Below are 144,179 nucleotides of genomic sequence, written 5' to 3' on the forward strand. Positions count from 1 at the left end.
ACAATGTGGAAAACAAACACTCTCTAGATTAGAATATAAAAAGGTTTGTGTTTGCTAGGCAACACTGGGCACGTGGATAGACGGTCACTGAACATAATTACAGGCAATATCTGTTTCAGTTTGAAGTTATTAAATAAATGATTAATTATCAACCTGAAGTCTATTATGAGAGGCCAAAGCATTGCCCATTAAAATACTCAACACACAGTGTCAAAGCACAATGTATCATACTTAATTTGCATAGTGTCTGACCCTGCAATGGGATTTGAGGATTGCCATTGTGCCATTCTTCAAAATGTAAATTTGCAGTTTTTGCCACAAATGTATGCAGAGAGATTTGAATTTCACAAACAGATGTATTGAAGAAGAGAGATAAAATGCTATATTATTGCATGTTGTCTTCAGCATCATTCTCTGCTTACCCATATGGCTACCAATTACAAAGCAACATTTGAGTACCACATAAATAGTTCCACAACCCTGACTTATGATACTTTAGTTGACTGTGATTTCATACTTTTAAATGTTAAAAATACTACAATACATCAAAATTTAATTGTCAACAGGTGAAGATACTGGAAGTTAAGAACAGAGTTTTTCTTGGTCATTTATTCCAAACGGATTTCATAAAATCGTTCATAAAAGAGTACTAAACCAGCTCCGAGGTGAATCACAACATTACAAACTTTGATTTGAAGCAAAAAAGTATTTAACAATCGCACAAAAACACGAAGGTACAAGACCGTGTACCTAATGTCTTTAATGAGGGAATGAACTACAATCCCATGAAGCATTGCGGGTGATGTAATTTAAATAACAACGATGGAAAAATATAGAACTATTGATTTAAAGTTGTTAATTATAAGTATAGAAACAATATATTTCAAGCCCATCACAAAAACAAATGAAATATTTATAAAGATGCAATAGTTTGAGAGCATAGGGAGAACGACTTGATTGCTGCAGAGCTCTTTTGGCGCACTTTGTTTGCTGCAAATCTCTAATTGGTGTATCGTTTTCCTTCAGGATCATGGGTAGTGTAGTTCTTTAAAAGTAATTCTGATATTCAACATTGAAATAACGTGGACTGACGGCTCTATATGCCGTAAAGATCAATCATAATCACGTACAATAAATTGGCTTTCAATACTGATGTCAAGATTAACACAGTCTAACGATTGGGGCAAACTCTGTCATGTGACACTACATTTTTGCCTTAATGCCAATTTTATCGACAAAAGTGTTTCCAAACCATTTTCCACGGCATTTGATATATCGACATAGAGTTTATGCGCTTGAGTTAAACGGAAAAATATTATGTCGACATTTGTGACATTTTAGCGATAATGTGCGTTTCCATCAGCTTTATTTTGATGCGCAAAAAATCCTTGGATGGAAACGTAGTTATTGTGTCATCCCAGGAGAAAGCAAGGAACTACCATGTGAACAATCTAAAACCATGAACAGACCATCGAGTTGGATAAAACAACGCAATGGTTTTCGCAATCAGTTGACCTACTATGAATACTTGAGATTTAAATGTTCCTACTCTCTCTGATCTTGTTAGGGTTTCCTCTGCTCTGCTTGAATAAATATGAGGACTAATTGTCTTCTGTAATTCTGCAGTTTGAGCAGCTGCCTGTGGAGGCTGGTTGCTGCATTTCTGGCTCTCATTGCATTACCACCGCTCACAATGGGATCTCCCAAGGTTGCTAAGCAACTGTGCTTTTCCATATAAGGGTTATTTGGGATCATTGAAAGGAGAGGTGTGCAACAGTCCAGAGGAAGACCATTTGATTCCAAATAAAATGTGCCAGGGGCTTTCTAAAGGTGTGATAAGGGACAGACAAATTGAAATAATAAAATACAAAGCAATGATGTGTAATTGGTTTGATGATAAAATACTTAATGCACAAAGCCAACTATAATTAAGACATTTCACAAAAAGTGTAAACACTGTGACACATTCAAAACTTTGTGCTGAGCAGCCCGACACAGCAAAAGTAGCTTAATCAATGGCATAGGTTTAGGATGGAACTGCATGTTTGTTCGTCCAGTGGAAGATGGGGGAAGTGTTCGGGAAAACCTGTTTGAAAACAATCAACATTCTTGTAATTCTGTTAAGTGACACTACTGTCACAAAAATGATACATTTCACCTTACGGAAAGCTGAACACACATTTTAAAACACTCCAAAGTATCATTCACAAGTATGAATCCTTGCAATTATCAGCTTTTATTAAAAATAACTATCCAGTGTAAAATGTCAACAAATGGATATAAAGCAATCTTAGATTTAAATGTGGATGAAATGAGGATTCGGTTTTGAAGCGTCAAGCGCCCCCTGCAGGAATAAAACTTGCATGACAGTCAGTGGCTGACAATGCTGAATTTCGGTCTGTAGGTCTGTAACCCACACAAAACTTTCATATGAATATAGAAAACATGAAATATATCACATGAGTCATGTGTGGAGTCAGTGAAGATGTTAAAGGTTTTAAAGGGAAAACTGGGTACTGGAGCTGTTGCTATGGTTACGGACGGTGGCTGTGTGCTGCTTTAATGGCCAGGTGTCACGAACTGAACGTAAACTTTCAATTCATGTGAATATGAAGCTTAAACACACAAATTCCAAAATATAACAGATTCATATCCTTGGGACAGGATGCTCCACTAATCAGCCAACAACAAACTAGTAAGTTTAATATTTTTAGCTGTGGTGATTTCAAAGTAATGAATTAAAGATGCCACTTTGTGCAATGTTTAAGCGTGCTGACAACGTGTTATTTAAAGCATTGCTTTTATACAAATTCACCACATTCAACAATAAATGTCCATTTTAGTCATGATCAGACTTTAAATTGCCTGCTGAGAGTAATGTTCCCATTATTATTCATAGTCCACAGGATTATTTGTAAGGTGTTGTGGACAGTATTTATAATCTGTTGCTGATTCTTTATGTTGGGGTGTCTGACAGACAATGGGTTGCTTTAGTAAACTGATGCAGAACAAAAAACTGTTGAATGCCGTGAACTATACAGTATGTTACGCACCCACAATAATCTTACAAGTACACTTTTGAAGCACTCTGGTTGCATTAGTACATCACTGAGCTCTGGATGCGCATAAGCGGTGTTGTGCTCAAGACATCCCTAGTTTCAAAGTAGTTTGAGAGTGTAGGGAGACCGACTCGATTGCTGCAAAGCTCTTTTGGCGCACTTTGTTTGCTGCAAATCTCTGATTGATGGATCTTTTTCCTTCAGCATCATGGGTAGTGTAAATGTTTTAATTTTTAAACTTTTTAAAATAAAATGAAGGACTCCTTTGTTTTGCGAAGGCTAATTTCATAATATTTTACGTTTCCTAATTACACACAAATAAATACAATTTTGAGACTTTTGCATAAATTGGCAAAATACAGCTTGATTGGAAATGACACATAATAAAAATATTCTGCTAAAATTTTTTCTTTGTTTTCTTCAAACATCTCTTGTCTCATATTTTATGCTCTTTCACTGACACTTGACTGAAACAAGTGTTTTTTTTATGGAAACAAAGCATGCACATTTTTTTACTACTCCCTGAATTCATTAAATAAGTGTCCTGAGATATCTCACCGGTCTCTCTGACAGCTCTAGACTCTGTAAACAGCAAACAAAAAAAGTGTCTGCGGGCCGAAGACAATGACGCCTCCTGTCTGTCAATCATTTTGTGCGTTCTCATAGTATTGAAGTTGCAATTAAATATTGGGGCATAATGCAATTTTTTATGCCATGTTGTCCATTACAGTTGTCAGTTGAGGGCGCTTTGAGTGGCATAACGTTTGTACCAAGGCTGGATCAGTATGGCAGCTTTTATAGCTAAATATATAAAAAACACATAAAGAATGCAAGTGTCTACTTTAAACAGTATCCTCCAGCCATAGTTGTGTAATAACAGTTTTGAGACGAAGACTTGGAATTGGGAAGCATTTTAAAGAGATCATGCTCTATAGTAAAAATGTTTAATGTCATAAGATAGCATTGTGTGAGGAACAGAACGAAAAGTGTTTATGAACTGATAATCTGCTGCTTTACTCGTGATTTGTGTGAAAGTGAATAAAAGTAATTGTTGTTGTAGCGCCTCTAGCGTTCATCTAACCAGGAAACTGCTGCCATACGTACAACGAGCTACGTAATAATAATTTTGCAAGAATGAAGGTATAGTAACCTGATTCTGTGAGACTACTTGGTTGTTCATACTTGAATGCACATATGACACTAAAATCTTCCAAAACACTTACAGTAAGTGCAAAGACTGCTAAATATAACCCTTGTTTCAGGGGGTCCATATCATGGGTGATAATTGAAGTACAAAAAAAGCAGCTTCGCTGGAGAGTACACACACACACACACACACACACACACACACACACACACACACACAAACTGGCTGGCGGTTCACTTACAGATCCCAGAGTTCAAATTAATAAATACAATTTTGGCCCATTTTGCTCTAAGTCCTCGTGGCGGCGCAGTGACTCACGTGGCGGAGGATGTATCTCAGCTGCCTCCGCGTCTGAGACCGTCAACCTGCGCATCTTATCACGTAGCTCTTTGAGCACGTTACCGCGAGAGACATAGCACGCATGGAGGCCCACGGTATTCACCGTGGCATCTATGCACAACTCACCACGCGCAACACCGAGAACAAACCACAGTTACCACGAGGAGGTTACCCCATGTGACTCTACTCTCCCTAGCAACTGGGCCAATTTGGTTGCTTAGCAGACCTGGCTGGAGTCACTCAGCACGCCCTGGGATTCGAACTAGCGAACTCCAGGTGTGGTAGCCAGAGTCTTTACCATTGAGCTACAAGTTGCAAATCAAGTTGAATTGTGTAATCTTTAAAAATATATAAATCAATAAAACTTAAAATATTAAGTTTTTCCTTTTTCAATTTAATTTTATGAAAATTATTACAACGAGATGTATTTTGTTAATATATATATATATATATATATATATATATATATGAGAGAGAGAGAGAGAGAGAGAGAGAGAGAGAGAGAGAGAGAGAGAGATTTTTTTTTTTTTAAAGCATGAAATCAACATTTTGTGGATTTTAGTCCATGTGTTTTAGCTTTGAATTCATAATACACATTTAAAATGTACAGTTTTTCTCTTTCAGGAAAACAGAACAAAAATATTGATGACTCATCTTGCACTACAAAGATCAAATGTTCTCTGCAATGAGAATATCCCTCCCCCTACTATCACACGCAACTGACCACCAAGTGTCAAATCATAATACATGACTTTGACATCACTAATGCCTTTTTAAACAAAGGAATGACCCCTTATATAATGTCCAGCCTTTCTGTTTCAATGGGAAATATTTCAATACAGAAAAGACAAATGTGCTTATCCAGCAATAGCATGGGGAAACCATCTACTTTATCAGGCACATACATAATTGTAGGCCTACATTCTTCAAAACATCAACACACTTGCATTCGAAGAATTATACTATTGCTACTTTCTCCTTAATTGTGCTTCAGTACTTCACTACACAAAAGGGACACAGACAGTGATAACAGATGCTGAAGAAAGAGCCTTACTCAGAGCCGGGCTGATGGGCTGCTTGATGAAGCCATCTGTGTGAGAGGTGATTAAATTAAATTGAATTATTTGAGTAAAACCTTTGGGGGCAGAGAAAAGAACTGGGGCTAAATGAAGACGTTTGATCAGAGAGCAAAGAGACAACATTTCCTCATCGAAAGCTTCATGCAGCACTGATATAATTTTCAATAAATAAATAGTGCAAAGCTGTGGAGATAAAGAATGGAGATAAAGAATCAATATTTACCCTTCTCTGAGGGCCATGTTTGGTTCTCAACGGCAATGGATTTGTTTCAGTTCATGAATCCATGAATTGATTATGATTCTCTTCTTCATTTAATATCCACAAAACCTGTGCAAACAGTTTAAACTTCATCGATACCCATAGCTATTTGTAGCTATATTGTTATTAATCAAATGGACCTCAAAAGGAATTCCAACTGAAAAGGTGCCATTATTCCTGTTTTATTGTATTTATTTATTTGTATCCCCTTTTCTCCCAATTTGGAATGCCCAATTCCCACTACTTAGTAGGTCCTCATGGTGACTCGTTGTGCATGACACCACGGAGACTCACAGCATGTGGAGGCTCATGCTACTCTCCGCGATCCAAGCACATTTTACCACGTGACTCTACCCTCCGTAGCAACCGGGCCAATTTGGTTGCTTAGGAGACCTGACTGGAGTCACTCAGCACACCCTGGGTTCGAACTCGAACACGACTCCAGCGGTGGTAGTCAGCGTATTTACTCGCTAAGCTTTTCAAGCCCCCTGTTATTCCTGTTTTGATATAATGAAGTGAAATGGCATTACAAAAAAAGCAATATCACAATCTTGTATCCCTGTTGTATAAAAAAGCAACAAAAGATACTACTGCAGATCAACATGGACTTTAATCTGTGTGGTTTAACAGTGATCATGAGAGAGGTGTAAACAAATTGTTGTCTACACAAATTAATGTCATCATTATTAGTATAATATTAGTATACTTTTAGAGCATTTATTTATGGTTAGTTAATTTATATAAATGGGCTACAGTTGTTCATCGTTAATACAAGTTCACACTCTCTCTTACAAAACTCTTTTATTTTTTTAAATGTGTATGTTGAAATTGGCATTAACAAGATTAATAAGGGCTGTAACAGTATTGTTCATTGTTATTTCACGTTAATGTAGTTTTATAATGTTAATGAACACAACATTATTGTAAAGTGTTAGCAGTAAAATAATAGCATTAAAAAATTGGCGCATTTTTTGAACAGATTGGCGGAACACTATTAAAAATATTTGTGCCTATTTTTTGGATTTACGCATATAAAATTAATAACACAATTCCATCAAATTGAATTGAGTAATCTTTAACTAAATATAAAACAAAATATTTTAATTTTAATGTAAAAACTACACCGATAAATTTAACGCAATTATGAATTTTAAATGTATAAATAATATTTTTTTAAAAATGGCTAAAATATTGTTAATTTCATGTACATTACGAATGCTGTGGCGTGTGAAACTCTGAGACACACCAGATTAAAAACAAAAATGAAAAGCACAAAACTGTGTTTAATATTTAGCAACAGAAATTAAATAAAAACACGAGACAAACTTATGACGAATGCGTTACCTTTCCGTTGTCCACTTTAAATATTGATGACTCGTTCCAACAGGTTGGACGCAAAGAGATGAAGTCACAACAAACGCGACCATAATCAAAGCAAGGCAAGTTCACAGTTTCTGTTTTAGCTTGTGCTGCTATTTAGACTTCTTTGTAATTGGATAAAATTTGTATCTTGAGTTTTGTTTGGTATTTTGTATGTTTCTTTAAGCAATAAAAAAAAAAAAAAGTTTCTGTTTTAGCGAACTTTTTTTATTTTTTATTAAAATTTTTTTATTATTATAGTTCAAGAACACTTACAACAAAATATACATACAGAGGATCACAATGTACCCACTGTTACAATCATAGTAGCATCGAAAAGTATAAACAGAAAGAGAGAATAATAATAATAAACCAAATAAATCCAGGGGATAACATAAAAATGGATTAACAAGAGAAAAGTTCACAAGTAGCCTATTCTATACATTCGTTTTGCCTTTTTATTTCTTGCATCTTTTAGAGTCTCAATATAATGCATCAGTTCAGTTTTAAACGGTATATGGTAGGTTTATTGTTTGCCCATGTGTATATGGTATTTTCCATGCATAATTAACAGATTAATCACCAAATTTTATTCTAATTGAGCGATCAGTTCAGTGACTATCCGGCATCGCAGACTACGTCGTTGTCTATGAGGGGCGTTGCGTTGATGCAGCGTAGACAATGGCGTCAGAAACAGCTAGGAAGAGGGGGGACTCATTCTGGGATTTCAGTGGTGTTTAATAATGCCAGGCTACTAAGAAAGCCATTTTTAAAGCGATTAATAATAGGGGAGCTGAGGTGTAACACAATGTGCACAGACTGGACGCGTCAAAGCAAACGTTCTAAGGTCATGCAAGAACTGTCCATGCGAAGGCATCATTAATTATATTAATGGGAGCAGTTTGCTTTCGACGCAATGCCCGGGTCCAGTGTACACGGTGACGACTCACCACTGACACAAAAGCTTTTATTTTAATATAGTTTTGCACAATCCGTTAAAAACGGTAATAACATGAACTAAAAACTAATTCAAGCGCCATCCGGTGTCTCGGCTGATCCCAGGCCTCCTGAACCTCCCATCGTGAAACGCCTCGGTGGCTGCTGAAATGGGAGAGACGTATCTGCTGACGCCCCTGGACTCATGAATGCGCCCCATCTCCATCTGGCTGCTCTGTACTGTACAAGACAAAGCAATCCATTTTCATACATTTCAATGACTTTTCCTAAACATTAATAGTCTTTTAAAACACACACCTGTTGTCGGACCGTGCGCATGAACGCATTATGGCCTCTAGGTCTTTATATCGTGCTTCTTGATGTCGTGCACCACTTGGTTTGACGTCCAGGAGCTTTCACGGTGATCAGAGGAGTGCATAAACAATGCTGACAAAGCGAAATCCCATTTTTAATGCAAATGCAATAAATGGCCTAATGATTAACAAACAGGTGCACACCTGGTCAGGGTGACTAATTGCACATTCGCAGTCGCTTAATCAAGCAGCCTTGCGATCTAAAAGATGATGTGTCATTTATTTTAAATGTTAAAATACTTTCTCTTGCACCAGCTTAATATGCAACAACAACTACAAGTAATCAATTCATAGATTGATTTCTCGACTATGCCATGTTTGTTTGAGAAGACTTGGACCAACCAGATATAAACACTGGCTCAACCAATGGTGTGAGTTTGGGGCGGGACTAATAGTTTGTCATCAAATGGAAGATGGGGGGAGTTTTCGGGATAAAACATTAATTATTTAGTGAGGGACCCTGAGTAAAAATCCCATTTTCTTTTTTTTTTTAAACAGATCTACCGTGAGGTTTGAGGTTGTTAATCGATTATACATGCTTCTGTTGATTCCATCAGTCCACGTTATTTCAACTTTTTTCAATAAACGCTCCAATCAGAGAATTGAGGCTAATAAAGTGCGCAAAAAGATCTCAGTAGCGACCATAATGGAAAAAATACATATGGAACCAAGACAGCTGAAAAAGTGGGCGGGCACTGTTTCGCTCTATTCCATTTGGTACCAAAATGAAGGGTGTAGGGCAAAAAAGTATCGCTAATTTGGAACGCACATCAACGTCATCTATCAAAGCCAAAGGTGCGGCTGCGGTCGCACAAGGCTGACTCTAATGAACATCAGATGTACCTAATCAGAAATATATACTATTTTTATATAAATAAAGTCCTCGAAATGCACGTTGCGAGAACTGTGCCTCTGGTTGTTCCTTGCAGGGTACACTGTCTTAAAGCATGCTTAGCATGCTATAACCGTTACACAATTTTTTATTTTACACTCGATTCTTTCTAATGACCTCTCAGACTGTGTATCCATGATAATACTGTCAGTAAACTTGTCCAGTAGGTGAACTGAAATAGTTTGTGAATTGTCTCGAATGTTTTCTTGTTGTGCAAATCGACAACATACTCTTCGTCGCTGCTTCATCTGGTAGAGAGAGACGCTTTTGATTTCTTCGATCTGCTCTCTAGTGAATCTTTGCCTTTCTTGTTTGTTTTGCAAACTTTACAAGGGGTTATTTCTTCTCATCCGGGGATGGCCGGAGGGCAGACCAGCTCTAAAGTGCGTTGAGACACCTGTCGTACTGGGGTAAAATTGCTTGTTTCATTAGCAGCATCTATTGTAAAGGGGTGAACAGCAAACATTCGCTTCGCTTTCTGTGGGAAAGGGCCATTCGCCGGCGATTTGCCTCTCATAATTGCTTTGCGTTTGGTGTGAAAAGGCCTTTATAGTCTCTATATGGTTAGGTTTTTGGTGGGGGTGGGGTTAGGGCATCTGCTGCCTCCCAGGAACAAACTCTAGAACTCTTTTATGAAAGATTTTATGATAAGTCTACAGAAAAATATTAATGGGAAAAATACTGTTGAAAACGTGGGCTGGCACTGTTGCGATCAATTTCACACTTTATCTTTAACTGTGTTAGTTGTGCAGTATCATAAGTGTGTTTTTTCATCATAAAAATGTTTATTTATCTATGTAATAACCAAATTAACTTGTTAGCAGTTTTGATAAAGGAACTGGATTTGGATCCAATGGTAAATAAATGATAACATACACAAGATAAATAGTAACTTCCTTTATTCAAGGGCATTTCTTGAGTGAGCTACAAACACAAGTTAAAGTTAATACAAAAAGGACACTCCACGTCATTCTTACAAACCACATGAGAAAACACAACACGACACAACATTTAACACTTCCACGAGATCTCCCATTTCTCCTCAGATCTGTAAGCTACTTTTGCATCTCGAGAGTGGCCACTTTTGGCCTTGCAATGGACGCCCCCCTTCTACATATGATTTGTCAAAGCAGAAAACTTTAATATTTTTCGTTCTTAAACTGAATACAAAAAGACGCAAAAACATGTCTTTATATTTACAGAAAAGGAAAGCAACTCAAACACATAATGAATGTAACTCATAAACACATGAAATTAATATCATTTCTTGGACAAATATCAGATACTTCATGATAATAATAAAAAGTTATTTTTAATTAGAGTGTGTGCAGTGATTGGGCATTGATGTTCACTCTGGCATGTTGTGGGACAAGAAAGGGGTGGTACAGGATATAGTCAGGTGGCGTGCACCAGATCAAGTGCATTTATTCATGCAAAGTAGCAGCTCCATGCGGATGGCTATGCGGGTGTGCCAGCCCAACGGGATGATACGGATGTAACGTGCTATTATAGGTGGGCGCAGGAGGTTCTGGACTGTGGACGAGCGGTCAGAGTTTCCGTAGAAGACCTAGGAAAAAAAGCAGCGTGCCTTAACTATAGAAAACAAATGAAACCAAGAACAAAACTTCACTGCCAATGACTTTGACAGGACTTAATATGTCCTCTCACTTTCAACTGCTTTTATTTTAAGCAAACTAAACATGTGTCAATATTTGTATGAACATAAAAAGATTCAACAACTAAGACATAAACTGAAGCAGTTTCACAGACATGTGACTAACAGAAATGGAATAATGTGTCCCTGAACAAAAGGGGGGGTCAAAATTAACAGTCAGTATCTGGTGTGGCCACCAGCTGCATTAAGTACTGGAGTGCATCTCATCCTCATGGACTGCACCAGATTTGCCAGTTCTTGCTGTGAGATGTTACGCCACCCTTCCACCAAGGCACTTGCAAGTTCCCGGACATTTCTGGGGGGAATGGCCCTGGCCCTGGCCCTCACCCTCCGTTCCAACAGGTCCCAGATGTGCTCAATGGGATTGAGATATGGGCTCTTCGCTGACTATGGCAGAACACTGACATTCCTGTCTTGCAGGAAAGCATGCATAGAACGAGCATTATGGCTGGTGGCATTGTCATACTGGAGGGTGATGTCCGGATGAGCCTGCAGGAAGGGTACCACATGAGGGATGAGGATGTCTTCCCTGTAATGCACAGCATTGAGGTTGCCTGCAATGACAACAAGTTCAGTCTGATGATGCTGTGACACACTGCTCCAGACCATGACGGACCCTCCACCTCCAAATTGATCCTGTTCCAGAGTACAGTGTAAAGCTCATTCCTTTGACGATAAACGCTAGTCCGATCATCACCCCTGGTGAGACAAAACCATGACTCGTCAGTGAAGAGCACTTTTTGCGAGTTCTGTCTAGTTCAGCGACGGTGGGTTTGTGCCAATAGGCGACATTGTTGCCGGTGATGTCTGGTAAGGACCTGCCTTACAACACGCCCACAAGCGCTCAGTCCAGCCTCTCTCAGCCTATTGCGGACAGTCTGAGCACTGCGCAGGGATTGTGCGTTCCTGGTGTAACTCGGGCAGTTGTTGTTGCCATCCTGTACCTGTCCCGTAGGTGTGATATTCAGATGAACCAATCCTGTGCAGGTGTTGTTACACATGGTCTGCAACTTCAAGGATGATCAGCTGTCCTTCTTGTCTTCCTGTAGCGCTGTCTTAGGAGTCTTCTCTCTAAGTCGTCCTCAGACGAGCCTTCCATCGTTGCCTCCAGGCATCCCGATTCTCCATGCATCTGGCCAGTTCGTTGGTGCTCTGGGCACCTGTATCCCTCTTGAGCATGTCCACGTATGTTAGCGTGGGACGTCCTCTTGACCGATGGCCATGTGTTGGTTCCCATAGCCCCACAGTACGGACATTGCAATTTATTGCCCTGGACACATCTGCAGTCCTCATGCCTCCATACAGCATGCTTAAGGCATGTTCACGCAGATGAGCAGGCACCCTGGGCATCTTTGTTTTTGGTATTTTTCAGAGTCAGTAGAAAGGTCTCTTTATTGTCCTAAGTTTTTATAACTGTGACCTTAATTGCCAACTGTCTGTAAGCTGTTAGTGTCTTAACGACCGTTCCACAGGCACATGTGCATGAATGTTTTATGGTTCATTGAACAAGCATGGAAAACATTGTTTAAACCCTTTAAATAAAGATCTGTAAAGTTATTTGGAGTTTTACAAAATGTTTGCATCATCAGTGCCACATCTGACTTCACTACTGGTTGAACTATTTTAATTTGAGGAATTATTGAAGTGAAAATGTTTGTCCTGATTTGTTTCTGCATTATATCATCCAGGATATTTCGGACTATCTGTTTGTCTTACCCTGTTGTTTCCAGTCTGGTCCTTGTAGTAGATCCAACTGAGATTCTCATTGGTGCGGTACTGCACACTGTACTTTGTAATCCACTCATCAGAGTCACAACGGCCCTGAATCAGGATACCAGAAACCACTTTGACTTCCTTAAGGTCAATTTGAAGCCACTGGTTGGTGTCCTGGAACTTAGACAGCCAAGCACACCTGGGACAGGAGAGAGATGATATAAGGGCCCTTTAAAAAAAAATCTCCACTAAAAATGGCAGATTTAAACCAAACAAAATTCCCTTTAATGCAAGTCAAGACCGTTCAGTCTTAGTAACCCCCAAGAAGCTTTTTTTCTAGTGATACAAGTAAAGCACCTATCAAAGAAATATTGAAATCTCCAAAACTGTTAGTAAAGATTACATATGTCAAATCAGTAATAAAATCGGACAACTTTTTAAATCAAGGCAGGGCTTAAACTGCCTTCAAGGTCACCTGGGAAGCTCCTATGTCCGAGATGGGTGTATGTTATTATGACATGTCACACCATTCAAGCCGGAAACAAAATAAGGAAGAAGCCGCACTACAATGAACATTGGCAAAAGCTCTTTTTTCTGTTATACCAGTGGATAGACAAGGGATAGTTAACCCAGAAATGAAAATTATCTCATAATTTACTTACCCTCATGCCATCCCAGATGTATATGACTTCCTATCTTCAACAGATAACATTTGAAGAAAAATATCTCAGCTGAGTAGTTCCTTAAAATGGATGTGGAAGGTAACACGATATGTGATGCTCCAAAAAGGACAGACAATCAGCATTAACGTCATCCATGCGACTTCAGTGGTTAAATGAATGTCTTATAAGGCGATACGATTGATTTTGGTGCGAAAAAGATCAATATTTCAGTACTTTTTAACTATACATAATTGCTTCCTTTAAGCGTATGCACGTTCAGGAGAGGGCTGAGATCATGCTGTCTCTCTTGTGACGTATTGGCGTTGACATGCTCATGCGAGAAGTGACGCATGCATGATACACCTGGAAAAGCAGCGCTGTTTACAAGTGAGTAGGAGGACGCAGTACAGACCGAACAGCGAAAACAAACTGAAGCTAATTTTAACACAGATGTCAGAATATTTTGTTTTGAGAGGAGAAAAGGAGATACAAGTTTTTGCACAGCCATATTTATTTGAACCAGAGTACTCTGATCAGGAGCACAGGGAGATGGAGGAGGCTGGACCAACAAGCTTCAGAGAGACAGAGAGATCACGAGACGAGTTGGTGCCACTGATATAAAAAGGTTAGTTTTAGATGAGCAAGTTCTGCACACGACCGATCACCGATGATCAGCGGCAGTTGCATGCCAGTTAGAAATCATTTTAAAGCAACAGAATGTAACTATCAGCAACAGCGCATGGACGTGATATCTGCCTTTGATCTCGAAGGTGTCTTAACCACTACGAGAAGTGAAAATTGTCCGACTTGACAGATCTTATTTCACTCCTCCCTTGACTGCAGCCGTCTACTCTCGTCTACTTTTAAGGCGAGGCGTAACTGGAGAGCTGATGATGTCGAAACAGTGAAGCCACTACGCCGCCATATTGCTATGCCCAAATATTCCAGTGTACCTTTTCACTAAATAAAAATAATCTCATTTCACTGACTAAAGATAGGATATTTAAACACAAACTTTTATTTCTAAAATCTGCCTGTACATCCCTACAATGCAAACATCCTACACATGTAATCATTTATTTATTTAACGCCGGGAATTGTTTCTTGAAAGCCAGAGAGAGTTATGTACACTGGCAGCCAAAAGTTTGGAATAATGTATAGATTTTGCTGTTTCGGAAGGAAATTGGTACTTTAATTCATCAAAGTGGCATTTGGCTGAACATAATGTATAGTCAGGACATTGCTGATGTAATAAACAGCACCATCACTATTAAAAAAAAAAACAAAGTCATTTTTGATCAAATCTAGACATTCCCCATTTCCAGCAGCATCACTCCAAAACCTTATCCTTGAGTAATCATGCTAAATTGATCATTTGGTACTAGAAAATCACTTGCCAATATATCAAACACAGTTGAAAGCTATTTGGTTCATTAAATGAAGCTTAACATTGTCTTTGTGTTTGTATTTGAGTTGCCACAGTATGTAATAGACCAGCATGTCTTAAGGTCAATATTAGGTAAAAAATGTCAACAAAAGAGTCAATCATTGGTTTGAGGAATGAAGGCTATACAATGCTTGAAATTGCCAAAAAACTGAAGATTTCATACAAAGATGTAATACACTATAAGATTACACTACAGTCTTCAAAGCAATGTACAACTGGCTCTAACAAGGACAGAAAGAGATGTGGAATGTGCAACTAAACAAGAGGATGAGTACATCAGAGTCTCTAGTTTGAGAAATAGCCGCCTCACATGTCCTCCGCTGACAGCTTCATTGAATTCTACCCGCTCAACACCAGTTGAGTAGGTAGAATTAAACAGTAAAGAGAAGATTCAGGGGTGCAGGACTTATGGGACGAATTGCAAAGAAAGACACTTTTGAACAGAAAAGCAAGGCAAAGAAACAGACATTGGACAACAGATAATTGGAAAAGAGTGTTACGGATCTTAACCCCATTGAGCTTTTGTGGGATCAGCTAGACTGTAAGGTGTGTGAGAAGTGCCCGACAAGACAGTCACATCTATGGCAAGTGCTACAGGAAGTGTGGGGTGAAAGGTCACCTGAGGATCTGGACAAACTGACAGCAAGAATAACAAGGATCTGCAAAGCTGTCATTGCTGCACATGGATGATTTTTTGATGAAAACTCTTTGAAGAAGTTTAAGTTGTTCTGAACATTAATAGTCATTTTTCACGTTATTAATGTCCTGACTATACATTGTGATCAGTTGAATGCCATTTTGGTGAATAAAAATACCAATTTCTTTCTATAAGAGCAAAATTTGTACATTATTCCAAACTTTTGGCCACCAGTGTTTATCTATATTATCAAACGTATACTGTACCTCTAACAAACTTTATTGGCGAAACACTTATTAGCTGCTTTTCTTAATTATTTGGGCCAAGTCATCCATTTCCAAAAAATAATTTTTTATATAAAATTGTAGTTTTTTAATGAAATAAATGAATATGTTGTTACAATTATATTTTTGCCTACAAAACAAATTTCAAACATTTAAGCATATGCCTTCAGATATTTTTAAGATCATGACAAACTTTTCAGTCAAGTGACCCCAAACTTCTGAATGGCAGTGTATATATATATATATATATATATATATATATATACAGTGGGTGGTGCACATGTAGGCAATGCCAGGCAATGCCAACAGAGGTATAGAGCATCTGCTACAATTAATGGAACGTTGCCATGTCATCGCTGGAAAGACATCGTGACCTCAGCCCACTGCTGCTTACTGGACACGATGGTTTATAGTTAAAAAGTACTTAAATATTGTTCTTTTTCGCAAACAAATGTGATCGTACAGCTTTATAAGACATTAATTTAACCACTGTAGTCGTATGGATGACCTTTATGCTGATTGTCTGTGCTGTTTGGAGCATCAAAAATCGTATTATTATCATCCACATCCATTATAAGGACCTACTGAGCAGAGATATTTTTCTTCAAATGTGTTCTGCAGAAGAAAAGAAGTCATATACATCTGGGATAGCATGAGGGTGAGTAAATGATGAGAGAATTTAGATTTTTGGGTGAACTGTCCCTTTAATGGTTTGTTAACACATGGTGTCTGGAAATTATTAATTAAAATATAACCCAGATTGATCAGTCATATGTTGACTACAAGCTCTGTCAATCGAAACAAGCACTGAAATTTTTATATTTTTCAGCAAAATCATTGAATTCCATGAACTTTTAAGTGGATCATAATTGTCTCTGTTAGCACCTGCTGGTAGATACTGGAATAACACCATGTAATGGCAAAAAGCACGTTTCTCAATTGAAAAGTTGCCATTTAAATATGTGGAGTTGTGGTGGCATAGTGGGCTAAAGCAAATAACTGTTAATCAGAAGGTTGCTGGTTCTATCCCCACAGCCACCACCATTGTGTCCTTGAGCAAGACACTTAACTCCAGGTTGCTCCGGGGGATTGTCCCTGTAATAAGTGCACTGTAAGTCGCTTTGGATAAAAGCATCTGCCAAATGCATAAATGTAAATACATAAATACAAAAATACTAAATACATTAGTTTCCAAGAAAGATTTTAATCTCAATTATTTAATTGCATTATAGTACACATTCAAGTGACAGATTGTTTTATAGGGCTCTTAAAAGCATGAAATGCACTATTATTTTTCCCTATCTGTTGCCATTGACTCTTGTTGGTCACTTGACACCTGATACCGGAACTTGAGAACCCATGAACAACAAAGGCCGACTCCAGAGCACGTACTTCCGGGGTACCCTGCGCTAGCTCAGCAGATGCCATTAAAATGAACACGAATGCTAACATAAAGCTCTTTCCAGGTATTTTAGAGCTCCTTGATCTCGGGTATCATCTAGAGTTCTGAGTTTCTCACTTTGCTCGGTCCTACGATGTGCTTGTAATTACAATATTTATGACTCCGCTTGAAGAGCGCATTCGATTCCTACAGATGCCATATTGAATGATATCATTTCTTTTCCATTCATTTTTCTAAGTGGTGCTCTTCTCACTGTCACAGTCCAATTAGAATGGTTATCTGCTTATGAAGCAATACAGTTTACAAGCAAATTAAATATGCTTAAGAAAGATTCACTCAAAACACCTTGTGAAAGACCAATATTCCTGAGAAAATCTAATCAATTTACCCGAATCCTTGGCTGTTGAGCCTCGCCTTGTTTGCAGTCCACGAGGAGAACCAGCCTGTGTACTGGTCTTCATTAGAGCAGCTGATCTGATCTTCAGTCACAGATCCAGCCTCGAACCCCAGAGGTTTATGGTAAGGGCACTCTGAACAGAAAATCGAGAGTAGATAGATATGGTTAATATCTGTGATTATAAAACAGTTAGTTCTGGTCCTCTAATATGATTGGATGTGAAGCATTCCAAAACTGCTGCAAATTTTTATGATGGCCAAAACTGCACAAGTTGAGCCTGAACTCACTGTTCTCCATTGGGATCGCTCATTTCGCCATGGAGTCTGGAACCAGACCACAGTCTGGTGGCAATCAGAATCATCATGTTCAGTGGTTGGTAGAGGCATAAAGGCAGTTCTGAATGATAAAAATCTATTGACGGGCCCATTCAACAAAAGCCTGGAGTCTGACATGTTTGATACAGGGGCTTAATGAAACATTATTCACATGGTCAAAGAGATTTCTCTGGCCCGGCTATGTTACAGAGAAATGGACAAGGGTTAAGCTGGCGGATCTGTAATTCCTATGCATGCACTGTTCTGCTCGTGACTGTACAATCCCAAAAGCTGTGCTTTAGTTCCCCATAGAGAAAGATCAACATCCAATAAGACGCTAGGTTGACAGATGGTCACGTTCCACACTTAATCTCTAGTCCCACATCCTTTTTTTCCCTTCTAGGATTTGAACAGCATTTGATAAATAACACATAAATCCCATGTTGCATAAAATCCCTTTGGGCATGCACTGACGTTTAAAAAACATTCTCCTTTTCATGCTAATAAAATGAAGTGTACAATGCAGCAAATGGGTTTGAGGAGAGTTGTGATTCAGAAATGATCCGTGGAAATTCATGGAAGCCACGTGACAGTGTTGACCTTTAAAAAAAATATTATTCCGTGGTTCATTACACGTACGAGATTTGAATTGTTTTCATTGACATGCAACTCTATTTTATAATATCTATTCTGGTCTTGGTAATCTCAACATCACGGTTCTCTCCTACTGGGACTAATGGGATTATGATCCTGCACTCCATCCATTTCGGTGATTCCTACTCTCACCCCTCTCTCTTTCTTTTGTCTTTCTTTTTCTCCCTTTCATTTGATTCAAACACACTGGTCCCGTCAGACTCTGGACACGAGCGGTTGTGTGTAAATGGAGCATGTCTGCCCTGTGGTGCAGTGCCAATGGGACGCAGTGATGGCACACATGGCCCAGGTGAAGCTGCGACCAAGTGATTAATGACTTTCTGCTGTGCTGCAGGCGAGGGGTTGTCCGGGCGCCAGCTCATTCGCACATGCCCTGCCTTCTGTTTCCAAAGGGCAACAACTAGTGCTAACTAATCCATCTGTCTCAATTCTCAAAGAGTCAGTGTTGGAGCAAAGTTTTATTAGGAAGTTCTCCTGATAAAAAAGGGCAGGAAGGATTGCAGTGGTATCTGATTCATAATACCTATTAATATCATGACTCTTAGCAGGTAAAAACTGTAAAACTATTAAAAAAACAAGATTCTCTCCTGAACTTGATTGATTACATACATTGTCAGACACATTTTGAGCCAAAATGGTACAACATGGAAAAGGAAGATTTTAGAGTGTGATTCATCCAAACTAGGGAGTCGATAGACAAACACAGCAAGGCAATTCATGTTTCAGTCACTTGTCATTCTTACCTGGAATGCAGTCCGTCTCCTGTGCCCAGTTTGATCGGAAACCTTTGGAAGGCAGCTTGCTCGACAGATCATCACATTCACACTTGCAGGTTTTCCCAGCCCATGTGTCATTGTCCTCACCGTCCTGAGCACAGATGTGAACACGGTCAGTATTTGTTAACCTTACTGAAATGGATTGCCTTGTAATTGTCACTAATAACAATATCTAATGTGTTCATTTACCTCTTGAGCTTTCAGCCCAACAAAACCTAGACAAAACACAGAGAATGAAGAGTGACAATTGCTAATATTTCATTAAACTAAGCGTAAAAATGAAACGTCAATCATATTTAGCTACAAACACCTTCATTCACAATCATTTTGCCTTTATGGTTAGGAACATATTTTTTCATTTCTAAAGTTTTTAATCTTTAAAAAAAAAAAAAATGCATTGTCAATGTTTCAGTGCATTAGTTCTGCAAATGTAAGTAAAATATTGGAACATAATAGCACATACCTTGAGTCACCAGCAGGATGGCCAACAGTAGCATGTGCTGCAGTCTGTACTCCATGATAGCTTATTTTTCAAATGGTGGACAGCACTGATATTAAAAGGGTCTGGATTACTGTAATCCACAGAGCACTAATGGCCTTATCTAATGCCCTTTACCTCAAAGCTCCTCCCTTTACTGCTGAAAGCTAGTTTGACATCGTCCACATCCCAGTCCAACCCGGAATTGTCCCAGACTATAAAGCCGGGTGGTCACCTTCTGTGACCCAGTTAATGGTTCAATGGATGCAATTAACTCAATTCAACTTCTCCAGTAATCTCATGATGCATTTCATTACACGCAGTATGTCAAAAAACAGAGAGACAAGAGGAAGGTTGGTCTCAATAGTCAATAATTAGATTAGTCTGTTTCTCTTCTTATAAGAGTCTCAGTTTTTTCAAGCCTGATCTCATGAAAATGATGTGACTGTCGCGACAGTTTCGAGGTGAAATGTCGACTGTGTGGTGATAAATGTGAGTTAAATGTTCTCCCAAACAGATACAATTTTTAAGGTTAATGATCTATTGAGATTTCAATCAACAAAATGATTGCGAGGGAACGTAAAACGTATTGCAAGGGAACAAAATTGATTGCAAGGGAACATAAAACGTATTGCAAGGGAACAAAAATTATTGCAAGGGAACGTAAAACTTATTGCGAGGGAACAAAATTGATTGCGAGGGAACATAAAACTTATTGCGAGGGAACAAAAATGATTGCGAGGGAACGTAAAACGTATTGCAAGGGAACAAAAATTGATTGCGAGGGAACGTAAAACGTATTGCAAGGGAACAAAATTGATTGCGAGGGAAAGTAAAACTATTGCGAAGGAACGAAAAATTATTGCGAGCGAACATAAAACTTATTGCGAGGGAACAAAAATGATTGCAAGGGAACAAAAATGATTACGAGGGAACGTAAAACTATTGCGAGGGAACAAAAATGATTGCAAGGGAACACAAAACTTATTAGGAGGGAGTGCAAAACTATCGTGAGGGAACTCAAAAATGTATTGTGAGAGAATGCAAACTATTAACGCAAACATTATTGTGAGGTTACACAAACTATGGTGGCGAAATGCCAAACTTTATTGCAAGGGAACCCAAAACCTATTGCGAGGAAACGCAAAACTTTATTTGGGAGAACAAAGTGTTTTTGTGAGGGAACACAAAACTATTGTGAGGGAACGTAAAACTCCTTGCGAGCGATTGTCAACCGTATTACAAGGGAGTGCAAAAATAATTGAGAAGGAACGCAAACTACTGTGGTAGTTTAACTCGAGGTTACAGTGAAACTTACAATGGAAGTGAATGGGGCCAATTTTTGGAGGGTTTAAAGGCAGAAATTTGAAGCTTATTTTATAAAAGCTCTTACATTAATTCTTCTGATAAAACGTGTGTATTATTTGAGCTGTAAAGTTGTTTAAATTGTTGTTTTTACAGTCGTTTGACAAAAAGTTGTCATGATAACGAAGTTGTAAAATTGGATATAACTTTACACAGAAAGGGTAAGTAAACAATTTGATCACACTAAAATCATGTTAACACATATTGTTTTGTCTTGTGGCTATACTTTTGAAACTTGAGTATTTTAATGTTTACGGATTGGCCCCATTGACTTCCATTGTAAGTGCCCCACTGTAACATCGATTTTTGCTTTTTATAAAGAACAGGAGGGATGAGTCATTATGCCAACATGCTGTCGATTAAGCTTAACTTGCATTGAAGCCAGAATTTTCCTTTCAGCCAAATATTCTCATACAGACATGAACATTTGTCCGATAGTAAACTGAAAAGGGAGTTTAAAAGATTACTTTCTACAAGGAGACAGCTTCTAGTCATTGCTTAAACTGTTGCAATAGATGTTCAAGTTATACAAGCCAGTGAAACGTATAACATAGAAAGCAATAACCAAACATAAGAGTTTTGCAGTTATTGAAGAGGTCTGATATATTTCTTCTACTGTATTCTGCGCACTACAGTACACTGGAACCTGAATATTGCAATATTCCTGATTTCATAACCTCAGTCACTGAAGGAAATATAAGTGACACTCTCTGTGGATGACAGATGCTACAAGCCAATATAAAACGCTTGTTTTGTCTGAGACTACATGAGTTAGTGTCTCAGGCAGGTATTTTTGAAAATGGCAGTGAAGCAAGAAACCACCTTCACAATATCCTTCTATATGTGTTTCACGGCAAATAAAACCCTGCTCATTCAGTCCAAAATAAAATACTATTTCACATAACTATCTGGCTTCATTAAGTTGTTTGCATAAGCAGCCCTTGATTGTTTTCCGTATACTTTGGGGAAACAATTGACGGATTTTCAACCGAAAACGTATAAATGTGTTTGTGGCCTAATACATTTTGTACGCATTGATTTTGCATCGGTTATGCCTCTCATCAACACTAAAGCTGCATTTTTCTCCTTTGAAAACAAAGACTTTTGAAAACGCTCTCTAGTTCCACATACTTTGGAAAGCGATGTCGTTTGGAAATTGATTTTTCAACCCGAAGACGTATAAGTGTGGACATGCCCTAATCAATTAATTAGAAAATGCATTGATTTTGCAACTTTTACATCTCCACACTACAACTGAATTTTCCTCAACAGAAAACAGAGCATATCGAAAATGTTCTCCATTACTGCATACTTTGGAAAATGAAGACATTAGGAAACTGAAAGTGGATTATTTTGGATGTGGCCTTAATGCGGTTGTTTAAGTTACTACATTTACACCTCTCATCAACACTAGGACTGTTTTCCTCCACTAAAAACTAAAACTTTGGAAAACGCTCTCTAGTTCTGCATACTTTAAAAAACTATGACATTAAGAAATGGAAAACGAGTTTTCAATCGAAAATGTATAAGTGTAGTTGTGGAGTAACACGTTTTGGTTTAAAAACGCATTGATTGAAAACGTGAAAACTGCGATGGACTGGCGACCTGTCCAGGGTGTCCCCCGCCTTTCGCCCAATGTTAGCTGGGATAGGCTCCAGCCCCCCGCGACCCTGTACACAGGATAAGCGGTTGACGATGGATGGATGGATGGATGATTGAAAACGAAGACTTCCGAAAACGCTCTCTAGTTCCACATAATTTGGAAACGACGGCATTAGGAAATTGGCTTTTCAACCAAAAACGTATAAGTGTGGACCTGTCCTAATATGAATACTTTGGAAAATTATGACGGTAGGAAACTGAAAGTGGATTATTTTGGATGTGGCCTTAATGCAGGTGTGTAAGTTACTACATTTACACCTCTCATCCACACTGGAACAGCCTTTTCCTCCATTGAAAACAAAGACTTTCGAAAACTCTCTCCAGTTCAGTATAGTTTGGGAAACAATGATGTTAAGAAAATGGAAAACGAGTTTTCAACCAAAAACTTTAAAATTAGCATTTGTGACATGCTAGATTCGAAAAACATGAATTGCATTCTTTTGCTTAAAACCAACAAGGTGATAACTCATTTAAGGCAATCACATTCTCATATTCGGGAAGGGTGAAATACTCTGAATAGGCAAATTGGCAGACTGCATTGCTCAGGAAGAAATGTTTTATGTCACTAATAATAACCTGAAAGAATTCAACAAGAACAGAAGTGATTGACTTTCAAAGCAGTTTGATTTTTAGACTTTTGAAAGAGCATTTAGGTGAAACTAAGACCTCTTTCTTACAAAAATCAATACAGTTTGTTATAATCATGAAAGAAAACAGAATAATTGAATGGAAAATTAAGAGTCCAAACCAAAATACTGAAACTGATTGCCGTGGTGCAAGATGTTGTTGCAAAATATCTTTCTTATTCCACACTGAAGAAGAGCTGTGACAGAAATCAACACAGGTAAAAACAGGTTCTTTTGTGATGTAACTGTTGAAATGGTTAAAAATAGATGCTATAGACTGTATTTCAATGATTGTGTCTTAGAACATAAAATGTGCCATAAATGGGATCCAAATCAAATCATGTGTTTAAAAGTTTAGATAGATACAAAGTTTCTTTTTTAATCAAACACCATATCAACACAAACAGCTGTGAGAAATGTCTGTTTAAAGTGCACTGTTTATAAACAATCAAACAAAAACATATTAAATGATACATTTTAATAGATATTTATTCAAATGAAAACTCTCTGTCACTCTCTTTGGCGGCTCTTGTAAAAAAAAAAAAAAACTGTTGTTTCAATCAGTGTAAATAAATGTAAATAAATCATATTTTAAAGCTAAAGTGTCTAATTTGTTTCAAAGTTAAAATAGTTTCTTCTAGGTGGATTTCCCTGAAAGTGTAAACACGGACACTTACAAAACACTGAGCATGTTTACATGCACGTTATCGGGGAAGGTCATAGATTGTAAAAATAATAATAATCATAATAATAAAGATAGATTTTTGTGCATTACCCTGATTTCACGTTGCGTGTAAACATATCGGTTTTACAGGATTAATCGTGATTATAGTCGATTTTTGGGACTATCGGTTATCGGCAAAAAAATCTATGCCGATAGTTGCTGATATTTCTTTTTAACCACATCTTGTGAAATATGTATATGCAAAAACCTTCAGCGGCTGAATTCATAGGCTATAAAACACTTAATTTAGTAAATACTTAAATATAGAGAATTATAATGAAACCAGATCGCCCTCATTTCAAAATAAGAGTCCCTGGTGTGTTTTGGGCTTGTTGATAGTTCAAATTCCCACATTATAATCGTATTATTTTTCTGGTTATTATTGGGCTTTTGGTTGAAAAATAAACAGCACCTGGGATTTGACTTATTTTGAACTCTTGTAGCCTCTAAGTCAGTAGCCGTCATAGGAAGGAAAGACTACGATAAAAAATACAAATAAAATAAAATATCTTCCAAATAATCATTATCGGCCTTTCCCACCACTTTAGTTATCGGTTTCGCAGAATCCACAATTGGTCGACCTCTAATGAAAACATGTTGTGGTGGAGTGGTCTAAACCACATAACTGGTAAACTGATAATCAGAAGGTTGCTGGTTCTATCCCCACAGCCACCACCATTGTGTCCTTGAGCAAGGCACTTAACTCCAGGTTTCTCGGGGATTGTCCCTGTTATAAGTGCACTGTAAGTCACTTTGGATAAAAGCGTCTGCCTAATGCATAAATGTAAATGTTTACTGAGGTTCTTTCCAGTGTTATGCTGAAATCTGACTCCCGGCAAGGTTCTTGATCCCGCAACCTGATTGGTCCTTTTCCCTAAAGGCCACCCCTAAACATAAGGATACTAGGGAGTGAATAATCTGCACAACACCGTTTTATCTTATAGGCGTATACCTGTTTACGTTTGACGTCTAAGGCAGAGAATAACCCTATGATTTCAAATCTAACGTAAACGACTTTTTCTTGCTTTGTCTGATTTTTTTTTTAATAAGCAGATTTTTGTAGTCATCAATGTATTTGTGTGCACGTAAACACTGTCAGTGCTCTGGCATGTGTTTGGGGAGGGACTGCTTGTCAGTATGGGAGAACTGTTCAGGGGAAACCTTTTTAAAACAATCATTAAGCTATTTTTTGCAGAATTTACACACTTCCACTTTCAATTTTAGAAGCAAGATAGGAAATTGACTATCTGAGGGATGATAAAGTCCTGTTATATTGCTGTGTTTGCATTGGTCAAATGCACGGTTAAGCTCAGTCGACAGTATTTGTGGCATAATGTTGTTTACAACAAAAAAATAAATTTGACTCATCCCTCCTTTTCTTTAAAAAAAAAAGCACAAATTGAGGTTACAGTGAGACACTTACAATGGTAGTCAATGGAGCCAATCCGAAAACTTTAAAATACTCAAGTTTCAAAAGTATAGCCACAATACAAAACAATATACTGTATGTGTGAACATGATTTTAGAGTGATCAAATTGTTTACTAACATTTCTGTGGAAAGTTATAGACAATTTTACAACTCGTTGCCATGGTGACGTAATGTTGTAAACCCTGTAATCCTGTTTACTGATGATTTAAACAACTTAATAATATAATAATACACAAGTTTTAATGTAATTATAAACTGCATATTTCTGCCTTTAAACCCTCCAAAAATGTGCCCCATTGACTTCCATTGTAAGTGTCTCACTGGAACCTCGATTTTTGCTTTTTTTAAAGAAAAGGAGGGACGAGCCGAAACAATCTTTTGTGGAAAATCAACATTACGCCACAAATGCTGTCGATTGAGCTTAACTTGTATTGAACCCGGAATATTCCTTTAATACAGTTATTTTGCATATTTTCTCTATTTGATATTAATCTGTCCTCGTAGAATATAATTTAAAGAAATGTACAGTGAAGTAAAGTCAAAGTAAACACTAATCTGAAACATGGTTCTGAATGAAAATAAGCCGAGTTTTAGGGCTCAATTTGAAAAACTGCATCTCACACCCGCCACCCCCACGAACAGATCAATAAACACATTACTTGTTTAAAACCCTTTTACGAGATCTCGAGGAAACGCTTTTATCTTTTTCAAAAACATGCCATTAAACTGACTCATATTAAATCTCCAGTTGTTCACTTCGTTAAAGGAATGATGCACACATGCAATCGAGCCCTCAAAGGGAGTGGGGTACAGACTTGGCTTTCTAAACCCAACCACGAGACCCCTGGTCACCCACTATCCAGCCAGTCTGCAATCCATTATTCACAGGAAGTCCAGCTCTATGCATTCACTACAACCAATTTGTTGTTAAAGAAACAGTTCACCCAAAATAAAATTATCATTTTGTCATTATTTACGCTTTTGTCATAAAAGTGGTGTGCACATTATTCCACATGTTCTGAAGCCATACAATAGCTTTGTGGGAGAAAAGTCGATATTCCTTGAAATCTTGACATTCTCCAGAGTTCATGAGAGAAGTAGCGATGTCTGATTCGTGGCGAGATCTTTTCAATAAACCGGTTGATCCAGTTCACAAAACTGGTTTGGGCAGCGTTTCCCAAAAGCATCGTGGAGATCATTGGCGCCAATGGTTTCTACGATCTACTTAGGCTTACGATGCTTTTGGGAAATGCTGCCCTGAATAGGTTCGTCATTTGACTGATCTGTTTCTTGACTTGCTGCTTTGTTTCATGTTTTGGAGCTTGATAGTCCCAGTCCTCATTCACTGTCATTATATGAAAAAGAGTGGCCGAATGTTCTTTGAAAATCAACCTTTTGTGTTCCACAACAACATGAGGGTAAATAATGACCAGGGCTGGACTGGTAATCTGGCAAACCGTGCATTTTCCCGGTTGGCCGACGCACTTTGGGGCTGATCAGGGGCGGAACGGCCATCGGGAGAACCGAGCGGGCCGGTGGGTCGGCCACAAAATGGGCCGAATTGGTCGCGATAAGCTAAAATGAGCCACGGTGTTATGCAAAACGGACCACAAAACGGTGCCGCGATATACAGAAAAGGACAGCGAACACCCCCTCACCCCCCGCTCAACTTTTGGGCCAGTTGCTATGTAAAATCCCGGGCCGATTTCTCTTCCCAGTCCAGCCCTGATCATGACAATGCTTTCTGGGTGAACTGTCTGTTTAAAGGAAAGTTCCAGGTTAAGATCAATTGACAGCATTTATGACATAACTAACCACAAAAAGTAATTTTCCCTTGTTTATTAAAAAATAATAAAATAAAATAATCAAGGTTACGGTGAGGGACTTATAATGGAGGTGAATGGGGCCAATTTTTGGAGGGTTTAAAGGCAGAAATGTGAAACTTATAATTTTATAAAAGCGCACATTCATCTGTTAAAACTCATTATTTGAGCAGTAAACTTGTTTAAATCATCTTTTTTGGGTGGTTTTAGGACTTTAGGGTTTACGGTGTCACGTCGTCAAGGCACAAAGTTGTAAAATTGGCGATCACTTTAAACAGAAATGGTCAGTAAACTGTTTTATCACATTAAAATCACGTTTAACATGCATATTGTTTACGTCTTGCGGCTACACCTTTAAAACAGTGAGTATTTGAACTTCTACAGATTGGCCCCCATTGACTTCCATTGTAAGTACCTCACTGTAACCCAGAGGGACGGATCCAAATCAACCTTTGTGGTAATCAACATTATGCTGTCGACTGACCTTGACTTGCCTTGAACCTGGAACATTCCTTTAGAATGAGCAGACACACAGTAAGACACCAGCTAAGGGTAAAGTGAGACAAATAGTCATGATGGGACTTTGATTTAATGATCTCGCATGAAAAGTAACATTGAACCTGGTTAGGAAGCATCAGTAACGGCTGATATGCTGTCGTGACTTTAAAAAGGGAAAAACTCCAAAAACAAAACCTTGAGAGAACAACTGATTCGTTCACCTGCAGTATGAGAGAGTGTAATATCGATCTGCACTGAGAATTCATATCAGAAAACAAAGTTCAATAAAGAGAGGAAAATATTTCAAATAATAAGTACTTTTGTTACAACCATAAAATGCACTCTGTACATTGCAACTGTTAACACACCGATAATTCATTGAATAATCTCCATGAAATATAGAATTATTACATGTTAAATATTTATACATTCTCTTGTGCATAAACTAAAGCTCTTACAATTCCACAGATTTCCCCCCCCGTCTTTAAATATCCATATACAAATACATCATTTCATATCATCATTGTCATTAAGATATTCAACAGAAAAACTGAATCCAGATGTAATGAACGATAGTACAAATTCTATCAAATGTGGATGTTTTTAAAAAACAAATCTGAGACATAACTATTGCCACCTTCTGGCCAGAAGTGGCATTGCGTACCACTGTCTGAACAATGTTGTTTAGCATTCCATAGGTAGCCAGGAAGGAAAGGAGAGGCCGAGTACCAAGTTAGACACTAGGGGATCCCTCTAAAGAGCTGTTTCTTTCAGATCGTTGAGGTTCGGCATTCTCGTGCGGGCGGCTCTGTTAAAGCCGATACCGTTCTGCCCACCTTTGTTAGCCATTTGGTCAGGGTACGGTGCCCCCTCGGCTCGATTCAGAGCAGAGACGTGCCAGCTGGACTCAATCTGCGCAGGCAGAGGGTAGTTGTGGGGTTTGCGGCTCTTGGTATTGGGCGTGACGCTGCCTGCCGGGTGCCCTCTGACCTCATTCAGGTTCCCTTTTGAGGGGGGGTTAGGTAGGGGCTGGAAGCGCAGTTCTGCGGAACGATCGGGGGGTGGGGGCGGATTGGACGAAGCAGGCGAGGAGAGGTGTAGGAGCTTGCGCAGGGACTTCAGGGGCTGGTTCTGAAATAAAAACCAAGACAGATGAAAAATAAACAGCCATCTTTGTGCTTGTTTGTTGGTTTTAGAGGGGTTTTATGGCACATGTAAACTGGTCAGACCAGGAGACCAGCTAGACCATCTTAAACTAGCTAAGACCAGCAAACCATCTCAGGCTGTTTTTTTTTTCCCAGTAGGAAAACAACCATCAGCAAGGGAAATAACTGGTTTGCTGGTTTTAGAGAGATCTGGGGCACTAGACAGGCTGGGAGACCAGTTAGGCTAGCTTAAGCCAGCTAAGACCAGAAAACATGTTCAAGCTGGTTAAAGGTGTTTTTAGCAGGAAAACAACATATGCCTCAACTAGTTTGATAGTTTTAGGTGCTCTGGTTTTCTGGTTTTAGAGGGATTTTGGGTACTTATTGGCTGGTCAGTCTGGAAAACCAGCTAAATCTTCTTAAACCAGTTTAGACATGCAAACAAGCTCAGGCTGGTTTAAGCTTGTTTTTTCCACCAGGGAAACAAACATAGCCTAAGCTGGTCTTAGTTGGTCTTCCATCCTGAACAGATTGGTCTAGTTTGTTGGTTTTAAAGTTTTGAGTAAGCACTTGTCAGCTAGTCAGGCCAACTAGACCATCTTAAAACAGCTAAGACATGCAAACCATCTTAGGCTGGTTTATGAAGTTTTTAAGCAGGGAAACAACCTAAGCATAAACTAATCTGCTGGTCTCAGCTGGTCTGGTTTGCTGGTTTTCAAGGAATTTGGCACTTATCAGCTGGTCAGACTAAAAGACCAACTAGACCAGCTAAGACCAGCAAACCAATTTAGGCTGGCTTAAGATGTTTGGGGCACTTATCAGCTGGGAAGGCAGTTTGGCCAGGCTGAGAGACAAGTTAAACCTTCTTGAACCTGATAAGACCAGCAACCCTGCTTAAAAAAAAGCTTAGGCTGTTTTTTATTTCAGCAGGGAAACAACACCCAAAAAAACCCTTGCTGTTTTCTCTTACCTGAGGCTGCACGTCTGCCTGCTTTTCAGGCGGCCAAGTGTTGTCCCTGTCTCGATCGCGATGCCTTTCACGGTTTCGATCCCGGTCACGTTCCCTGTCCCTTTCCAAGTCGTGTTCCCGATCGCGCTCCCGGTTGCGGTGGTGACTGCTGTGATGAGAGGAGGATTTCACTGGTCTCTGTATCACGAGCTGGTCCTGTTGGCTCTCAACAGGAACCTGCCACAAAGATCAAACCACAAAACCAGTGAAATCCCCCGAATGGTGGGACTGATTTACAATGTCAAGAGTGCACCCAAAATCACGTGCATCGTGCCAGATGACTGGAAACGTGCCAGAATACTGCCCTTTAAACCAGCTTTCAGCATCCATCTGTTGACCACGGATAAAAATTAAGAATTAGAAAGGATTTTCCTTAAATAACCAGCATTTTCAAAAGCTTTCGGAAGAGACAGATTATTGAAGATAGATAAAGCGGCTAGTATTTTGGGACGTGCCAGTTTCTGACCCTTTGTAACCTAATGTGCAAGTGTTTTCAAGTGTGTTTCTAAGACCATCTTGACCACTTCTTCTGCTCCGTCCTGGTTTTTGGAGCATGTGAAAGCGTGCATCCTGTCTGAGCAGGCTCTACTACAGACGGTCATGCATCTCACAGTTAACATGCTGATGATGCTAGCAGTAACCTAAGAAATGATGCTTGGTGTGTAAAACACATAGAACCAGATCCATTAAATGTAACATCTAAAAATACAACTTTTGATATTATGAGTTTGTCTATGCTTCCATCTATTAAGACCATAAATGTGAGTGCTATTGGCAGGTGTGGTATTTATTATGCTTGAAGACCAGTTTTTAGTCTTCAGACAGACGTCTTCAATTTACATGTACCTTAGTGGTTCCCAAATGGTTTTGCTTCAGGACCCAGAATTTACTTTGGACATCAAGTGGCAATTTGGTTCCCAGAAATGTAAGCGTAGCGTAGTTCTAGCAGGAAGACTAATAGCTGTACATCATCGCACCATTAGCTAGGTAACTCCTAGCCAATCACATGTAAGCCATTGCTTTATAAGTCTGCTCACAATCTATCACATTGCTGTTTCAGTGTGCTAACATGGCAACCTCTACCACCCCAGCACCACCTGTCGAGTCCCGTCCTGCACAGGGGTAGGCCCCTAGCCCCTGCCTCCTATCTCCGGCAGGATTTGATTGTTCCGTGTACTACTTTTTCGGACCGCCAAACAGGGCTTATGCCGAAGAGAGACATTACATTTCTGTTTTAATCAAAACATTTCTTCTTAAATTTCACTAAAGTCTACAAGTCTTCCTTTTTTTTTTTTTTTATGGAAATAGAAAATTTGTTTTAGGTTGTACATGATGGTTCCCCTAACCTCTTGTTGACATGATTCCATCACGCAATTTCTGCAGATTTGTCAGCTGCACATTCATGCTGCGAATCTCCCATTTTTCCACATCCCAAAGGTTGGATTCAGATCCAGTGACTGGGAAGGCCACTGAAGAACAGTGAACTCATTGTCATGTGAGAACAATTTTGCTGTGTGACATGGTGCATTATCATGCTGGAAGTTGCCATTAGAAGATGGGTCAATTGTGGCCATGAAGGGATGCACATGATCAGCAACAATACTCAAATATGCTATGGCATTCAAGCAATGATTGTTTGGTATTAACAGGCCTCAATTTCACCAAGAAAACATTCCCCACATCATTACACCACCACCACTAGCATGGACTGTTGACACAAGGCAGGCTTGGTCCATGGATTCATGTTGTTGGCACCAAATTCTGACCCTACCATCTGTGTGCCTCAGCAGAAATCGAGATTCATCAGACCAGGCTACCTTTTCCCAGTCTTCAACTGTCCAGTTTTGGTGAGCCTGTTCCCACTGGAGCTCAGCTTTCTGTTCTTGACCGACATGATCTTCTGCTGTTGTAGCCCATCTGCCTCAAGGTTTGACATGTTGTGCATTCTGAGATGATATTCTTCTCAACACAATTGTACAGAGAGGATATCTGAGTTACAGTAGACTTTCTGTCAGCTCGAATCAGTCTGGCCATTCTCTCATCAACAAGACATTTCCATCCACAGAACGGCCGCTCACTGGATGTTTTTTGTTTTTGGCACCATTTTGAGTAAATTCTAGAGACTGCTGTGCGTAAAAAGATCAGCAGTTACACAAATACTCAAACCAGCACGTCTGGCACCAACAATCATGCCACGGTCCAAATCACTTAATCACATTTTTCCCCATTCTGATGGTTGATGTGAACCTTAACTGAAGCTCCTGACCCGTATCTGCATGATTTTATGCATTGCACTGCTGCCGCACGATTGACTGACTGGCTGTGTTAAGTGAGTACTGTAAAAGTACATTTCTCAGTTGTTTCCAAGTCACTGAATTATTGTTAGATATGATGCATTAATCCAGATTTGATGCTGCTGGGTTTTGACTGAGATGCAGAACTGTATTAAAAATTATATTTGAATTAACAGTATGCTTGTTATGATTTCCATGCTGATAAATTCACCACACCAGAAACATTTAATGGCTTTGTGGCAGGGCGGAGGGCGGGGCCGGGTCGTGATCCTAGGCACCCGGTCCCGTATTAGGCTAATTATGCCTCCGTGAGGATTAAAGGCTGACTGCAGGGGTTCGTGCCGTAGAGAGAGATCGTTTACGGACATCTCCGTCATGTGTGTGTTTGTGTCTTCTTTTAAGTTTACTATTAAACCATTATTTATATTATCAAGCCGGTTCTCGCTGCCTCCTTTCCATTGATCCCTTTACAGGCTTATTTTCACTTATTTTGGGCTAGTTTTTCCAGACCACATTGCTCATTTCTCTTGCTAGATCTGGCAATCCCGCAACTGGTATTTCACCCTCCATTAACCCAGAGTACTGTCATTTTTGGTTTGTACTAATTTGGAAACCATTTGGAAAGGAGGCTGCGGATCTTCTGAACCGGAATGAAAAAAGACGTTTCATTTTTAGTCTCTGGTTCCAAGAACCTAAAGAGAACGTTCCCTGAACGTTAGGATTTCGTTCCCAAAAACAACCAAACGTGAACCACACGCTAACACTAGGGGTACATTCTGCGTATGCTGGGTAACATGGCATAGGGCTGAATAGGAAAACTGACAATTTTCTGAATGCATGAACAACAGCAGAATGTATTTTCTCCTTTTTAAAAGTTGATAAGCCTCTGTATTTTGCTCTACTCTTAAATATGCACACTTATATAATGTATATGGTCAAATTGTATTACTGAGAACAGACAACAAACACATTTGTGGGTCACAACCAGTTGAGAACCACTACTCTTGTAGTACATTGACAGTATTGTTCTACAATCATATCACAAGTTAACACGGATCTGGGCCTAGTGTTGTTTTGTTTTTTTAAATGTATGTTTTTTGCACAGTAACCAGTCATTAAAGATGTATACATTTAAAATCACATGCAATGTTGATTGTGTTTGTTTTGTAGAGTGGCACGGTTTAAAGCGAGCAATACCATAGGCTGCGGGACAACAGGGAGCACTTTGACAGAAGAGTTATGCTTTAAGCTATTCTTTGTGTTAAAGAGGGGGAAAAGGCTTTTCTTGATGCTGGGGTTCCTTCCCTCGTTGCCGTCCGTCTGCAATATAAGACGCACAAAACCCCAGTGGCTCATTCTATATACACCAAACATCTTTTGTTGTTGAAAACAGCAGATGAACATATGGTCCTCTGGTTCAATATTTGTGAACACAGCACATGCTGCTCGGGTCTGTACTGCTCTCCATATGGCTATAGTGGGCAAACTGTACTCTCAGGGGCCGAATTCACTAGACAGTTGCGCCCAACTTAATATGTAACCTGGGGGTTGATTTCACCCAAACGTGTAACACTCAGCAGATATAGAGCGCAACAGTTTGGTTCCGTAAGTAAAAATCCCATTTATTTTCTCCTTAGACAAATACTGTAGATTTTTAACGATAACGATAATAAACCATTAAAGGCAGACCTACTGTGAGCTTAGAAGTTGTTAATCAGTCAGCATTATTTCAACGTTATTTTTACAAAATCATGTTTAATAGCGGAATTCCTAGTGAAGAACTACACTACCCATGATCCTGCAGAGAAAGATCCACCAATCAGAGAATTGCAGCAAAGCGCGCCAAAACAGCTCTGCAGCGATCACCCATGATGCACTGTGAATGATGCAAATATAGAGATGCACTGAAATGAGCATTTTTGACCAATACCGATACACTTAAATGCTTAAAACAAATTATAAAGAGGTACAAAAGATTTTATAAAGTTCTAACAATAGATAATTTCCAGTATGCCTAATTTCCAATATGTGCCTATAGGTAAGTGTCAAGTCTGTTTATGCCATAAGAAAATGTTCTTACATGTTCTTAGGAGTGCCAACCCTTCTAGATATTGTAGCTATTATTATTTCTGAATTGTGCATTTGAATTTACAGAGTTTTCACAAAGTGTATTACTAGTTAATTATAAATAAACCATTGTTTTTTCATATCTGCGTTTTCATACTAGTAACCGATAAGCTGATGGTTTTAATTTGGTCAATAATCGGCTGATAAATATTGGCAGCCGATACATTGGTGCATACCTACTTATATTTGCAAATATATGAATGTTTTGCAATTAAATTCAAATATATTGTTTTAAAACTTATAATCAACTCAAAATGCATGTAATGTTAGTAGAATTCCAAACATTCTTAAAGAGGGGGCGTGTTCACATTCATTCACAATTATCATAATCCACGCTCATGAAAACACTATATAAGGAAGACACCAGACTCGCTTGTAAATGCTGATAACATCTATGCAGAACTCGTTCAAACAAATCATTTTTATGAATGAAGCTCATTGATATCGAACAATTTTTATGTAGTGTAAATCGATGTTTTTGCTGTCATCGGAGGCTCTTTTGTGAATCAAACAGTTCAAGAAGTCAATAAAAAGTGTTTGACATGAGTGTAAAAATTGTTCAGTTCATGCCGAATGAGGACGTCCACCACCATTAACCTTCTGTGGTTCAGTTGAGTCGCATCGTCATTTGTGAAACTTCACGGGTAATTCAAGATGGTAACAGTGATATATCTTCAGATAAATGAATAGAATGCCTGAAGAAGATCTTTGACCAAAACACTGTAAGATATTACAGATTTGCAAGCTATACAACAATGTGTGGGCTTTTTATATTTTTACCCCCATTGTTTTGTGTTCGCACATGCCCGCGATATGTTTTTTTATGGGTTTAACAGCATTAGCATTGACTATACGTTACCAGCTGAATGCGATTTACCGATACCTATACTAAATTATGAAACTTAAATTATTGAGCTCATATCGTATAAAAAAAACTGTCCAACCAGTCACGTTAAAGGGCATTCATTTCTTCGAGAAAAATCAAGCACTTCTGCTCGTGTTTCATGAATGAGGCCCATAAACTTTAAATCAATATTTTTATATTTTTCTAACTTTTTTCATTTGATTACATAATTTGCAATGCGTCATGGGATTGTAGTTATTTCGCGCATTATAAGATGTTAAAGGATTAGTTCACCCAAAAATTATCTCATGATTGACTCACCTTTAAGCCATCCCAGATGTGTATCTCTTTCCTTCTTCAGAAGAACTGAAATAAGAATTCAGCTCTGTTTGTCCGTACAATGAAAGTGAATGGGTGCCATCAGGCTGCTGGCTGTTTGATGTTCCAAAAGGCATATTTAGGCAACATAAAAGTAATCCACATGACACCAGTTGATCAAAGAATGTCATCTGAAGCAAATCGATAATTAAACTTTTTTTAAATTTAAATTGTTGCTTCCGCCCACCGCTGTATTGCTGTTTGAAACGCCATCATGCTTATGTCATGTGACAGCTCAGTGATGGGTCGACCGGTAGCATGAAGCATTTTTTTAAAGGTTAATAAAGTTTTAATTATCGATTTATTTTTCACACAAGCCTATTGATTTGTTTCAGAAGACATTCACTGATCGACTGGAGTGGTGTGGATTACTTTTATGCTGTCTAACAATGCCTTTTGGACTGTCAAACATCCAGCCGTCTGATGGCACCCATTCGCTTCCATTGTATGGACAAACAGCTGAAATGTGCTTCATTTCGGTTCTGCTTAAGAAGGAAAGTCATACACATCTGGGATTATTTTGGGGTGTACTATTCCTTTAAGCACACAGTCTTGTATCTTTGTCTTTTTGCCTGATTTTCTACTTTTTCCTTCAAATCAAAGTTTGTAATGTTGTGATTCCCCTCAGAGCTGTTTGGTTTGGATCAAAGCTTACAACTCTTTTAACGAAATCTCTATGGAAAAAAATTAACAACTGAAAAAGCGGGCAGGCACTGTTGTGTGCATTTAAAGAAAGTAATTGTTTATGTTTTCAGTGCAATCACGCCTCCTTTCTATGTTTTAATATAGATTGCACTTTATTCGCAAAAGTATGCGCTATTTGTCCGAAGCAATTCAAATTGCGCTAGTATTAATATCGGATGATAAACGGAATGTTAATAAAATATATGTTTGTTTACATTTTCAATCGATCATGGAAAATAATCATCAAATGATAAAGAGGAGTTCTATATATGTATATATATCGTCCATATATTAAGACATGCTGTACCAGTCACGCTCATTTTGCGAGTGTGCCAGAACTAGCACCATTTTTTGGAGTGTGTTTGTTGCCGTAACCTGATTTGCATAATTCTTTAGTGAATCGGGTGCTAAAACAACGCAGACAGTGCATGCAAATACATTACACTATCAGTGGGCGCAATTCATTCTTGGTGAATTCACCCCCAAGAGTCACTGCCACATTCTGTTGGACATAAACTGGACAAAGGAGCTGAAAACATCAGGATTCGCTAAAGTAGATGGCCTCCTTTTGGGATGACACGCCCATATCTCCTTCCTTTTCAGACTCTCTGAAGCCACTTACCTGCCTGAATACTTCAGAGGGGAAACTCTCTTGTCAATGCTAGTGAGAGATACAGTATTCTTCTATACTAGACTATCACCTCATGTACACAATACATAGACAAACTTACAAAAACACACAAACACTGCAGCTATACAACACGTATACATACACATGAAACGCACACAGTCTCTTGGCTACAGCATTACTGTCTGATTACCGCAGCTGAAATCTATTCTCCAGTTGTAAGACATTTTGTGAATGATAGTTACCGGCTGTGACTTCTTCTTTTTCTTCTTTATGGCCCTGAAGAAACCCTGTTTTTCTTTCGGTTTCGGGACCTCTGATGCGTTCATGACCATTGCATCTGAATTGTTCCTAAAAATATAACATTAAAAGTTAAATCTCACAAAGAAATGCCTGTGTCATATTTCACGGCAAAGTAAAACGTTTATAAATAAGAAATTATATATATAGGATAATAAAGACTTTTGAAGTGTGACATAATTTTCATGACAATTAAGCACATTTTCCACCCAATAAACATTATTGTATTATTGTAATTTTCTGGCGCATTTAACATGAAATATGTTGCATATTATGTAAGAAGTGAACAGTCGTGTTTGCTGAGAATTGGTGACTGTATCAAAGTGAAAATGTGTTTACAAATCTGATCAAAGATTTACCCATAACTAGATTGTGTGCAGATAATTAAGAGTATGCAAAGTGGGCATGCATTATTATATTTTGCACTCACTGCATCACTCGTCAGCAATAATACAGTTGCCAAATATCTCAAAACAGAACAATGGATGCTCCTTATTTTTCAACACACTGATTTTCTAGAGTTTTGTTTGCAGTCTAATATTTCATGTTGTCACTTCCACATTAATAAAGCATTTCATCCTCCAGTTACATTTACATTTATGCATTTGGCAGATGCTTTTATCCAAAGGGACTTACAGTGCCCTAATTACAGGGACAATCCCCCCGGAGCAACCTGAAGTTAAGTGCCTTGCTCAAGGACACAATGGTGGTGGCTGTGGGGGTCGAACCTACAACCTTCTGCTTACTAGTTCAGTGCTTTAGCCCACTACGCCACCACCACTCCACAGCCTCCAGCCTAAGTACAGTATCTACACATATACAGAATGATTTATGGATCTCAGGTGTGCACCCTCAACAAGCGTGTGTGCTCACCAGGGGTCGAAATTGATCTGACGTTTGGGGTGGTTTGTCATGGTTGTGCTTTCTGCTGCGACCGCTGGCACTCTGCTCTGCCCGGCACTCTCTTGGAATGAGTTATCGGGTCGAGGAGAGGGCACTGAACCACAGGACAGAATAAACAAAAGCTAGAATCAGTGACACAACATGGACAAAATGGAAACCCCAGTGACATGCTAAAGCATCAGTCTTTTTTCAGTCTGAGGTGTGAAGTCTCCCCTACACCCTCAAACTACTTACATATTTGTATATATCGGAATATTTTGCAATATACTTGAAATATGTTGATTGTATAGATAATATCAACAGTTTTGTATTTTTCCACTGGTTTTAATTCGATTGCATCATTTGCAATGCATCATGGGATTGTAGTTCATTCCGTCAAGTACACATGTACATAGTCTTGTACCTTTGTCTTTTTGTCTGATTTTCAAATACTTTTCTGCTTCATATCAAAGTCTGTAATGTTGTTATTCACCTCGGAGCTGGTTGGTTTGGTTCATGAACTCTTTTATGAAGATTTTATAGCATCCTCATTCAAAAAATGTATTGGAAAAACACTTCTGAATCTGAAAAAGTGGACAGCTAGTCAAAAGTAGGTAGTATATGGGGGAGGGACATTTTCATTCTCATTCGTGATTTGAAAATAGTTTGGATATATATATATATATATATGTATATATGCATGTATGTATATCATACATGTGGTTCAGCACATCCCATAGATGCTCAATCGGATAGAGATCTGGGGAATCCAGGGCAACACCTTGAACTCTTTGTCATGTTCCTCAAACCATTCCTGAACAATGTGTGCAGTGTGGCAGGGCGAATTATCCTGCTGAAAGAAGCCACTGCCATCAGAGACTACTGTTGCCATGAAGGGGTGTACGTGGTCTGCAACAATCTTTAGGTAGGTGGTACGTGTAAAGTAACATCCACATGAATGCCAGGATCCAAGGTTTCCCAGCAGAACATTGCCCAGAGCATCACGCTGCCTCCGCCGGCCTGCCTTCTTCCCATGGTGCATCCTGCTGACAGCTCTTCTCCAAGTAAACAACGCACACACACCAAGCTATCCACGTGATCTTAAAGAAAACCTGATTCTTCAGACCAGGCCACCATCTTCCATTACTCAATGGTCCAGTTCTGATGCTCACATGCCCATTTTAGGCTCTTTCGGTGGTGGACAGAAGTCAGAATGGGCACACTGACCAGACTGCGTTTACACAGCCCCATACGCAGCCAGCTGCGATGCACTGCCTGTACTGACTGACACCTTCTATCATTGCCAGCATTACGTTTTTCAGCAATTTGTGCTACAGTAGCTCTTCTGTGGGATCAGACCAGACGGGCTAGCCTTCGCTCCCCACATGCATCAGTGAGCCTTGAGCGTCCATGACCCTGTGGCAGGTTCACCGGTTGTACTTCCTTGGACCATTTTTGGTAGGTACTAACCATTGCATACAAGGAACTCCCCACAAGACCTGCCATTCTGGAGATGCTCAGATCCTTACGCTTGCCAATTTGTCCTGCTCACAACACAGGAAATTCAAGAACTGACTGTTCATTTTCTGCCTAATATATCCCACCCCTTGACAGGTGCCACAGGTGTAACGAGATAATAAATGTTCAACGGGGTAAGGGATGGGCAAGGATGAGGCGGGCACCGGTTAAACATTCTAGCTGTCAGTTTGTCCAGATCCTCAGGTGACCTTTCACCCCACACTTCCTGTAGCACTTGCCATAGATGTGTCTGTCTTGTCGGGCACTTCTCACACACCTTACAGTCTAGCTGATCCCACAAACGCTCAATGGGGTTAAGATCCGTAACACTCTTTTCCAATGATCTGTTGTCCAATGTCTGTGTTTCTTTACACACTCGAACCTTTTCTTTTTGATTTTCTGTTTCAAAAGAGGCTTTTTCTTTGCAATTCTTCCCATAAGACCTCCTGAGTCTTCTCTTTACTGTTGAACATGAAACTGGTGTTGAGCGGGTAGAATTCAATGAAGCTGTCAGCGGAGGACATGTGAGGCGTCTATTTCTCAAACTAGAGACTCTGATGTACTTATCCTCTTGTTTAGTTGCACATCTGGTCTTCCACATCTCTTTCTGTCCTTGTTAGAGCCAGTTGTTCTTTGTCTTTGAAGACTGTAGTTACACATTTTGTATGAAATCTTCAGTTTTTTGGCAATTTCAAGCATTGTATAGCCTTCATTCCTCAAAATAATGACTGACGAGTTTCTAGAGAAAGTTTCTTTTTTGTCCTTTTTGACCTAATATTGACCTTAAGACATGCTGGTCTATTACATATTGTGTTAACTCACAAACAGACACAAAGACAATGTTAAGCTTCATTTAATGAACTAAATAGTTTTCAGCTGCGTTTGATATAATGGCAAGTGTTTTTCTTGTACCAAATGATCAATTTAGCATGATTACTCAAGGATAAGGTGTTGGAGTGATGCTGCTGGAAATGGAGCCTGTCTAGATTTGATCAAAAATTACTTTTGTCATATAATGATGGTGCCGTTTATTACATCAGCAATGTCCGGACTATACTTTATGATCAGACGAATGCCACTTTGGTGAATTAAAGTACCAATTTCCTTCAGAAACAGCAACATTATTCCAAACATTTGGCTGCCAGTGCCACACACACACACACACACACACACACACACACACACACACACACACACACACGCACGTTGTGTTTCCATGTTTTATGGGGACTTTCCATAGACATAATGGTTTTTATACTGTACAAACTTTATATTCTATCTCACTAAACCTAACCCTACCCCTAAACCTAACCCTCACAGAAAACATTCTGCATTTTTACATTTTCAAAAACATAATTTAGTATGATTTATAAGCTGTTTTCCTCATGAGGACCGACAAAATGTCCCCACAAGGTCAAACATTTCGGGTTTTACTATCCTTATGGGGACATTTGGTCCCCACAAAGTCATAAATACACGCTCACACACACACACACACACACACACACACACACACACACACACACAGACAGAGTATATACAGTATATATATATATATATATATATATATATATATATATATATATATATATATATATATCACACATACATACACACACATACAGGGGCATAGTTTCCAGGGGGAATGGGGGAGGTAACCCCCCAATAATCAAAGCAAGCAAGCAAGTACAACCCCCCCCCAATATTTATACCATGATCGATGGAAACATGTAGATGCTTCACGCTGCAACCCCACCAGTATTCAAGCCAAATCTACTCCCTTGTGTGTGTGTGTGTATATATATATTCTTTTATTAATGAATAACATTCTCATCATGCACATTAAAATAACATAGTTTCCATTAAATGCAAGTAATACGATGGTTACACAAGAAACAATCTATTTAAAGGGTACCTCTGTAAAAGCTTCCCACTCTGCGAGGCATTGAGTCACTATAGATCATTCTGTTCTCCTTTGACGAGGTTCCATCCTCCATATGAGTGTCGTGGTACATCCCAGCCTGAGTTACAAGAGAACGGTCACACTACAGGACAATATGGAACTGTGAGCCATTTCCTACAGCGTACTTTACATACTGTACTTTGTCTAACAGTAAAGAAATATTTGCTTGGGGAAAGATAGCTTAACAGTAATGCTAAAGACAGGTTAATGTAATGACGTGAACATTTACAAAACATCAAGCTAAATGTGATTTTTTTTTTTTTATGATAAATGCATTAAAAGAAAACAAAGATAAGACAGGGAATGAAAAAAAAGCAAGTGACATTTAAACATTATTCACGAAACACGAGCAAAGCGAATGTGTGAGTAAATGGTTCATAAATCCAAGCTGAAAGGTTTTACGAACAATTAACACAAATTCGTTTTGCACGCGTTTCATGAAATGAGGCCTATCGAGTAGGAGTGTGTGTGTGTGGGTTCTGAGGGTCCTGTAGGGATCTCAGACCTCGTTTTTTGGGCGTTGTGAGTGGAAGGGAGCGGTGTTGTCCCTCGTAGAATCTTTAATTGGGGGGCGAGAGTGAAGCTTCTCTTTAGGAGACTGGTCATTCTGCAGACATAAATACACAACAAAATAAGCAGACACTGGAAACACAGAAAGTGCTTATGTGTGTGTGTCTGTGGTGGTTGACTGTGTAATCAAATAGTGTGCAAACAACGGAAATAGGAGGAAAACAAACATGGATTCATGATGCAACAGAGCCATATTATAAATTAGTTCACATTAGGACACATGCAAACACATACACACACACACACACCACAATTTAATAGATTACTTTGCATTTCATTTATATTTATTTAAAGTAGTATTTAGTATATTAAGTTGGAAAACACTTATCCTTATAAATGATGTGATCAGAAGATGTTGTTATGTACACTCTGTGTGGTATTGAAGCAGGTTTGGAGCAGTAGAAATAGTTTACCTTGTGTAAATTGTCATGTGAACATTTAGATTTATGCTAAGCTAAAATGCTATTTCAAGCCCTTTTTCACGCACCTGTAATCAGGCACAGTTATACATTTTTCTATCAAGAAAATCCAAGAAAGATCATAATTATCAAGTTAGACTTTTTATATTAGGTCACTGACAACTGTGCGCAACATCTTAACCAATCTTTGTGAGATCGCTAATTCTAAGTGCAATTTTCGTGGCAGCGTAAATGGCCATGGATGGGAGTGTTTGCGCTACTGTGGGTGTATGCTCACAAACTGTGGGTGTAATAGCAATTTGCTGTTTTCCTAATTTGGTCATTGTGCTAAGACGTTTCAATACCACGTCTTAATATGCAAATATGTAAAGTCCAAATTCAGTTCCTGCATTTGAAGTTTGGAGATTCCACCAGCAGGTGGTAATAAACCTCATGTCCTAACTCTTAGGGTGTGTTCACACTTGGCAGGTTTGGTTCGATTAAAACGAACTCTGGTGCGATTGCTCTGTTAGTGCGGTTCATGTGAACACGTGTGAACGCTGTCACCCGAACCTTGGTGGGCACCAAACAAGCGAACCGAGACCTGCCTGAAAAGTCTTGGTCCACTTCCAAACGAACTCTGGTACGGTTTGATTGATATATGAACGCAACATGGACCAAGGACGTCTAAACGGACCAAAAACAGGAAGTAATTTGCCTAATACTGACCTCAAGCATACCTGGTTCTTCTCATCATAGGAGCCATGTTGCCCATTACAGTTCAGTACTGGCATCGGAACCGGCATGAGCCGTCCTTGCAGCATAACTTCATTTGTGTGGGCAACGGAGGAATTCCTGGCGCTGTTTTGACTCCTTTACACATTTTATTAACTCTTCGTTTGTTCTCAGCTGGTAAAAACACCACCACATATACATATGTTTTGGATGTTCGGTAAGTTCCGTCCAAAAATATACGTCATAAAAGCTGTCCAATCAGGTCGTGCCTTTTCCGTGATGCCTTTGGTTTTGTACCGTTAGGTTCGGTGTTAAAAATGCCAGTGTGAACGCTAAAAGAACCAGGACTAAATGTTTCTTTTTCATTTTTGGTCAGGACCAAGAGAACCGAACTACAAGTGTGAACACACCCTTAAAATATATCCATCCATCTTCTATAGCTGTTTATTCTATGCAGGGTCACAGGTAATGCTGGAGTCTATCCCAGCTGTCTCGGGCCAAAGTTGGGAAAACGCCCTGGAAAGGTGGCCAGTCCATCACAGGGCTAAGACACACACACACACACACACACACACACACACACATGTTGTGTTTCCATGTTTTATGGGGACTTTCCATAGACATAATGGTTTTTATACTGTACAAACTTTATATTCTATCCCCTAAACCTAACCCTACCCCTAAACCTAACCCTCACAGAAAACTTTCTGCATTTTTACATTTTCAAAAAACATAATTTAGTATGATTTATAAGCTGTTTTCCTCATGGGGACCGACAAAATGTCCCCACAAGGTCAAAAATTTCGGGTTTTACTATCCTTATGGGGACATTTGGTCCCCACAAAGTGATAAATACACGCTCACACACACACACACACACACACACACACACACGCGGGCAATTTGGAGTCTACAATTTCTTTAACCCTGGGGGAAACCGGAGCACCCGGAGGAAACCCATGCAAACATGGGGAGAACATGCAAACTCCACACAGAAAAGCCAAGTTGAGCTGGGACTCAAACCCTTCGGGACCTTCTTGCTGTGAGGCGACAGTGCTACCCACTGAGCCACCATGACGCCCCTCTTAAAATATTGTGGTCTTAGCTGTTTTGAGAAAAAAAACTAATTCTGAGATTGTGTTAAACTATCTAAAGGTCATGGCTTAATTTTCTATTACGTTTATATTTACAATTGTAGATCTAATTTAAATCAGTATTTTTTTTAATTAATTTTGTTTGTGATTTTGAATTCACTGCAAAAGGGGCTGGTGGAAGATGTTGGACAGAGTAAAATGGTTGGATTCAGTATGATTTGCTTGACCACTTCGTTATTTTGATAATGTTTTCATTTCGTTTGAAGTGTCATTTTAATTTAGAAATATCATTGTTTTAATTTATTCGTGTTTCAATAAATTAATGTATTGTATAAAAATCGTTCTGATACAATCACTTTTAATAATGAAATTCTTCATTTCTATTCTTTTAATTCATTGCATGCAGTTCATTTACACAACCAATGTCTTATTATGAATGTGCCGTCTTTGTTTAAATCGTTGGTGCTTGAGGAAATGGACTATATAATAGGACGCAGATGCTGGAATAACTAAAGAACCTCAGAATTAAATTGCATGTGGTCCATCCTTTTTTATGCGTTGGGCACATGATTTCACCAAACCCACTTGCGCCTAGACTTAGCGCACGCTTGCACGAAAATACCAAAACTTCATGGCCATGCCCATTGACTTTGTGCTAATGACTTAAGGCATTGCGTTACGAGTAACACTTGTGCTCTTAAAATAGGGCCTTTAGGCTTTTTCAGAGAATATATTTTTATATGTGTCGTACCATACTGGCAGATTTGTAGTCAAAACATTTGAAGTTGATAACAGCATCCTAATGCACAACAGCTCAATGAGATAAAAAGAAAGCAGATCACTAACCCTGCTCAAATCTTTTGAGAGTTCCTCTCGGGACGAGCTGGTGTTGTGTCGTGGGAGGGTACGATGCTGTAGTTGTGGAGAGAGGAGTTGTAGGCTACTGGCACGTGTCGGCACTCCCTGTCCGACCACCAAATTTGCCTCCTGGCCGTGTGGTCGGTGTCGTTCTCTCCGCACGTACATGGAGTGCCGATGAGGCCGCTGCTGCGAGGAGAAGGGGCTGGTGTAGCCGAGACCGTAAGGGTAGGACTCACGAGGGGAAGGGAGATTGTGAGCCTGCCCACCTCCTGCGGCCCTGCTTGGGTCGAGTGTATCGGAAGCCTTCGGCTCATCCGGCGTCTTTTTCCACCCCGAAGAACGCCGTGAGTCCAGAGTGCCCCCATCCAATCGCAAGTTCCCCGGCTGCTGGGACTATGACCCTGCCGTTCCGCCCCGGCGTGTCGCTCCGCTCTGGGGCTGCCGGGAGCTGCATTTAGATCCAGGCAGCTGGACTGGAAGTAGCGGGAGCCCGAGCCTGCCATGGGATCGTCCAGGTGGAGTCGCGTCTCGGCGAGATTCCCAATGGACTTGGCGTCGTTCAGCGCCCCGTGGCTCTTGGACAGGCTGAGGAAAGACGAGCTGCTTTTGGAGGAGGATGTAGAAGGCATGGATCCGTGCGAGGATTCCATGTAATTGTGGCGACTGTGCTTGTCCCCAGACTGCAGCGTGCTGGTCTTCCCTTCCAGGAAGGACGAGTGGCGGCCTGATTTGGAGGATTTGAGGTACTTGGCACCAGAGGTGTCTGCTCCTGCAATGGCACCAGGGAAGATGAAATTTAACACAGTGTGACTTGCCAAATTTTATGCATGCAGTGGTTATTTTCAAATTTTTTTATGCATAATTTTTGTCTTTTGACGAAAATGTAGTCAATATTTCATCATATCATTTTCATTGATTTTAGTCCATTTTGTCAACAAAAATTTAATTATAGTTGACAATAATGTGCAAAATGACAAAAACATGTATCAGACTGTAACAGACCAAACTTTACCCAAATATTCAAATATTTTGAAAAATGTATCAACTACTTACAATTATTTAAACATGAGGATCATTGACAAATAAGGTTGTGTGAGCTGATAAAAATGTAGTTTAAAACACATGTGTCAAGATGGTAGAAATGTAATATTTGTGTCCAATTTGGTTTTATAATTTTCTGAAAAACATGTTAAAAAAATATATATATTTACTGACATGTGAAAAAGGTAATGTAGTGCAACCATCAATTAAAAAGTTTTAACCCTTTAAGCTCTGAGGTTGTTTTGCATACCCAAAATTAAAGGCTTATAGCTATACAAAAAACAAAACAAAAACACATAAAAATGACACTTCAGAAATAGTATCATGGCTTGTGCTGTTACTAACAAGTTATTGGATAAACAAGGATGGATGGGTGTGTGTGTGTGTGTGTGTGTGAGAGAGAGAGCGAAAGAGAAAGTGCGATCACCTGTTGCCATCCCAAGCAGAGATGCTGTCAGCTTTCTGAAGATCAGCTTTCTCAGTGGAAAAATAGCAGTCCAAGCGGGGGGGTATTTCTCCCTATTTCATAGTAGCCGGCGCGGAAGAGTCATTCACTATAGAAACCGCAATGTCCTCCGCCATTTTAAACAGCACCCATTGTGTAATCGATCAGTCTGTTGTGTCTCTCAGCTGTGATGAGCCGTAATGCTGAAGTTGTTCGTTTAAAGCCGTTTAAAGCTATTTTCTAGCTGTAGTCGTAGTAGTAATACGAGCGATCACGGAGCGCTGTTGTACGTAAACAATGACTGACGGATTCACTTCACGTCACCAACTGGCTCATATTACACACAAAAATGATCTTTTCCACCACCTGCTGGCTAACATATGTAATGTCAAAAATAAAGACAGTGACTGCTAACAGATATGCACTCTTACACTTTAGTTTAGAATGGCATGAACACGAGCAGCGTGATACACACACAGTGAAGCGTCCGAGTGCTGATGCTGTCAGACCGTCAGTGCTCAAGGAACGTCTCTCGTCCAATTCAGATTTTAGGGTTACACCACATGACTTGAACAGAATGTGCCTTTTCATAAAAATGTCAAATTCTCATTTATTTTTTACAATTTCCTACACATTCATGAGGGTCTAAAGGGGTCCTCTCTGTTTTATGGATTTTGTCAACATAAACAACAAAATGGCTACGAGTACACATGACTTTGATTTAGTGAACAAACATTTTAAAGAGATACTGTAATAATTAAAGTCTATTTTGCACAACTCTATAATATAAACAGCAAAATAACAGCATGTAATGAATATACATATATATATAGTATTAGCTATTTAAAGTTACTCTGTTGTGAATTCCTCACGTTTAGACAGTTTAGGATATTGCGTTACACGTAGTACGTTTTTGTGGAAACTGCGTGTTCACAACGCAAGTTATGCATTTTGACTACAGTGTATCTTAAAGTTATCCTGTTCATTTAGGGTTAGGTTTAAGGTTGTACGAACGACCCCATAAATACACACCTCCAGCTTTAGGCCCCAGGTTGAAGTCAAACTCGGTCTTTCCCTTTGGTTCTTTGGGACTGAGGAGGTGGGGAAGGTTGTTGTTGGCCAGGTCTTTGTTGGAGGAGGTGGAACGGCTCAGGGTTTGGGCCTGGTAGCTCTTGGGGTGTAGGGTTGGACTCAGGGTGGAAGAGGTCAGCATGTTGCTGCCATTCAGGAAGCTGTCAGTGCTCCGGTGAAGGTCCTCGTGACGTGGTAGAGAAGAGCAGTCCTTACTGTTAGCGTGCCGGTGACCTGAGCTTTTACTGCCGTGGCTCCTGCAGAGGGATAAACAGTTAATGTTTGTAATATTAAGTATATAGGAGACCGGGGCTAGTTGCAAAATGGGGAAGTTGTCACAAGGACAATATCTCAGTAACGATAAGATTTGGAGTCAAAAGTCCAATTGTGCAAATGTGTGTTTTCTCCAGCACATGTTTTGTATGTTGGTTTCAAAAAAAGATATTTTGTTGGTGGTTAAGATGGTGGGGACATGTAACACATTCCCCCCTCATCACCCAAAGTTCACATGTTCACAAATACAGCTTTCATGATCGCTTTCATAGACAACGTGGTCTCTGAGTTTTAGACCCACATATACACATTGTACACATATAAATACACCTTTGAAAATAACTACATTTAACAAAATGTCAAGTGTAATGTGAAGTGTTGTTCTTGCACTTTTCTTTAAAAATAGCAAAAGTCTGGGTTACAGTGAGACACTTACAATGGACGTCAATGGGGCCAATCTGTAATCGTTAAAATACTCACCGTTTCAAAAGTATAGACACAAGACATAAACAATATGTAAAATCACTTACTAACCCTTTCTGTGTAAAGTTATATCCAATTGTACAACTCTGTAAACCCTAAAACACTAAATCAACTGTAAAAATTACCAATTTAAACAACTTTACATCTCAAATATACACAAGTTTTAGCAGAAGCATTAATGTAAGTGGTTTTATAAAATTGTAAGCTTCACATTTCTGCCATTAACCTCCTGAGACCCCGCGTCCACATGCGTGGACATTATGTTTTGGCTTTGATATAGTCTATGCATAATTAAATGACATTTAAATGGACTGATCTCAGTTCAGGAGAATCTGGTCTGTCATTAAAGGGTTTAACTTTTGACGCAACGAGTCATGTGACAAAACAACATGGCGACGATCTCAGCCGAGTTTGTCATTGAGAGAAATGGCGTCAAAACTACATCTGGTAAGAAACCTCATTAAGTTTTTACATTAAAACCTGTTTGAGTCAAGAGAGTCTCTAGTTTCATCCGATGCGCCATTTTAAAAATTTCATAGATTTATTGCAAATCAGCATGGTTTTAAACATAATGACCACGTATGTGGACAATAGGCTCATTTTCCTTAAAACATCCAATATTTACTGTTTATTATCACATTGAGAGTCAATCGGTTCATCCAAAAACTGAAAACTGTTGCTTTCAGAGGCTTTATATGGAGTTAGGATGAAAATAAGGTGCATTTTAAACTGTTCTGAGACCAGTGCAGACAGACAGCACACTGGAGGTTAAGTCATGCACTAAATAGGGAGCAAGGGAGCATCCTATAGCTCTCTATGCAGTTAAGTGCGTTCACTCCTAAAATCTGATCAAAAGTTCAGTTTCAGGCTGCAGATGATGTTTGGATCACTCAACATGTTTGACAAACATGGGACAATGATAATCAGTACATCTATTCACCATTTATAATGTATCATTTTATTTGAACATGGTTGGCAGTGATTGGATGATGCTGGTCATTACTTTACATCAGAATTAATTATGCTAATTTCTGATGTATTGTCTGTAACATCTCAAAAACTTGAATAACAAACACTTCTGTAAACACAATAAACAACTTGATGGAAAAGTATGACTTTCTATAGCTCGGTATTATTAAAAATTTCACAACTTATGCCGAGTTTACACTACACGATTTTAAGCCAGATTTTCGCTCACCGACAGTTTTGTGGAGATCGGCGACAAAAGCCTGAAATCGTAGGCAAATCGGAGCTCGCTCCTGTGAGTGACGATCGCAATGTATGAACTATCATTGAGAGAAGTGCTGATGTGTCACATATGTCAGTGAGATATCTAGCATGTTAAATATCTGGACCCGTCTGCAACTCCAAATTGCACAATGTGAAACACGTTTTGACTGAATACAACTGCAGCGTTGACCTACAGCCAATGAGAGAGCAAGAAACGGGGCACGGGAAGTTTCAGTGGGAGGAGTCCTGATGTACCTGCAACAGAACATCAACTAGCACGGCTGCGGTATCAAGAAAGTCTCACTGGACTGAAGAAATGGAGGAAACATTAGTGGAACATTGGCACGAGCACCAGTGAATATTTGATGTTCATCTGAACTGTACCACAACCGGATGGAGAAAGAGAAAAGTTGGAGAGAAATCGCCAATTTTCTTGGACAGTCAGGTCAGCAAATAGGTCGATTTTTCAGTAGGAGGAAATTTTTCATATTGCAACCAATAAAATATATGATTAAAAACATACACATCATATTCTTAAATGCATAACATATGATCATGCACTTGTTTTCGTATCTGGTATCACTTCTCATGTTCTCACAAATGATTTTTTGTGGTAATCAACATTATACCACAAATGGTGTTGAACCTGGAATATTCCTTCAACACATTTCAATTCATTCCAAAGAATTCCAAAAATTTTACCCCCATGTGAAAAAAGATGGCAGATTCCATTTTGGCCTAACTATAGGTAAACCTACGGAGCCCCCGAAGTGACCTGTGCAAAAAAAAATAAGAGACTTTTGCGTACGCACGAGATAGATAGTATCTCGTGCGCACGCAAAAGTCTCTTAGATTTTTTTTTTTGCACAGGTCACTTCGGGGCTCCGAAGTACGGAGTACGGAGTATTCTAGTTATAGAATTCCGGTAGTTCTAGTGTTAAATGCAAGTACAAGTCTATTGCTTGATTAGTGTCCTTTGGAAGATCAAAGCGTGTCTCAGCCATGACAGTATTACAAATGTCATAGACAGTAATGTCTTTGTATTGAAGGCAAAATATATCTCTATAAATTCATGCGCATCCATGCTCTCAGTATCTTTGAGTGAATGAATGATGGCAATGACGCAATCGGAAAAGAGCTATACGCACACCGGAAACTAGAATGCGTGCGCAAGCAAAGCGTTTCTCGTGCGCACGTGAAAGTCTCTTAGATTTCTTTTTTGCACAGGTTACTTCGGGGGCTCCGTATAAACCCTTCATATTTCGAGTGTAAAAAACATTACTCTAATTGAGCGGACCAACATATCAATCTTTGACTCCAGTGGCATGAGTTTGGGACGGGACTACTTTGTTGTTTAAGCAATGACAGATGGGGGCAGGCGGAATGGGTGGTAGGAGTGCTGTGTGTTTATGTGGCAGTACTGCTGACCGGCTGGGGATGGTGTTGTCTCCGTGGTACGGTTTTCTCTTGGAGGAGCGAGGTGGGGTGGGGGAGGGTGGAGCGGGCCGCTCTGGACCTCTCAGACCCTGAAACACGGGGTGGTTTAGACATTGCTCGGTAAGAAAGCGCTCCGTCGGGTTCAGGCACAGCAGGTTCTGATAGAATGAAAAGAAGGAAGAGAGTCAAGCCACAGACGAACAATAACACTCAGTCTTTAACAACACTTGAGGGTGATATGACACCTGCCATTTATTTTTAAATAAATCAACACTGAATATATCTCAACTGCTTTTCTCTGATGAGCGTTGCAGACTCCTTTACCTTTATTAAATCCAACATAAGTCCGTTGATGATACCCAGGTACCTTCGCTCAAGAGTCTGAGGATGACTTACAGAAGGAAACTGCCACACACACACACACACACACACACACACACACACACACACACACGCATAATTAAAGAGAGACAGAAGAAACATCTTGAGCTGAGCAATAGCATATTTATAAGCTATCTGAATGTGGTCGAAATCTCTGACACTTGAAAGTCATTCCAACCATTTGACTCCATGGACCTTCAGAGCTGAAATATTCTCTAGAAACCTTCATTTGTGTTCTGAAGAAGAAAGAAAGTCATACACATCTGGGATGGCATGAGGGTGAGTAAATCATGAGAGAATTTCCATGTTTGGGTGAACTGTCCTTTTAAGAAGAAATGCTGAAGAACATCCCGGCCACTCGTTTCAAGGGTCTGTCAAGATCCACTATGACAGAAACGCATCAGAAGACTTTTTATGGACTACAAAAGTCCATAAAAAAGAAAAAAGAAAAATGACAAAACTGTTGATTTAAAGTAGTTTATTATAGTGACAAGAAAAAGTATGTGAACCCTTTGGAATTAGCTGGTTTTCTGCATTAATTGCTCATAAAATTTTATCTCATCTTCATCCAAGTCACAAGTATAGACAACAAGCTGACAACAAACAAACAATAATAATCTTTCTAAAGGTCTTTATTGAAAAGGTCCCATTAAACATTCAAAGTGCTGTGGAAAAAGTAAGTGAACCCTTGGATTTAATAACTGGTCAGTCCTCCTTTGGCAGCAATTATCCTCAGCCAAGTGTTTCCGGGAGCTGCGGATTAGACCTGCACAACACTCAGAAGGTATTTTGGACCATTCTTCCTTACTGAACTGCGTCAGCTCTCTTCAACCATATTCTCAGGATGTCCGGTGTGAATGGCTCTCTTGAGGTCATTCCACAGCATCTCTGTTGTGGTAAGGTCTGGGATCTGACTGGGACACTCCAAAAAGGTGGATTTTATTTTCTGCAGTCATTCTGTAGTTTATTCTGTATATTTATTTAGATATTTAGGGCTATTGTCCTGCTGCATCACACAACTTCTACTGGCCCACAGCCACCCTGACATTATGGAGTGGTGGTGGTGTAGTGGTCTAAACCACAGTACTGGTAAACTGGTTATCAGAAGGTTGTTGGTTCAAGCCCCACAGCCACCACCATTGTGTCCTTGAGCAAGGCACTTAACTCCAGGTTGCTCTGGGGGGATTGTCCCTGTAAGAAGGGCTCTGTAAGTCGCTTTGGATAAAAGCGTCTGCCAAATGCATAAATGTAAATGTAAATGTAAATCCTGTAGGATATATTGATAAACTTGGGAATTCATTTTCCCTCGATGATGGCAAGCGGTCCAGGCACTGAAGCAGCAAAGCGCCCCCAAATCATGATCCCTCCAACGTACTTCACCTTTGCGATAATGCTTTCATGTCTGTTTGTGGTGCCCTTTTTATGCCTTACGTAGTGCTGCATGTTCTTCCTAAACTTTGTTTCATCAGTACACAAAACATTTTCCCAGTAGCATTGTGGAGTGTGAAAGTGGTCTTTGGCAAACTTCAGGTGTGCAGCAATGTTTTTTTTGGAAAGTAGCGGCTTCCTTCATAGTGTCCTGCCATGGACACCATGTCTGTTTAATGCTTTCCATATAGTAGAGTCATGAACAGAGATGTTAACCAGTTCCAGTGATTCCTTCAAATCTTCAGCTGTCACTATAAGGTTCTTTTGTACCTCATTGAGCATTCTGTGGTGTGCCATTTGAGTCATCTTGGCTGGACGGCCACTTCTAGAGAGAGTAGCTACAGTACTAAATCATCTTCATTTATAGATTATTTGTCTAACTTTGGAAAGTTGAATATCTAAGCCATTCGAGATAACTTCGTAATCCTTTACAGCTTTTATGCAAAGCAACAATTCTTGATCGTAGGTCTTCTGAGACATTTTATTTGCGAGGCATGGTCCACGTCAGCAGATGCTTCTTGTGATTAGCAAACTTTTTCTAAGTCATTATAAATGAAGATTTTAATGAAGATGAGATCAAATTTTACGACCAATTAATGCAGAAAACAAGCTAACTCCAAAGGGTTTACATACTTTTTACTGACACTAAGTAAATAAATAATGTATTTTAAATGTAATGCGCGATATTCAGATATATACAAATATAGAAGTAGTTTGAGAGTGTATGGAGACCAACTCAACTGCGTCATTCGTGACACCTTTTTGTGCGATTCTCTGACTGGTGGTTTGTTTCTATTTAGGATCATGGGTAGTGCAGTTTCTCATTGATTACCAACCTTCTAGCTGATGGTAGGTCTGTCTTTAATGGTTTATAAGTTAATGTTAAAAATGGTTTAACTTCCGGAACAAGACTGTTACGCTCTATAGCGGCCAGTACATTCTTTATTTGTTTTGAGTAGAAGAAAGTCATTTGGGTTTGGAACAACATTAAGGTGTGTTTATGAGACAGAATTCACTATCTCTTTAAGAAATGATACTGTGTATGTATTTGCATGTGTGTGTGTGTGTGTGAATATATGTGCTGTGATCAGCCCTGTCAAGGCAGAACCAGTTGTGTTTCACACTGGCACATAGAAATACATGAGTCATAGCCAGCCACTTATTCAGAATACTGGGATCTGTGCCATAAGAATAGAGAGGCGGCGAGAAGTGAAAAGCACAGAACAGAACAGGACAGGACAGAAGAGAGAATCAGACACGTCCTTACTCTGAGTCCAGCGAACCGAGGGTTGCTGTAGAACAGCTTCATCTGCTCTGGTGGTAAAGGGCCCAACACCTTCTGAATGGTGAAGAGCTGGTCGATCTCACTTTCGCCCGGAAAGAGGGGCTGTCCATCACTCAGTTCTCCCAAAATACACCCCACTGACCACATGTCCACCGCCTTACCATATGGAGCCCTGCAAGAACCAAGTAAGAGTCAAGTACAGATGATGTTTTCCATTTACGTTAATGCCAAACATAAATTATCATTCCCAATACTTGCATTTCAATTATTGCAGCTGTCAGTGCGTCAATACATTTCTATGTTTTTTAATTTGGTTGTCAGCCCACATATAAAAAAACTGAGGATGGTTTTGCAGATTAGAGAGGAACATTTTTTTAATGTCTTCACTGCCAAGATGCTAGGGTTGTTTGGGTAGTTACTAGCGTGTTGCTACTGTATGCGTTTGCTTAGGTGTTCAGATATGTTTTTACCATGAACTGTAGCTATGTGGTTGCTAGGGTACTTCAGGTAGTTTCTAAGATGTTGTTAAGTGGTTGCTATTATGTGTTTTTTAATGATATAGATTACGATACATTCTGAGACTCTCAGCCTAAGAAACTGCTGAAAATCACAACAACAACAAAATAAGCCAAAAATCTCCTTTTTTTCTTATTTGACATGATATATATCTCTGGATGTAAATAAGGTGCCTCCCGCAAACTGCTTTTGCTTTGTTCCCAATCATGTCAAGAGTATATGAGAAAGAAAATGTGTTAAAACGACAAAGCAATCAAAAGATATAGCATTATTAAAATTATTTTTATAGTGTACAAAACCGTCTCCATGTGTCCAAAAGCCTCTCCAAACAAATAAACATAGGAATTGTACATAAGAACTAATTACACATGCAAACACAACAAAGACTAAAGGTTTGCATTGCATGCAGACATGATTTAAGTAGAGATTTCACAGAATAAGTTTTATTCTGTGCCATTTGAGTCATCATTGAGTCTGTCATGTATTTGGCGCCATCTCCTGGTGGCCATATGTAACATTGTGCTTCATGTGGATTATCTAATGATCTATGCATCTTATGTTTCGTGCAGTTATAAGTAACAATGCGGCATATAAGCAACACCAACATAACTGTCTAAGACATATACCTATATTATTCGCTATATATTTGTCTGTATAAAACAAATAGGATGGTCATAGTCTACTATTTGAGAGCTTTCAAACAACATATGGCACATGGTTGTTTGATCAGTTTTATATTTTTACTGATTACAATAATATGTGCAGTGCAATTTAAAAAAAAAACAATTATCATCAAAACGGAAAACTTCTGATTTATCTGCAAATTTCAAAGCACTTGTTCACTTTTAGTCATAATGTCTACATGCATTGGAAACTAGAGCTTCTAAACTTTCAACGATACCTATTTTGTGTTGGTCAAGACTGTTGTTAATATTTTGACTTTTTTTCCCCTCTGCGCCGGCGGGCCCATCCGAGCTTAATGGGTTAAACACAGATTTCAGATGTGCTGGGAATGATACTGTGGTGGGAATTTTCATGACTTTCATAAAAAAATTATATGTAGTCTATTTTTTTTTTTCCATCCGTTTCATTTTCAGAAATGCAAAAACCAGACTCACTTTTTATTGCACGGAAAAAAGTAGCAATGAAGATACCATTCTGGCTAACATCTCCTTTTGTGTTCATGAAAGAAAGACAGTCATACCGGTTTGAAACAATATGAGGGTGAGAAAATGATGACAGAATTTACATTTTTGGGGGAACTATCTCTTTAAATATAGTAATAGTGACTCTTGCCTTGCAAGCACCACTAATAATGGGAAAGAGAGATGAGGAGAAATGCATGCAGAACTGAGAGAGGGGCAGAGAACTGGGTAGAGAGAGATAGACATACACTGAGACAAATCTTTGCACAAACACACAGCAAGAGGAAGGGAGAGAATATTTGTGTGGGTGGAATTTAAATGGTGAGAGTTTCAAAAAATGTTCCACCGCATTCATCTAGTCTAGTGGAACACATTAGAAAATAACGCTTCAACGGCGACAAGGACAAATGATCGTGCACCACACTCCTGATGTCATACACTCACCTAAAAGATTATTAGGAACACCATACTAATACTGTGTTTGACCCCCTTTCGCCTTCAGAACTGCCTTAATTATACGTGGCATTGATTCAACAAGGTGCTGAAAGCATTCTTTAGAAATGTTGGCCCATATTGATAGGATAGCATCTTGCAGTTGAAGGAGATTTGTGGGATGCACATCCAGGGCACGAAGCTCCTGTTCCACCACATCCCAAAGATGCTCTATTGGGTTGAGATCTGGTGACTGTGGGGGCCATTTTAGTACAGTGAACTCATTGTCATGTTCAAGAAACCAATTTGAAATGATTCAAGCTTTGTGACATGGTGCATTATCCTGCTGGAAGTAGCCATCAGAGGATGGGTACATGGTGGCCATAAAGGGATGGACATGGTCAGAAACAATGCTCAGGTAGGCCGTGGCATTTAAACGATGCCCAATTGGCACTAAGGGGCCTAAAGTGTGCCAAGAAAACATCCCCCACACCATTACACCACCACCACCAGCCTGCACAGTGGTAACAAGGCATGATGGATCCATGTTCTCATTCTGTTTACGCCAAATTCTGACTCTACCATCTGAATGTCTCAACAGAAATCGAGACTCATCAGACCAGGCAACATTTTTCCAGTCTTCAACGGTCCAATTTTGGTGAGCTCTTGCAAATTGTAGCCTCTTTTTCCTATTTGTAGTGGAGATGAGTGGTACCCGGTGGGGTCTTCTGCTGTTGTAGCCCATCCGCCTCAAGGTTGTGCATGTTGTGGCTTCACAAATACCTCGGTTGTAACAAGTGGTTATTTCAGGCAAATTTGCTCTTCTATCAGCTTGAATCAGTCGGCCCATTCTCCTCTGACCTCTAGCATCAACAAGGCATTTTCGCCCACAGGACGGCCGCATACTGGATGTTTTTCCCTTTTCACACCATTCTTTGTAAACCCTAGAAATGGTTGTGCGTGAAAATCCCAGTAACTGAGCAGATTGTGAAATACTCAGACCGGCCCGTCTGGCACCAACAACCATGCCATGCTCAAAATTGCTTAAATCACCTTTCTTTCCCATTCTGACATTCAGTTTGGAGTTCAGGAGATTGTCTTGACCAGGACCACACCCCTAAATGCATTGAAGCAACTGCCATGTGATTGGTTGATTAGATAATTGCATTAATAAGAAATTGAACAGGTGTTCCTAATAATCCTTTAGGTGAGTGTATATAATGGATATATCAAATCAACATTTCTATAAAGGATATGCTCTTGATGCATATTAGCATTTGAGTGAGGTTCGATTTTTCATGCTTTGCAAAAGGGTTGAGATTTTATGTCATATTTGAGTTTTTAGCTCTATACCAAAACCTAGTGAGCTGCCTCGCTCCCTACTGCCTACATAGGCAGATGCCTTCTAAGGCATCTTCCTAACCATCGTGGAACCTTGAAAGTGACTGATTCAGAACGCTCTATAATTGTAAACAACTTCACAGGAGAATCGACTAGAATTTTTTACTAGAGTTTGACGTTAGCTTCTTGCTAAGCTAACAGCGTGAAACCTTAATAAGCACCAACAATCATGCCACAGTCCAAATTAATGAGATCACATTTTCCCCCATTCTGATGATTAATGTGAACATTAACTGAAGCTCCTGACCCATATCTGCATGATTTTCTGAACTGCACTGCTGCCACCTGATTGACTGATTAGATAAGCATATGGATGATTGTTGGTGCCAGATGGGCTGGTTTGAGTATTTCTGTACAGTAACTGCTGATCTCCTGGGATTTGCACATGCAACAGTCTCTAGAATTTACTCAGAATGGTGCCAAAAACAAAAAACATCCAGTGAGCAGAAATTCTGTGGATGGAAATGCCTTGTTGATGAGAGAGATCAACAGTGAATGGCCAGAGAGGTTCAAAATGACGAAGTCCATGGTAACTCAGGTAACCGCTCTGTACAATTGTGGTAAGAAGAATAAAATAAACACACACACACACATACACATATATATATATATATATATATATATATATATATATATATATATATATATATTAGTGCTGTCAGTCGATTAAAAATTGTAATCGTGATTAATCGCATAATTTGCAGTTAAATTGTGATTAATTGCAGATTTTGAAAGCTTAAATTTGACACAATATTTAATTTTTCTCTTGTCAAAATGCATTCATTTCCATCTTAGGAAAGAAAACAAACCAATATGTAACAATATAATGCTTTATTAAAATTTTCCAAACAAAGCCTTCCACAAGAAATGCACTAAAATATCACCAATTCAAGTAACATTAAACCTTTCCCAAAGTCTAACTAATTGAAAGTACTAGTCCTCACATAGGTTACATTTTCAATGTAATGTGCATTCAATCTCTTAAACTCTCATCCTCTGCAATATTAATCTGCCTGTGGATTGTGGCTATCCGCTTTCTTACAACAATTGTGAAGCTGCATTCATGATTTGCGTCAGAGCATCAACGCAAGCATCAAGCTTTGAACTCCCCATGAAAAGTCGTGTGGGCCGGGAATCAAACCGCCAACCCTGCGATTAGTGGCCGACCCGCTCTACCACCTGAGACACAGCCAAAACAAAACTTAATTAAAAATCCATGTATTATTATCTGGAACTTTGCTGGGAAGGAAAAGTAGAGACCGGACCTCTCGGGACTTTAATCGAGTACCCCTGTTGTAGGCTAATCTTGGTAGAAGGGCTCTGGCGCTGTTTTATGTCTGTTTGTGGTGTGTGCGCAAGTGTAATGACTCCAGGCGGAAACATTACAAAGGTTCCGCCCATCACACATGAGTTTTTGTCGTATTAACGGTAAATGTGTTAATCGCGATTAAGAAAATGCAACATGTTAAACTATATTAAATCACACACGTTAACGAGTTAATTCTGACAGCTCCAATACATATTACGTTTTATGAATATATATTTTTTAATTATTTATGAAATTGAAAAGCGTGAATCTTAAAAATAGGCTAAAATATTATTTAGAGTGGAGTTACATTTTATCATATCGCTGTTCAAATCGCAATCCCAATATTTTTTTAAAATAATCGCAATATGACTTTTTTCACTGCTAATTTAAGAGTAAATGCATCATCACCATCAGTAAGAAATGTCCATAACAATACAACAGGAAGTCAATGAAAAGCCTGAAGAAATAAGGGCTTACCCCAGAAGCAGTTCAGGTGAGCGGTACCACCTGGTGGCCACATACTCAGTGTAGTTTGCATCATTGCCTTCAGAGAGATTGCGGGCGAAGCCTGGGGGTGTTAAAGGAAATGAAAACAGAGAATGATACAGGAAAGAAACATTTATTTGGCGCAGAGCAAGACTGCGCATAACATTCAGAGATCTCAATTAATCTTGCCACACTATTCCCTCTAAAAATAAAAGTCTTCTTCGAGGAAAGCATGTGAAGTGAGTCATGCTCAATTTCCGTGGCATTCAGTGTGGAGGCACGATGTAACTCTGAGTGAATCTATACGTTTCAGGAGGGACAGCACCTTGAGGCTGGACTGAAACATATTAATCTTATGAGGTGTTGAGATGACAGGCTGAGTTTGGATTTGATATATCCTAGTCTCTCATTACTACACAGTAAAAATAAAAAAGCTGCATCGAGATGCATTACAGTAGTTGTTAGAATCAAAAAGATGCAATAATTAAGAAAATCTTTGGATATTTTTTCAAATCTGAAAATCATTTCAGGCCACCCCAAAAGCAGAAGACCTCTTCTGAGATATGAGTTGATATTTTAGTCATTTGCAATTTCATTTTCTAAACTCATATATATGGCACAACCCAAAATCTAATTCAAAATCTGCATTACCGAGAATAAACGGCATCACTTGAACCTTGGACAAAACCATTTTAATTCCCTTCCACGCATCCAATTGTTTTTTTTTTTTGTTTTTTTTGGGGGGGTCCAGACGTCACTGCGGAACTCATGACGCCTGGAAAGGAGACTTAGCATTCAGCGAGAGAGATCAGTGTGAATATGGGGGTGGCTGGTCCTGAATCAGATGCTTACCAAAATCGCACAGCTTCAGGATATCATTGGAGCTGATGAGGAGGTTTTCAGGCTTGATATCTGCAGATAAGGTGTAAAAGTGGATAGAGATATTCTGATTGAACCCACTTTTCATGTAAACAAAGATTGCACAATTAACAAACAAAACATTTAAAACAATATAGAAATAGTAATCCTGTCAAATGAATTGCATATGCAGTATTTAATGAGAAAGACCCCCACATAATGATAACTTAGTATTTCATCATTAAAATAATTATATATATATATAATATTATAATTCAGATAATTCATGCTTTTATTGGTGGAAAGAATATGCGAAGCGAACTCTGAAACTGATCAGACCAGCATGTGTGTGTTAAATCTAAAAAAAACGTCAAAACGCATTTTATAATGCTAAAATGCTAAAAATGTGATTGCCATTATGTAGACTTAGAGTTTATAAATGTCAGCTCTGAGTGAGTGCAAATGTTTTTTATGGCTATTCTTTCTTGATCTAAATCTTTCTTGTTTTCCATTTTTCCACAAATTGTTCATTTAATTGTTTCCCAAAAGAAAAGCATAGATTGTTGAAGTTATCTTATTTTTAATCCGTTCTTGGTAATGTTTTATGTATGTGTCATACGTGTTATTTTTAATGTGCATTTTAATTTATGACTAATCGAGTACTCGTTTTGTGAACCATCCTTTGCATGTTGCCTGTACGGCTGGAATTGCGCTGACTGCCCCCTACTGCGTCAAGGTGGTCCATCAAGCTTATTCCTTATTTCTGAATTTAAGTGATTAATTGAGCAAATATGTTTTACAGGTTATTTTTCATGTAATTAATCACACTATATCAACACGTTAAATCAACTAGATACCAAACAGATAGTACACTATCCAATTGAATACCTAATGATCTGTTAAACCACAACAAAATTAATTTACACATTTGGAAGAGGCTTTTGATCCAAAGTGACTTGCATTGAAATCGGAAATTGGAGTGGTGGTGTTGTAGTGGGCTAAAGCACATAACTGTTAATCAGCACATAACTGGTAATCATAAGGTTGCTGGTTCGATCCCCACGGTCACCACCATTGTGTCCTTGAGTAAGGCACTTAACTCCAGGTTGCTCCGGGGGGGATTGTCCCTGCAATAAGTGCGCTTTGGATAAAAGCGTCTGCCAAATGCATAAATGTAAATCAAACTATTCATTTTATCAGTGCATGCCAGTTAATGTAGAGAAACCCAAATTTAAAGGAATATTTCGAGTTCAATACAAGTTAAGCTCAATCGACAGCATTTATGGCATAATGTTGATTACCATCTATTAAAACTCATGTGTTATTTGAGATGCAAAGATCTTTAATTCGTCATTTTAGGGTTTGTTTACATCACATTGTCATGACAACGAAGTTGTAAAACTGGCTATAACTTTACACAGAAAAGGTTAGTAAGCAATTTGATCACACTAAAATCATGTTCACACATTCAGTATATTTAGTTTGTGTCTTCTGGCTATACTTTTGAAACAGTATATTAATGTTTATGGATCGGTCCCCTTTCACTTCCAATGTCAGTGTCTCACTGTAACCCAGATTTCTGCTTATTTGAAAGAAAAGGAGGGACGAGTCGAAATACATTTTTGTGGTAATCAACATTATATTACAAATGCTGTGAATTGAGCTTATCTTGTACTGAACCTGGATCATGCCTTTAATATAATGTATTTGCTATCTATTTACAGGCATAACCTGAAATCTTGTGCAGAGAAATGAAGATTGAAGTCTACAAACAAAATTGTGCGATTTTCAGTCTTACCCCTGTGAACGATCTCATTCTTGTGGCACCAGTGAATTGCTTTGATCAGCTGTAAGATGTAACTTCGTACTTTTTCGGGTGGTGCACCATTGGGCAATTCTTCCAACAACTCCAGCATATTCTAAAATATATAGTGAAACAAAACATCATACTTTAAAACTTGTGTATTGTCTTTAGCCTATATATATATATATATATATATATATATATATATATATATATATATATATATATATATATATATATAAATGAGGCCATAAGCAATTACTTAACAGTGTATTCAAAAATCCCATGAAATATGATGATATGACTATTTCAGTTTTCTTTGACGTGTTGATGTTTTTCCTATAAGCCAACTGAATAAGATGTCTGTTTAAAGCTGACCTTTTCCACATATTCAAACACTAGATAGAGTTTCCCCCGTCGACGGAAAGCCTCTTTCAGTTCAACGATGTTGTCTTGCTTTAACGTACGGAGCATCTTGAGCTCTCGCAACGTCGTCTCTTTAACTTCCTCATTCTCTGTGGAAAACAAATGTTGGTCAGGCAACATACACGCCACTTTCACACATGAAACCCGTTATATTGCAGTAAATTGTTGGATTGCCTTTTCTGTAACTGCTATTCACAGACGCAATGGCTTTCCGTCGTCCTTTTATCCATTTTTCTACCATTTACACATTGGCACCAAATATGCTATTAAACTCGGAGATGTAGTTATTTTATCAGTCAACAAATATCTACATTCGCTCAGGGCTGGATTCATTTTAGGGTTAGGGATACCTTAACCTAACCCTAACCCTTAACCCTAACCCCTAACTTCTCAAATCTGATCAGAGTCTAAAAATATTCGTTATCGTACCCTTTCGACAACGTAAATGGCTACAGACAAAAACTGGGCAACAAACACTAAACGACGGATTATTCCGGTCAGTCCGATCAGATCATAAAGCACACACCCTTTCTAGGAGACGTGACAAATGTAAACAAACATGGATGTACGGGAGCGCTGCTCTTGTCGTTGGTGTTACTCCGTTCCAAGTCCCGAAAGAAACGGGCCAAACGGATTTAGTCGGATCGGTGCGATCTTGGGTGGAAACACAGAGAATGTGACATGAGTTGGAGTTGAGTGGCATAGCGCTTGTTCGCCATTTCCGTTTCTTAACGGCCCAGTTTCTTGGATTTCCACTGGCTCGAAAATATCAAACATGTTTGATATCCTCCGACTAGATGGAATCATCTCACTGTCTGTCCAATTTGACTCTTTATGATGATTAACTTACTGCATTCAAAATAAATGCAAATATTAATTCACAAACAGCCAGTGTAAAGGAGACGGAGTCCTGTTCGTCCCATTAAATCATATATGTTCCAAATCTAAAGAAGCCCAAATCTAATTTTGAAAGAAGTGTCCATTGACAGCAGTACTTTTTTGGAGCTCCAAAAGAACCTGGAAGTGTCACTAATCTGACATTAGGAATATAAATAGATACAGCCATATATGATTTGACTAATTTAACAATCATTGGGAAAATGGTCCATGTACAATAAATAATCATCCAAATAGACCCTTGCAGTTTGCAATAAATCATGCACATTATTCTTTGACATAACCATAGCTCATTTCTAAGCCACCAAGCAGAAAATGACATTGATGAAAAAATATCAAGCATTCGGTTCAGTCTAGCAGTCTTTTACCTTCGCTGTCCTTGAACTTCTTAATGGCCACAAGCTCTTTTGTCTCCTGCAAAACAGAAATGTAAATTAGTTTGAGCTCTTTCTCAAACATGAGCTTTATTAGCATGCTGTTAATGAACTGAGAATTGATGCACAATATGATGCATCAACTCTTTACAACTAAAGCCTTTTGTTCCATTGTAAGTGCCTCACTGTAACCTCGATTTTTAATTTATTTTTTAAAGAAAAGGACGGACGAGTCCAAATAATGTTTTGTGATAATTAACATAACCCCACAAATGCTGTTGATTGAGTTTAACTTGTACTGAACCCAGAATATTCCTTTAATTAAATGTATATTAGAATGCATTGGTGGTGGCGTAGTGGGCTAAAACTGGTAATCAGAAGGTTGCTGGTTCGATCCCAACAGCCACCACCATTGTGACCTTGACCAAGGCACTTAACTCCAGGATGCTCCGGGGAAATTGTCCTTATAATAAGTGCACTGTAAGTCGCTTTGAATAAAAGCGTCTGCCAAATGCATGAATGTAAATGTCTTATTGTTAGCTGGAAGTATTGAAAGCAAATATTTAACCATGTGTTTCACCAGTCCTTGTAGTGCAGAAATGTTCACCCACTTTCAGTCACACAGAGTCCCTGTTATCTGTGGTGTTGGGTAAAGCCTCCTTTGCCTATCTTTGTCATGTAGAACACTCATTTTGCATAGTGAAAGTGTTAGTATGATCATGCCAGCTGCTAAAACCAATCCATTTATCACAACTAGGTTATTCTGTCAAATCAACCAAATTTCAGAAACTTCCCCGGCTGAAATGTCTGATTTTGTTAACACTTTTTCTGAAGAAAGAAAAGCACGAATGATGATAAAAGCCAACATATTGAATGCCATGGACCAGCATTTACAGAGTAATCCATTGGGTAAAAATGATCATTTTGGCGCAAACACTGTCCATTGAGCTTAACCTAGAACATTCCTTTAAACCACTATACAAACCTCCAACTAGAACATTTGATTGTCAACTCTTGGAACAAATCCATGCACCGCCCAAGCTCTGAAGATTTAAGTAGACCGCTGAGACTAGCGTGTGAACCAGCTGCAATTAGACTGAAACAGAATCCCAACTGAAAGTCCCACAACTGGGCTGGATACCCAGTACTGCAATCCCAGAGCCTTGAAGGCTTCCTCATTTATCTCCTCTGTCATTTTCACTTCAAGCACAGCTTGACAAGAACATATGAATCACAATCAGAAATGATGTTGGGCTGGATACAGGAGTAGCTTTTCCATATTGAGTGACCAGGGCCACTGCATTGGGTTTTTACAGAAATACCTGGCCTATTTTTCCACTTCCTTCCCTCTACGCTTTTATTATAAAGGACTAGGCTACTCAGACCATGGCTTTAAAGCCCTTTAATATTAAAAGGATTTTATGAGCATAGTGCAGTGGAAAAATATTCTGATACTCTCTTTTTCCTCTCAAGACAAGACCCATTTAAGGGTTCTTCAACTTGAACTTGCAGGAATGCAGAATATTATGAACCGTGTGATTTTGGGGAGACTGGAGAATTGTAGGGGTGGGCATTGCGGTTCTTTCTCCAACGATTCTCCCTCAATCCACAAAAATGTAGAATACAGTCCACAAAAAATCTTTATCGCAAAAGGTTATTTAAATTTATTTATTTATTTGTTTTTATTTGATCACTTTTTCTCCTAATTTGGCATGCCCGATTCCCACTACTTACTAGGTCCTCGTGGTGGTGCGGTTACTCACCGCAATCTGTGCATCTTATCACGTGACTCGTTGTGCATGACACCGTGGAGACTCACAGCATGTGGAGGCACCTGCTACTCTCTGCGATCCATGCTCAACTTACCACGCGCCCCATTGAGAGCGAGAACCACTAATTGTGACCACGAGGAGGTTACCCCATGTGACTCTACCCTCCCTAGCAACCGGTCCAATTTGGTTGCTTAGGAGACCTGGCTGGAGTCACTCAGCACACCCTGGATTTGAACTTGTGACTCCAGGGGTGGTAGAAATTGGTTCTTTAATTGTTACAGAGAACTGATGACACACTTTTTTTTTCTTACTAAATCTTTACTTTTCTGCTGTGGAGCTGAATCGTGACCGTGATGTGTGATTGAGATATTCAACTCTGATATTCCCACCTCAGACATGGTCCGGAATGCAGCATTAATATGTCAACATGTAGTTAAATATAAAACATTGTCAATCTTTTTGGAATAATTATGTACTTTATATTTAAAAAAATGAACTCTTACCTATGGGTCATTCCATGAAATCGTTGACTTTTGTGTCCCTCATTAACTATCTACAGTCAGGGCTGGACTGGTAATCTGGCATACCGGGCATTTTCCCGGTGGGCCGACACACTTTGTCAGGGGCGGGCTGGCCATCGGGAGAACCAAGCGGGCCAGTGGGTCGGCCGTAAAATGGTCCAAATGGGCCGCGATTAGCTAAAATTAGCCGCGTTATGCAGAACTGACAACAAAACGATATGCAGAAAAGGAAAACTTTTGGGCCAGTTCTATGTTTAAAATCCCGGGACGATTTCTCTTACTAGTCCAGCTCTGTGTACAGTAAACAATGACTTCAGGCGTGGTCACATTTACCTCTGCACGGCAAGAAAAAGTCCCCTCAATAAGATTCAGTGCGATCGTGAAGTTCTTCGACCATGGAATTTCGGTGAGTAAAGGTAAATGTAACCGCGCCTGAAGGTGGCAAATTCATTCACAATAATTTACAGTCTTGCTGATTCCCATTGAGATGAATGTATTTTACCATCAGAATGTTGCCGTGCAAAGGTAAATGCGACCTTGCCTTTAGGCAATTTTCTTCATTAACTTTATTTTTACATTTATTTATTTTTTCTCAGTGTCTTTCTCTACGAAGATGCCTTTTGGCCTGACCCTAGCCCAGTGTTCTCAACTTCTCCTTTGGGTATTAGCTAATATATATTTTGATTAAAAAAAATTTAAGGAAATAAAAGCTTGTATTTATTATTTATTCTCTTTTGATTTTTGTTTTAGTGGACATAACCTATTTTGTTAAAACTTAAAATGGTGTCCCCAAGTTAGGTGTCAACACTGTTATTATTATAAATTTCCCTTATCAAAATAATTTACAATTCCTTCAAATATGTAAATAAAGAAATAAAACTCTGTCATGACATCATAATCCACTCTGGATGTGAACTCCACAAGTACATGTAAGTGTCTCCTCTTTTTCTGGTGTCCCAGCCTGCTCAGGTTGGTCAGTTTACAGGTTTTAGAGGAGTATTAATTAAATTATATCAATCAGAGGAGCTTTTTTCTCAGGGCTTTTACTCTATATATATTTGGTATGCGAGTAAAATAATATTTAGTGTATTCTACTTGAGACCTTTCTGATATGTATGATGTTTTGACCATATGATTGTCAGTATGGTGTACGGTAAATAATCATATTTCGTAAGTTATGTAAACTGAAACACTTCATATCTAGAATGTAAAAATAGAATGTCAGTTTTTTGTTCAACCAAAATCCCAATAATAACCAGAAAAAATGAAGAAGAATATTTGGCGCATTTGGTACATTATGCGGGACTTTAAAGTATAAACAAGCCAGAAACACACAGGGGACTCTTATTTTGAAATGACTAAATTATAACACATTTTTGCAAATGACTATCGGCACCGATTAATCGGTAAAACCAATATATCGATCTACCTCTAGTGTATGCCTGATTTATTTCCTCTCTGCATGGCAGACAACATGCATAATACCCAATAGTACCAAAATACAACATACTTTGAACTCATTTATAGTGCTGCAATAATTAAAAAAATACTTTTGAATCCATTAATTACATTGCCTTTATTTATGAAATGTGTCCTTATTTAAAAAACAATTTTCTCAATAAACTAGCATTTTGGCTGTGTAATCACAGAACGAGTGCCTACGGCATAAAAATAATGCAGAGGTATTATATCCGCATTGAAACCAAGAAGTGATCAAGTGTAATCAGTGACTCACACAATTCAGAATCTTCTATTTTCCCCCTAAGATTACATTTGTACTCCTCTGACAGTTAGTTTTAGGGTTGGGGGTTTGGGTTAGGGGCTACAGTTAATAACATTTTACTGCATTACATCATTTACAGCTAAAAACCACTTTGGTGCCCCCTCCTGGAAATTGGAGCTCTAACATGCTCTTATGTTCAAAAACACTACCCACTTCGGCCACTGGGGGCAGTGCTTTGAATATCGCTAAGCACATTTTAGCTTTGAGTTTAGCTCAAGAAAAGTCAACCTACTGTTTCTGCATTCACTGTGAGAAGTGTCTGAATATGTGATCAACTTTTAGTATTGCTAACATTAATACAAATGTTGGCATCTGTTTTAACACAGGTTGGTACAACTACACTGTTGAAAAACAGCATAGATCTTATGTCATTTCGCTAAAGCTGATGCAAACTTTAATTGTTCGTGCTGCTAAGACAGGAAACAAAACATCTTTTATGCCACGCCGAGTTCCTGAGCTGGCAAAATGTCTTTGTTTTGATAAAAAAAAAAAAAAAATGTTTAAATGAATGTACCCAAGCCTCCAGCAGAAACAGAGCAGTTCACAGCTGAAGTAAATGTGATATCACCTCAATTCAAGAGGTATTTATTAAATAGTTATAGGTATTAAATCCTCGTACATTTGTGAGCTCATGCTTCAGGGAACTCTACATGGGACTGTTTTTGCCATAATGGTGTGAGAAGTCAAATATTCTAGACACAGGATGCCAATGTGCTTAAAGCCCAATGTATACTTCAATCAGACTTGAACGCTAGATGAAAAACAACAGTAGACTAACGTGGAAACAAGAACAGTGGACATGCAAGTCAAGAGCGTATGTAGGAGGTCAAGAGATACCTGCATTTGTACCTTTATGGGTCTAAACTCTTGAAGATAAATAGTCCAGTCTCTCATAGCGGTCGTCACACGCGTGTGCCAACTGCCTGTGTATGCGCGCACAGTCAAATGGAGTATACTTTGAAAGGCTACTGTTCGACTATACGCAGATGTGAAGCATTCACGTCAAAACCAAAGTCTACTTTCAGTGTAAGTCAACATGTAATGGCATCTATCTATCTATGATCTGATGTATTGTCTAATGAAACAGAATATTCAACACCAACAACAATGCTTGCTTTCATATCGCTAAAACAGCCAACTTTAAATGACTGTGTTTACTTTTGGCAAGATTTTAGAAAGGCTTCATTACCTACAACAATAGTCTAAAACAATGCTATTTAAATGTTGGTTAATATATGTTTCAGCCCCAGAAGACATGCCCACAGACCACCCACAGTCCATGCACTTACTGTCTGATGCTTATTCCACACAAAACAAACAAAAAAACACCTTCTATATCTAATGTAGCCAGGAGTTTTTCAAAAGGGTGGCAGGGGCAAGCGATCAGTCTGTGGTGGCACAGAAATGTTCGGGCAGCATTTTTATATCGTCGGACTGTTGGGGTGGGGAGTGGGGGGTGGATACAATGACACCCGGGACGGAGAGGTTTGGTGACATTGGTGTGCGCACATGTTACGTTTGTACAGAGATGATTTCACCTCTAAAGGAATTGTGCCAAAAAATTACAAAAAAATTACTAAAACAGCAATTGCGAATGGGCTGGCCAATGGGGGGGACAGGCTTCGGTCCATGGTGGCCAGGACAATGGCAAGTGCAAATGGCCATTGGTAGGAGTGTTTGCGCTACTGTGGGTGTATGAGCGCAAATGAAGTGGCACAAATCACAAATGGCCATTGGTAGGAGCGTTTGTGCTACTGTGGGTGTATGCGCACAAATAAAGTCACGCAAAGTGCAAATGGCCATTGGTAGGAGTGTTTGCGCTACTGTGGGTGTATGCGCGCAAATTAAGTGGCACAAAGCGCAATTCAATATTTTCCAAGAATTTGGTTATTGCTCAAGTCCAAATTCATTTCCTGTATTTGCAGTTTGGAGATTTCACCAGCAGGTGGTAATAAAGTTCATTTCCAAATTCTGTAAGTATCAATCACTGTTTATACTAGCCATGATTTGTGTGTCAGTAGATGAAAAGGATTAATAATAATTACTTAATTTAATAGCTCATACATCCAAATTCTGACGAGAATCACATTTTAGGTGTGCATTCTGTAATATGGGTTCCTTCCTTCAAAGACGATTCCAAAAGAGAGTTAAGGACACCTGGCAGTCACACATCCCAAAAATTTTCCCCAAGATGGTGGAAACAGAAGGTAACTATAGAAGGTAATATAAAAGGAGTGTGTCGCTGTCATAGAAATATGCCTGAGCTTCATCAAGGATGCAGTTAATGCACAGAAGAACGTACTTTTCATTGCATACAGTCCATTTACACTAGCAATGTCTTATTATGAATGTACTGTCTTTGTTTACACTGTTGGTTCTTGAGGGATTGGAAACGTTGAAGAACTGGAGAAGAAACCTTTTGCACGGGCGATTTTTCCAAACCCACTTGCGCCTAGACTTAGCGCATGCTTACTTGAAAATACCAAAACTTCAAGGCCATCCCCATTGACTTCGTGCTTATGTCTTAAGGCATTGCATTGCGCATAATGCTTATGCTCTTAAAATAGGGTCCTATGTGTGTTAACATGATTTCAGTGTGATAAAATCACTTCCCTTTTCTGTGTAAAGTTACAGCCAATTTGACAAATTCGTTACCATGACGCGGTAATGTCAACTAACACTGAAACCCTAAAGTGACTAAAGCTGGTGATTTAAACAACATTACAGCTCAAATATTACATATATTATAACAGAAATATGTATTTAAGTGCTTTTATAAAATGATAAGCTTCCCATTTCTACCTTTAAACACTCCAAAAATTGGCTCCATTTACAGTAAATGTTAGTTGCATGTTTAGTTTTTTGTCTAAGTGGGCAGTTTGGCCAGTGTGACCTACACTAGTCCAGACCTTTTACATGTGCCTTACTAGGTTAATATAAAGCAAATAGGGTCAATTTTGAAAAGTCTGATGTTTTGAACAACATTTTGTTTGTCGAAGCAGATTCAGCATGCTTTTATTGGCACGAATGCTCAATTATTTGACCTTCCTGAATGATTATATAAGACAAGTTGGCAATAGAGTATAAAGCATTGCATGTTGTCTTTAAAAGATCCATACAATGGAACCAGAGTGTCCCACACATTGATTGTGTTCCATCGACTACACATCCGTTGTTCTATTAATAACACAGACGTGTTTACATTAGACACATGGCGAAGCAGCTTAGCCTTGAGAGCCACACAATGACACAGGCGCGTGGAAGTGCTAAATAATATCCTTTAAAGGGGTCATTAGGATCCATCTTAGGCCTTCATCATGTTTTCAATTTATGACCACTAATGCCTGCCGCTGGATTAAAAGCACCATTTCTGCTCTTGAAATAAGTACTCGGGTGACAGAAACAAACACTTTTTCATTTATAACAACATGGGCCCGTTTGCTGGAGGAAGATTAAGCCTGGTTCCACACACACACACACACACACACACACACACACACACTTAATTAATTATTGCGGCACACAATGTAATTTGTGTTTGCAAATCTGCCCCTTTAATCCGTTTGTCCCACAGATATTTCGATGACTTGTTTCAATCATTGTCTTTATAATCCCGGTCTTTTATATGGATAAAAAAAAAATGCATGTTTTAAAGAAATAGTTCACCTAAAATGTAAAATGACCATCATGTCTTTACAAATATGCTGTTGTTGTTTTTTGTGGAATGCAAATAAGAATCAGATTGTCTGTGGTTAATAGTCAATGTTCATTTTATGGAGATGATAACATTTTAAATTAATAGTACAAAATATTTTTTTGAAAGAATGCTTGTGTATAAACAGTATACGTTTATATCTACATGTATGCATTATCTATTTTGAATAAAATTGTGATTATGTCTGTGTATACGTGTGTATGTATATATATATATATATACACTCACCTAAAGGATTATTAGGAACACCTGTTCAATTTCTCATTAATGCAATTATCTAATCAACCAATCACATGGCAGTTGCTTCAATGCATTTAGGGGTGTGGTCCTGGTCAAGACAATCTCCTGAACTCCAAACTGAATGTCAGAATGGGAAAGAAAGGTGATTTAAGCAATTTTGAGCGTGGCATGGTTGTTGGTGCCAGACGGGCCGGTCTGAGTATTTCACAATCTGCTCAGTTACTGGGATTTTCACGCACAACCATTTCTAGGGTTTACAAAGAATGGTGTGAAAAGGGAAAAACATCCAGTATGCGGCAGTCTTGTGGGAGAAAAATGCCTTGTTGATGCTAGAGGTCAGAGGAGAATGGGCCGACTGATTCAAGCTGATAGAAGACCAACTTTGCCTGAAATAACCACTCGTTACAACCGAGGTATGCAGCAAAGCATTTGTGAAGCCACAACACGCACAACCTTGAGGCGGATGGGCTACAACAGCAGAAGACCCCACCGGGTACCACTCATCTCCACTACAAATAGGAAAAAGAGGCTACAATTTGCAAGAGCTCACCAAAATTGGACAGTTGAAGACTGGAAAAATGTTGCCTGGTCTGATGAGTCTCGATTTCTGTTGAGACATTCAGATGGTAGAGTCAGAATTTGGCGTAAACAGAATGAGAACATGGATCCATCATGCCTTGTTACCACTGTGCAGGCTGGTGGTGGTGGTGTAATGGTGTGGGGGATGTTTTCTTGGCACACATTAGGCCCCTTAGTGCCAATTGGGCATCGTTTAAATGCCACGGCCTACCTGAGCATTGTTTCTGACCATGTCCATCCCTTTATGGCCACCATGTACCCATCCTCTGATGGCTACTTCCAGCAGGATAATGCACCATGTCACAAAGCTCGAATCATTTCAAATTGGTTTCTTGAACATGACAATGAGTTCACTGTACTAAAATGGCCCCCACAGTCACCAGATCTCAACCCAATAGAGCATCTTTGGGATGTGGTGGAACGGGAGCTTCGTGCCCTGGATGTGCATCCCACAAATCTCCATCAACTGCAAGATGCTATCCTATCAATATGGGCCAACATTTCTAAAGAATGCTTTCAGCACCTTGTTGAATCAATGCCACGTAGAATTAAGGCAGTTCTGAAGGTGAAAGGGGGTCAAACACAGTATTAGTATGGTGTTCCTAATAATCATTTAGGTGAGTGTATATAAACAGTGGTTCCACGTGTTTGAAATGAGTTTAAATAAAAACTTAAAATTATGGTAACACTTTATTTTAGGTATCATAAACTAGACAGTAATTCATAGCTAATAATTACACTTGCATGTGACTAGTTATGGACTAGTTTGGCATTATAAAGTATTTATTAAGCCTTTATTGGCAAATTTCTTATTCTTGCTTTCCAGCCCCTTTACATTTGCTTTCGTCATAATTAATTTATTAGCAAAAATCAAAACATATCAATAGCAATCTGTGTGAATGTGCATATGATAAACATATGTGGCTTATACATATACAATATATGTAGAATGCATTTAATATTTTAATAAAGTACGGAGGTTTAGGGGTTGGTGTGCTGTGTCTGTGGGACTCTAAATAAACACAATAAACATGTTGATGCCCCCTATACTGTAAGGTAATATTTAATTAGGGGTGCAAATAGCATCTAACACTATTTGCACCAAGCATCAAAAGTCTCTGCCTTCTACATTTATTTTATACTTATCATATGCACATTCACACAGTGTAATAAGAACCTATAAAGGAAGTTTTTTGCACCTTACTAGCTATTGGTGTCTTTTGTTTTTAGCTAATAAGTTAATTGCTAGGAAGAATACGAATGTAAAGAGGCTATTAGACAAGGGTAAGAAAGCAGTGAACAACGGCTTAATAAATACCTTATCATTTTAAACAGATCCTTAACTAGTCCCTTACAAGTCCAATTTTTAGCCAATAATTATGGTCTAATTTCTGATCCCCAAAATGAAAAGTTACCAAAATTGCAATGTAATTTCAACAAGTAGAAAGAACCTATTAGTTAAACCCAATTAAATTAGACGTGTCAATGTAATTCAAATAAATCTCTTTTATTTCTTTATGTACTAATGCGTTAAAGTGAATGTTAGCATGCTAAGTAGATGCTGGTTGGAAGCACTACAGAGTGTAGTGTAGTAACTATGTTATGATTAGCACAGCATTTGTTCAACAATGAATGTTCCCACGGTCACATTACTATGAATGTAAGCGCAGCATATTTCTAGCGGGAAGACTAGCAGCTGTACATCATCACACCATTAGCTGGGTAATTCCCAGCCAATCACATGTAAGCCGTTGCTTTATAAGTCTGCTCACAATCTATCACATTGCTGTTTCAGTGTGCTAACGCGGCAACCTCCTCCACCCCACCACCACCAATTGAGTCCCGTCCTGCACGGGGGTAGGCTCCTCGCCCCTGCCTCCTATCTCCGGCAGGATATGACAGTTCCGAGTACTACAACCTCGGACCGCCAGACGGGGCCTACGCCAAAGAGAGAGAGACATTACTTTTCTGTTTTATATTCATCAAATAAATGTCATCTTCAATTTCACTCAAGTCTGTGAGTCTTCCTGATAGAAAGGGCACAGACATTAAGGCACAAAATTAAGGCAAAAAAAAAAAAAAGAGTCCAAAATGACTAAAATCCCAAAAGCAGTTTAGTGTGCAACTAAAATACCAATAACGATTTGGTAATGCTGGACTTTTAACTACAAACAAGCTCGAAATACACCAGGAATTTGGCTGCGTTACAATACTCTATTTGCAAGTATTTACCAAATTAATCTTTTTATAGCCGTATATATTCACCAGATGAGGTTTATTGATGAGGAATTGCAACAAAACAACAACAAAACCATCAGCAACTACAAGCAGAGGTTTTTTGCTGATAACAGTCGCAACTATCGGCACAGATTAATCGGTAAAACCGATATATCGGTCTACCTCTACTTGAATGTTATTGAATGGAAAATAGCTTTCTTGAAAAACCCCCCTTTTATATATTAATAAAAGCATGTGGGTTTAGGACAAAATGAGGTTGAGTAAACGATGAATCCATTGTCATGTTTGGTTATCTAAGCAGTGAACAGAATCAAAGCAGCACATTTGAATGAATGATCCTGCTATCCAGCTTCACAACCAAAATGTTATCTTTCCAAATGAAACGCGACCCATCTCTACATCTTCACATTTCTGTCACACACAATCTCATCCACGGTTGCCTTGCACAGTCATCTCAACATGGCCCTCCAACAGCGGCGTTCCCACTCAAGGTGACCGATTTAATGCTAATGCACATTCACGTCCCCTCTTCCTCTGCCCTCAACTCGGCTGATACGCTATAAAATATAAATATTCCTCCCAACTAAAGGGAACAGGCTTTTAAATTCAGATGATCCCTGTCACTTACAGGACCACACAGGCCTTGCATATCTGCGAACATCTGAAGAGAGCATATAAAGCATCCTTATCAAACGAGATCTTAAAAAATGAGATGTTCAAATGCTAATCAGTGTGGGTGTGATTGCACATTGCTGCCGCCAGCTTCAAACATCTGATGTTTTTTTCTCACTCATTTTAATGAAGCAAGCTTGCAAACAAAGTATGGAGATACTAAAGGACCAGACTAAGGACTACTTAGCCCCACCAATAGCAATTAAATATCTCGAGAATAGTTCACCAAGAAATGACAATTCTCTCATCATTTACTCACCCTCAAGCTGACTTTCAAACTCTTTGAGAGCCACTGACCTATAGAATATCGCGATACAAATAAACAATATGACACACAAGATACACAAAAAATGTCCAAGCTGACTGAACAGCAGGTCTTGCTGTTTGGACACACACAATGGGCCTTTCATGGCTTCTTCTCTCTGAGATAACATCACTTGGGCAGACTTGAGAGAAACAATAAAGAAGCCAGAGCCAATAGTCTGAATCAAGAGCTTTTTTTAAGGTTTGGTGGTACCGTTTCCAAAAAACATAATGAATGTATCTTGCTTCACACAGAGTAATAATGGTAAACAAATAAAATATAAATGAGTATGAATTAGAGGTTTGCAACCTGACCCGGGCCAGATGGGACCAAAGAACCCGCCAGGTTTGGGTCAGTTTTTCAAGTAGGACTTTGGGTTTGGGTTTGAAATCAATGAAAAATAAACATTCTTACTGAACTTGTTTTGCACATGCGCTCTCACTCCAAGACACGAGTGAACGGACGAGTTAGGGGCTGTTCACACCAAACGTGAATTTGCGCACAAATTTGCGTTCTGTTTTCACACGGTTTAAACGCATGCTTTGAACCGGCACGTAATAAAAGTTAAAAAGAACTTGACACCTGCGCTCGGATTCATTCTTTGCTCTGCGTCTAGATTTTTCTTAGCAAAGTTGTCACAAAGATTCAACAATCTGAACAAGTTCAGGCTGCATAAAGGGGACTGTTGCATTGTTTCATTTTATTCCAGATTGTTCTGCACCAAGTGAAGCTTCATCAAATAAACGTTAAGGCAATGCTTTTTCCCCCTTCTGCTCTAGTGTACTAAGGGGATGCCATGCCTTGTTAAAACTGTATGTTTACTGTTTCAATATCGTTACAAATGTTGCCTATGTGCTTACATAAATTACAGCCTATTGCAACAGTACTTGCTAGGAGAAGAAATTAGATAGTAAGCGATTTTGGGTCGGGTTCGGACTTCAAATCTGACGGTATAATTCGGGCCGTGTAGGGTCGGCCCACACACTCTCGGGTGCGGGTTGTTTTTTACCAATATTAATCAGAAATAAAGAACTTTTAACACTAAACAAGCCTGAAACACACTGCGGATTCTTATTTTGAAATGACGGAGACTTGGTTCAGTTACAAATCTCTATTTTAAACATTTACCAAATTAAGCTTTTTTAGCCTATATATTATTATTGTTGTTCACAATATACGGTATGAAGTAAATGGTGACGAGGGACATTTCCATACAGTCAGTTTTTTCATTGCATGCACACTTCAATTTAAAAACCGTAATTATCAAAGGAACACAGGCTTGACACAGATTAATCGGAAAAACAACAACGATATATCAGCCTGACACTGATTAATTGGGAAAAACAACAGCGATATATCAGCTTGACACCGATTAATCGGGAAAGACAACAGCGATATATCAGCCTGACACAGATTAATCGGGAAAAACAACAGCGATATATCAGCTTGACACCGATTAATCGGGAAAGACAACAGCGATATATCGGCTTGACACTGATTAATCGGAAAAACAACAATGATATATCAGCCTGACACTGATTAATCGGAAAAACAACAATGATATATCAGCCTGACACAGATTAATCGGGAAAAACAACAGCGATATATCGGCCTGACACAGATTAATCGGGAAAAACAACAGCGATATATCGACCTGACACCAATTAATCGGGAAAGACAACAGCGATATATCAGCCTGACACAGATTAATCGGGAAAAACAACAGCGATATATCGGCTTGACACCGATTAATCCGGGGGAAAAACGGTACATCGGCTTGACACGGATTAATCGGGAAAAATGATATATCTTCTTGACACCGATTAATCGGAAAAAACGATATATCTGCTTGACACGGATAAATAGGAAAAAACAATATATCGGCTTGACACTGATTAATCGGAAAAAACGGTACATCGGTACCTCTACTTTGGCCCCATTCACTTCAATTGTAAATGCCTCACTGTAACCTTGATTTTTTTTATTATTTTTTTTAAGAAAGGAAGAAAGAGTAAAAATATAATATTTTTTAACCAACATCATGCCACAAATGCTGTCGATTTATCTCAACTTATACTGAACCCAGAATATTCCTTTAAGACCATGGGCTGCATGTATAAATGCACAAATGGGTTGTGTATATGGGAAGGATTGTATACTGTATCCTGTATATACTTTTGGAAAATTGGTATGTACTTGCATTGTGTTCTCCATATATTCATTGCTTCATCTTGTATTATATTCAGTTGTAAGTTGCTTTATATAAAAGTATCTGCTAAATTAATAAATGTAAATATGAATGATAAATATGGGATGTGGGCTGTATTGTAAGTATTAAATGTATTGAAAAATTGAAGACAAAACTTTAAATTTAAATTTCACTTTGAGTTTATTCATATATGTTCAAAATAATTTAAAAGCATCAGACAACTCTATATAACACCTACATTTGCAATCAAATTAAATCTAGTTTCATAATGAAGTAACATGGTCTTATTTAAACATAGGATACTGTTTTCATCAGGTATAAAGCAAAATGCAAGTCTAGTGCTATTCTGATGTGTGCTCCCCTAACTAGTGCTACTCTAAATGTCTGTAAACAGTTTACAGGCATATTTCAGTCGCAAAGAAATGATGGGTGAAAGCGAAACAAGAATGTCACTCTTGCTTTCAGATGCAATTTTCAATGAATTTATAGAAGGAGAGAAAACGCTGACTGACCAATCACTAAAAGCACAAGCCCAGTTTTTGGTTTTGGCACACACTGAGGAGTCTACCTCCTGCTGAATTTATATTTCCCATTATCGTAACAATGATTCATGGGATCCTGCGGAACAACGTAATTGTGCATGAAATTTGAACGACTTCCTACATTTCCAGCACCGACTCTCGGCTATTTCAAAACAAGTTGATTATTTAGAATGTCTAATAAACATTATATTATAAAGGGTCCTTTGATTAAGGGGCAGTTCCATATGCTATCACACAGCCCTCAATGAAACTATAAGACGTGTGATTTTAATGCATGACATTATGTTGCATTTAAAGTTTTGTTTTGGGGTTTAGTTTTTAAGCCTTCCAATGGTATTCGTCCTTTTTGACTGAAATACATTTTCCTCATTTAATAAAAATGGTTTAGTTTATCTGAGCAGTAAAAGACTTTGTGACTTTTCCTCCATTTGGCATCTGAACATACAAAAAAAAAGTAGAGATAAAAGTGACACCTTCGTTATTAAGATACAAAAACAGGGCCTTTATTAATCTGTTAAATTCAATCAATAAATCAGCCACAATGCAGAAATAAAACAGACAGAAATTACAGGGTGAGACTCTAAAACATCCTCAGTGCAAAACATACAAACCCACACACACACACATAAAAATGAACTGGTGAGACTATAACACACGTCTTTTTTTACATTTATGCATGCAAAATAAATGTTTACTATAGAAAGTTTGAAATTGCAAAATGTTTATTCTGTAGTATTATACTCTTATTGAATTTTCAGAAATGTTAATTTTCTTGACATTATTATGCATTTACTTTGAGTTGTTACATTTTTATGTTTAAAATACATTTCTGGTAGAAAAATGCTTATTCTGTGTCTTTTCTTTGTAACACCATGGTCAGGTTTGACTGCAATAATAATGGCATTAAATGCAAAAACTGACACTTCAAATACATTTTTAAATGCTAAACTTTGACAAATAATAGTTTGATAATGTCTAAATATATAACCAAATGCATATCTTGTGATAAAATATAAAATTAGGTTACAATAAGTCATCAGAGTACACAGTATGTGTCTACAGTCATCTACTGGCTGTTACTGGCATGACATGGTGTTCAAGTCATGATATTTATATTTTGTTCACCAGATCTGCCTCCATAGGAGTGGTGGTGGTGTAGTGGTCTAATGCACAAAACTGGTAATCAGAAGGTTGCTGGTTTGATCCCCACAGCCACCACCATTGTGTTCTTGAGCAAGGCACTTAACTCCAGGTTGCTCTGGGGGGATTGTCCCTGTAATAAGTGCGCTGGATAAAAGCATCTGCCAAATGCATAAATGTAAATGTAAATTTATGTCACATTCTCATATTTTCTTCATGTTTCAACTTAGAAGTGTAGGATCTGATTTTTTATTTTTTTTTCTCAAAATTTTGCAACATTTGTATATGCAAATTAATGGTAAAGTTTTCACATTTACATGTAAATAAGATCAAAATAGCAAGTAATTCTATTGTTCTTCAGGGAAGTATAATTGGATCATCATCATAAAAAAAGGGTTGCATATCTGACCTTTCTGGTCAAAAATGACCACGAATACCAAAGGGAGGTGCCATTTTTCAATACCACAGGAGCGTTTAACGTCATTCAAGCTAGCCAGCTCATCAAAATATTGTCATTTATTATAATAATCACTTATACATTTATAAAAACTAACCTAATCTACTTGAAGAATATAGACAAATTATATACTATCATTGCTGTCTAATAACTGGCAATACGTTCCTTCTGTCCTAATCAATCCTTTTTTGTTCTCCATTTATTAACAAAAATGATCAAACCTTACTGCAATAAATGTCCAATTTAGCTTAACACATAGTGGAGTGAATAAAAGGTGGTTCAAAAGCTGATGAGATGCGGGTATAGCAATGAGTATGATTAAACAAACAAACATTTTCAACTTCCTCTAAAGTGGTTTCTGGAAAGATATATGTACTTACAGTTATAGTTACAGATAAGAACATGAATATTGTTGATGGTATCACTGTTAACTCAGAGGTGTGCGTGTGTCGAGGTCAGTGAAATCTAAAGTGTAACGAGTCCTAACAATTCAGTTGCACTGTACTGTCATTCATCATTTAGCCAGGCCACACTGCTGCTGCCTGCCCAAGCGTGAAGACACATCCTGGGCATGCAAGCATGACTCAAATACCAACAGCATCGAGGACACATAGAACGGGGACTATAAAAATACCCTTAACAAGCAGATAGATTTAATAATGAAAAAAGACATTCACAAGTAGCTATTTAACATTTCTATCTAAACTTAATTCGTCTTTATTTCTCAATAAAACTACTAAAAGGCATCTGTGTGGAACATTATCTAATCAGCAGTCTGATTATGCAATGGTCTGACTTCAGATTTACATAAATGTGGGATATATAAAAGGGGAGGGATCATGTCTAAAATCAGTAAAATTACCCTCTAAATACTTTGCATATGCACTCTGTGCCATTGTTTCATTTAAGATCCAAAGTATTTTGAGTAATGCACAAAGCACTATAGGGGTGGGTAAAAATATCGGTTTTCCGATGCATCGCAATCTTCATTTGAACGATCTCGATATCGATTCTTACATTCCAAGATCTATCCGTAACCCTCTACTACAATGAGAGGAAATCACTTGCATTTGCATATTTTGTGCTGGCCAACTTAAATGTATATATTTGGCAAATGGCTGGTAAATGTTTAATTTCACTCAGCAGTAATTGTGTTGTATAGTGGTGAAGTATTCAGCAGCGAGATCCTTTCACTGCGTGTTGAGAATAAAAGTTTGGTTTGACTCTGTGTGTCTAAAGACGAGATCCATGCATTAGAGTTAGACCAATATATCGGTTTGGCCGATTAATCGGTGCCGATAGTTGCTTTTTGGAACTATCGCTTATCCGTGTTCCTCTGTGGCCGGTGCTATTTTGATTCAATAATCAAGTAATCTAAATTGAAGTGAGGTCATAGAAAAGAAATGCTCCTATATGGAAACATGGCCTATCAGCACATACATTGTGCCTCCAACTTCATATCTTGTGAATAATAATAATAATAAATGTAAGCGCAGCGTAGTTCTAGCGGGAAGACTAGCAGCTGTACATCATCACACCATTAGCTGGGTAATTCCCAGCCAATCGCATGTAAGCCATTGCTTTATAAGTCTGCTCACAATCTATCACATTGCTGTTTCAGTGTGCTAACACGGCAACCTCCACCACCCCACCACCACCAGTTGAGCCCAGTCCCGCACGGGGGTAGGCTCCTCGCCCCTGCCTCCTATCTCCGGCAGCATATGACGGTTCCGAGTACAACTCCCTCGAATCGCCTGACAGGGCCTATGCCAAAGAGAGACATTACTTTTCTGTTTTACATTCATCAAATAAATGGCATCTTAAACCTCACTCAAGCCTGCGTGTCTTTCCGATAGAAACCTTTTTCTCATTAAACCTCATTTCGTGAAATAAATACACAAACTCTTTATCTGTTGAACACTGTATATAGGCTATAAAAAGCTTAATTTGGTAAATAGTTAACTATAGAGCATTCATCATTTCAAAATAAGAGTCCCCTATGTTTTTTGGGCTTGTTTACAGTTAAATGTCTTACATTAAGCAACAAATCTTCTTTTTTTCTTTTTTTTTTTGGAGGTGGAATTTTGATTGAACAATAAACCAAATCTGGGATTTTATACATTTTGGACTCTTTAGCCTCTATGACTGTGCCCATTATAGTATAGTCATTTTTAACATTATTTAAATCTAATTTACATTTACATTTATGCATTTGGCAGACGCTTTTATCCAAAGCGACTTACAGTGCACTTATTACAGGGACAATCCCCCCGGAGCAACCTGGAGTTAAGTGCCTTGCTCAAGGACACAATGGTGGTGGCTGTGGGGATCAAACCAGCAACCTTCTGATTAACAGTTATGTGCTTTAGCCCACTACGCCACCACCACTAATTTAAAAACTTTCATCCAATTAATCGGTTATCTGCCTTTTCCACCACCCTAGTAATCGGTAAAAAAAAACTATTGGTTGACCTCTAACATGCACCCAATTTATCATTGAATAATGCCACTTTTAATACCCTTTCTGTTCTTTACAGTCAGTTGTTGATAAAAAAAATTACAAATAAATAAACATTTGTTTCTAAACACGCAAAGCAGGGATGAGATAGAGCCATTTGAGTCTCTCTCATTAACATGCGCTCATTTATAGACGCTCTTTTCAGAAATGCCGATTTTCTTAAAGAGACAGTACCGGTTTTTATCACGTGTTCAACAAATCATTGTAAATACTTGTAAATAGTACAAATTATGCAGTTAAACAATAAAAATTTTACAATATATTATCATATTTATTGATTGAATTCATGGATTTGTTCATTTTTAAAAAGCTCAAATGTGACCAAAATAATGAAAAACTAATAAAATATAATAAGTACAATTAATATTTTCATAATGTAGCTAGTTAGAAGGTCCCCTGTATAATTAACAGCTAGTAGAGAATTAATTCATATGTAAGCAAAAGGGACATTATAACTGAAATATAACTATATGAATCAATATCAAAATCGAATCAAGAGCTTGTGAATCGGATTCAAATCGAACCGGGAAAATCTGTATCAGTAACCAGCCCTGCAAACCACATCAATGGGCTGAATACAGTACTTTGGAAGGGCGTATATTAAGTAAATATATAATCCAAGGACTAGGGATGCACTGACTCCGATACTGAAGCTTTTAGACGAAATGGGAATAGGTCCAACAAGCCCGATCCAAATCCGATACCGTGTGTTAGTCATGTTTGTTTCTGTCAAGCTAAAAAAATGACATAAAAGAACCATTAAAACAATTGAAGTAGTTCATATGACTCGTGCATTTTATTCAAAGCCACTTGAAGATGTGCGATTGCTCTGTGAATCACAAAAAGCTGTTTAATAGTAAACATATAAAATGCACACGTAGCTCCAGCGCGTCAGTGAATGTTGCTGCTCTGTTTATACACACACACACACACACACACACACACACACACACACTTGCGGCTATTTTTAGCCTTCACGCGGTGCGCAACATTTGAACGCTACTCATGAACAACAACTCCGATGTAGATGCTCAATAGTTTGGTTCACTTATAATATGCATTTAGAACAGCACCGGAGGTGCATTTGACCAGAATTTGAATAAGAAGAGAATTAAACTACTGTGAACTTGCCTACAAACAGACACTTACATGATGTCCTGGAGAGTTCAGAATGTCAAAATAAAAGCGTGAGGGTTTAAAGGTTAAAGGTGCACGATTGAGATATATTACTATATATTACTATTATAATATATTATTATTTGTTTACAAATAATAATAATAATATTTAAGTTGAATGGGTTACAAAAAGTGACAGTGTGAATGAAAATTGAGCTGGTGTCTTACAACTAAATTGAACAAAAAAGAGATCTGAGTCCAGATACAAGTTGAACAAATTTTGCAAAAAACAAGCAAAAAAAACTTGCTTTTCCACTGAAGACTTGAAGACTGGAATTACTGTTAATTTTGCTGCTACATTATCCAGTATACTAGTGTGGCAGGGCGGAGGTTGGGGCCGGGTCGTGATCCTACACACCGGTCCCGTATTAGGCTAATTATGGGACCGGTGTGTAGGATCACGACCTGGCCCCGCCCTCCGCCCTGCCACAACTAGTTAATAATAAAGTGTTTCTTATTAAGCGATACATTTATATTGAAAAAATGTGTAGTTAGAGGTTTGTGTTTCTTTACATATTAATGAGTATTCCCAATTAGTTCCACACAATAATGTAAAGATATTCCAAACTGATTATGCAAATAACAACACAGGTATTGGATCAGGATCGGTATCGGCCGATGCTGAGATTTCCGATATCAGAATCGGAAGAGAAAAAGTGGTATTGGTGAATCCCTACCAAGGACTAAGAGCGAAGAAATCACTGCATAATGTATGATACAAAATGCCCTGCAACTCTTTCAAAGAAAGCAATTCCTATTGGATGAAAACATGTCTATATTTACCTTATTGTGAGTAAGTCTAGCAATGTTCGACTGTCTGAAAAAGCCTCTTAAACAGTGAAGCAAATCTGCCAACTAGGCCACACAAGTAATGCATTTGGAGAAGCCCACAGTTTTAAAAGAACCAGTTGCTAGGGAACCATGCCATGTTACAATTGAAAATATATTTCTAAAAGAAATATCTCAACAAATGTACTGTATGAGGAGTTCAAGAATTTTTTAAACATGTGCAACACTTCCAAGAAAGTCAGTCACACGGCCCATAAACGTCAAGCCTGTTAGGCAGTTATTTCTAGCAGGTAAAATGAGAAACTAGCCCCACTATTACAAATAATGTAAAGCTGTTGTGTTAAATACTTTCTTCTATCCCAGCTTAATATGCAGAGACAACTATAAGTAAGCCGTAGGTTAACTTTCTGAAAAACTGTAAAAACTGTGGTGCTATAAAAATTCCTCTTTTGTTTTGGAGCACCCATTCCAGACGGACATTACAACACTGACTCAACCAGTGGTGTCAGTTGGGGACGGGACTATCTGTTTGTTCGACAGACGGGAGGCTGGAAGGTTTCCGGAAGGCTGCTTCACACAAGGTATATTTTTGCAATTGCTCTCTGCGTCGCTAGTGGTGCAGAAATCACACACTTCAGCTTTAACATGTTGATCAATCATGTCATCAATGTCTTACCTTGTGTCTGCATTTCAGGACCACCCCATAGGCTCCTTTGGGAAGAAAGAAAAAGCCTTGAATTTATGTACAAATTATAGGAGAAGCCATCTGTGACATAGACATGTAGCAGTCATAACAGTAAAGACACCATGAACGAATCTTAAAGGGATATTTAATCCAAAAATTTATATTCTGTCATCATTTACTCACCTATCCCTTTAAACAGATCTTCACTATGAATGTTCAAATAATCTGTAATAACATGTTGAGTGTGGACACTAAATGCATTATAGAGGGGAACAGTGCCTGCCCACTTTTTCAGCCATATTTCTTCTGAAAGTGTTTTTCACGTAATTATTTTCCATAGGGATTTTTTTTAAATCCTTCATAAAACAGATGTAAGCCATGAACAGGGCTGGACTGGGAAGAGAAATCGGCCTGGGATTTTACATGGTAACTGGCCCAAAACTTGTCAACAGGGGAGGTGGGGGGTGATCACGTTCGGCCCGCTCAGTTCTCCCGATGGACAGTCCGCCCCTGATCGGCCCCAAAGTGGGTCGGCCCACCGAGAAAAGGCCCAGTATGCCAGATTAACAGTCCAGCTCTGGCCATGAACCAAAACAACAGGCTCTGAGGTGAATCGCAACATTATAAACTTTGATGTGAAGCAAAAAAGCATTTCAAAATCCGATAAAAAGTCAAACAGATTTTATGAAGGAATGAACTACAATCCCATGAAGCATTTCAAATCATGTAATCAAATTAAAAACAAAGAAAAAATATAGAACTATTGATTTTAAGTTATTGATTATCAGTATAGAATCGATATATTTTGATGTCATTACAAAATATTCAAAGATTTGCAAAGACAAAAGTAGTTTATGAGTGTATGAAGACAGACTCGATTGCTGCAGAGCTCTTTTGGTGCACTTTGTTTGCCATGATCCTCTGATTGGTGGATCATTTCCCTTCAGGATCATGGGTTGTGAAGTTCTTCCCCAGAAATTCCGCTTTTATAGGAATAATTTGCGTTCGATACAAGTTTAATCGAAAGAATTCTTGACAACATTTTGATTACCACAAATCTTAAATTTGTTTTTCGACTCATCTTTCCTTTTCTTTAAAAAAAGCTAAAATCGAGGTTACAGTGAGGCACATACAATGGAAGTTAATGGGTCCAATCCGTAAACGTTAAAATACTCAAGTTTCAAAAGTATAGACACAAGAAGTAAACAATATGTGTGTTAACATGATTTTAGTGTGATCAAAACATTTCTGTGTAAAGATATTTCCAATTTTACAACATGACGACTAGGGATGTCATAAAATATCGATATATCGATTATTGATCGCCACATTATTTCATCGATATATTTTTTTATGCATCTATATTTTTATATTAGCCAACAAAGCCCAATTAGTGTGCTTTCCAAATGTCTCAGTTGGCCTCAATTTAAGTCTGGCATAATAGCGTTGGGAGACCACAAGAGGGCGATATAATCATCTCTCACTCTCTCTCTCTCTCTCACACACCCACACCACACAGACAGGACAAGCTGAATCGGTGCAGGACGTTGATGAGTTTGCTGCAGGTTCGTGAAACTGGTGAAACTGCGCAAACTGAAGGATTAGAAATGGCAACGTTTGTAATGCAATTTCTTAATTCAAGCTGCCAAACCACAAAACAACATACTTGTAACTGAAAATAGGCTCTATGAATGATACATGTTCAGAATAGTTCATCCAGTCATGGCTAGAGTAAATAATCGATGTCCTTTGATAATGATTTGGGTTGAATTTAATGGAAAACTATACGGGTTACGCTCCGTGGTACTTCAGAAAGTTGACGCTGAGTTTTGGCGGTGTGGTCGTACCTTTGTAGAAAATAAATAATCGTTTTCAATTTTAAAACTCGCAATGTCGTCCGCCAGATGCGTCTTTAATTTACCCTGCCGCTCACGCTTTACCAAAGTTGTGTTGAGAAATATGTCTGGAGAGACAAAGACTATTGAGCAACGAGCAGCCCTATTAATATCAGCCCTATTAATATCTGGAAAAAAATCACTGTATATATCAATAATAATCAGGACAATCTTCCGATTATCGATGCGTGAAAAATCGATCCCAACCCTAATGACGACGTAACACCGTAAACACTAAAACCCTAAAACTATGGTAAAAATATACATTTAAACAACTTTACAGCTGAAATAATACACCGGTTTTAAGAAAAGAATGAATGTAAGTGCTTTTATAAAATTATAAGCTACACATTTCAGGCTTTAAACCCTTCAAAAATGTTCCCCATTGACTTCCATTGTAAATGCAGCACTGTAACCTCATATACATACACTCACCTAAAGGATTATTAGGAACACCATACTAATACTGTGTTTGACCCCCTTTCGCCTTCAGAACTGCCTTAATTCTACGTGGCATTGATTCAACAAGGTGCTGAAAGCATTCTTTAGAAATGTTGGCCCATATTGATAGGATAGCATCTTGCAGTTGATGGAGATTTGTGGGAGGCACATCCAGGGCACGAAGCTCCCGTTCCACCACATCCCAAAGATGCTCTATTGGGTTGAGATCTGGTGACTGTGGGGGCCATTTTAGTACAGTGAACTCATTGTCATGTTCAAGAAACCAATTTGAAATGATTCGAGCTTTGTGACATGGTGCATTATCCTGCTGGAAGTAGCCATCAGAGGATGGATCCATGTTCTCATTCTGTTTACGCCAAATTCTGACTCTACCATCTGAATGTCTCAACAGAAATCGAGACTCATCAGACCAGGCAACATTTTTCCAGTCTTCAACTGTCCAATTTTGGTGAGCTCTTGCAAATTGTAGCCTCTTTTTCCTATTTGTAGTGGAGATGAGTGGTACCCGGTGGGGTCTTCTGCTGTTGTAGCCCATCCGCCTCAAGGTTGTGCGTGTTGTGGCTTCACAAATGCTTTGCTGCATACCTCGGTTGTAACGAGTGGTTATTTCAGGCAAAGTTGCTCTTCTATCAGCTTGAATCAGTCGGCCCATTCTCCTCTGACCTCTAGCATCAACAAGGCATTTTCAGCCCACAGGACTGCCGCATACTGGATGTTTTTCCCTTTTCACACCATTCTTTGTAAACCCTAGAAATGGTTGTGCGTGAAAATCCCAGTAACTGAGCAGATTGTGAAATACTCAGACCGGCCCGTCTGGCACCAACAACCATGCCACGCTCAAAATTGCTTAAATCACCTTTCTTTCCCATTCTGACATTCAGATTGGAGTTCAGGAGATTGTTTTGACCAGGACCACACCCCTAAATGCATTGAAGCAACTGCCATGTGATTGGTTGATTTAGATAATTGCATTAATGAGAAATTGAACAGGTGTTCCTAATAATCCTTTAGGTGAGTTTATTATATATATAATCGATTAGCAACCTCGTAGCTCATAGTAGATCTGTCTTTGAAAGTTTGTGCGTTATCACTAAAAATCAGTTCCCCTATGCAGTACATTAAACCCTTTTCCCATTTGCCAAATATAAACAAAAGCAGCACTCACCCTCTCCAACAATCCCAAGGACCTCAAATTTATTCATCACATTACCGATGTCAGGAATCTTCATGAAGTCAAAAGATGGCGAGATGGTGCATGTCTAGATTGAGAGGCGAGGAAGGCCAGAGGACTGGACAGAAATCTGTACTTAAACGGGTCATTGCAGCAAAAAATCTGCTCCCGGTGGGTCACAATACTCGTCTCATAATCCACAAGGACACACACACACTGACACATTCACACTCACCTGAGGAGGAAGAGCAGAGGAAAGCATTAGAAGGGGTCAGATAGAGTTCTTATGCAAGACATCCCTTATTATGCCTCACTATATTGCATATCTCACATGCAAATCCATCTTATGCATGCTGTGCGTCAAAAGGCGTCTATAGGGGCATTACACTTAGGATTGGTCTGTGTGTAGGATTGGCATGGCTTGGTTAAGGTAAACAAGGGCAACAGGTTCAAGACTGATCTTTATGATTTTTTCCCCAATAGTTTTGTGGAAACAAAAAAGGTCAACAAACAGGTGGTCTTAGAATTCTCTCCAAAGCCAAAAGTCAGTGATGTAGCATGTTGAAAACACATATGAGCACCTCGGATGTGCGACAGGTATCCATCTGCCCGTCATTTGTGGGCAGTGACCCCATTGCTTTTATCTTATTCCATGTGAGCTGCGCAGGTCATGTTGTGACACAGAAAGCGCCTTGTATGTGTTTGTGCATTGTGCATAAAAAGGGGGCGCGCATGTCTGCATTTGATGTGTTGCGCTGTGCGGTATGTGTGTGCATGTGTGTGTGCGCGCGCGCTGGAAATACTCGTAGGTGGATGAAAGTTCTCCCATTATTTTAAGCATCTTATATCCACCCAAGCATAGCTAAGGTATCGCAGTATCAAGAAATCACTGACAGCCCACACTATTAAGAAAGAATAAATTAAAATTAAAAAAAAAAAAAATCACGATTTATACAGAGTGCCCAGCCAATATGAAGACCATTTACATAACCAAGACTACATGTCTTAAACGCGTAAAATAACAACTGATAACAGGTGACCTGTCGATTGTCTCCTACCGTGTGTTTGTGTGTGTGGGCTGGGAATGCAGGAGGTGTGTGCGTGTGTGTTCTCATCTGAAACGGCAACACTGTAAAAGCCCAACACATCCAATATCCATCAACCAACATGCGTAAAAAACAAGCGCACTGACATAAATGTACATTAACGGAAAGAGCGCTAACCGCAATACTCACTTCTGTCCGAGGCGACGATGCGCAAACTCTCCTCTCGCATCGCCAAGTAACGATGTTTTCATGTTCACCTGCAGTGGTAACCCATCATCATCACAGCTGCAACAGTATCCACCTTCATTCTGAGCCATTGACAACCTAACAACGCGTCATTACGCATTCCACTACCGCAAAGGCTACCTTCATGAATATTAAGCAGGTCGCGCTGACGTTTCCTGGTAACCTTTCTGGAGCGTCCAGTCGTGACACCTAATTAATATTCATGAGTCAGGCCTTCTCCGTAGTAGGATGCGTAAATTGGGAGATCAAGTGAAGCGGCTCCGAGCTGACTGGCCTCCTGTTCGCCAATGACATCGCGATACTGATTCAGGCGTCCGGCACCGAACCCCTCTGTGGCCAATCGCAATTCAAGAACGCTCAGAATGGTTCAGAAGAGCAGGTTAGGTTCAGCACTGTTCATGTGGATTCCTGCTCGCGCTCGGTCGGACGCGTTACGTTGTATACATACATATCGCATACATCCAAAGAGATATTCTGCAATTAAATTACGTAAGAGAAAGAACAGTTTGTCTGTCTGTCCGTCCGTCTGCTTATTTCTGTCTGTCTATCATCTGTCTGACTATTTCTGTCTGTCTGTCTTTCATTCAGTCATTCTATCTGTCTGACTGTCCATTTCTGTCTGTCTCTCAATTTCTGTCTGTCTATCTATATTATTCAGTCATTTTATCTGTCTGTCTGCCTATTTCTGTCTGTCTCTCAAATTATGTCTGTCTATCTATTATTCATTCTATCTTGCTGTCTCTCATCTATCTATCTGTCTGTCTGTCTATCTATCTATCTATCTATCTATCTATCTATCTATCTATCTATCTATCTATCTATCTATCTATCTATCTATCTATCTATCTGTATGTCTGACTGCCCATTTCTGTCTGTCTATCTATCATTCAGTCATTCTATCTGTCTGTCTGTCTATCATCTATCTGCCTGTCTGTCTCTCTATTTCTGTCATTCTATCTATCTGCCTGTCTGTCTGTCTATCTGCCTATTCCTGTCTGTCTATCATCTATCGGTCTGTCTATTTATTTCTGTCTGTCTATCTATCTGTCTTTCATTCATTCAGTCATTCTATCTGTCTGTCTGTGTCTGTCTATCTATCATTCAGTCATTCTATCTTGCTCTCTCTCATCTATCTGTCTGTCTATCTATCTATCTATCTATCTATCTATCTATCTATCTATCTATCTATCTATCTGTCTATATATCTGTATGTCTGACTGCCCATTTCTGTCTGTCTATCTATCTATCTATCTATCTATCTATCTATCTATCTATCTATCTATATATCTGTATGTCTGACTGCCCATTTCTGTCTGTCTATCTATCATTCAGTCATTCTATCTGTCTGTCTATCATTTATCTGCCTGTCTGTCTGTCTCTCTGTCTGTCTATCTATCATTCAGTCATTCTATCTGTCTGTCTATCTATCTATCTATCTATCTATCTATCTATCTATCTATCTATCTATCTATCTATCTATCTATCTATCTGTCTATATATCTGTATGTCTGACTGCCCATTTCTGTCTGTCTATCTATCATTCAGTCATTCTATCTGTCTGTCTATCATTTATCTGCCTGTCTGTCTGTCTGTCTATCTATCATTCAGTCATTCTATCTGTCTGTCTATTTCTGTCTGTCTGTCTTTCATTCATTCAGTCATTCTATCTATCTGCCTGTCTGTCTATCATCTATCGGTCTGTCTATTTATTTCTGTCTGTCTATCTATCATTCAGTCAGTATATCTGTCTGTCTGTCTATAATCTGTCTGTCTGTCTGTCTATTTCTGTCTGTCTATTTTTCATTCATTCAGTCATTCTATCTATCCGCCTGTCTGTCTGCCTATTTCTGTCTGTCTCTCTATTTCTGCAACAAACAGTTCTGTAAAAAACAATAAATTGTATCTCCTCATATACATAACACATAACTTGTAGTTCCCATGTTCTTGGTGGACATCCTGTCGCTCATGTTGGTCTGGCCAGACATTTAGCAGACATCACAAACATTCCACGTCATTGATATTTATGGGATATACATGCATGTCTGACAGATTTTGATAACTGAATGGCTCATTTTGCATATGATGGCTCACAAGATGAAAGAATGTTTAGAAGTCGTGAAGAGTGACGATTTCACTGATCAACTAATCACTTTTGTTTTGCACACATGTGCACATGCAATTTACTTACAGTTTTTCTCTGTTTTGGGAAAAAAATATTTTTCGATTTTATGCATTTCTCTAAACTCAGGTCACTCCTCTCAAAAAACTTAACACAGCCATCTGAACACTTTGTAATTGTCCTAAAGAGATTATGCATTTTCTCGAAACACTACATACACATTTCTCTGATCTAAAATTCATGCTTTTAAAACAGTGAACACAAACATCTAAATTAAAGTCATTCTCTCAAATGCACATGTCAGGTTGTCAAATCCCATCATATTGATATCTGCTGTGTTAGTAATGCACACAGCAAAGAAAATGCAATTTACTACATTATTCACACAACTGTCATGACTTGCTATCTATAAAAGGGGTCAAAAATGAAAATTTAGAGCAAGCAAGCAATCATGAAGAAGAAGAGGAAGAACAACACAAAGAAGAGGTGCAAAATGAGAAATGGTAGAGTGGGTAAAGGAAGAGAAAATAGAGGTGAGCACTGCACTGAAAGAGTTGAGGAAAGACCAAATGGAGATGGTGTACTGATTGAGATTGAGGAGTGGTGGGGGTGTAGTGGGCTAAATGTAATGTAATCAGAAGGTTGCTGGTTCGAGCCAACACCCACAGTGTCCTTGAGCAAGTCACTTAACTCCAGGTTGCTCCGGGGGGGATTGTCCCTGTAATAAGGGCTCTGTAAGTCGCTTTGGATAAAAGCGTCTGCCAAATGCATAAATGTAAATGTAATGATGGTGAACAGAGAGAGAGGACAGCAGGGTGGACGAGTAAAGGCGACACAGAAGAGGCTCAAATGATCTGATTGTTAGTCTAATTTATCATATTATGAATCACGGTCTCTATGAGACACAGAAAGTGTTCAGCCTCATGTGAGCAGATCTACAGTGACTTCAATCTCAACAAAAAAGAAGAGGGCGGAATGCCTGTCAATCAATGGCCACAATTACTGTCCCATCTGTGCTTATATGCTGCCTTAGGTCCATACAATGTAGGAAGTCTTTTTTTTTTTTTTTACAGTAAACTTCTTCATCATCCTTACAGAGGAAGAGCAGGAACAACTAGAAATTGAGACATTTTATGAAAACAGGTCTTTATTGTGTATTTTTGAATCGAGAACACATCTATAATTTTGATGTTAGTATTTAGTTTTAATAAATGCATTATCTGGAAAGAATATGTTGCTTCATTATGCAGTACAACTGAATTGTTCTGCAAACTTGAGTGCCTGTTTCGTCGGCTGTGTGAATTGCTTTGAGAGCACTGATTATAGTTTGTAGAAATGTATAAAATCGACTGAGAAAATCTGGAACCGCATGGACTGATATTCAAAATATGCGCGTGCTGCCATCTAGCGATAACTTCTGTTGACATGTATTTATTACAAGCCTAAATAAAGCTTAAATACAAACAAACAGAGTTCCTACAAGGCTCGAAAACAGAAAAGTGAAGGTTTGGTAACAGGTGCTATTTATGAATTACACTACACAATCTTTTCTTCATGTGGCTTAAAGGGACAGTTCCCCCCTAAATAAAATTCTCTCATCATTTACTCACCCTCATGCCATCCCAGATGTGTTTGACTTAATTTTTTCTGCAGAACACAAATGAAGATTTTTAGAAGAATATCTCAGCTCAGTAGGTCCATACAATGCAAGTGAATGATGATCAAAACTTTGAAGCTCAAAAAAGCACATAAAAGCAGCATGAAAGACTCCAGTGATTACATTTTTGTTTTCTGAAGTAATATAATCACTTTGGGTGAAAAACAGATCAAGATTTAAGTCATTTTTTACTATAAATCTCCACTTTCACTTTCAAAATGTGAAAGTGATAGTAGAGATTTATAGTGAAAAGGATTTCAATATTGCTTACAGCTATCATATCACTTCTAAAGACATGTATTTAACCACTGGAGTCAAATGCATTGCTTTCAAGCTGCTTTTCTGTGTTTTTGGAGCTTCAAAGTTCTGGTCACCAGTCACTTCCAATGTATGGACCTACAAAGCTGACTTAAGGCTTGACTTAAACTTGACTTGACTTAAACTAGACTTGACTTAAACTAGACTTGATTTAAACTAGGCTTGACTTAAACTTGACTTAAACTAAACTTGATTTAAACTAGGCTTGATTTAAACTAGGCTTGACTTAAACTTGACTTAAACTAAACTTGATTTAAACTAGGCTTGACTTAAACTAGACTTGACTTAAACTAGGCTTGACTTAAACTAGGCTTGACTTAAACTACACTTGATTTAAACTAGGCTTGACTTAAACTAGGCTTGACTTAAACTAGGCTTGACTTAAACTAGGCTTGACTTAATCTAGACTTGACATAAACTTTCATATCACTTCTAAAGACATGTATTTAACCACTGGAGTCAAATGCATTGCTTTCAAGCTGCTTTTCTGTGTTTTTGGAGCTTCAAAGTTCTGGTCACCAGTCACTTCCAATGTATGGACCTACAAAGCTGAAATATTCTTCTGAAAATCTTCATTTGTGTTCAGCAGAAGAAATAAAGTCATACACATCTGGGCAGTCTTGTAAAGGTAAACAAACTGTGGTTGCTCGCTTTACATAACCATCAGACAATCACTTTTTATCCAAGTGAGCTGTGATAAGCTCTCAGTAGATGGCAGTAATTCACTATTTTTGTTTGTGATCTGCCATTACAAAAGAAGACGACAACGCTGCCTGATTCTGATCAGCAGACAGAAAAAAGCTGCCAGATCGTCGGATGTTTTGCCGGTAAAAGTTTGGCTTCTACGCAATAAGGAAGGCTTTTAGTTATAATCTGTCCAACATGATGTAGTGTTTGGTCACACTACACCGCTACTTGCTGGAAAAAGTAGTTCGCTACTGGAAAAACTACTCCGTTATAAAAGCAGCTGAGCGACTGTCAAGCTACTGAAAAATGTAGTTAAGTTAGTAGCGTCGCTACATGTAGTTTGCTACTCCCACACCTCATCTGGGATGGCATGAGGGTGAGTAAAAGATGAATTTTCAATTTTAGGTGAACTATCCCTTTAATTGGTTAACTGTTACCTTACAGTGAAAAATATACTAGATTGAATTTCTGTTAAAAAAAATTTGGAAGTGAAGTGTAAAATAACTAATAATTACAGTGAGAAGATTCCCATTTAATTATATTTTATTTATTTTATATATTTTATTCTCTGAATATATAAGATCATTTTTATTCAGTTGGTAAATTAACATTACACTTAAAAAAATATTTAAGCCTAATTTTAAGATTGACACATTTCGGGGGTCTGGTTATCTCAGCGAGTATTGACGCTGACTGTCACACCTGGAGTCAAGAGTTCGAATCCAGGGCGTGCTGAGTGACTCCAGTCAGGTCTCCTAAGCAACCAAATTGGCCCGGTTGCTAGGGAGGGTAGAGTCACATGGGGTAACATCCACATGGTCATGATTAGTGGTTCACACCTCTAATGTGGTGAGTTTTAAAAAGGAAAGAAAAAAAAGGATAAAAAATGATGCATTTCAATTTAAAAAAAAATTTCATCAAATTGAATTGTGTGATCTTGAAATAAAAAACTTACAATATTTTAGACTGTTAATTATAAAAGTTTTAATGTATTTCTTTCTTCTTTTCTCTCTCTGTCTTTCTTTTTATCTTTTTTTCTATCTATCTATCTATCTATCTATCTATCTATCTATCTATCTATCTATCTATCTATCTATCTATCTATTTTCTTTCTTTCTCTGTCTGTCTTCTTTTCTTTTTCACTTTCTTTCTTCCTTTCTTTCTTCGTCTCTTTCTTTCTTTTTCTCTTTCTTTCTTTCTGTTTGTCTCTCACCAGTCCAGACTGAGTCCCTCCCAGTAATGATTTTAAAGTTGGATTGAAAGTGGAGTCTCGTGATCCCAGGAATTCCATCTCTGTGTGCATCACCATGGTGATGGGGTTAATGGGTGTGCGTCTGCGGCTCTGACTAGATGGCGGTGACAACACCGATGACTTCTGGCGACTGGTCGACTCTTCTGACATTCAGCCTATTGGCACGTGTGAAAAGAGTGGAGAAATGCCGCTGTGCACTTCTGAGTAGTGACAAACAGAAAAGATTTAAACAGCAAAATACAGTTCAGAAAATCAGTAGGGTACAATCAAATCGTTGTACCCCACTGATTACCCAACTTGTGGTCATGCATACTTACAGCAACTTATTTTGCATTCATTTTCCAGACCCTCTTTAATGCCTTTTCCTCTTCAGGGTTGAGAATGAATGCCTCTTCATGGCCCATGTTCCTGTTAAAAACATTAAGTGGGGCCGAGACAGCTCCAGCTTCTGCCTTTAAAAAGGTAATTACCGCCTTCAACTTGCAAATTGCATAAAATATCTATATTTTTTATTCATGATTAAAGCTGAAAAACTTGATTTAATCTTGAATAAAAATTTAAGAGACAACTGGAGGCGATGAAAGAATCCATACCTCATCTGTCCCGCTACTATCGGAGAGCTGAGATGGAGCGAGACAGTCCTCATGTTTGATGGTTGGAGGGGATAGTCTGATTACTGGTGCCAGTATGACTCCAGAGACATCTTCCCCATGGGCTGGTGTCAACTGACCAATCACAGTCTACAGCCTCCTGGGAACTGCTGTGAGTACAGGCTCTGACCACTAGAGGTCACTACAGTTTAGTTTTGATTTTCAATGAGTCTCAGTTCAGTGATAAGAAGATATGGCATTTTAAATGAGTGTTTAAGCTCAAAATTGGGTTTTGGGTTTAATAAAAAGCAATTATTGTAAAAGAAATTCTAAATTGGGTGTTTTGCTGCTGATGGTTTTCTGTTGTGATTACAGTCTGAGGTGTAATATGCATAAACCACTGACCCTACAATTTGAGACTGAATTCTGCATGGAAATACTATTTAATGGTCGTTCACTAAATTACCATTTTGAGGATTTGATGATGATTTTTCTGGTTGGAGGATTTAATTTCTATCAATTTCACTCTCTAAGTGCAACATATTATGTTTATTATTTAGTATCAAATGAGTATATTGATTAGGGCTGTCAATTATTTAAATATTTTTATCTACAGTAATTAATTACATGATGTGCTGACTACATGAATTATTGACAATTAATCTGAGAAACTGAGAAAGGCTCAAAAGAAAATATAATTTAGGATATAATAATTAAAATAATTATAAATATAATTAGGACTGTCAATTGATAATTTTTTTATTGAGTTAATAACATGATATGCCGAATAATGAATCAAATAAATCACAATTAATCGATCAATAATTACTGAGAAAGGTGCATAAAGATAATTTAATATATAATAATACAAATAATTATAAATATAGAATATTATATATATATATATATACTGTATTTATGTGTAGTACAAGTCATGGTTTAAAATGAATAAACTAAGTGAGTGTTATTTTGTACTGGTTGGTCTATGTTAGTAATTTTAATGTTCAAAGAATGTAAATATGCTACAGTAAAATAAGATTGGTTAATAGGTATTTACATTCATATATACAGTAAAAAAAAAAGACATGTCATTTTACAGTAAAATATTGTACAAATAATATTTTTTTAGATGTAATTTGTATATTTTTACTGTATAATTAATTCTGAAAATCTATATTTTGTTTAATAATAATACATGTATTTTTTACGGTAAAATAACGGTGACAAACAACAATCGGGTGTTCCCAGAATTCCTTGCTTTAACCATCACATTTCATTAAGTTTCTTTTTATTTAATATCTGTTATGTACATTGAGGTTGTATCTTACATTTCATGTAGTTTAGCATATTTTGCATTATTTTAGTGTCATACAGGTGAAACTCGAAAAATTTGAATATCGTGCAAAAGTTCATTAATTTTAGTAATTCAGCTTAAAAGGTGAAACTAATATATTATATAGACTCATTACAAGCAAAGTAAGATATTTCAAGCCTTTATTTGATATAATTTTTATGATTATGGCTTACAGCTTATGAAAACCCCAAATTCAGAATCTCAGAAAATTAGAATATTACATGAAATCAATAAAAAAAAAGGATTTTAAATACAGAAATGTCGGCCCTCTGAAAAGTATAATCATGCATATGTACTCAGTACTTGGTTTGGGCCCCTTTTGCATTAATTACTGCCTCAATGCGGCGTGGCATGGATGCTATCAGCCTGTGGCACTGCTGAGGTGTTATGGAAGACCAAGATGCTTCAATAGCGGCCTTCAGCTCTTCTGCATTGTTTGGTCTCATGTCTCTCATCTTTCTCTTGGCAATGCCCCATAGATTCTCTATGGGGTTCAGGTCAGGCGAGTTTGCTGGCCAATCAAGCACAGTAATACCATGGTCATTGAACCAGGTTTTGGTACTTTTGGCAGTGTGGGCAGGTGCCAAATCCTGCTGGAAAATGAAGTCAGCATCTCCATAAAGCTTGTCTGCTGAAGGAAGCATGAAGTGCTCTAAAATGTCCCGGTAGACGGCTGCGTTGACTCTGGACTTAATAAAGCACAGTGGACCAACACCAGCCGATGACATGGCTCCCCAAACCAACACAGACTGTGGAAACTTCACACTGGACTTCAAGCATCTTGGATTGTGTGCCTCTCCATTCTTCCTCCAGACTCTGGGACCTTGGTTTCCAAATGAGATGCAAAATTTGCTCTCATCAGAAAAGAGGACTTTGGACCACTGAGCAACAGACCAGTTCTTTTTCTTTAGCCCAGGTAAGACGTTTGACATTTGAAGCCCATGTCCAGGACCCGTCTGTGTGTGGTGGCACTTGATGCAGTAACTCCAGCCTCAGTCCACTCCTTGTGAAGCTCCCCACACATTTGAATGGCCTATTCCTGACAATCCTCTCCAGGCTACGGTCATCCCTGCTGCTTGTGCACCTTTTTCTTCCACACTTTTCCCTTCCACTTAACTTTCTATTAATGTGCTTTGATACAGCACTTTGAGAACATCCAACTTCTTTTGCAATTACCTTTTGAGGCTTTCCCTCCTTGTGGAGGGAGTCAATGATGGTTTTCTGCACAACTGTCAGGTCAGCAGTCTTCCCCATGATTGTGAATTCAACTGAACCAGACTGAGAGACCATTTAAAGGCTCAGGAACCCTTTGCAGGTGTTTAGCTGATTAGAGTGTGACACTTTGAGCCTACAATACTGAACCTTTTCACAATATTCTAATTTTCTGAGATTCTGAATTTGGGGTTTTCATAAGCTGTAAGCCATAATCATAAAAATTATATCAAATAAAGGCTTGAAATATCTTACTTTGCTTGTAATGAGTCTATATAATATATTAGTTTCACCTTTTAAGTGGAATTACTGAAATTAATGAACTTTTGCACGATATTCTAATTTTTCGAGTTTCACCTGTATACATGTGTATTAAATATATAAGTCATCGTGTGGCATTTTGTAGTTACTTCAGTGATAAACAGGACATTTTGTAACACAAATTGAAAAGTAGACTTTATAGTTCCAGAAGGATAGTATATCAAGTGTATATCATTTAACAATACAAACAGTGGGGAACTGTAGCATACAGAGGTATCAAAACTGCATCCCGTAAAGCCTGAAAAATGGTCACTGTATTTATTTATTTGTTACATTTCTGGCAACCACAGCTGCTGGTATTTTACTGTAAATATGGAGCAATATATAACATTGACATCAAGCGTTTAAAATGGGTACTGCAGTCCAAATTCAAAATATTGGAGAGAGTTGTCTCCCCGCTCCCTTCCTCCCCAGACTCCAAGCTCACATGGGTCGGCAGGTTGAGGACACGCAACAGGAACAAGGAAACTGACATTAGCAAGTGACGAGACTTACACTGTAAGTTGATCAGCTAATGTTTACGTTTGCCATGTTTTTATTGTTTGCAAATTATAAACCAGCTCATGTGGATTTTGTATAACTCTCTCAATGTTAGCTAGATGTATTGTGGCTTCCATGGCTGCAGCCCGCGATGTCGAAATACTATTGGGAAATGAGCAGTGGGCGGGATCACACAGGCCAAAACAGAAATTCCGGCCCGGAACGGACATTTCAAAGTCGAATATACTACCTGTAGCATTGTTTTTGGAGAAGCCAGTGTTTCAACTTAGCATGTTCCCTAAATCTCTGATAACATATTATGATCATTTTATGCTTTAGTACAGAAAATGTATTACATATTGCACCTTTATGATCATGCTTATTCAAAATAAAAACTTCAGAAAAGGGGTAAACACTTTCAGTTAGTTTCTGTCACATTCGGCATTTCATAACATTTAAAGTGTTTTATAAACAAACAAATCTCCATTTGATTGGATACAATTCTATTCACACACTTAAGAAAAACAATGTGTTTTAAAGGGGCCTTTAGCATCTGCAACAAGGGGGCTTTTTATCCCAAATACGATCCTCTCTTATTGGAGAGGTATTTATTTATTTATCTATCTATTTTTAAACTTTTGATCTAATAGCCTTGAACACAACTTAAAATGATAAATGAGAATTTTGTCTAAAAAAATAAATGTAACAAAAAATGTATTTGCAATTCGATCTAAAATTATTTAATATTAGATCAAATGACCTCAAAATGAAACTTTAGATATTGGACGCAGGAATATTTTCCCCAGACTTCAAGCTCACATGGGTCGGCAGGTTGAGGACACGCAACAGGAACGAGGAAACTGACATTAGCAAGTGACGAGACTTACACTGTAAGTTGATCAGCTAATGTTTACGTTTGCCATGTTTTTATTGTTTGCAAATTATAAACCAGCTCATGTGGATTTTTTATAACTCTCTCAATGTTAGCTAGATGTATTGCTGGCTTCCATGGCTGCAGTGCGCGGTGTCGAAATACTATTGGGAAATGGGCAGTGGGGGCTTTCACAAAGGCCAAATCACAAACAGAAATTCCAGCATTTCAAAGTCGAATATACTACCTGTAGCATTGTTTTTGGAGAAGCCAGTGTTCCAACTTAGCATGTTCCCTAAATCTCTGATAACATATTATGATAATTTTATGCTTTAGTACAGTAAATGTATTACACATTGCACCTTTAACCGAATTTTGTTTTACAGTGTATGTACTCAAGTGTCAGACAGAAGCGTTTCATGATTAAATGCGTACATTTTTTTGAATGCATTATTTTTTTATAATTATTCGCACTAAATTAACGCATTCAATCGACAACCTTAATTATGATATGTTGATCCTTGCTGTCAAATTTATGAAAATATCTATTACTCTTAAGAGAAATGCAAAGGTGTTTTGGTGCAGTATATGAATATGAAGACTGTAATACACAAATAATCATCCATCATGCCTTTTCTCATCATAAATGCTGATGTTGCTCTCATTAGGAATGTCACTTTGACAGACACCATCTTTTGCATTTTCATTTTTTTTATTTCAAATTCTCATCCTCATTTTGCATCTAATTATTCCATTATCAAAACATTTGATTACATTCAAACGAGTACATTTTAATGAACTGAACTGAGTGTAGATATACTTGGTTCACTTAGGGAACACTTACGGAACATACAGAATAAGCAAGGGTGCATGGAAGTGGTATTAGGGAGGCCAGCAGGGGGTGCTCACCCTACGGTCTGTGTGGGTCCTAATGCCCCAGTATAGTGACGGGGACACTATCCTGTAAAAAAGGCACCATCCTTCGGATGAGATGTTAAACCGAGGTCCTGACTCTCTGTGGTCATCTCTAGGGCACTTTCTCGTAAAGAGTAGGGGTTTAACCCCGGTGTCCTGGCCAAATACCCCCCATTGGCCCCTATCTATCATGGCCTCCTAATAATCTCCATCCCTGAATTGGCTACATAACTATACTCTCTCCTCTCCACCAATAGCTGGTGTGTGGTGGGCGTTCTGGCGCACTATGGTTGCCGTCGCATCATCCAGGTGGATGCTGCACACTGGTGGTGGTTGAGGAGATTCCCCCTATACTATGTAAAGCACTTTGAGTGCCTAGAAAAGCGCTATATAAATGCAAGGAATTATTATTATTATTATTAAAGCTAAATTCCTAAATCATCACCACTCTACAATATTACTAGTACCTTGAACCCCTCTTCATTTTAACTTAAGATATTATTTTGAAGTGTGAGGGATAAGAATACCCACTGCATCTAAACTCTTCTTGACATCAACATTTACATAGCATGCACACTTTGCTGGACTAAACATAACTTTCTGATGTGCCGTAAATCTGGGATGTGATGTTTATTGCTGCCTGTTGGCACTGTGTAAAGTGTTTAACTTGTGCTTAAGTAGGTTGTGTGGCTCTGGCAGGATAATGGATGTGAAGGGAATGAACATGGTGGTCTTGATGGATGACGGTAGTCATGTGTTACGTGTCAATGTAACACCTTTATCGGCACTTCCTCCTCTGGAAAACACAGGAAACGCAGCAAACATGCCCACGAAGTACTCAGAATAGACACGACCAGACGAAAAGGATATTGGGTGACAAAAGGGGTGTTGGGGAGGTTTTCACACGGCTGTAACCACATATAGCTCAAATATAGGTTTTTCAGCGGCCAATCCTTAAACTTTTACATTAAGTCACCCCAATATTTAATATTTGTTTACATGCTTGGATAGTGCTTTTATTGATGTCTTTGAGACTTATTCAGGATTCAGGACACAACTAGGATTACATTTTCTCACAATTATCAGAGTTGTTATTTATTTACAGACTTATTTCAGTTTGTTGCCCCAATTTTACTGAAAGTGCTTGGATCAAACTATGACACGGCAGTAGTTTGAAAATTTAATTTATTTATTTTATCCCCTTTTCTCCCAGTTTGGAATGCCTAATTCCCACTACTTAGTTGGTTCTCGCGGTGCCGCGGTTACTCACCTCAATCCGGGTGGTGGTGGACAAGTCTCAGTTGCCTCTGCTTCTGAGACGTCAATCCGCGCATCTGATCATGTGACTCGTTGTGCATGACACCGCGGAGACTCACAGCATGTGGAGGCTCATGCTACTCTCTGCAACCTATGCACAACAATGAAAGTGAGAACCCCTTATCGCAACCACAAGGAGGTTACCCCATGTGACTCTACCCTCCCTAGCAACCAGGCCAATTTGGTTGCTTAGGAGACCCGGCTGGAGTCACTCAGCACACCCTGGATTCGACCTTGCGACTCTAGGGGTGGTAGTCAATACTTGCTGAGATATCCAGGCTCCTAAGTTTGAAAGTCTGAAACGAGCTTTATTCAACAAAAGACACATTTTTTGGAATATTTTTACCATTTGTATTTTATATATTTTTTTGGCATATTTTTACCACGATCAATGGAATCATGCAAATTCTTCACACTATAACCTCCCCAATGTTCAAGCCAAATATACGCACTTGTGCTAACCACAATTTAAAAGGGTCTGTTTTTACAGAAATGCTACAGGCTAAAAGTGTTCTTTATTCTTTAAACAAAAAAGCAAACTGTTTAAATGTACATGGATCCTGGTGGCTTTTATGTCTGCTTTGAATTGAGGTGTGAGATCAGGAATTGTGGCTTTGTCCTTTTCTTTGTGTGAGCTTTATCCCTCTCTTCATTTGCCTTGCGTGCTAGTTTTAACTGATCATTAGAGAACATTTCTAATGAGCGCTGAAAAATGTGTGTCTGTGGGTGTTAGAAGTTAATCTTTTACTTGCTGGGTTTAACCTCAGGCACAGAGCGCATTACACAGTGTGTGCGTGCACGCACATGTGCATATATTAATAATGTAGCAAAGAACAACATGCAGTAATAAATGCTTAGGACAATGGAAAGGCAAGCTTTTCAGATCTTTTTCCTTAAAACAGTATGTTTCTTTTTGTTTTGCTGTTTCCTTCTCTCAGTTTGTAGGGAAGGGAGTGCTGGTTTGTGTTAAACGTGTTTTGTGAGAGTTTGTTTTGATCAAGGTCACCAGTTGAATTTATGTCTCTCATGTACTATTACGAAAGACCTCGAAGATTTCACCTCTGGGTATTTGGAAGCACATTTAAAGAATATTACAGGTTCATTACAAGTAATGATCAGTCATCAGCATTTGTGGCATAATGTAGATATTAAAATTAATTAATAAAAAAAGAAAGTTGTAGTGATATTGTGTTAATATAAGCAACATTTTTCAACATAGGCAATTTTTTTGGAGACAGCAAGATGCTTTTGTGATTAACAAATTAAAGGAGCAATATAACATTGACATCAAGCCTTTAAAATGGGTACTGCAGTCCAAATTAAAAATATTGGAGAGAGATGTCTCCCTCCTCCCTTCCTTCCCAGACTTCAAGCTCACATGGGTCGGCAAGTTGAGGACACGCAACAGGAACGAGGAAACTGACATTAGCAAGTGACGAGACTTACACTGTAAGTTGATCAGCTAATGTTTACGTTTGCCATGTTTTTATTGTTTGCAAATTATAAACCAGCTCATGTGGATTTTTTATAACTCTCTCAATGTTAGCTAGATGTATTGCTGGCTTCCATGGCTGCAGTGCGCGGTGTCGAAATACTATTGGGAAATGGGCAGTGGGCGGGATCACACAGGCCAAATCACAAACAGAAATTCCGGCCCGGAACGGACATTTCAAAGTCGAATATATGTAACTGGTCCTATTCGCCCCGCTCCGAACGGGACTCGAACCGGGGTCTCCAGCGTGGGAGGCGGGTGCTCTAACAAGGAGGCTAAAGGCTACAGCCTCTAGCGTCAGTCGCTAGAGCACCTCTTGAGGGCAGGAGAGTGAGGTTTACACACTGCACAGCTATCTACCAGCTGGCTCCCGTTACATATACTACCTGTAGCTTTGTTTTTGGAGAAGCCAGTGTTTCAACTTAGCATGTTCCCTAAATCTCTGATAACATATTATGATCATTTTATGCTTTAGTACAGTAAATGTATTACATATTGCACCTTTATGATCATGCTTATTCAAAATAAAAACTTCAGAAAAGGGGTAAACACTTTCAGTTAGTTTCTGTCACATTCGGCATTTCATAATATTTAAAGTGTTTTATAAACAAACAAATCTCCATTTGATTGGATGAATCAATGTGAGTCCACTTTGAAAATGTTTTGGATACAATTCTATTCACACACTTAAGAAAAACAATGTGTTTTAAATGGGCCTTTAGCATCTGCAACAAGGGGGCTTTTTATCCCAAATATGATCCTCTCTTATTGGAGAGGTATTTATTTATTTATCTATCTATTTTTAAACTTTTGATCTAATAGCCTTGAACACAACTTAAAATGATAAATGAGAATTTTGTCTAAAAAAAATAAATGTAACAAAATATTTATTTGCAATTCTATCTAAAATTATTTAATATTAAATCAAATGACCTCAAAATGAAACTTTAGACATTGGACGCAGGAATATTTTTTCAGTGCATATTTAACAAACCGGTGTTAAAGGAAGTAGTTTTGTAGTTTTTGTTGCTATTTAGTGTTTTGAAGGAACATAAAATCAAACCTTGTGGAATGTCAAATAAAGTGATAGGTTTTGTCATAATTTTGAGAGACTGACGTAAGTAACATTTAAAAAATGTGCTGTAATTTTGTGTTTAATTCTGATTTTTATTTAAAAAAATTTTATGCAAAGGCAACCGTAGCCAATAAATCTCAATGTTAAATCAAAACCAAAGACTTTGGATCTTCTGTTTAAATCGAAATCTTTACTTCTAAATCTTTCTCTTTACTGATTTCATTAAGTTATAGGCAGGGTTGGGGAGTAACAAAATACATGTAATTGGATTACGTATTTAAATGAACGTATAAATTGTATTCCACTACAGTTACAATTTAAATAATTGGTAATTATGATACAGTAACATTCAAAAAGTATTTAGAGTACTGAAGAGATTACTTTGCATTTTGTTGTCATTTGTTTCATTTAATATTTCGTCCTTTCAGATGGAAAACATTTATACATATAAATGATGTGATCCAAAGTGCATTTGAACAGCGGTGAAACACTTTCTTATGATGTGTGACATTCATACGAGCAGACAGAGAAGTACGTTTGAAGTAAGTTTGGAGCAGAATAGAAATAAACCTTGTGTAAATTGTCAGATTTACCCTAAGCTAAAAATGCTAATTCTAGCCATCTTACATGCACATGTTACCAGACACAATCATATTATTTTATCAAGAAAATTAATGTTGGATCATAATTTCTTTTTTCTAGTAAGACCTTTGATATTAGGGCAAAAATCATATTATAATAATGTTTGTATTGTTTTCCTGTAAAAATATAAAAAAATCCTTAAAACAACATCAGTTTGATTGATCTTGTTTTAGAAACAACACTGCATAAGATATTTTGGTTTTTCAGAGAATGTATTTTTAACATGTGTGTTTTGTCTTACTGTACTGGCAGAGTTTGTATAGTCAAAACAAGTGAAAAAAAATCCAAAGTATTTAGAGTACATTACTGACCTTGAGTAATCTAACGGAATACGTTACAAATTACATTTTACAGCATGTGTTCTGTAATCTGTAGTGAAACACATTTCAAAAGTAACCCTCCCAACCCTGGTTATAGGCTACATAAGCTCTCCTGTGAAATGCATACGATTATTTGGCCTGATAACCCCTCCTCCTCCTCGCCTCCATGTTAATCAGATGTTGCCCGAGCAGGGCTCCACCGGCACGGGCTTTGTCATGCGCTTCTGCCGCTGCGGCTGCTGCTGAGACCGTGTGGAAAAGTGCGCGCTAGCTCCGGCTGCTCTTCTCGTATTTCAAATAAACTGTATCGACTAAGCGAAACAGATATACCGGATTCGTTGGTGCACAACGCGGATATAGTTGACATATAAATTGGCATTTAGGTGAGTTCCTCTCTGGCGTGTTTTCGAGGCTTTTGTCTCTGATGTCTGTTGCTTTGTTTTAGTGGCTTGTGCACTGAGGTCACATGAGTTTATTTTGAGTTTTATTTTCGCCACTGTTTCATTCCTGATGCGTTCATTTCTCATTTTGCTCTTAGAGGAAATAGAAACTTCTTTTATTTCTCTTTTGTGTGTGTGTGTGTGTGTGTGGAAAAACGTACATTGAGCTGAGAAGAAAGGTTACATTTTAATCTTTATAGATGGTTGACGGTTTACAATGGTTATATGTGCATTAACTAAAAAGTTCATATAAGTCCATTCATATTATTTGTATGTTTTGTCCAATGTTGAATGAAGTTAGAATATTTTTTTTCCCACTAACCTTAATAGAAAAATATTAAAATATGCATTAAGTGCATAATCTTTTTAGCCATTCCCAAAAATATGATCCAATAATTTCCCAAAAGAGTGAAATAAATAAATAATAAAAAATTATATTAGAGTTATAAAGGAAAAGCTTAGACTGGCATGCTGTATTTATTCAACAGAAGCTGCAAAGGCCAACTTTTAAAAGCTTTAGTTGTGCTGTAGCTGTTTTGACTTCAGCTCCTCTAACAGATTGCATTGTTTCATTAAATCACCTGGGGCTCAGAGAACCCCCTCTTAACACACACACACATGTTGGTGTGGCTATCCGATACTGTACGAACTATAGATTGTATCCCCTAACTCTACCCTTAAAAAAAAATAGTTTAGTATGTTTTTTTTAAGCAATATGAATTATGGGGACACTAAAAATGTCCTCAAAGCCACATTTATAGCATAATACCCTTGTAATTACCAGTTGTGCGCACACACACACACACACTTTTTGGTGTTACTCCCCCCACAACATGTGGTTCTAGTTCCTGCTGAGCTTAAGCCGCAGTCAGCCGTAGACTGATTGCTCAGGCGTTCAGGTCTGGTGTTGGGCGAAATGTAAATATTGCGTATGAGATAGAGTAATTAGACCTTTTCTCCACATCACTTGCAACCTCTCGTGTGACCAGACACCCCTCGGGTCCTGCGCCGGTCATTGTGGAGACCTCCGAGTCAACTTGCAGGTCACTGGGTCACACCGCAGCAGGGAGTGAATAGATCGCTTATGTTTGTGATTCAGCCATTGTGAAACTGGTTAGAAATGTGTTTCAGCTTTAAAACAAAACAGTACTTGCTGACTGATTAGGGGAGGGAAACTTTGCTCTTTGTGAAGTGCTTTTGAAAATGCATCTGTTTTGCACGCCTAGCGTGCATGTGTGTTTGTTTAAAAAGCTAGATCCCTCACGTGCCACCTTATATTTGTAAGCTATTTGAATGAGAATCACCCACTCCCCAACCCTCCAATGAAAGAAAGCACTTGCCCATTCCTCACACGCTTGCTCGCTTTCTTCTCCTCATTAAACCTTTGCGTGGCTTGGGCTTCGTTTCTCTTCTCGTTCCCCTCTCGAGGCCCAGGAGAGCAGCTGCACGATTCTGCGAAACCCCCCAGATGTACTTAACAAAGTCGACTTCTGCTGACCTCCCATCAGCCGCCCTGTAACATGAGAGGTTTATCTGATCTAGAGATGGCTTGGCCCATACAGAGCCAATAATAGGAGAATATGGTGGCTTTGTGCTTTGGAACCACTTTCATGAATGGATTGGTTGACACAGAATTGCCGGTATCTGATACTTCGTTAAGGATTTGCAAACATTCAGAATGCTTGAATTGCGAGCCATGCTGTTAAATGTTTTCTAAGCATACTCTCATAGATGTATTTGATGAATTTGCAATGAGCATTTGACTAATTTTGCGCTTTGCACATATCAAATATCATACTTGATCAAAAAGACTTTCCTTTATTTTAGTTTATTACAGTTGAAACTTTTAACACTGACTGAAAACCTCTATTCAGAAAATACAGAGCACTGGAATGATGTAGAATGCTACAAAAAAACTCAAAAACACAAGGTGCTCTCTTAATCGAGACTATGATGTAGGCATTGCATTAATGTCTGCGTTATGAGCCAGCAACAAAATGAATAATGCATTAAAGTGCCTGTTCAGAAATATTCATGGGACATTTTAAGTCGCTCTATAAATGATAAAACTGGCTTGGAAGTCTTTGTTAACTTTTTTCTAACTTCTGATAAATTCACCTGATATTTGGGCTGCGTGTTGATACAGAATTCTTGATTTGAGTCACTAAAAAACCCTAATAAGTTGACTCTACACATTTGATTGAGTAAACTCATTCACTCAATTGAATTGAGTAATGGCATCTCCAGAATGCATGTAATTAAGTTCAATTAACTAATGGATTGACTAAACTCAGTATTGCTATATTTAAATATTGTTGTTTCTACTGTTGTTAATACTTTTACTTTAATTGATTCTCTAGATGTGAATTCATTTTCAGTAATTCAATGATCTGTTTATTTTACCACATGTAGGGTATGGTTTGTACCCTATGTACCCTATGATTTCTGCGATGTGGAAAACTCATAATGTCCTAAAAATAGCATTAGCTATAAAACGTGGAAAGTCACAGAATTTGAAATATTTGCGATGGAAATGAATGCTCTAATGTACAATTAATCCAATTAAGCATAATTATTAAACCACAAAAGGGCTGCGATTTTACTATAATTAAATAAATATATAATCTGCATGTGCTGCGTGCTTCAAAATGAATGCATGCACGCTGGCCGCCCATAAACTGAAAACACCTCCTCGTGATCATGTAGATGACAAAGAGCAGAGTGCTCTAATGCGCGCACCACACACACATATATATAAAACAATTAGGGCTGTCGATTTAACGCGTTAATTTGGTCCGATTAATTTTATTAAACATAACGTGTTAAAAAAAATGACACAATTAATCGCAATGCCCACGGACTGTAATAAGGAAGATTCCTGAGAAATGCAAGCTTGTAGTACCACCTGTTTACTCCAGAGGGCAGTAATGGAAATTTCAGCTGTGTGGCAACATGCAGTTTATACAGTGAAGGAAACACTTCAGTAGGCAGAACAACACAAACATTTGTTATGTTCTTGCGTTCAAAACACTTGATGGAACACAAATCTGAACTAAGATATCTCAAGATGTGTTCTGAGTAATAAACTATATTTAACTTGACACAGTGACCTAAAAATGTATGTTTATGATGCAACGCATCCGAGACGCTACACAAGCATGTCTGACTTAGGAGTAAATTGACTGTCCTTAAACAAGCCCTCATAATAAATCTCCAACTGATTGATAAATTCACTTGTGAAATGGATTGCTGTGAACTGTATGCCAATGATTGACTTTGATCAATAATATGGTAGTAAACAATACATTGTATTCTAAAGCCGCTTTTTGTATCGTCTTATCAATGATGAACTCTTCTGCTACAGGAATGTAATGCATTTTAATGATCTGAATATTTTTATTTATATATATATATATATATATATATATATATATATATATATATATATATATATATATATATATATATTTTTTATATTTAAAGATAACTATGTATAATTATTTAATCATTATATATTGAGTTATTGTTATATGAGGGGCTTTCTCAGCAAATATTTGCATGTGCGATTAAATGCGATTAATCACGATTAATTAATCAGGACACCATGTAATTAATTTGATTAAAAATTGTAATCGATTGACAGCCCTAAAAACATTACCACTGCATAGTAATGCAATGTTTAATGTAGTTAAATATTAATAATAATGTACTAAAGCAATATCTCCCACATTTGACAAAAATATGTACCATTCACTTCCATTGTAAGTGCCCCTGTAACCCAGATCGGGACGAGTTGTTTTTGTTGTAATCAACATTACGCCACAAATGCGGTTGATTGAGCTTAACTTGTATTGAACCGGGAATATTCCTTTAATATCAAGCAAGTATTGCTTACTAGGTAAATGTGTCTTTTTTTTAAGGATGATTTGGTATTTTACTGGAAAACAAGACAAAGACATCCATTAAAGAAGTTTTTCTGCAGTTAATTTTAGCTGTGAACACCTTCCATAGCCCACACCAGTGACATCATGTCCCACAGCTTGAAAACACACACACACACACACACACACACACACACACACACACACGTAAGTAGGTAGAGATGGGGGTCATTCTCTCACCCTAATGAGGATTACCTGTTGGCCCCAGAAAAGAGACATTTGACCAGAGATCCAGTGGGGGGAGTCCCGCGAAACAATAGATTGCTGAAAAGCACAAACCTCCTGTGAGGCACAATGTCAAGCTGAAACAGTCGCTGCTCTCTCCGTCTTGAAGAGAATCCCCAGACAACTCCATTTTTGTGTTCACCTTTTTGAAAAGGTGCTGCTTTCAAGACTGAAACGAGACGCTTCTAATATCCAAAATGGTCAAATTTAAAAGGGACAAAAGAGTCGTTCACTGGTCAGATTCAAAGACAAAATATCAGTTTTCTTTTTCTTTGTGCCACGTCTCTGTTTGATCCACTCATCAGGACTGCCTCCCTTTAGTGAGGTACTTCATCTGCAAGAGCAGCATGATTTTACTATATATCATTTTTATGGTAATACTGTACAATAATATTCTATTTATTAATATTAGAAAATGCAACTGTAAATGAACAAATGTTTTTTGTTTTACAGATTTCATTCATCAAATGACTTCTTCATTATTTGTTCATAATGCATTAACTAATATTAACATGTCTAATGTAAAAAGTTTTATTTTCTATAGAATTGAACATTATCAAAGATTATTAAGTGCTGTAAAAATATTGTGTTTTCAGTTTATGCAACAAATGCAACCTTATTGTAAAGTTGTCTTTCTTACTTTTCCTTTTTTCTTGCTTTCTTTTCCTTTTCTTTATTTTTACCTTCCTTTCCTTCCATTCCTCTTTTTTATTTTCTCTGTCTTTCATTCTTTTTTACCTTTCTTTCTTTCCTTGTTTCTTTTCCTTTTTTATCTTTTTACCTTACATTCCTTCCTTCTTTCTTTCCATCTTTCATTCCTCCTTTTTATTTTCTGTCTTTCAATCTTTCTTTTACCTTTCTTTCTCTCTTTCTGTTCCTTTGGTTTCTTCTACATTTATTTCACCCTTTCTTCTCCTGTCCTTCTTTCCATCTTTCATTCCTCCTTTGTATTTTCTCTGTCTTTCAATCTTTCTTTCTCTCCTTTCTTTTTGTTTCTTTTTACCTTCCTTTCCTTCATTCCTCTTTTTTATTTTCTCTCTTTCTTTCAATATTTTTTTACCTTTCTTTCTTTCCTTGTTTCGTTTCCTTTATCTTTTTACCTTACATTCCTTCCTTCTTTCTTTCCATCTTTCATTCCTCCTTTTTATTTTCTGTTTTTCTTTCATCCTTTCTTTTTAAATTCCTTTCATTCTTTCTTCCTTTCTTTGTCTCTTTTCCTTTACTCTCTTTCTTGATTTATTTACTTAAAAAGTACTTAAAGACACTTGGAAGAATACCATTGCAAAGTACATGTACAAAAACATGTATTTGTTTGCTACATCATGAGTATCATCATCATCATCATCATCAAATATTTTGTTTCCATCTAATGATAATATGCATAATATTTTATTGAATCAAGATTGCTCAATCAATATTATTTAACATTTATATGACCTGCATGCACGTATCACTCAGTGTCTCCTAGCTTTTTCCATTTATATTTGGCTCTCTATTCACTTTCCTGAAGACTTTTATTCCGGCATTGGGCCAGTCCAGTTGGTCCAGGCGCTCCATGCAGTCCCCGTACCACCTGCCGCACCCCCTGCCTCCTCTACCCGTGCGCAAGGGGGTGCGAGGGAGGAGACCCAAGAGCCAGACCATCGCCATGCTAAAGGCAGCAGCCGAAGCTGCAGCAGTTGCAGCCGCCACGTCACAGAACGGCCAAATGCAGTCCAACACAGCCAAGAATCCCATGACTTCACCGCTCACATCAAAACCCTATAAAAAGAGAGGCCCTAAACCCGGCAGCAAGGTAGAACTGCCTTTTTGTCTATGGAGGACCTATTGATAGGTTTAAATCAAGTTATTTTACTTAAGGACCAGATTTTTACATTGGATGTCCTTAAGTATATTAAAAATAGATGCTTTTTTTATTAGTATCTATTATGGCAGCAGTAAGTCATCTAATAATGATCAAATGATGATGAAGAGTGTTATCATGTAACCTCACTTTTAAAAGTTGATAAGCCTATTTATTTTACTCTCCGAACTATGCATGATTATATGCCTTGTTGCATTTTATTATGTGTTTGACATATGTTAAACACAAATAATAAAATGTAACATGGCATATAATCATGCATAATTAGGATGTTGTCTATGACCATATCAAAACAGACCACAATGCAATAATTAACCCTGTAAAGCCTGTGAAAGGATTTTTTTAGGGGATTTTCAATAAAATAATATTCAAAACTTTAACCAAGTTGCTTATATTCAGCAAATACTCATTTCAAAATATCAGTAACAATATAATAATTAATGTCACTTTTACTTTAATAATGTAAGCTGTTATTTATCCCAACATAAGAGTCACTATTCACGGAAGTCTGCCGATATAAATATTGAAAACATAAACATGTGAAACTTAAATACCATAGGTTTGTGTCTCATCAGCTTGAACAGAGAGTGAAACAAGAGCCATATCATATTGGATGCACACTGCGTTATGGGTTAAAAACCTCCCATTTAAAATATATTTACAATTACAGTACTGATGTTTTTATATGGTAAGCTTTCATCAGGTGATAGAGTTTTGAATGAATCTAATTCCAGCAATAGCCAATAGGATGGGATTATAATGGGATAAAAAACAAACTGGGAACAAAAGAAGAAAATTGCCCTGGTAACTGATCGTTATGCAGCTTTTGTTTGATTTGAGGGTGGGTCGTAAATCATAAGCAATTATTCAAATGATACAATAACACTTCCTCTAAAATCCTTCCACATAAACGGTCATGCTGGATTCTCCTCAAGTCTGATACAATTAAGATAAGGCCTTTATACAGAATTAAACAGAGGGTAGGGTTGTTTGTGTGAGTGTGTATATTTGTTTTATCTCTCGTCCTCTGTCTTCCTTCGCAGAGGAAACCGAAGGTTACTCATTCACTATCAAGCCCCACTTTGTCCTCTTCAGTGTCAGATGGGAGACTGTCTAGTCTGCAGACAACAAGAGACTCGGGTGTCGTCTCCACCGGTAGGGCTCTAACTTACTGCTTACTGAAGTAAAATGCATTATGGGTTGATTCTCACGAAACTTGTCAAGAAAATGTCCAGGTCCTATTTTTACTCAAAAACCAAAAGAACGAAAGCCATTCAGAGTTTTAACATTGTGACATTGCTTCATGACAGTTATGCACATTTTACCCCCCAATTTGTATTACCACAGTGTGGAAAAAGATTGTCATTATGACCCTGACAGCACACGTACATCACCCAGACATTTATTGGATGTGTGTGTTTACATCTGGAAGGCATGTTTTTGATGTTGTTTGCTCATCTTCAATATGTCTATAAAACGTATGTCTCAGGTGTCAATAAGACATTCAGCAGATGTCTTTGAGATGTTTATGATCTTTTTAAGATGTTTTGCAGATGTTAATTAGATTGTGATGCTTTCCAGATGAAAATATCAGAAATGTACGTGTGCTATCTGAGTCTATGTCTACTCCCTTGATACTGCCTTTTATTTTCGCTGATTATTCCGGTCAGCATTGGTGAGTACCTACTGACAGTGGTCCAAGGAGGGACAAACCACAAACCTGCAACAGGGTGTTGAGCGCCCAAGGCTCATCGATGCATGAGGGCATCGAAGGCTATCCCGTCTGGTCCAAACCGACAGAAGGTCTACTGTGGCACAAATCACACAATATTGTAATGATTATTACACGAGGAATGCGTCACAACATACAGTTCATTGCACCCTGCTGCGTATGGGGCTGCGTCGCAACCGACCGGTCAGTGTGCCCGCGATGACCCCAGTCCACCATTGAAAGCGCCTACTATGAACACATGAGTGTCGGAACTGTACCTTGGAGCATTGGAAGAACTTCACCTGGTCCAATAAATCCTGTTTTCTTTAACATCACGTGGACGGCCGTGTATGTGTGCGCAGTTTACCTGGGAAAGTAATGGCACCAGGATACAATGTGAGAAGACGACAAGCTGATGGAGGGAGTGTGATGCTCTGGGCAAAGTTCTGCTGGGAAACCCTGTGTCCGGCCATTTACGTAGACACTACCTAAACATCATTGCAGACCAGGTACACCTCTTCTTGGAAATGGTATTTCCTGATGGCAGTGGCCTCTTTCAGCAGGATAATTCGCCCTGCCACACTGCACACATTGTTTGGGAATGGCTTGAGGAATGTGATGAAGAGTTCAAGGTGTTTCCCTGGCCTCCAAATTCCCCAGATCTCAATCTGATTGAGCATATGTGGGATGTGCTGGACCAACAAGTCTGGTCCATGGTGGCTCCAACTTACAGGACTTGAAGGATCTGCTGCTAATGTCTTCATGTCAGATACCACAGGACACCTTCAGGGGTCTTGTAGAGTTCATGCCTCGGCGGGTCTGCGCTGTTTTGGTGGCATGCGGAGGACCAACAGCATATTAAGCTGGTGGTCATAATGTTTTGGCTCATCAGTGTACACTACTAGTCAAAAGTTGGACTAGGGCTGTCGATTTAATGCATCAATTTGGATGCAATTTGGAAGCACGTTAAAAAAATTTACGGACCGGACCGTAATAAGGAATATTTCTTATATCTGAGAAATTCAAGCTTGAAGTACCACCTGTTTTCTTCAGGGGGCAGTAAGCGAAACTCGCTGTATAGGCAACACACAGTTTATCCACACATTATAACTTCATTTAACTTGACGCAGTGACTTCAAAATGGCACATTTATGATGTGACAAAACCAAGATGGCCCAAAAACGTGTACATTGACGCATCCTTAAACAAGCCCTTATGATGAAACAAAAAATGGCTTGTTATGGCTTGGCTCTTCTGCTGTTGTAGCCCATTCACCACGTGGTTTGATGTGTTCTGCTCACTACAATTGTACAGAGAGGTTATCTGAGTTACTGTAGCCTTTCTGTCTGCTCGAACTAGTTTAGCCATTCTCTGTTGACCTCTTTCATCAAAAAGGCCAAATTCTTTTCAATGTTCTGATATTTTTGTGTTTATCTGATTGTGTGCCCCTCTAGTTTGCGTGTACGTGAATAAACATGGAGACTCGGGACCGCACATGGACCGCAAGCTGTTGTTGCAGCTGCCGGATCATTTCGGACCGGGCCCAGTGAACACGGTTCTGCAGCATGCGGTCCAAGCCTGCGTTGACTGTGCATTCAAACCCAAAGCCCTGTTCAGCTTCCTGCAGTCTCAGTCTGATGGCGGGGAGATCATCAGAGGTTTGAAATGTTTATGTAAACTGTTTTTAATATAATCAAACAGGTTTTAAGAGATGATTTATTTGATTATGTATAATTGGACGATTCTTCAATACAGCACATCAGTCGGGCAACATAAGTAAAAGTCCCATTCATTTTTTCCATAGGGAAATGAACACTATAAAGCCTGACATAGGAAAGAATTGTCAGAATTTTTTATTTATATTTTTTTTTACATGAAACTGTTTTTAGTACCATTAGACAAACTATAGAAAGAAAATGTAAAAAAAAAAAAAAAATGGCTAATTTCTTTTTTATGTATCATACATTAGGTTTAAAATATCATTATCCTCCTGAGGCCCAGCAATTAATTTCTGTGTAGGACATTTGTTATTTAAGTTTTTCTTAGCTCATACATGCTACAGGGGTATTATCAGAGGACTCCCTGGGCTTTTTGGAGATATCAAATATTTGTTGGCCATGACAACTTCCTCTCCTTGGTCTATTATGGATTGAAATGTTTCACCGTTCAATTCAGTTCATTCATAAAATATAATTTTTTTAATAAACAATTTTTATCATATAGAAACGTATGACAAGATCATAATTCATAATAATGTCAAATAATGAGATTTTTATAATATTAGAACAGGCTGCATATATGAAAATGCACAGAAATATTAGTTCACACTTTAAATATATCTTAAAAAGATATATGGTGGGCATGAATATAATGTAATTGTGATTGAGAGATATACATCAAAAGCCTGTTTTATCATATTTGATACATGGATTTCAAAGGGGGTTTTTCATTAAATAATATACAACATTCTAAACAAGCAAAAGTTGCTTATATTCAGCAAATACTCATTTTATATACTCATATCAGTAACAATATAATCATTATGGTCACTTTATTAAAATCAGCAAAGATTTTGCACCAAAAATAGTGTATTAAATTTGATACAAGCGGTGTTATAGGGCTTTTTAATGATAAATTATAAACCTTTCAGGCTTACCATGAACCAACAACATAAAAAGTAAGAAAACATAGATATATACAGAGACTGTTATAAATAGCATAATTCTATATACATTATTAAATACTTTAATGTGATGAACCTGTAAATAAAATGTACAAAATAAAATAATAATTACTAAATGAAATGGTGACCATGAACAAATAACCAAAACATTATAACTAGGGCTGTCGTTAATTCAGTGTGATTAATGTGACTAAAAATAACGTGTTAAAAAAATTAACGCAATTAATCGTAATGCCCCCGTATAAGGGAGAAATGCAAGCTTGCAGTACCACCTGTTTACTCCAGAGGGCAGTAAGTGAAACTTCAGCTGTGTGGCAATGTGCAGTTTATACAGTGAAGAAAACACTTCAGTAGGCAGAACATCACAAACATTTGATGGAGCGCAAAGAGATCTCAAGATGTGTTCTAAGTATTAAACTATATTTAACTTGACACAGTGACCTAAAAATGTTATGTTTATGATGCAACGCACCCGAGACACTACACAAGCATGTCTGACGCTTGTTGAAATTGAACAAGCCCTCATAATAAATCTCAAACTGATTGACAAATTCACTTGTGTAATGGATTACTGTGAACTGTGTGCCAATGATTGACTTATGATCAATAATATTGTTTACTACCATATAATGCAATGTATTTAAAAGCATTTTAAGAGATAAACAGCGTATTTTTAAGACTTGAGCTCATAATTGTGTGTTATGTTAATGCTGCAGTGCTGTCAACATGTATGTTATTTACAATAAATGGAGAAGTGAAAGCAGGTGTGTGTGACCAGCTGATGTCATCAGTCTGCGAATAATAAATGAGGACATCTGTGTGTAACCTGGTTTTGGGTCATTTGATTGGGACACTCCCTGGGGAAATGTGCATTTTTGTATATGAGTGTCTATGTTGATGTGTGCAGCAGGGGGTGAAGCCCACGCCGGGACTCTGGGGCCATCTGCTGCAACCCCCTGGCCCCTTAATCGGCACATATTTAGCCAGCTCAACAACACCCCCACCCCTTTTTAAAAATACTGTTTAGAAAATGCTTGCGTGTTTGGGGTGTGAGTATTTTTTAGCATATGTTTGGCAACTATGGAAATGAAACGTGACAGGGAACAAACCTCGCACAGACAGTTTAAAGATCAGAAATGAAATACATTTTTAAATGTATACCTCATGATCTCTCACAAGTGACATTCATGAAACGTTTACTATAGTACAGAAAACAGCTACATTCTGTCATTATATTTGACTTGTTTAAAAGTATTGCAATTATTTAAAATTTGATTTTAATTAGATGAGTCCTTTGTTAATATTGTATAAACAATAACGCTGTCAAAACAGTAGATTGTACCCATGGTCTCTATTTGGCAACCCTAGTTTTAGGTGCCTAAAAATGCCATTTACCCATGGTAAAATCACTGTAACACACAGCCTCTATCTTTTTCTTTCTCCTTTATTGCTTTCTCAGTTCGCTCTGATGGAGGGATACACTACGTCAAGCTCCCCACGGCCTCCAGTGCATCATTTGTTTTGCGGTTTCTAGAAACTCTGTGTCACCACCTGCAGTGTGACAACTTGTTCAGCAGCCAGCCCTTCAGTCCACTTACTAACACACACAATTCCTACGACAGGAGCAAGTCAGGTATGTTTAGTGTATGAAGCATGAAATCCAGTGGTCTAATATTGTCCCAACAGTTCGATCTCTCACATCTGATGCATGTTGTACACAAAACTGGAAAGCACTTTCTCTGATCTGATTGGCTGTCTTAATGCAAAATCTAGGAGTTAAGGAACACAGGTTTTATTTGGTACAGTGAGCATTTTTGAAGAATAAGTATTTACTGGATTTGAAGTTAGTGGGACTTAGTAGCTAGATATCCACTAGTGTAATCGGTCCTGCTCGACCTGCTCCAAATGAGATTCGAACCGGCATCTCCGGCATTGGAGTTGGGTGCGCTAACGAGGAGGTTAAACGCTACATCCCCTAGCGTCAGTTGCTAGTGCGCCTCTTGAGGTCAGGGGAGTGAGGTTTACAAACACCGCACAGTACCAGTCAGCTGGTACTGTATGAAGTTACATTTTTGTTACTCTATTTTTCTATACAAAGTTTCACAGAGCTGAACCCAAAATAATTTAAGAGACAATGCAAACTTATTGCGAGGGAACTCAAAACCTTACTGTGAAAGAAAGCAAACTTTTGCGGGGAATGCAAAACTCATTGGTGGAATGCAAATTTTATTGTGAGGTAACACAAAATTAAATGTGAGAGAATGCAAATGTTATTTCAAGGTAACGCAGAACTTATCACAAGGGAACCCAAAACTATTGCGAGGGAATGCAAACTATTGTGGAGGAACCCAAAACTCATTGCAGGGGAACGTAGATTTTATCGTGAGGAAACGCAAACTATGGCGGATGAATGCAAAAAGTTGCAAAGCTAATGCAAAGCATTTTGTGAGAGAACGTAAACTATTACGAGGGAACGCAAAACAGATTGTAAGCGAATGCAAAACTATTGTGAGGGAACACAAAACTCTTTGTTAGAGAACGCAAATGCTATGTCAAGGGAAATTATTGCGAAGGAACCCAAAACTGATTGCAATGAAACGCAAAACTATTACAAAGTAACGCAAGGGAACGCATAACTTTTTTTGTGAGAGAACGTTTGCGAGGGAATGCAAAACTCTTTTGTGAGGGAACGCAAACTCTTACTATAGTATGCAAAACTATTTTTCACTTCCTGTCCTCTAAGGGCCTCCATACCTGTCAGAGTTCAGTCAGGCATTTCTTTGGCCAGAATAACCTGCCATGTGGACCAGACCTTATGTTGTTAGTCAAAGGTCTGGCTACACTAGACTAATGTTCTTCCAGTTGCGATTATAACTGTAACTGTTTTTCTGTGTTTCATTGGCAGTGAAAGAGGAGACATCAGAAGCTTTGTCCGTAGCGCGGGGTACGAGACGATTCAACAGAGATTCGGCTTCTTACACTGCTGCTCTATCACCTAAACTACACAGAACAGATGCTCTACCCTCAGATGGTATGACCTGTTCAACTATTCTGAGTGTTTGCGTCTGTCTGTTAGTGATTGGCACAAATTGAGTGTTTATAGCACACTTGTTGCAGCAGTTCCAGGCCGGTTTTAATTGGCCGAATTGAAACAGAATGAAAGATGGAGCTGATAGACTCTTAATTAAATTGCCCATGTTGATAACTAATTAAGACTCATGAAAATGTCAATTCAGGTTATTTTTGTGCTGGTGTGGGTGTACTGTTATGATTGTAGTTTGACAAATGTGGGCGTTATGTGTTCAGTTTTTGTAGTTTAAATGGGTCATATAATGGTTCATGCACGTTTTCAAGTTGATTGTACTGAAATGTGTGTTGGCTGTGCCTGTACACAACCATCCTATTATGATAAAAATCCATCCAGTGTTTTTGTTTTAATCTCCTTATATATTTTCCCCTGCCTCAAATCGAGCCGTTCGACCGTGTGACGTCACACGGTCGGACGCCCCTCCCAGGATTGTTGATTGACAGCAGTGTTTCAACACAGACCGCCCTCGCTCGTGAGCTGAACTGTCAATCATAGTCCGTCATCATTGTTGATACACTGGAGCAGAATGGCGCCTAAGCGATTGTGGTGTTGTGTTCTTCGGTGTAATAACGAACACAGCAGTCATTTTGATGTTCCTAAATCTGAACCGCTGAAGACGCAGTGGCTGAGTTTTGTTTACGATGGGAATATTCCCCACGAGCAACGTCAATGCGTTCATGTTTGCGCGAATCATTTTTCACCAGACTGCTTTATAAACGAGGGTCAGTATAAAGCTGGTTTTGCTAAGAAGCTGCTGCTGAAAAAAGATTCGGTACCAACTATTTATATTCCCTCTGCACCTCCAGAAGTAGTAAGTGTGACGTTTTATTAACCTTTATATTAATCTTTGCAAATCGCTTGCACGCTTCACAATGAATGTGGCTAATGTTTACACTCAGGGTACATTACGGCATGTTTTTCATAACGTTACGACGTTCTCAATATAATTCATAATCCCACGTTTATAATGAACAACGCGTTATGGTTATTGTGTTATTAAAAACTGTGTACGCAGGTGTTACAGTTAACATGGTAACACTAAGTTACACCTGGTTTACTTGTATGTTACTGATTAAGAAGTAATGTCAAAAAAACAGTTGTACAGAGAATAACTCCAGAACGGAGGGGCGGGGTGACCAAAGCTCATTATCATTTAAATTCATAGGCTCTGAAATGGCGTGATGAAAACAGAGCTGTTTTTGAGCAGGTAAAATTTGTGTTTTCTTAAAATACTAATGAGAATTTTTAATAAAAGTATATTACAAAGTTTTCATTTAGACCCTAAAGATTCATATTAACTTGTACAAAAATGGCATTATATGACCCCTTTAACTCTTTGTCACAAACTGAAGGTAAAAGTGTTCATTAATAAGAGTTGTGTTGCCGTCATTATAGAACTGCTTTGTGGTTGTGTGTCAACACATACGAAAGAGAGGAGAATTATAAGCTCAGATCAGAGGCATGTTCCTACTTGTTATATATGATTTATACTCTTATCATAACATAATTCCAGTCCTACCGTTTGTTTTGGAGTGGTTTTATGTGTTGGTTAAAAGTGAGTGTGTAGACTTGTTGTCTCCAGTATGCAAGCTTATTATTCTGAGAAAAAAAATCTGCTATAAACCTTCTGTAGGGTAGACCGGGGTTCGTTGTTACACATTTTACTTCAGTGAATATTTTTTCAGGGTAGGTTTATTTTTTGAAAGTCATTGGCTCCAGAAGGCTTTTGAACATTTACACAGTTTTTGCCCATTAAAAGTCAAGTCATTTACATTTAAGCACTTTTAAGCGCAGACTGGGATGATGACAAAATTTGTGCCATGCATACCCATGCATACCTTAGTATACTTTGGCCTTAAGGTTGAACTTGAACTTGTAGTGGGCTAAAGCACATAACTGGTAATCAGAATGTTGCTGGTTCAATCCCTACAAGCCCCTGTAATAAGTGCAATGTAAGTCGCTTTGGATAAAAGTATCTGCCAAATGCATTAATGTAAATTAACTTAAAACACTGTTATTCACTCTCTGTGACAGACACTGTGGCACATGCTGAAAATGGTGCCACTACAGACCAGCAGTTCTCAGAGGAGTCGATGGACACAGCTTCTAATTCAGTCGCCCCACGACCCTCTGCGCTACGGAGCACTTCTGAATATCACAACCCGGCCGGGAGCAGCCCGCACTACCCCTCTCACCCTCCACTCCTCCACAGATTCACCTCCAACCCCTCTGATCTGGGCCCCGCACGCGCACACAGACGAGTGGAAGGTAGGCTATGTAAGAAAGCTTTGTTTTAACAACTTCACATGCACTATTACTAACAATTTCAGATGTCTTGATAAGAAATGTAAATGAAATGAAATGCATTTTTTCACTGACAGCTGCATGTGTCATTAGATGAGAAAAAATATCACTGAATCGGCATCAGTGGCATGAAATTTCGTTTGAGCCACAATGACATACATCACACTCTCCAAACATGCCTCCCATCCAAACATGTACAGCGGTGTTTTGTGCGAGTGTTGCGCACCCAGTCTGAAACGCGCAAGTGCGCGCGAGTCCCTTCATTTGTGCTCCTGTGACAGAAAAAGCACAGATCACACCTGTTACTCATTCTGGATTACTCAAAATTACATATTGCAACATGGCTTAATATATAATACAATTTGGTTTTTCAGAAATATTTAACTATATTGTGATATATATCGTTATCGTGAAATAAAATTACTCATATCATGATATAGGATTTTGGTCATATCGTCCACCCCTAGCGTTTACATGCACTGTGTAAGCGGTGTACTCTTAACCCTCAGCCAGTAGCAGCTTTCTCCGCAACAAAGGGGACATAGCGTAATTTTCCCATGACACTGGTGTAAATAACGAACATGGCATCTGAGGAAGACTTGGACATTTTTTGTTCTGCGTTGCTTCTCTTCAAGATGTTCCACAGTTGCTGCTGTGTTTGCTTCCTTAACTTTGCATCACGACATGCTGTGCTGCAATAGTGGAGTTTTCCTCTTACGCCAAACTCTGGGATTACCCAGGTGCGTTTGAGCACATGCTCACTATAGAAGAACCTTTAAGAACGCCACTCAAGCATTTATATGGCTTTTAAGCCATGTTTTCCGGCAGAAATACTTTCTTTTAATTGGCTTTCTCGTTTACATGACATTGCAGAATGCCACTTCCTGAAAAACCCCTGGAATGATCCGTTTTCTTAAGTGCATGTAAACAGGGTCATTAGCTCAATCCAGTCATTTGGTTACACAAGTGTCAGAAAATGCACTCTTCTGTTTAAACATAAAATGTGCAAATTTGTAATTTTTGCTTATTGCACCAGATAAAATTGCAAAAGCAATTGTTTTCAGATATGTTTATCCAACATCTGCCATTGGTTGTGCAAACAGATAGTTCCGCTCCACACTCATGTCATTGGTTGAGCCAATGTTGCTGTGTCGGGCCGGTAAGAATGTTAGTTTTTGTGGAAATCAGCCTACCAATGTCTTAATAGTTCTTAAACTAGGATAGAAACTAGTTAAACAAACAATGAAGTTACACACTTCACATTTGACAAGCATTATTACAATTTTACATGCTTAAAAGATCATTAGAAATAGACATTTTTTATATTTAAAGTATTTAATTATATTTGCCTGTATGTGATCTGTTCGTTACAAGTTAAGCTCAATAGATAGAATTTGTGACATCATGGAAGTGAACCGGGCCAATCTGTAAATGTTAAAAATCTTCACATTTCTGCCTTTAAACCCTCTAAAAATTTACTTCCGTCGTAAGTGCCTCGCTGTAACCTCGATTTGTTTTAAAGAATAAGAGGGACGAATCTATATGATTTTTTGTGGTAATCAACATTATGAAACAAATGCTGTCGATTGAGCTCAACTTGTATTGATCCAGGAATATTCCCTTAATGTTTGAATGTTTTTGGTTATTTATAGTTTGAGCTTTTATCGTCTCCAGTGTTTCAGTGCTGGTTACCAATACGCTGTGCTTCAGTCCTAAAAGCAGGATATTGCAATGTAAGCTGCCTAACCGAAACATTCTGTGATCTCTGCTTTTCTTTGGAGACTTAAAATCTATTTCTACCCTGGGATAAACACTCATATCAGTTCCGTACGGCGTGCTTGTGTGAGGAACAGATGTATTTTCTTTAATCAAATGTCAAGTGGCACAATATGCTTTGATACGGATTAAATCCTATTAGCAGCTCAAGAGGCCATATTTATTTTAGTGTGGGAGTTCTGTTTGGGGTTCAGTTTCATTATCCACCTTTTAGCAACTGAGTCCAAAGACAGTCTAGAAGTGACTGATCCTAGACCAGCTCTCCCATTCAGAGATACTTACTGAACACGTGTATATTTTGGGAAATTCAACATCAGTTGAGGCAGGCAGAGAATAGGATGAACCAAGACTTAATTACTTTGTGATTATGAAACATGCAATGCTTCATTACTGTGCTATTACTCAGAGAAACCGCTGCACTTCACTGTTTTTGGCATCTTGTATGTCCTGCTTTTAGTCTTTTTATTTCTGCAGTATGTAGATTTCCATTTCCAGTGGGACAAATAAAACATAACTAATTACAGCCGTGTAATATATATATAATCTAATGTTGGTCTGCCAAAAGTTAGTACCTTTTTATACCAAATTGGCATAAAAATTAATGATAATTTTTTTCCCATGAATATAACACATAAAAACAAAACATACCCATTGTAGACAGTATAGATGTAAGGTCAGCTGGTCGTTAAAACCCAACAGGGTGATCATAGATGAGTTGTGGTATTTTGCAAGAAAGTACATTATCCTGCTGATTACATGACAACTTGCTAAATAATAAAATTAATAAATGGACATAAAATATTGATTTGCGTTAAAGTATGTTATTATGTGAGAAGAACTGTTGGTGTATATTTTGTGAAAATGACCATCTGACTGCTCATTATATCCTATTATTACATGACTAATTGCCAATTAAATAAATAAAAGGATGTGCAACATTGATTTAAATTACTAAGCTTACTTTTAACCCTTTAAGCTCTGAAGTTTTTTTTTTTTTAAGATTTCCTGTTTCAGTAGCATTTTTATAGCATATAAAAAAATTTACTTGTTTTTTCTTATTTGACATTTTATATCTGTGAAAAAAATGTGTTTGTTTTGTTCCCAATCATGTCAACTGTATCTGAGAAAAAGTTATAGCTATTTACATATTTATTTTTGATACGATAAAGCAATCAAAAGTTATAGCATTACGAATATAATTTATCATAATCCAAAAACATCTCCAAACAAATAAAACATAATAATTGTACATAAGAACTAATTACAAATGCAAAAACAGCAACAACTTAAGGTTTGCATATCATATGGAGACATGATTGTAGTAATGATATTTCACAGAATGAGTTTCATTCTGTACCGTTTGAGTCATCATTTAGTCTGTGTCATGTATTTGGCGCCATCTCCCGGTGGCCATATGTAATATTGTGCTTCGTATGGATTGTCTAATGATCTATGCATCCGATTACCTTGTGTGTGCCTCCTCTAATGGTATGTGATATTTTATGTTACTTTCTTTTTTTGTGACGTTATAAGTGAAAACATGGCATATAAGCAACACCTGTCAAAGACATATACTATTACACGCTATATTTGTTTTGTGTGAGTAAAACAAATAGGATGTACAGTGCAATGTTATCAAAATAAACACTCCAGATTTGTCTGCAATTTCAAAGCACTTGTTCAGTTTTGGTCATAATGTCTACATGCATTTGGAAACTAGAGCTTCTAAGCTTTCAAACGATACCTATTTTGTGTTGGTCAAGACTGTAGTTGTTCATATATTGATGATTATTATTTTTCCTCACAAGCCCATCCGAGCTTAAAGGGTTAAAGATCGCAGAGTGATACCAGTAGTATTTCAGTATGTATCAGTGTGCTCTAGTGGCAAAATACCCTAAGCAGGTATTGCTACAGCTCAGAGTTCTCCAAATAGGGGCAGGATTTCCAAAGAAGGGCGGAGTAACTCCAAAAGGGGGCAGGGTTATTTCAGAAGGGGATTATCATCCAAATGAACCCAAATCTGCTTAATCTTCCTAGAAGCTGAGTGAAAACCCATAACTTTTGCCTTTCATTACCTGTTTTTTGAGTGTTATTTTTATTTACAGCCTTTACTTTCAGTTGATTTACAAATGTTGGGGTCGTTGACTACGAAGAAATGTTCCTTGTTAGTTTGGTACTGCTTTGCCATCATTTGTGTTTCTTATTTTCTGTGTTGATGTATCTCATCTAGCTGCCAGCTCAACCACTGGTCCAGATCATCAGGCCGTGGAGAGGGATCTTTCCAGATCATCCAACAAGAGTCCGTCGTCTTGGAGTATAGAGGAAGTGATGCAGTTTGTGCATGAAGCCGATCCTCAGGCGCTGGGCCCACATGCAGAGCTCTTCAGGAAACATGTGAGATACAGTTTTCTATCCAATCTCTGCTTAACACAAGCCTTTTGAACAGTAGTTACCATTGAAGTTTGACCTTTTACGTTGATTTCCTTCTCAATATTTTGGCATTGGTGTTTTTCTTTATATGTTTCTCTTTTCCTCAGGAGATTGACGGCAAAGCCTTGATGCTTTTACGGAGTGACATGATTATGAAGTACATGGGGCTGAAACTAGGCCCTGCTCTCAAGCTCTGCCATCACATCGAGAGACTCAAACAAGTGAAATAGTAGTTGGTTGAGCAAATGCATACAGTCTCCACCAGGGGCAACAGAGCAAAACGGAGGTTCACTCCAGTTCAGAGTTGATACCAGAAACTTCACTGGAGACGTGGGTTGAGGGTCCAACATGCTGACCCATTTCACATGAAGTCCCCTACTCCAGTGGGTAAATACAGTGGGGAAAAAACAACTGACCTGTTCAATATTTTGTAGCATAAACAAATGCAACCATTCACATCAGATCTGACGGTCTAATTCTGCTTGGACATTGTGTACAAGCTTTAGCGATGATCACTGGCTCTATTCAAATAAAAAAGTAAAACTGCAGCTACAGACTTCAGTACCCCAATGAAGTTCTGGTTTACAGACTATGGTGGAAAGCTGAATCCAAAGGATTACACAGTGTTGTTTATGTATTGTGTTCTGGTACTGTCTACATGCACAGACAAAGTCACAAATGTTCACTTTCCACTGTGGTTTATTCTGTTTACATCTGTTAAAGATGTATTTGAATTTAAGTTTTTTGGAAATGAACTACTAAGTGTTTTGGTGCCGTTTAATCAAATTCTATTGTTTAGCGTTTGTAGCAGTTGATTCATTGGGGTTGTTTCAATTGATGACTTGAAATTCACAATCATATCATTTCAAAAGGTACTGCTGTTCCTAAAAATGTTCTTTTTAAGTGCTATAAACCACCAGCGGTTTTGTTATGGTCTATAAAATGCACCTATTTTAAAAGCACAAACCTTTGTTTCTGACTCACTGTTATTTTGAACATGTCATTACGATTGTTTATTGCTCAAATTGATAATTACTCAGGACAGTCGTGTAAGTCATTTTCATTTATACATATTTTGTTAAACTAGCAATGATGTCTTTTCCTTAGAAAAAAAGAGGGAAATATAAGAGACTACATTCAATGCCCTTACCAGCTCTTTTTTGGTGACCCCCAAAAACATGCAGCAGTCCCACATATGTTATGTAGTTATTTTTATTTGTGTATCATATAAAAGTGCAACTTTCGGTTCAGTATTCTAAAATTCAGTGCATTTGATTATATATATTTTTAATTTAATAAGTAGAAATTGCCTCTTTTTGAGCGCATTTAGTCTATTTAATTGATATTAAGATTCACTGATTTAGTTACTCTGGAGGACGGAGCCTTTTTTATGATATACATTTGTATACATCGGTTGTTAGCTCCTTTTAGACACACTGTATTTACTTTGCTCTTAAACTCAGGTTGACATATTTTGTATTATTTGAACTCTTTTCTACAATTGAATAAATAATTGCATTTATAAAATTGTCGCTTTTACTGCATCTTTTTCCAAGTGGAATGGCACACGTTATCTAAATGTGGTGGAGTGATAAAACACGGAAGAATTAATGAAGTTTGTGAGCAATTTCTGCTTCACGTACGTCACCCAGACGTCTATTTGATGTGTGTGTTTCAACGTCTGGATTCGTATGATATTCATATGATATTGTGCGAATGCACTCATTTGAATTCCTACGACTTGCACGACAGCCAATCACGTCGCTGGACAGTTTCCATCTAATATGCAACTTGCTTCTGTCACACACAACAGCCTCCTATTGATTGGTTAAATTTAGATTAGGAGTTTGGGTTAGGGAATAATATTAAGTATGTCCTTAATGCCTCCGCGCACGCTTTCGCATTAGACATACGTGAATTTGCACGTGACGAAGTCGTACGAGTATATGCGAAAAACATCGTGCGAGACCATACGAAATAGCCAACTTGTAAATTATGCACGACTTTTCATAAGATCGGGTTGGTGTGTTTACATCTGGAAGACGTATTTTTTTTACGTTGTTTGATCATCTCCAATATAAGACGTGTCAATAGAGACGCTCAGCTTGTAGTACAAAAACCCGGAAGAGATTCCGCCATGGGTTTCCTCTGGATTTTCCTATGGGTTTCTATTAAATTCACGTTTGAGCTATGACTGTGTGTAATTTATGCTGTAGAACAAATCGTCCATGTTTCGTCAAGTAATGTTTACCACAGACCAAGGGTGTAGAATACGTGGGGGACGTGTCCACTCACTTTTCACGGGGCATGCCATGTCTTTCATACAGCAAATGTCTTAATGTGTAAATGGAAAAGTTAAAATTCACTGTTCATTAGATTAAAATTTGTAATCGATTGACCGCTCTAAAAATATATATCTTATATATTTATTTTCGTCTTGCACTAAACATTCTGTCCCCCTCACTTTTGAGATGATTGCTACGCCCCTGCCGCAGACCAAATTCACATCATGGCTGAACAGCTCTATAAATATGTCTCTGATGTCAATAAGAGATTCAGCAGATGACTGAGCCATTTATGATTTTAAATCTGATCTTTTAAAATCTAAAACAGGCATATCTGAGATGTACATGTGCTATCTGGGTGGTATCGAATGTGTCTTATGTTAATTTTAGGCCAGAAACATACTTTACACAGCCTACATGTATGGAAATGAAAGCGCTTACCCAACAAATGAGGTTTTTTCGACTTGAACTGCATCTCGATTTACCGATCAGTGAGATTTGGCGGTTTTAGTGTATGGAGTTACCACACGACTTCAGTTCTTTTGTTGACTTAAAGCTACACTAACTACTAAGCTAACTTTTTGCCCTCTAGCGGTTAAAAAATACAACTGCATGTGTCTTGCGGAAGAACATTGTTTTGGTAATGCTTCGGATCTGCTCCTCTGAGTGGATGAATGTGCTTTAAGGCACTGGTGTACACTGATACAGGGCATCTTATCAGAGCGAATGGACAAATAAATAACGAAAGAAAGGAGAAAAGACGGATATCTGAAAACAGGTAATCTGAGCAGGTAAGTGACATATCTTATGCTGATGTTTTGAAATAATTGACATTACAAAAGTTAGGCAACATTTGTTAACATTAGACATAATGATTGCTAGTCTGATTGGGGTGGGGTGGAATAATAGGGTTCAAATCAGTGTTACTATGAATGCAAACTTGAATACAGGGAAGAAGACACTCTTACCATAACATAAATATATATACATATAAATAAATACAAATTTCCAACATTCTTTTGAATGTCCAAGTACTAAAATAAAACATTTGATGCCATGAATGTACCTTCATTTACTATTATTTTGAATGGTCATGTAAATGAAGCAATGTGATGTGTTACCTGCTCGCAAAAAGTTGTCCGTTAATTTACCTGATGAACTTTCACCTTTTGCTTCGCAGAGCTATATCACTTGCACCTTATTAGCAACTGGGACATAAGTGCCAGCTTTACATGTCATACATTCTGCTCGGTAATATTTGGTAAATCTTCTGTAAATTTGCACTTTTGTTTGGGGATTGTTTCCACTCAGCTGCCATTTGCTGCTACTGTCAAGCAACTGTTTGACGCCGAACACAACAGCACTTCGCGCGTTCGCGGATTGATTGACAGGCAGGTATTTGGCCAATAGTTGCTGCAAGCCTCTTATAATCGACCAATAAGTGAGCGAGAAGGCGGGACTTATAAAGACGGTTTACGGCAATACATATATGCGCGCGCACTCACACAATATGAAGTATTAGAGCAGATGCACATCATAATGCAACTATAGCCGAATCCCAGACATTTGCCTTTTTAAGGTCTGAAAAAGAGGACATGACTGTGAAAAAGAGGACGTATTATCACCCTAGTGTCGCTGCATTGTGCTTGCATTTAAAGTACCTGCATTTAATTACCCCGTTAACCCCTAACCCTACTCCTAAACCTATCCGTACCTAGCAGCAAATGTGAAACTTGTGAGAATTTTGCAGAGCAACATGTATTTACACATTAAGTGCATTGTATTGTATGTATTTTAATGTTAATACATAGTAGTTGAAGACACCTAATATAAAGTGGGAACAAATAAATAATTGACAACCACTGGTTTACATGATTGATTATGATATTCTTAAAATATGACATTTAAAAAGGCCTTTAAAGCATGTACATCAGTTTACACTTACATAATGTTTTCAGTGCTCATTTGCCATTTTTTAGACTTATATTCTGGCCTCTCTGACTATTAATTGAAAATTTGTAAAGTTTGTTAGTCCTTGTAAAGTAACAAATTATAAGTGTTGTAATAATAATCTGTGATTCTTATTTGCAGCTATATTTGCTGGGCAGAAAGGCAGCCAGATGCTGATTCCTATATAGGGAAGTTTGTCCTTGAATGTGCTGTGACCTACTCCTTTTGAAATGGGCTGTTCTGTTCTGTCGGTGAGTTTCACTGAAACGACTGTGAGTTTTAGGTCTCCTAAAGCACTCCTGTGGCAGGGAATCCTGTCTGCTCTCTAGATTCATGTGGATGCTGGAAAAATATCTCTTTTTGTCACAGAGAATTGGACCGTGCGTCTCTGTGGCCGACACAATGACTTTGACAGTTTGAGTTGAGCTCACAGTTTTGCCATTGTAGGCCTCAATATTTGAATGTGTGATGTCCTTTCCATTGCCTTTGCCTATTGTCCATTTGTACTTTGCACTGTCTTGAGTACCCTTGGCTATTCCCATCACCAAAGTCTAGCCTCTGCAAGCACTGTACTGGCTGACAAATGTCCAAAAATGAACCTTTAGTTGAATCTGTATTAAATAATCGATTGGATTTCAGGTCATGCCTAGGGAATTGTTGTCTAGTAATTGATCTTACCACTGATAGGTCCAGTGCTGTGTTTGGTGAAGCAGATAACATATGTTCCAGCTTGTTTTGAGTTTGGGTTGTCTTTAGTGACAGATCAAGCACCTCATCCTGAGAGACCAGTGGGGTAGTAGGAAATACGGAATAGCTACCACAACAAGAGATGGGAGGCAAGTCTTCAGTGGATGTCTGAGTGCTTTTTTTCATTGTAGTACCAGTTATAGAGGTTTTAATGGACATTTTTGATTCTGGGCTCTGGGGTATTTGGATTGGATGGGGAATGGAATTGGTAACAGCACTGGAAGTGGGACCACAACTGGATACGGGACCAACAAAGTGGCTGGAGGGACCAGTGACAGCACAGTTTCATGGAGTAAGAAGTTTGGAGCAAAAGGGAATGGTAGGTCTGGAGAATAATTTTTCATAAATTTTAGATCTTGCAAAGCCGTGCCAGTTCTTTGGTTTTGAAACGTGGGAACATCTGTGTTGTAGAGCAAAGCTTCCGGCTCCAGGACGGTATGCTGAGGTTGACTCAAAAGTGAGTTTTCAGACAAGGTGTTTGTTTGAATATTGGCAAATGGGCAAGAACGTAAAGAATGTGGACATTGGGAGTTTAAATACTGATGGACCTGCTGCTCCAAAACTAGGGGCATGGTGATGGTGCTTGTTGAAGCAGGTACATTGAAGGGATGTAACCCCCTTTCATTAATATGGGGTTGAACACCCTGTGTTAGGTGTAGATGAACACGCACTATAACAAAACTGTTTCCAAGACAGAAAGACTGCCGCAGAGATGTGGCCATTTTAAGAGCAAGACTCAAAGAGTGTTCATTTGAATGACTAAACTGAGTTGAAGTTTCCAAAACAGCATCGTTTTTAGTTTGTTTAATAGAATTGAAACTATAAGAATCAGAAGTGCAGGCACCATCTTCATGTGGTATTTCTGTGTTGGCTTGTCTCGACTGACACATTTTTCCAACTTTTGTTTGGATGTCCTCCATCGTTGATTCCCAAGACGCTGTGGTTTCCACTCAGAAAGACATCAAACTTTAAACTTCTTGTAGTTGACAGATATGTGTTCCCGGTAGGAGGGGAAAAATTAGTTGGCCTCAAAACTTTGTGTTCCTTGTCAGTGTGATTTCAGTGAGTTATCTCCGAGTAGTTTTCCAACGCCAAAGTATACTTCGATTTTCACTCTGGTGCTATGTCTTGCACACTGTGTGCATGATGCAAAATGTTGTCATCAGCAGTGTGTGCTGGACAATGGTGCCTTGATCCCGCCATATAATAAAAAATAAAAAAGGTAACTCACAATTGCGAATTTATACCTCACAATAATAACATTATCTCAACTGCAAGACATAAAGTTGAATTTGTGAGCGTTTATATCATGCAATTGCAAGTTTTATCACGCAATTGCACGAAAATTCAGAATTGTGAGGTATAGGCAGATTTATCTTTTAAGATGTAAAGTTATAAAGTTGCAATTTCGAGATAAATTATATCTCGCAATTGCCACTTCATATCTTGCCATTTTGACTTTAATTCTCACAGTTCTGACTTAATATCTTGCAATTTCGACTCTCACAACTACAACTTAATTTCTCGCAATGTTAGCTTCAAGTTGCAATTGCAAGAAATAACGTCAAAATTGAGAAATATAAAGTTGCATTTGAATTGAGTTTATATCTCACAATTGCAAGCTTACTGTATATAACACTACAGTGCAAAAAAAGTCAGAATTGTGAGGTATAAAGTCAGTTAAAAAAAATGGCGGGATCCGGCATCCATATCGGATTGTCTGCATTCAGACAATTTCTTTCGAGACACGTGGACAGTCCACTTCTTTGAACATCGTTGGCGCATGCACCTAGCTTTGACTGTGCTAAAGAGAGTATCGCAAAGCAGTCATTGTGCATGTGTCGAATGCATGCACGTGACCTTCCCAGAGATCTTCTAAGCAGATAGAACAACCTCTGAGTTTTTACCTTAGGAGAGAGTGTAATGGTGAACTAGTGTGTCAGTAAGTCTCCATATGCGGATACCATTCAAAGAAATGGAGAGAGAGCCATAAACTGAAGCAAAATGGTCAGTGTCTTCTCTTATAAAGCAGCAATTTTATCATAGTAAAATGCCAAAAGGATTGTTTAGTCTTTGGGACTGCCGCATTCTGCATTTAGCTGCTAACCTTGTAGGCTCCAACTGGTTGAAAAACTCTGACCTACCAACATGTGAAAAAACAAAGGATGCCATAGTCTTACCATAATTTAAACATCAAAAAAATTGTAGATGCTGCTTAAAAGAAAAGAACCACCACATTGACTCACCATGAGGACAAGCCACGACTAGTTAATCCACATTAAATAACAAATCCCTTCACAATGAGACGCCACATTATGTAAGTACATAAAATCTTACAGAGAGTGCTATAAATAGCATGGGTTGCTAATCAGCTAAATTAGTCTGTACAACCCTGATCCACGTTGATTCAATCCCATCTTTTTCATCTCAAGTGAACAGTGTACGGTTTTCATGCTGGAAACATTATATATCATTCCCATCTCCAGCTGAGAAGGTCATGCCCAAGGCTAAGCCCATACATATGTCATTGTTTAAAGGAAAACTGCCATATTTTAGTGTCATGCCTCTGGAGAACTCGCACATAAACATTCATACGAGACGCATAGGGAAAAGTTTCCACCTCAGTATTTAAGTAATGTGTAAATCAAACCAATGATAGCCCACATTACTTTTCAATTTCCTGCTAAATAATTTAATTTTTATGATCTTGCTACAGTATTGGAAACTTTTTACTCTATAACTTTTTCTATAAAAAGATACATTGTCAAGAAAAAGTATGTGAACCCTTTGGAATTAGTTGGTTTTCTGCATTGCGGGCGGCTGTGGCTCAGGTGGTAGAGCGGGTCGGCTGCTAATCGCAGGGTTGGTGGTTCGAGACGCCCACATTAGGTGGTTCGATTAGACTTGCACAACGTTCACATTAGGTGGTTCGATTAGACTTGCACAACGTTCAGAAGGAATTTTGGACCATTCTTAATTACAGAACTGCTTCAGCTCAGCCATATTCAAAGGATGTCCGGTGTGACCGTGTCACGAACCCAGCTCCTCCGCTTCCTCGGGCGCGCACGCTTGCGCTCCGCTGGCGTGCTCGCGTCCCGCTCCCTCGCTCCGCCCCCTGGGCTCGTACGCTCTTTTTCCTCCCACGAGCACTCACGCTCTTGGTGCTGTTGCGAGCTCTCGCTCGTGGGCTATCTCCCTCCTCTGACTCACATGCCCGCTTCACGCCAGAACATTATGACCACTTTCACACACGCGCCTCCAATCTTCTGCACTCCCACACATTAGTTACACCTGCCACAGTCCCAATCCCCTGTTATTGTCTACACCTGCACCTTCCCTATAAATACCCAGCACTTCCGTTTCACGGGTGTTGGTTATTGTGTGTTTAGTTTCCGTGCTTTGCCCCGCTAGTCCCGTCTAGTTCTGCCCCCGCTAGTCTCATCTAGTTTCGTTCTCGTTACCTCTTAGCTTGCCAACTCCCTATTCTTCTCGTTCCCGTCATTGTTCCCGCTCGTCTCGTTTTGTTCGTCGCCCTACTTGTTAACTGTTTTCCCGTCTTCGACCCCTTGTTATATCTTTGATTCCCCGGCTTCTGACCCAACGCTTCCCTCGACTACTCTCTCTGTATTTGCCCTGTGGTGTACTTTTGCCTGCACTGCTTTTAATAATCATTAAAAGCAGTTTTCACCGACATTGTGACTGTCTCATCTTGTGTGTGTGTGTTCCCGGGTTACAGAATAACCAACCTCACCATTGACAGTCACAATGCCCCGCGATCAGGATTCGCGCAGCTCACTCGAGCGGAGAAACACGTCACATTCGGCGCGCGGAGCTACTGTGTGGAGAGAGGACCACGCGCTCTCGGCCCGGGGGCAGCAGGTAGGCATAATGTCTGATTTATGTCACCCTGTTTTACCTGTGTCTGCCCCGAGCCCGTTTATGCATCTAGTGCATTTCTGAGCGCCGTGCACTCTTCGGCGCTAACCTAGGGTTATTTATGCGAGGTAGCGGTTGTGTGGCTCTTAGCCCCGCCCTCGACATCATGGACCCAGCGGCCCAACTCATGGTTTTGCGTCAGGGGAGCCAAACCTTGGAGGCTTATGTCTCTGATTTTTGTGCCCTGGCCAGCCAGGTGAATTTTGATGAGGTGGTTCTGAAGGACATTTTTCAAGATGGACTGAATGAGCCAGCCTCATCATACATGCCTGGTGGTCGCTGCTCTCTCAACCTGGTTCAGTTTATTGACCTCGCCCTGCTGTGCGTTGGTTCCTCGTTTACTGTGGGGAGGCAGATACTGAACCAGCGCTTACACGCCCCCAAGCCTTACACGGCCCCCGTCTTGAAGCCTACTACGCCCCCGTCTTGAAGCCTACTACGGCCCCCGTCTTGAAGCCTTACACGGCCCCGTCTTGAAGCCTGACACGGCCCCGTCTTGAAGCCTTACACGGCCCCGTCTTGAAGCCTGTCACGGTCCCAGTCCCTATGCCTGACACGGCCCCAGTTCGGGGCCTGTCACGGCCACAGCCTCGAGCCTGGCACGGCCAGCGAGTCAACGCCCATGCCTGCCACGGCCAGCGAGCCAGCGCCCACGACCAACGAGCCAGCGCCCACGGCCAACGAGCCAGCGCCCATGCCCGCCTCGACCAGCGAGCCAGCGCCCCTGTCTGCCACGGCCGGTGTGCCAGCGCACATGTCTGCCACGGTCAGCGAGCCAGGGCCTGTAGCCTCGACCGCCCCCATGGCCACGTCCCTGTTGGCCGAAGACGTAAGAGAAGGAAGAGGGCCCCTTCTCCCCAGTCTCGTCTTGTGTTCAAGACCGCAGAGGGTCCCTCAGAGTCGTCCACGGCTCTGCAGACCTCTGCTCCGCCCTCAGAGTCGTCCACGGCTCTGCAGACCTCTGCTCCGCCCCCAGAGTCTCCCACGGCTCTGCCGGCTCTGCTCCGCCCCCAGAGTCTCCCACGGCTCTGCCGGGCTCTGCTCCGCCCCCAGAGTCTTCCACGGCTCTGCCGGGCTCTGCTCCGCCCCCAGAGTCTCCCACGGCTCTGCCGGGCTCTGCTCCGCCCCCAGAGTCTCCCACGGCTCTGTCGGGTTCTGCTCGCCCCTCTGAGCCCTCCCGGGCTCCGCCTCACGAGTCTCCAAGGGCCCCTCACGAGCCTCCCAGAGCTCTACCCCTCAAGTCCCTCAGGGCTCCACCCTTCAAGCCTCTCACGGCTTGCCCCTCGAGTCTCTCAAGGCTCCATCCCTCGAGTCTTTCATGGCTCCACCCCTCAAGCCTCTCACGGCTTCGCCTCTCGAGTCTCTCAGGGCTCCATCCCTCGAGTCTCTCATGGCTCCACCCCTCAAGCCTCTCACGGCTCGCCTCTCGAGTCTCTCAGGGCTCCATCCCTCGAGTCTTTCATGGCTCCACCCCTCAAGCCTCTCACGGCCGCCTCTCGAGTCTCTCAGGGCTCCATCCCTCGAGTCTTTCATGGCTCCACCCCTCAAGCCTCTCACGGCTTCGCCTCTCGAGTCTCTCAGGGCTCCTCCGCCTCTCAGGGCGTCCCCTCTCGAGTCTTTCATGGCTCCACCCCTCAAGCCTCTCACGGCTCGCCTCTCGAGTCTTTCATGGCTCCACCCCTCAAGCCTCTCACGGCTCAGCCTCTCGAGTCTTTCAGGGCTCCACCCCTCGAGTCTTTCATGGCTCCACCCCTCAAGCCTCTCACGGCCAGCCTCTCGAGTCTCTCAGGGCTCCACCCCTCAAGCCTCTCACGGCCGCCTCTCGAGTCTCTCAGGGCTCCTCCGCCTCTCAGGGCTCCGCCCCTCGAGTCTTTCATGGCTCCTCTCCTCAAGCCTCTCACGGCTTCGCCTCTCGAGTCTCTCAGGGCTCCTCCCCCTCTCAGGGCTCCGCCCCTCGAGTCTCTCAGGGCTCCCCCTCTCGAGTCTCTTTCAGGGCTCCTCCTCCTCTCAAGCCTCTCAGGGCTTCGTCTCTCGAGTCTTTCAAGGCCCCCCCTCAAGCCTCTCGAGCCTCCCAGGGCTCTGCCTCCCGAGCCTCCTATGGCTCTGCCTCCCGAGCCTCCTACGGCTCCCCTCCAGAGCCTCCCTACTCGGCCTCCCAGCCTCCCAGAGCCTCCCTACGGCTCCTGCCCCTCCAGAGCCTCCTACGGCTCCACCTCCCGAGCCTCTCATGGCTCTGCTCCCAAAGACTCCAGAGCTTCCTAGGGCTCCGCCTCTCGAGCCTTCCACGGCTCCGCCACCCGAGCCTCCTACGGCTCCCCCTCCAGAGCCTCCTACGGCTCCACCTCCCGAGCCTCCCAGGGCTCGGCCACTAAGGCTCCTACGGCTCGCCTCCCGAGCCTCCTGCTCCCTCCAGAGCCTCCTACGGCTCCACCTCCCGAGCCTCCCAGGGCTCGGCCACTAGAGGCTCCTACGGCTCCGCCTCCCGAGCCTCCTACGGCTCCCCCTCCAGAGCCTCCTACGGCTCCACCTCCCGAGCCTCCCAGGGCTCGGCCACTAGAGGCTCCTACGGCTCCGCCTCCCGAGCCTCCTACGGCTCCCCCTCCAGAGCCTCCTACGGCTCCCCCTCCAGAGCCTTCTAGAGATTCGCCTCCCGAGCCTCCTGCGGCGCCACCTCCCACGGCGCTGCCTCCAGAGCCTACCAGGGCTTCACTCCTGGAGCCTTCTACGGCGCCACCTCCCATGGCGTCACCTCCCTCGACTCTGCCTCCAGAACCTACCAGGGCTTCACTCCTGGAGCCTTCTACGGTGCCACCTCCCACGGCGTCACCTCCCTCGGCTCTGCCTCCAGACCCTACCAGGGCTTCACTCCTGGAGCCTTCTACGGTGCCACCTCCCACGGCGTCACCTCCCTCGGCTCTGTCTCCAGAGCCTACCAGGGCTTCACTCCTGGAGCCTTCTACGGCGCCACCTCCCACGGCGTCACCTCCCTCGGCTCTGCCTCCAGAGCCTTCCAGGGCTTCACCTCTGGAGCCTCCTACGGCGCCACCTCCATGGGCTCCACTTCCAGAGCCTTCCAGGCCTTCACCCCTAAAGCCCCCTTGGCTCCACCTCCAGAGCCGTCCAGGCCTTGCCCTAAAGCCTCCTTGCTCCACTTCCAGAGCCTTCAGGCCTTGCCCTAAAGCCTCCTTCGGCTCCACCTCCAGAGCCCACCAGGGCCTCGCCCCTGGAGTCCTCCACGACTCCGCCTTTCACGGCTCCGCCCCTGAAACCTTTCCTCACTGGGTCTTGCCTGCTCCTCTTGTGACCGTTCCTCTCCCTGCCCCCTGGCCTCTTCCCTGGCCTCCTGACCTTGTCTGGTGGCCTCCTGACCCTCTACCTGTCCTGTGGCCTCTTCCCTGGCCTCCGGACCCTATTCCTGTCCGGTGGTCACCTTCCAGACCCCGGACCCAGTCCCTGTCCTCCAGTCGCCTTCCAGGCCCCCTGACCTAGTCTCTGCCCTATGGCTGCCCCCTAGACCTCCCGACCACCCGCCTGTCCACTATGTTCCCCCTGACCTTGCCTTATACTGCCCATTGACCCCGATGGACTGTTTCATTCCCTTTGTGCCTTCTGCCCCCCGCGAGATCACACTCTCGTTCTGTTCCCCGCGAGATCACACTCTCGTTCTGTTCCCCGCGAGATCACACGCTCGTTCTGTTCCCCGCGAGATCACACGCTCGTTCTGTCCCCCGCGAGATCACACGCTCGTTCTGTCCCCGCGAGATCACACGCTCGTTCTGTCCCCGCGAGATCACACTCTCGTTCTGTCCCCCGCGAGATCACACTCTCGTTCTGTCCCCCGCGAGCTCACACTCTCGTTCTGTCCCCCGCGAGCTCACACGCTCGTTCTGTTCCCCGCGAGCTCACACGCTCGTTCTGTTCCCCACGAGCTCACACGCTCGTTCTGTCCCCTCAGCGCTCCTCGCAGCCGCGGCGTGGCCGTCAGGAGCCGTCCTATTCAGAGGGGGAGTACTGTCACGAACCCAGCTCCTCCGCTTCCCGGGCGCGACGCTTGCACTCCGCTGGCGTGCTCGCGTCCGCTCCTCGCTCCGCCCCTGGGCTCGTACGCTCTTTTTCCTCCCACGAGCACTCACGCTCTTGGTGCTGTTGCGAGCTCTCGCTCGTGGGCTATCTCCCTCCTCTGACTCACATGCCCGCTTCACGCCAGAACATTATGACCACTTTCACACACGCGCCTCCAATCTTCTGCACTCCCACACATTAGTTACACCTGCCACAGTCCCAATCCCTGTTATTGTCTACACCTGCACCTTCCCTATAAATACCCAGCACTTCCGTTTCACGGGTGTTGGTTATTGTGTGTTTAGTTTCCGTGCTTTGCCCCGCTAGTCCCGTCTAGTTCTGCCCCGCTAGTCTCATCTAGTTTCGTTCTCGTTACCTCTTAGCTTGCCAACTCCCTATTCTTCTCGTTCCCGTCATTGTTCCCTTCGTCTCGTTTTGTTCAGTCAGCCCTACTTGTTAACTGTTTTCCGTCTTCGACCCCTTGTTATATCTTTGATTCCCGGCTTCTGACCCAACGCTTCCCTCGACTACTCTCTCTGTATTTGCCCTGTGGTGTACTTTTGCCTGCACTGCTTTTAATAATCATTAAAAGCAGTTTTCACCGACATTGTGACTGTCTCATCTTGTGTGTGTGTGTTCCCGGGTTACAGACCGGCTCTCTTGAGGTCATTCCACAGCATCTATATTGGGTTAAGGTCTGGGCTCTGACTGGGACACTCGAAAAGGTGGATTTTATTTTTGTCAAACCATTCTGTAGTTTAGAGATGTTAACCAGTTCCATTGATTCCTTCAAGTCTTTAGCTGTCACTATAAGGTTCTTTTTTACCTCATTGAGCATTCTGCGGTGTGCCCTTTGAGTCATCTTGGCTGGACGGCCACTTCTAGGGAGAGTACCTATAGTACTAAATCGTCTCCATTTATAGACAATTTGTATAACTGTGGACAGATGAATATCTAATCTATTCGAGATAACTTTGTAACCCTTTCCATCTTTATGCAAAGCAACAGTTCTTGATCGTAGGTCTTCTGAAATCTCTTCTTTTTTTTCCCACAAGGCATGGTTCATGTCAGCAGATGCCTCTTGTGAATAGCAAACTCAAAAGATTTGAGTGCTCTAACCCACTCATCAAATATTGTTTCATTAAGTGGATGCCAGGTTTGCCAACTCCTGACTCTAATGAGCTTTTTTGACATCTTCAGCCAAGGGATGCACTTACTTTTTCCACAGCTTAATGGGATGTGCTCAATAAATACATGAAAGGTTATAATTGTTTGTGTGTTGTTAGCTTAAGCATAGAACTATAGAACCCAAATTTCGTCTTACCACAAGCCCAAAATCCATTGAAATGCTTTAGAAACATAACAGGACTTTTGAGAGACAGAACCTTATAAATGTCAAAACCATTAAAGTTAATAAATAGAATCCAATTTAATTTAGCATTTAAATGCATGGCAGTAAAACTACTGTTATGGAGACCATTCTTCTTGAATGATATAATGTGTACCATGACTTTACATCACATTTTAAATATCAGTTCAGCAGATGCAAATAGACCCACACTGGTGTGCTTATAACTTAACATCAGGGTGAATTTATTATTGTTTTGGGAAACATAATAGTAGATTTGAGAGGATTTAGGATGGCCCTGAGTAGTCAATACTTCTGGGAAATTTAATCCGGATCAGGTTAGAACAAATATAAGTGACTAACATTGACCAGATGCTAGCGCTGCTTTGGGTTAAATTGCAATGAACAAATCCACATGATGAGCGGAGACAGGCCTTGCAAACTACTGTGCAAGTCTTTAAACCTCCATGCAATTGGAAATCTTGAATCATGAATCACATATGGACAAAAAGAGAAATGCTTCATTTATTTTCAGTAGATGGTAGCAGAGAGAGTGGATCTCGAAGCACTGGGGCAAAACTCCAAGTCTTCTCAAAGCAGATGTGTTTAATCTAGCGAGATGTGGGTGGAACATAAACCAGCCTGTGTATTATTCACATATATTTATCCATTAGTTGTTATGTTTATTACTTGCTTGCCTTTTAATGTTCGGGACTGAAAGTACCATGCACAAGAATATTGTGTTCACTCTTGTGAAGCTAAATATTTAAGTAATATAAACCAAAGAACTGCATACATGCCCATACAGAAATCTGATAGATGTCAATACATGTAAGACACATCATGGTAACACTTTACAATAAGGTTACATTTTTTAAAACTAGTTAACTATATTAGTTAACATGAACTAACAATGAACACTATTACAGCATATTATTATTAATTTATTAATGTTCATTTCAACATATACAACTGCATTTTTGTTTACGTTAACATTAGTTAATACATTATGAACTAACATGAACTAAACGAACATTATAGGTGCTGTAAGCGATTTTAGCCATTCTAATATTTCCCCAAGATGAGCCCTTGGATTAGCCACGCCCCCTCTTTCAGAACCCAGCACTCCAAAGATGCCAAATGAGCTGTATTGAGACTGACACAAGCAGAAACGGTTGTCAAAAACAACAGCAGCAAAATAGCGCCCTCAGCTGACAACTGTTATGAGCAACATGGCATAAAAATGGCATTAAGCCTCAGTAATTTGCTGCAACTACGTGCAAAATGATTGGCAGGAGAAAGCGTCATTCTCATGGCCCACGGCACAGTTTTTGTTTGCTGTTTTCAGAGTCTAGAGATGTCACAGAGACCGGTGAGATATCTAACAACACTCATTTCATTAATATCTTTCAGGGAGTAGTAAAATTATTTGCATACATTTCCATGAAAACAATTATAATCATTATTAGCTTACAGCACCTTTAACCCTTAAAACCTCATTTCACACCCGTACTGTTTTTTTGGGAGTTGTGCCAACACCTTTTAGAATTCGCGATTGTACAGTATATCTTATTAATAGTGTAACACACATAAAAGAAGAAGAAGAAGAAAAAAACCCCGAATATAATAGTTTAAGTACCAAAAGTGTGTAGGGTCATTAGAGACCCTAGGTTTTAAACGCTTTTTTTTTTGCACTTGGATACATTATATTTTTATGATTATTTCATACCTATATAAGTTTACTATCACATGATTTCTGTTTCTTTGTTCAATACAAAATAAATTAGTACTGTATTCATACAAATACATACTTTATAGTTCATTTTCTGTGCAACAATGGTGAATTTTCTGTATCCCATATTCATGTACACATACATAATATACATGCTATTTGTACTCAAGGTGGCGCTGTTAAATTAATTGATTTACATTTGACATGGCTATTTGATGAAGAAGCAACATGGAATAAACTATAGCAAGTGTAACACATGAACAGTATGATTTGACTATTGTCATTTGGGTGTAATATTGAAACTATGTAAGTGTTATGCGTAGCTCAAAATGTGTTTGACAGCCAGTTGCATCTCATGAAGTTTCAGTGTGAAAGAGCTGTAACTGCCTGTTCTATTTATCCAGATTTGTTGCATTATCTCTGATATATGAAAAATAAAACATCTAAATATATTTTATGTTATTATGTTCTAATTGTCTTGAAAATATTACACTACTGGGCAATTTACACATGCTGGTTCTCTAAAGACCCGAATATGAAAGAGTGGTGAAATTCACATGCATTTAAGGGTTAATAAATTCTATAAAAATATATGGTTCATTGTTAGTTACATGATACATAATGGATTAACTAATGCAATCAAATGGAGCCTTGTTGTCAAAATTTTCCCACATAATAGTCACATTTTACGTTACATTTACACACACATTAC

General features: G+C 39.2%; 3 protein-coding genes across 4 annotated transcripts; 1 reads left to right on the top strand and 2 right to left on the bottom strand.

Moving 5' to 3' along the window:
* Window positions 1-10,345: 10,345 nt before the first annotated feature.
* LOC127626334 (retinoschisin-like) lies at window positions 10,346-19,990 on the bottom strand. The gene is made up of 6 exons (XM_052102058.1): window positions 19,869-19,990; window positions 19,595-19,620; window positions 19,373-19,496; window positions 17,653-17,794; window positions 12,836-13,031; window positions 10,346-11,011 (listed from the first exon to the last, which is right to left on the bottom strand). The coding sequence occupies exons 1-6, from the start codon at window positions 19,921-19,923 to the stop codon at window positions 10,859-10,861; spliced, it is 696 nt and encodes a 231-aa protein (XP_051958018.1). The 5' UTR covers window positions 19,924-19,990; the 3' UTR covers window positions 10,346-10,858.
* Window positions 19,991-28,096: 8,106 nt separating this feature from the next.
* On the bottom strand, window positions 28,097-90,383 carry LOC127626153 (cyclin-dependent kinase-like 5). Its single transcript, XM_052101736.1, is given in 22 exon segments — window positions 28,097-29,142; window positions 30,127-30,342; window positions 33,657-33,779; window positions 37,366-37,471; window positions 38,294-38,417; window positions 41,736-41,841; window positions 42,289-42,390; window positions 45,427-45,813; window positions 45,816-46,210; window positions 47,960-48,255; window positions 51,413-51,579; window positions 51,746-51,826; window positions 54,498-54,687; window positions 59,796-59,886; window positions 60,657-60,716; window positions 62,461-62,581; window positions 62,845-62,981; window positions 64,158-64,203; window positions 85,495-85,529; window positions 89,026-89,266; window positions 90,090-90,160; window positions 90,267-90,383. Coding segments are annotated over 20 exon segments (3,225 nt in total). The 5' UTR covers window positions 89,090-89,266; window positions 90,090-90,160; window positions 90,267-90,383; the 3' UTR covers window positions 28,097-28,764.
* A 16,718-nt stretch (window positions 90,384-107,101) lies between these two features.
* On the top strand, window positions 107,102-128,902 carry LOC127626387 (sex comb on midleg-like protein 2). 2 transcript variants are annotated; one of them, XM_052102134.1, is made up of 9 exons: window positions 107,102-107,328; window positions 113,062-113,346; window positions 114,459-114,570; window positions 116,581-116,784; window positions 119,269-119,442; window positions 120,715-120,840; window positions 122,932-123,174; window positions 127,208-127,371; window positions 127,515-128,902. In XM_052102134.1, exons 2-9 carry the CDS (start codon window positions 113,107-113,109, stop codon window positions 127,635-127,637), a joined length of 1,386 nt encoding a protein of 461 aa, XP_051958094.1. In that variant the 5' UTR covers window positions 107,102-107,328; window positions 113,062-113,106; the 3' UTR covers window positions 127,638-128,902. The 2 variants fall into 2 exon arrangements, with proteins under 2 accessions (XP_051958094.1, XP_051958095.1); XM_052102135.1 differs by having other exon boundaries at window positions 107,103-107,328; window positions 122,932-123,165.
* Window positions 128,903-144,179: the final 15,277 nt, after the last annotated feature.

Source organism: Xyrauchen texanus, chromosome 32 (assembly GCF_025860055.1).
Source record: "Xyrauchen texanus isolate HMW12.3.18 chromosome 32, RBS_HiC_50CHRs, whole genome shotgun sequence".
Taxonomy (NCBI): Eukaryota; Metazoa; Chordata; class Actinopteri; order Cypriniformes; family Catostomidae; genus Xyrauchen; species Xyrauchen texanus.

Bases quoted from the DNA above. Each gene is read 5' to 3' on its own strand.
- LOC127626334 (XM_052102058.1), bottom strand. From the start codon at position 19,923: ATGGAGTACAGACTGCAGCACATGCTACTGTTGGCCATCCTGCTGGTG. The intron at 19,621-19,868 runs GTATGTGCTATT...TGTTTTGTCTAG, and splicing joins CATCCTGCTGGTGACTCAAG to GTTTTGTTGGGCTGAAAGCT. The intron at 11,012-12,835 runs GTAAGACAAACA...TTTTTTTCCTAG, and splicing joins ACCAGACTGGAAACAACAGG to GTCTTCTACGGAAACTCTGA.
- LOC127626387 (XM_052102134.1), top strand. From the start codon at position 113,107: ATGCAGTCCCCGTACCACCTGCCGCACCCCCTGCCTCCTCTACCCGTG. The intron at 120,841-122,931 runs GTATGACCTGTT...TCTCTGTGACAG, and splicing joins AGATGCTCTACCCTCAGATG to ACACTGTGGCACATGCTGAA. The intron at 123,175-127,207 runs GTAAGAAAGCTT...TATCTCATCTAG, and splicing joins ACGAGTGGAAGGTAGGCTAT to CTGCCAGCTCAACCACTGGT.